This window comes from Ziziphus jujuba, chromosome 9, assembly GCF_031755915.1.
Source record: "Ziziphus jujuba cultivar Dongzao chromosome 9, ASM3175591v1".
NCBI classification, from domain to species: domain Eukaryota; kingdom Viridiplantae; phylum Streptophyta; class Magnoliopsida; order Rosales; family Rhamnaceae; genus Ziziphus; species Ziziphus jujuba.
Window position 1 is genome coordinate 19222834 of NC_083387.1, and position 123435 is coordinate 19346268.

General features: G+C 33.4%; 12 protein-coding genes and 2 pseudogenes across 15 annotated transcripts; 6 read left to right on the top strand and 8 right to left on the bottom strand.

Annotated features, from left to right (window-relative positions):
- Positions 1-19884: 19884 nt before the first annotated feature.
- LOC107425550 (brefeldin A-inhibited guanine nucleotide-exchange protein 1) lies at positions 19885-32399 on the bottom strand. 2 transcript variants are annotated; one of them, XM_060820165.1, is made up of 11 exons: positions 30998-32399; positions 29899-30216; positions 27050-27377; positions 26366-26788; positions 25594-25886; positions 24965-25238; positions 24077-24579; positions 23472-23793; positions 22744-23101; positions 21309-21991; positions 19885-20838 (listed from the first exon to the last, which is right to left on the bottom strand). In XM_060820165.1, the coding sequence occupies exons 1-11, from the start codon at positions 32029-32031 to the stop codon at positions 20230-20232; spliced, it is 5145 nt and encodes a 1714-aa protein (XP_060676148.1). In that variant the 5' UTR covers positions 32032-32399; the 3' UTR covers positions 19885-20229. The 2 variants fall into 2 exon arrangements, with proteins under 2 accessions (XP_060676148.1, XP_060676149.1); XM_060820166.1 differs by lacking the exon at positions 30998-32399 and having other exon boundaries at positions 27050-27387; positions 29899-30067.
- A 2758-nt stretch (positions 32400-35157) lies between these two features.
- On the bottom strand, positions 35158-41576 carry LOC132805424 (glutamate--tRNA ligase, chloroplastic/mitochondrial). The gene is made up of 13 exons (XM_060820363.1): positions 41222-41576; positions 41005-41123; positions 40447-40568; positions 40062-40244; positions 39486-39604; positions 38219-38267; positions 38017-38118; positions 37294-37396; positions 37089-37152; positions 36634-36748; positions 36141-36241; positions 35770-35926; positions 35158-35593 (listed from the first exon to the last, which is right to left on the bottom strand). Exons 1-13 carry the CDS (start codon positions 41497-41499, stop codon positions 35363-35365), a joined length of 1743 nt encoding a protein of 580 aa, XP_060676346.1. The 5' UTR covers positions 41500-41576; the 3' UTR covers positions 35158-35362.
- A 1270-nt stretch (positions 41577-42846) lies between these two features.
- Positions 42847-45127, top strand: LOC132805425 (expansin-A20). Its single transcript, XM_060820364.1, has 3 exons — positions 42847-42982; positions 43089-43407; positions 43554-45127. The coding sequence occupies exons 1-3, from the start codon at positions 42847-42849 to the stop codon at positions 43855-43857; spliced, it is 759 nt and encodes a 252-aa protein (XP_060676347.1). The 3' UTR covers positions 43858-45127.
- LOC132805427 (pentatricopeptide repeat-containing protein At1g62350-like) lies at positions 43222-46579 on the bottom strand. 3 transcript variants are annotated; one of them, XR_009640844.1, is made up of 4 exons: positions 46375-46579; positions 45834-46286; positions 45275-45715; positions 43222-43358 (listed from the first exon to the last, which is right to left on the bottom strand). XR_009640844.1 is itself a non-coding variant. In XM_060820365.1 (3 exons), exons 2-3 carry the CDS (start codon positions 46158-46160, stop codon positions 45332-45334), a joined length of 711 nt encoding a protein of 236 aa, XP_060676348.1. In that variant the 5' UTR covers positions 46161-46286; positions 46375-46579; the 3' UTR covers positions 45159-45331. The 3 variants fall into 3 exon arrangements, 2 of the variants coding, with proteins under 2 accessions (XP_060676348.1, XP_060676349.1); XM_060820365.1 differs by lacking the exon at positions 43222-43358 and having other exon boundaries at positions 45159-45715; XM_060820366.1 differs by lacking the exon at positions 43222-43358 and having other exon boundaries at positions 45159-45715; positions 45834-46300.
- Positions 46580-47943: 1364 nt separating this feature from the next.
- Positions 47944-51252, top strand: LOC132799415 (ATP-dependent RNA helicase HAS1-like; annotated as a pseudogene).
- A 464-nt stretch (positions 51253-51716) lies between these two features.
- Positions 51717-52580, bottom strand: LOC132805428 (early nodulin-like protein 5). The gene is made up of 2 exons (XM_060820367.1): positions 52271-52580; positions 51717-52147 (listed from the first exon to the last, which is right to left on the bottom strand). The coding sequence occupies exons 1-2, from the start codon at positions 52449-52451 to the stop codon at positions 51801-51803; spliced, it is 528 nt and encodes a 175-aa protein (XP_060676350.1). The 5' UTR covers positions 52452-52580; the 3' UTR covers positions 51717-51800.
- A 2267-nt stretch (positions 52581-54847) lies between these two features.
- LOC132805414 (uncharacterized) lies at positions 54848-57722 on the bottom strand. The gene is made up of 2 exons (XM_060820340.1): positions 57189-57722; positions 54848-55330 (listed from the first exon to the last, which is right to left on the bottom strand). Exons 1-2 carry the CDS (start codon positions 57719-57721, stop codon positions 55081-55083), a joined length of 783 nt encoding a protein of 260 aa, XP_060676323.1. The 5' UTR covers position 57722; the 3' UTR covers positions 54848-55080.
- A 796-nt stretch (positions 57723-58518) lies between these two features.
- LOC132805413 (uncharacterized) lies at positions 58519-62304 on the top strand. Its single transcript, XM_060820339.1, has 5 exons — positions 58519-59288; positions 59412-59674; positions 60352-60489; positions 61303-61542; positions 61919-62304. The coding sequence occupies exons 1-5, from the start codon at positions 58649-58651 to the stop codon at positions 62030-62032; spliced, it is 1395 nt and encodes a 464-aa protein (XP_060676322.1). The 5' UTR covers positions 58519-58648; the 3' UTR covers positions 62033-62304.
- On the bottom strand, positions 62199-64676 carry LOC132805412 (pentatricopeptide repeat-containing protein At2g03880, mitochondrial). The gene has a single exon (XM_060820338.1). It carries the CDS (start codon positions 64624-64626, stop codon positions 62704-62706), a length of 1923 nt encoding a protein of 640 aa, XP_060676321.1. The 5' UTR covers positions 64627-64676; the 3' UTR covers positions 62199-62703.
- Positions 64677-64887: 211 nt separating this feature from the next.
- On the top strand, positions 64888-67250 carry LOC132805415 (uncharacterized). Its single transcript, XM_060820341.1, has 2 exons — positions 64888-65379; positions 66842-67250. The coding sequence occupies exons 1-2, from the start codon at positions 65200-65202 to the stop codon at positions 67013-67015; spliced, it is 354 nt and encodes a 117-aa protein (XP_060676324.1). The 5' UTR covers positions 64888-65199; the 3' UTR covers positions 67016-67250.
- Positions 66842-70941, top strand: LOC132805416 (exopolygalacturonase-like; annotated as a pseudogene).
- A 1108-nt stretch (positions 70942-72049) lies between these two features.
- LOC132799507 (damage-control phosphatase At2g17340-like) lies at positions 72050-76384 on the top strand. The gene is made up of 12 exons (XM_060811547.1): positions 72050-72477; positions 72666-72731; positions 73100-73166; positions 73287-73355; positions 73726-73866; positions 74504-74632; positions 74807-74893; positions 75208-75282; positions 75356-75433; positions 75555-75632; positions 75879-75941; positions 76058-76384. Exons 1-12 carry the CDS (start codon positions 72308-72310, stop codon positions 76136-76138), a joined length of 1104 nt encoding a protein of 367 aa, XP_060667530.1. The 5' UTR covers positions 72050-72307; the 3' UTR covers positions 76139-76384.
- Positions 76385-76458: 74 nt separating this feature from the next.
- LOC132799508 (cysteine protease XCP1) lies at positions 76459-78227 on the bottom strand. Its single transcript, XM_060811548.1, has 4 exons — positions 77589-78227; positions 77264-77499; positions 76957-77097; positions 76459-76825 (listed from the first exon to the last, which is right to left on the bottom strand). The coding sequence occupies exons 1-4, from the start codon at positions 78049-78051 to the stop codon at positions 76610-76612; spliced, it is 1056 nt and encodes a 351-aa protein (XP_060667531.1). The 5' UTR covers positions 78052-78227; the 3' UTR covers positions 76459-76609.
- A 16266-nt stretch (positions 78228-94493) lies between these two features.
- On the bottom strand, positions 94494-98811 carry LOC132805388 (probable LRR receptor-like serine/threonine-protein kinase At3g47570). The gene is made up of 3 exons (XM_060820202.1): positions 96053-98811; positions 95244-95632; positions 94494-94773 (listed from the first exon to the last, which is right to left on the bottom strand). Exons 1-2 carry the CDS (start codon positions 98763-98765, stop codon positions 95268-95270), a joined length of 3078 nt encoding a protein of 1025 aa, XP_060676185.1. The 5' UTR covers positions 98766-98811; the 3' UTR covers positions 94494-94773; positions 95244-95267.
- Between the last annotated feature and the right edge of the window lie 24624 nt (positions 98812-123435).

Sequence of the window (123435 nt, forward strand, 5' to 3'; positions counted from 1 at the left end):
ACTAATACAAGTTATTGTTTTTTGCAATTTAGTTTCTCACCTGAAGCTTTTTCTTAAGAGCTCAAAACCAGCTTAATGTTGCCTACATTCTTCAAATGTTGCCTTCCAAAAAAAAATATTATTATCTGCAAAAAATAAATGAGAAACTCATAGACTTCTATTGGAAACTTGAATGTCGCTAATATGCCCCACCATTCTAGCTTTCTCTAATAAAGAAGATAAACCCTCAGCACATATAAAAAATAAATATAGGGAGAAATGATCACCTTGTCAAAGACCTCGCTTAGGTTTGAAGTCATAATGAATCTTTCAATTCATTACAATAATATATGTACTGAAGAAATGCATCTCAAAATGAAAGTAGTCCACTTCTCATCAAAACCTATCTTCTAGATCATGGCTTTCTTAGAACCCCATTCGAGACTATCATAGGCTTTATTCATGTCCAATTTTAAAGCTAGCAAATTACTCTCCCACTTTTTTGACAATCCAGCATATGCATAACCTCTAAAGCCACCATAACATTATACATGATTCGCCTAGCGAGCACTCTAATCCTCTAAGATGACCAAAGGAAATAATCTTGTAGAAGATATTACAAAGGTTAATAAGACGAAATTCAGTAACTAGATATGGATTTTTTAACCTTTGGAAATAAAGCAATTAAAATGTGATTCAAATTACTCAAACCACCATCATCATTGAAAATTTCTGAAAAGGCATCGGTAACAAGACCACCAATGATTACCAATATTTTTGAAAAATAGTGTAGTACCATCACAACCCAGAGCTTTTGAAGGATTCATCTGAAACAAACTTGTACGAACTTTTTCTGCAGTAAAAGGTCGACACAATCTAGATTTCATTTCACCATTAACACGACCCTGAACCCTACAGAAAATATCCTTATTACTAACTGAACCATCAGACTTAAATAAATTAAAAAAATAATCTATAAAAATCTGAGGAATAAAATCTTCTCTTGATTCCCAATCCCCTCTTGAGTTAGTAATCCCCGGGATCTAATTCCCTCTCCTTCGCGCAGAAGTATGATTGTAAAGATTTTTTGTATTTCTATCACCATACTAGAGACAATTAATCTGTGACCTTTGATGCCACATATATTCCTCTGCTCTAACAAATGATTCAAATCCATTTCAGTATTCGTTTAAAGCTGCAAATTAATCTGATTTGGAGGCTGATTTTCAAAAGTATCTAACACATGATATTCTCCTTTATTTTCTGCTAAATAGTTATTGTTGATGTTTTACCTTCTCGAGCAAACTAAGAAATACACTTTTCCAGCTCGTTAAGAACCCTTTCCAAACTTGAACCCGATGAAACAATATCCCATATCACATGAACCATCTTTTCATGTCCCTCTACATTCATCCATATAGCTTCAAGGTGAACCCGCCGCCGCCTAGATCGAGCATAAGTAAGTTTATCCGGAACATCGAGAAAGAACAATAAACCCTAATGATATTTGAAATGGAATTAACCAAATGCTTAATCTTGGCAAACAGAAATAATAACTGCAACAGAAACCTTTATCAAGATGAACATTATTCTCATCCTCCCTACGATTATTCCTAGTATAGCGATTGCCTAAAAAAGAAATAGCTTTTAAAGAACAACAATCAATATATCTCCAGATCTACCAATTCGATTATTGCATCTAACTTTACCTCCCAATTTTTTCATGTTGAGATAACACCCCATTAAAGTCGCCAAGTACACATCAACCCATCTAATTAATTTTAGCAAGTCTTAATAATTCCCATGAATGTTCGTGCTGAGATGTACCAGGATTATCATAGAAGCCACTAAAATGAAACACGCCATTTAAAGGGTGTTTTATAACTGCATCAACGTGACCAGTAAAAGAAGAACAAATAGAGACATCCACACTATCTTTCCAAAATAAAACCAACCCCCACTGAAACCAATCTGATTAACTCCGTAACAACTCCCCATTCTTATACGAACTCGAATTCTTTTATGTTGATGAACAAGCAGCCTAGTCTCCATAAAAATATTACATCATGATCTTCTTCTTTGAGCATATTTAATAACGCTCTTAGTGTTCATGGGTTACCAATCCCACAAACATTCCAGCTCAAGATTTTCATTGCTCATGGTAGGGTTAAACAGCAGTCCCCACCACGTTACCTTGAAGAGTATCCAATTCCTAACCTTGTAAACATTTACTACTAGATCCAAAGCATCACAAACAGAACATTTGCCTTTCCTTTGTTGTATTGCTGTTATTGCGATTTGCATGCACTCTTCTAGCAATCCTCTTCCATAACCTAAGCTGAAAATTAACTACTTTACCCTTTTGAACTTGTTCCACAGTATCCTCTATCCTCAAAATAGGAGGTTTACATGCAGTAATTCTTCCTACATCCTTAACTTATGTAGAAGATCTTTTACCTGCTATCTAAAAACTTTCCTAACCTACCTTATCACTGGATTTCTCTTGAAACCGCACCTCATCCATTCAATCTGAACCGGAATCTCATGATGATAATATACATCTAAATTCATAATATCCCGTTGTCCATTCTCCAAATCTCCTTGACCATCAGTTATCACTGGACTTCTGAACTTTCCAAATTACAGGTAAAGATGTCATCCCTAGGAACTTGGTTTTCAACCTTTTTTGTTATGACTCTTTTGTTCCCTGAACCTGTACCTGTAGCCCGTTTGTGAGAACTTGAGTAGAATTAGTAATATAAACACCAGCTTGCATCCATGATCCATAATGGAAATCCTAATTATCCCTTTCAAAATCACAATCTTTTTGAATGTGACCAAGTCTCCTACAAAGAAAATAAAAGTCAGGTACAGGTTCATAAGAAAACTCAACCCAGTATTCCTCTTCTTCCAATTTAATTTTCAAACCCCTTCAAAGAGGTATAGAAACATCAATGAATACCCGCATATACTTACCAACACAGAGCTGTCCTCGTCATTAATCAATTGAAACCAGATAACCTAACTTCTTGCCAATTAAGGTTCCAACTTAACTAATTATTCCAAACAGCAGCAAATTGGAGATTCGAACCTAAACTAGAACTTTCTATAAGAAAACTTTATCCGGTGAAGTCTAATTGTCAACATCTTCGAATAAGACAATGGCTTTATCAAAGTACCATGGTGAGCCCGCCACGACCTTTTGTTTATCTAAGAAAAGTTGAAAATTGAAACAAAAATATATCATCCTGAATTTCAATGAAACCAACTGGACAGGATGTTTTCCACAAAGAATTCATGGTATCAATAAAAGCAATCTTATTGTATTTGTTTTCTGTATAAACTTGGACGAACAAACAATTTCGAAAGTCGTTCTCCATCAATCCTCGATGAGTTGAATTAATAATTAAAGTGTCGCACTCTTCCTCTATTAACGTAATCGTCAACAGGGTCTCGATTTCCTCCATACGAAAAAAATCATTGAACAAACCCGCCCTCCACGTTGAGAAATGGGAAGACAAAAACCTCGTGAAAAAAGACGAGGAGAAAAATCCTAACAGGGCTCTAAAAGCGCGCAGGGACTTTGAATTGTTATAGACTATATGCATGAATGAGTAATTTTTTCTTCTTTTTTTTTTTTTTTTTTTTCAATTTTTTAGTGGCAACGTTGTTAAAAAGGGAAGTTTCTTAGAACAAAAAGAACAAATAATTTTAGAAATTTAGAGCCACACCATTTATTATTGTAATTGTACTTTTAAAAAAATGAAAAATACTTGGTTAGTAAAGTTTTATTTACTTTATTTTTAAGTTTTGGACATATTTTAGTAGAGTTTGAAGATATGATCTGCAGTGAACATACAGGAAAGATCAACAAATCAAAATATGGTATAAATCCTAATTTCTTGTTATATCCATTGCCAGGTCCCTCCTTATTTACCATCCAATAATTCTTTATGGCTCAGTGGACCGTTTGACATGGTGAGCGATTGGAACTTTTTAATATGTTAATTGATAGTCCTAAAAATATAGTGATAAAAGTGTGCACTATGTTGCAGCAATCAAAACGTCTTTAATTTCCTCAAATCAACTACGGTTAGATGTAATTTAATATCTTTAGTTTTGGAATATACTGCACTTTTCAACCCTTAAAATGGTGCGGTTTAAGTCCTGAAGTTTAAACTTCGTTGCATCTCGGTTCAATCAAAATTTTTGGCAGAAGGCAGTTAAGGCGGTGTTTAAATTAGATGTCACTAACAATAAAAATCTAAAATTAAAAGGTTTAAATTGCATAAATTCAAATTGTAGGACCTAAACTACAGCAAATTGTATTTTATTATAGAATTATTAACCATTATTAGTCAAAGATTTTAATTAGATCCAAGTATAACAAATTGAAACTTGAGGACATTAATTATAATATTTGAATTTCAAGATTTAAAATGTAATATTTTTAACTAAAGGTACTAAAATGCTATTAATCAAATTAAATATCAATATGCTTTCAGTTTACAAATTCGAAGGCCTAACATAAGCGCTGAAGGATATTAAAACCTGTGCCATTGATTGGTGACAGAAATATGACAGAAATAATTTTCTTACGATTTATTAATTTAAAAAATTAGAGTTTTTTTTACAATAATACTAAAGTAACCAAATTGTTCACCAAATGTCCAGGAAAACACTCTGAATTTAAATTTTGATAAAGTTTAACTAGAATTGACCGAGTTGACCAAGTGGATTTCATAGATGACTTTTTTTATAAGAGAATTTCACTTTGACCGAGGCACTATAACAAAGTACGTGTCATCCCAAGCTCGTAAACTAGCAGTTCGCCAAAAGCAGAGCTAAGATTAGAAAGTATTAGAACAAGGTACAATTTAGACTGATTAAGCGAAGCTAAGGTTGACTTTTGTAGGGGTGAGAAGGTTATGACCAAGAGCAAGCTAGCTTGAAGTGTTAGCAACAAGCAAGCTTTTGGTGATGCTCTTGGGAATGGTTGTGTGTGAGTTGTGTTTTTAGGTTTTGATTATGGTGTTTTCTGGTTTTTAGGGTTCCTAAAGTGTTCTAAGGTGTTGAAGAAGAGGAACACGTTGGCTTTTGAAAATAAGGCTTCGATGTGTAGCCATTTCATTCATTTTACTATATAAGCTTGAAATTACAACTAGTTCACACATGCCAAGCATGTGAGCTTACAAAATGAGTAAAATATTTGAAATTTAAAAAGTAAAATGGTCAACACCTAACTTTTCATACACAAAAGAGTCAAAAACCAGCTGCAACATGTCTATTCCAAATATAGAAAAAAGTGGCACATGGTTTGAACTAAGTTCCCATTGTTTAACTAGTTTGGGTAAACAACCAAACTAGCTTCACCTACTTAGTTTCCCTTTGTATCTGCCTATGAAACTTGGTTTGAAGCATCCTTGGTCATCAATAAATATTGTTCCAAGAGCTAGGAATGTTCTGAAACCGGATCATGGGCCAAACAGCTCCAAAACTGACCCATACTCTGCATACTGGGCCCATCAGATACAGCAATCTGTTTGGAATAGAAAATGGACTTTCCCATGTCATTTGGACCTGAAATTTGAACCATAGTCTTCTATATATGTCTGTAGACATCCCTCAAAATTTCAGCCCAAAACTCCATTTGCAACCTGAGATATAAGATAAATAGTGGAACTATGTTGCTGGAAATTATGAATCCAGCACCATAGGCATTTCAAGCATAACATTCCTACTCTTTTGTGCATAATCTTGCCTATAATTTTGCATACATAACTTAGGCACAAAACATTATCAAAATATACCTTGCATCAATTAAAAACATACAAAGAAATATAAACTCATAAAAGGAAAGGATTTGATACCAAGGTGTGCATGCTAGCCGGTGACATGCACCATCAAGTGGCAAAATTGCCACACTTCAACAACTTTTAAATTATGGCTTTGACTTCTATACCATCATATAGTGCTCGTTAACACAAATTTGTAAACTAGCAGCACGCTTAATTTGGACCTACAGTTGAAAAGTTACAGATTTATAAAATTATATATATTTTTCTAGGACTGACTCTATTGGATAGCCTTTATCAAAAAGCATGTAAAGGGATTTTTGAAAAATATCCCCATTGAGAACCATGTGTCATCAACCTATAAGTGCCACATGGCACCCTTATTTTCTATTTCTTTTTCCTCTTTCTCTCTCTAGAGCTCTTTCTCTCCCTCTCTCTCTCTCTCTCTCTCTCTCTCTCTCTCCCCCCCCCCCCCCCAAGGTTGGCAAAAATTGATCCATTTTCGACCACCCCACAATGACACATGCTAATCGCCGACATAGCCAAGTCACCGATTGTCTTGGCTGTCAAATTTTGCAAGGCCAGCTGGCAATGAACCCAATCTGATGTCTAAAGTCGACGGTGGTAGTTTCTCTCTAGCGATTGCACCATTTTTCAAAAGATGAATGCCACTCTATACCCCTTACTCCCTCTATTTTTGACCCCATGATTCCAAATATACCTCCATTTTTCTAAATTTCAAGTTGTTTGAAAGATACAATATTTTGAAATTTAGCCAAAACTTTTCGGCCACCGACAGCAAGTTTGGGTTGTTTAAACTAGGTATCTCTGATCCTTGTCTTACAAATTTTCATTTGGTATATAGTTTGTTAATTATGGTTGACTATCTAAAATTTTACCATTTTTGACAAATTTTTAAATTGTTGTAAACGTTAGATTGTGCTGAAGCTCCTCCTAAGAAAATTATTGCATATAGGTTCATGATGGTTAGTAAGGATTAATGGAATGCTCAATTTCATAAAATTGAGTGTAATTAAAAGACACAAGTACGCACAATTACAGCTCTAATCAGTTCTGATCATTCTAGAGGTGTATTTGGTACTGCTTCCTTGATTACAGCAACAATAACGTCACCAATATAAGCATATTGTCTACACCCTTGATCATGAAATATTAATTGCTTATTGAACCCTGTAAATGTGAATTGTGTGAAAGTAGGATACTACAAATTTGGGAGTCCTAATTCGATTAAATAGAATGACAGTTTCTCATTCTGAATTTGTAAAATCATAATTTTGATCAAATCACATATCGCAATATACTAAGTCTACTATTTCTTTAAGAGGCTTATCTAAAAGATCCACAATATAACTAGGAAAATGTTTCAAATACCACACATGGGTTACTAGGCGGATTCCATTATCAAGAAGTGTATCCACGGCTTTTTGTACCAATTTCTCCTAATACATTATTAATTCCCCTAGTGTAGATCTACTTTATATATCCATATTCTATATTCTATTAAACTCTTATTTTGTAGATATCGCACAACTCCTTATTTACGTATGGGCTTTAAATTTTTTAATCATATTTACTGTGATGTTCATGAATGGTTTAGAATATTACAAAAATTTTAATCTTTGGATCGTTGGGGATGGGGTTACTTTACTGGTTTGTACAAGTATGTGTGTGTGTGTGTGTGTGTGTGTGTGTGTAATTATGTAAATGTATAGGATTTTGCAAGATTACTTGTTTGCCTATTTTTATTTATTTATTTATTTAAATATTAATTTATAAGTAGAGAAAAACTAATTCTGGTAATAATTATTTTTTGTTTTAAAAGGATAATTCTTTATTAATGGTTTGTAAATGGAAATGAAAAAAAAATCAATATCTTTATATATCTATATATAAATATATTTGTATATATGTATATTTGTGTTTATAATTAAATATATGTTTATGATTTTGGTAAAATTATTTATTTATTCATTTATTTATTAATTTAAATGTTGATTTAATTTTATTTTTTTTAAAGAATCGAAAGTTTCAAAAATTATTAATATTAAGATGATTCCAATGTGGTCTACTTTCTTAAAATATTATATTTGGGTCCTCCAAATTTATTTATCATTGGTTATTGATTTTTGGATAATAATTAAATAGTTAGAATTACATTTGATGTTATGGAGATTGTAAGATTATTCATTAATTATGTTTAAATCTTATTATTTTTCTTATTTTTTATTTTTATTTTTATTTGTTTATTATATAATTATTTATTTATTTATTTATTTGTTTATTTATTTATTTATTTACTTATCCAATCATTATTTAAAACATTAAATTACAGTTTTTAAAATGTAATTATGAGGAGTTTCCATTTTCATAATTGTATATTTTTATTTGACTAGTTAGTTTCTAGATGCACTATGCAGTACTGGTGTTTTGTATTGTTATGTTTATGGATTAGCATGCAGGTTACATTTATTCATCCTTTTGTGTACAATGGTGAGTGAGAATAGATAGGTATTTTACTTGATAGCATCAGCCCATCTCCCTATGGCTGAAAGACAGCAAATTTAACCATTCCTATAAACACTAAGGTTGGTGAGGGTAGGCAAGTATTTCTACTGTGACGATATTAGACACTCCCTTTAGCTGTTGGATGGAAAATTATTTAGCACGGGTACCATTGGAACCCTAATAAGTCGCAAGCAATTTCTCTTCTCCCATCTCTCAAGTGGTGTTTAAGATGTCAAGCATCACTTAGCAATACTAGTATATCGTATGTCATATAGTACATCAGGTACATTAGCCTTTAGGCAGGTATTGCAGCCTTCAGGCATAAGTGCTAGCCTTCGGGTAGATATTTCAGCCTTTGAACAGGTATTGTAGCCTTCGAGCTAGTATATTAGGCGTCGAATAGGTGCATTAGCCTATGGACAAGTTATCCAAATTTTTCAAGAGACTGTGTACATATTTATATTTATGAAGGAAATGTATATAAATATTTATATTGGTACTGGTTAGTGGTGATGTTATCCAAGTTAGCATTAAGACCTCAATTGTTCAATCTAAAATTTCATTTCCATATGTGCATTTTAAATGTAATTTAGTTTAATAAATTTATCTTACAATTTATTGGTTATTAGCTATACGATTTGTATCTGTATATTTCCAATATGTAAAATGGTAGACTATATGATTTAGGGTTTGAGACCTAGGTTATTTTTACCTCTCATTATTATTATTATTATTACCTTTCTATCTGCACTTATGTATTGGGTATAGTCACGAAATGATATAAAAGTGTGAGATTGTAGTAAGTGGGAGGTGTGGGCGGCCATGAATTAGTATGTATTTCCAGTGCTGAGTAAAAATTTAGGAAGAATCGGGACCATCCGAAAGAGATCCCAACACGTATAAAAGTATTTACTATTTAATAATTATTCATATGCTATTGTTGCCGAAGTCCTGCAAATTTATGAAAACTTGTAGTAAGGTGCAGAAAAAAAGGCAAACATATATTATTGGAATGAATTTTCTATACAGGGATTCTTTTGAAGAATCTAGTTTACAAGGGAGATGCTACCAGATTTTATGTAGGATTTTTGGTGGGGTTTCTCTTAGTTGAGACCATCCTAGGATTCCGATAGTAACCCTGGGAGGGTACTGACAAATAATATTTAACTAATTTACTTTTTTATTCATAAGTCAATTTAAAGATTTAATTATCCATATTTAGGTTATATGAATATGTCAACCAATAATATATCATATTACTATGCCACATCACTTGTTAAATGTTTTTGGTAAATACTTTGATATCTATTGTAATATATATATCGATAATGCTAGAGGCACCAAAAAGTTTATCAAATAATTTGGTAAAATGATTTAGTATTATTTTACTAGTTTGGATATTTAATTACACTTATCCCTTAAAATGATTCACTCATCCATATCTTAGTTATATATATTTGTCAACCAATAGAACAATGGCACATCATCTTTGCCACATTATTTGGTAAACTATTTAGTGAATTTTTTGGTATTTATAGCATTACTAAAATAAATTTAGAAAAAATAATGCTAGGGGCATCAGGTGTTCTACCAACTTGTTTATCAAATGATGATATGCCATTATCTTATGGGTTATTTGCAGCAATGCCCACTAAAATTGCAAAAAATCTGCAAATTACACCATGTACTTAATATTCACCATATATACTCCTAAACTTACAAATATTTGGTAGCAATAGTTCGTCACTCTATCTTTGCTTGTTTTTATTTGTTAAAATGACACTTGAGGTGTACATATTACATTTTCCTTTATTATTTCAAGCGTACAGTAGGAAAAACACACATGCATCTTATTCTTTCTCCTCCCAAAAGAACAATCTGGCTTCCTCCGGTGGACATTGACCCCTTTTTGACTGATAACCATCTTATTCATAAATAATTCCATTATAAAAAAGGAAAGAGAAACTATATTTCCTCTTTCATTAGCATCCATTGAAACTTTTCTTCAATCTTAAAACATTGTAATTAAAAATTCCCAAAAATAGAGCAGTAGGGATTTTTTTTTTTTTTTTTCCCCTAGGCATCCTTGCCCCTCTGTAGATTTGAACCCAATGTAGAAAGCGTAGGTGGTGGTGCTTGTACCAACTGAACTACCACAATCATCTATAGAGCAATAGGATTTGAAGGATTATTAGGGATCTCACTGTTCACATATTGTTTTATTTTTAATTTAATTATATATATGTATATATATATATATATATATTATTTTTTTTTGGTTTTTGGGTATTAGATAATGAATTGGTGGAGGGTATTGGAGTCCATACAGGCTTTGGTTGCCCACAGCCTCCTTTTCTTTTTTACGCTTTTACTAGTTCTCAAACTAAATAATGTCATTGCCTACTCTAAGTGGCATGTCTTTTAATGTCTCATTTATTTATTTTCTAATTTGGATTTGAAAAAGCATTCAATATGCTTGGGATGTGTGTTTGGGTTATAAGGCTTAAAATGGTGTAAGAAGAGGAATTTTGAAAAAGCATTCAAAATTATTATTTGACTTCTCATCTTGTGTATGTTTTTTATTTCTCATCTGGTGTTTGAGTATGTTCTAATTTGGATTTGAAAAAGCATTCAATATGGTTGGATGCATGTTGTAGGTTCCAAGGCTGTAAAGGGTGTAAAAAGAAAAATTTTTGGAAGTTAGGATGTTACTACATCTCAAAACTTTTCTCTATTTTTTGTCGATATTCATAGCAGAAGGAAATTGGATTCCCATAAACCAATTTAGAATAAATAGAAATTAAGGGTGAAACTAGCTACTTAAATTGCTCTACACTTAGGTTCCTGGATTTTGTTTTCTGCTTGCAGTCTAATCTGTTAAATGGGCATTGTTTCTTCTTTTCTTTTCTTTTTTTTTTTCTTTTTTTTTTTTTTTTTGGGGGGGGGGGGGGGGGGGGGGGGTATATTTCAAAGGGGAAAAAAAAAATAGAGAGAAGAAGATTAATGGGAGTGATGAAAGATGATAAAGAATACTAGAAATGAATTAAATTTAGAATGTAAAAATAAAAAACATAAAATAAAATAGTTGACGTCCATATTCTTATTTCCAATTTATCCATGGGATTTTTTTATTTTTATTTTTTTTCATAAATGACTTTTAAATAGGGGAAGCTAGATTGTCTTTTGGAAGGAGGAAGAAGATACCCATGTGTTTTGCCCATTATAACCTTCAATTATAAAAAAAAAAATATATATATATATATATATATATATGTAACATGTGCATCTCACATGCCATTTAATAGAGAAAAACGAAAAAGTGAGGCACTGTTGTTGCCAAACATCTGTAAGTTTAGGGGGTATATGTGGTGAAGGTCGTACAGGGTGAAATTTGCAGATTTTTTTAAAAGTTCAAGAGTATTGGTGTAAAAAATCCTAATTTTATTGGTCCATATAGCAACTTTCGCTTATTATCTCTTCAAATTTCTCCCCCCCCCCCCCCCCCCCCCCCCCCCCCCCCCCCTTTTGTGATATTCCATTAAAAAGTGAGAAGATATAAGAGATAAATTAGAATATGTAAGTTTTTCATATATTTTTGTTGGTTTACACCATTGGTATATATAAGACAAAATCATTGACTAAATCCTAGATATAAGGAAATAATCAAGGCATTTACATATATTCAATAAATTGATTTTTGTTGTACAAGGAAAGCTTGAATTAAGGGATTCAATTACTATGGTTAGTTGATTTAGATTGATGAGCTCAGGTGATTGTGGCAATATTTTGGGAATCTTCATATTTGTCTTTAACATGCCCCTACAAGATAGAGGTTCCTTTGGAAACATCTATCTTGGAACGAAGAAGGAAAAGCCGTTGACGAGATAATAGTTTAGCGAGAGCATCTACAAGTTGATCTGGAGTAGAAATGTGAGCCATACGGAGCTGATCACTTGTCACCTTATCACGCACGAAGTGAAAATCTACTGCAATATGCTTCATAGGAAAGTAAAAAACCGGGTTGGCGCTATGCCAATATTATCATAATGAACCAATGAAGTGTCTTGAATAGAATACCAAGCTCATGAAGAAGAAATTGCGCCCAAGCAATTTCAACAGCAGTGAAGGCCACAGCCCTGTATTCAACTTCAGTAGAAGATCGAGCAACTGATCGTTGCTTACGAGAACTCCAAGAAATGGGATTGTTGCCTAGATAGCAGCCGTGAAAGTGCAATCATCTTGATTACCAACCCAGTCTACATCAGAGAATGCACGCAAGAGAGAAGATCTACATTTGAGAAAAAGACCATGATAGATAGCATGTTTCAAGTATCGAAGAAGTCTCTTAACAGCAGACCAATGACCCTGAGTGTGTTTGTGCATGAATTGTGAGAGTTTATTGACAGCAAAAGACATGTCTGGGCGAGTGATGAATAATATTGAAGAGCACAAACCACTTATCGATATGGAGTTGCACCTGTTGGAGGAGTACCATCATAGAAAATAAGGGAGGTAGATGTGGAGAAAGGTGTGGTTACATCTTTAGCCCCTGACATATTGTGGCGTTCCAAAAGGTCTTTGATGTACTTATATTAGGATAAAAACATGCTGGTTGAAGTAGGTACAACTTCAACACCCAAAAAATAATGAAGAGATTCAAGATCCGTAACTGAAAATTTGCTAGGAGGCTAGCAATGAAGTGACATATCAATAACTTATTGTTGCCAGTGATGATAAGATCATCAACATATACAAGAAAGTATGCAATGATTGGTTCTTTGTATACAAAGAGTGAAGGATCAGATCTACAAGCATGAAAGCCAAAATCGACTTAGTTCTTGATACCAAGCACGAGGTGCCTGTTTTAGACCATATAAGGCTTTGCGCAACCGACAAACATGATTGGGATGATTAGTATCAATAAATCCAGGTGGTTGACAGATGAATACCTCTTCATAGATGCTGCCATAAAGGAATGTATTATTGACATCCATTTGTCGAATAGGCCAACCATGAGAAAAAGCAATGCAAAGGACTACTCAAATGGTGGTTGGCTTTACCATAGGACTAAATGTATCATGATAATCAATTCCAGGATGTTGATGAAATCCTTTGGCAATAAGGCAGGCTTTGTACCATTGAATATGGCCATCAGGTTGTCCCTTGATGTGAAAAACCCATTTACAGCCAATAAGCTTTTGGTGAGGTTTGGGCGGAACTAGCTCCCATGTTCCAAGTTGAACTAACGCATCAAATTCAACAGATATGGTATTGCGCCATCCAGAGTGTTTAAGGGCTTTGGTTATTGAGGTGGGTTCAAAGGGTTTAGATAGAGGATGTTTGGTGGTATTATTACAATTTTGGGTTTGAAAATATTGTTCTGTGAGCGAGTCACCATGGAATGGGTTTGAAGAGGAGGTGGAGAAGGAGGGTTTGATGGAATAGTTGAAGATGGGTTCGATAAATCTTTTGTGCCAATCCTGAATAGTGGTTATGATGCAGGCCATTGCATGATACGAAGTACCACTTTTGGATAAAGATTTTGGTCACTCACATACGCCACCTCTATTCATTCCTTGAATGAGAGGTGGTCCCATGCAAAGACCCCTTACCTGAAATAAGAAGAAAAGAATTCAATGGATGTTTTATTGGACTGACAAAATTTAGAAATAGAAAGTAAATTATTTTGCATAGAAGGAACACAAAGAACATTAGTTAAAGAGAAAGGTTTTGGAGAAGACGAGGTAGGAAGCGTAGTAGGTCTAGTCTGTGTGATGGCGAGGCCTGTACCATACCAAGGACAATGTCATGGGGTCCAGCATACTCATTTTGCAATGTCAGATTATTAAGATCTGCAGTGACATGGTGGGAGGCAGCTAAGTCAACCAACCAATTGGATGATGTGGAAGGATTGTGAGTCGTGTAATTTGCGGTAGGAACTGGATGAAGATGAGGAAGAGCTTGAAGCACCATTTAACAGTGTGTCCACGTCTTTCACGATATTGACATACCACAGGATGTTGATCATTTGATTTTGATTTAGAAGATGGAGACTAGGCGTGAGAACCAGTTTTGTGTATTGAAGGAGAGTGAGGCTAGTTGTGAGAGTGCCAAGTAGGTTCTTTAAGACCAGATTTAGATGATCGAGTATAGTTGCAGTGACAGGATCAATGGGTGAATCAGCAGCCTGGAGAAATTCCTCATGATCGACCAATTGATTGTGGAGTTCTTCAAAAGAAATGGCACATTCACAATTTCGAATGGCAGCAACAATTCATTTCCAAGACCTTTCAAGGCATAAACAATGAAACCTTCCTCATCTAGTGATGCATTAATAAGAGCAAGTTGGTCTGCTAACTTTTGGAAGTCTGAAAATAGTCAGTGACAAATCTATTGCCACGAGTTAATGTAGTGATTTTGTCCTTGATATATAGGACATGGGTCCGAGACCGATTAGCATAAATGGTGGCTAATTTGGACCATGCTTCCTATGAGTTTTTTGTGGAGAGAGTGAGGCAAGAATGGCATGGTATATGAACTAATCTTGACGCATCTAATGAGAATAGGCCTATGCATCAGTAATGGGAGAACATGGACGAGAACCATCAATATATCCAAGAAAATCATGACCAAAAAATATGGCATGGATTTGAGCACACCATGAGGGATAACTGATAGGAGTCAATTGCAATGCGAGTTGAGAAGCATTAAAGAAAATCAAAGGAGGTAGTGATTGGGATTGGGTAGTATAGGCTACAGGTGTGGCAAAACTTGTTATGGCTGGGATGTCTGCCATGGATGAGAAATACGAATATATATATATATATGGAAGAGAAAAAAAAAATTATATATATATTCATTAGAGCTTAGGAGGCTCAGATACCAAAAGAAAGATATAAGAAATATAGTAGAATATGTAAGTTTTTCATATATTTCTGTTGGTTTATAACATTGATATACATAATACAAAATCATTGACTAAATCCCAGATATAAGGAAATTAATCAAGACATTTACTTATATACAATAAACTGATTTTTATTGTACGAGGAAAGCATGAATTAAAGGATTCAATTATTATTGTCAGTTGACTGCAATCGATAAGCTGAGGTGATCATGGTAATATTTTGGGAATCTTCATATTTATCCTCAACAAAAAGTCCACTTATTCAAATTTTATGTTATTTTTATTTTTTAACCAATAAGATAATGGCAAATCATATTATCACATTATTTGATAAACAAGTGGGTGAAATAGTGCATGACATCATGTGGCATTATCCAAGTTGCTTTTGGTTCGGAGACAAAAAGAACTTTGGTTAGTCTTTGAGAATCAATTTTGGAGGCACCCAAAAGCAATCTCAAATGATGTCCAACTTAATAAAACAAAAATATAACTTCTAATTACATATATTATCAAAGTTTTCGTGTAGTTTTATTGGTAATTTACGACTAAACATTTTTAACATTTTCAGCCACAAAGGCAGCTCAATAGTGTAGCTGCAAAAAGAGCATCTTAACCCAAGATAGTGTTTTAAACCCAAATTAATTGCTCAATAATTAGATTAGTTGGGTTTCAGATAGAATATGATTTTAGATGCTTTGAATGAATGACCCTTGTGGCTGTTAGAACTAGAAACATTGACTTTTAACAGCAAAACAAACAGGAACATATTGATCCTAATACATCAATCTTTTTGTAGTTAACACTCTAAAAACACCTAGCTAAACTAAAAAAAAATTTTCCAGATGGGGGCCCATTTTACTCCCTAAACTATAGTGTTTGTAAAAAAAATTTTCCAGATGGGGGCCCATTTTACTCCCTAAACTATAGTGTTTGTTGCATGTAAGTACTTCCTTAGTTTTTTTGTCAAGTCCCCTGTGCCGATGGGAAGGGAGCTTTGTGATAAGTTTACTTCTTTAAACTTGTAGGGAAGGGATCAAAACGCAACCTCAATATAGTTTGAGGACTGAGGAGTAACGCTGTAATATCCCATAATTATAAGCTTAAAAATATGTTTTGCTATAATTTTTTTTGGTTCAAATTATAAAAAAAAAATAATAATAAAAAAAAATAAAAATAAAAAAAAGGATTGTTTACAAATTATAAAAAGTTGAAAAGGCTTTTTGGCATTGTTGCACCCCTTAACTATATATTATTTGAGACTTGATTCCTGAATTTTTTATTTTATTTTTTTCTTTTTGGCAAATCAGTCCCTGAACTGGAGCCAAAGTTGCAAGTTAGTTGTTTGACCGTTTTCTATCCAATTTTTAACAGTTTTAGCACATTGCCTTGAACGTGAGCTAATCACCAAGAATAGAAATGGTCATTTTTTAGGGTTCAAATTGCAATTTTGATAATTTAGGGAACATACAATTTTAAAAAATAAATCTCAAAAAAAAAAAAAAAAGTTCTCTTCTCAACATAATAAAATAGTTGACCAAAAATTATTTTCTTTTGGTAAAAAAATATTTTTAACAGATAAATAAATTTAAAAATGTAAATAAATATGTTAGGAACGTTATACAAACATATTTTGTAAAAATTAATTTAAAATTTTAAAATTTCTAATAATTTTCTAGAAAACATATTCAAGAAATGATTTACTAAAACTTATTACTTGTAAATGATTATAAATAATAAATGAAGAAACCGAAATATATATATATATATATATAATATTTCAAAATCAAACTGGTTTTCGTGGAAGTTCTCTAAAATTTTTATTTCAATCTATAAACTCTACCATATAAATAGTTTTTCTTCTGAAATGGAAGACAAAAATAAATAACCAAAAACTATGTTACTTTTTTTAAAAATTATATATTTTTCTAACAAATTAAAAAATTAAAAATGTAAATAAATATTTTTTACATATATATTTTCCAAAATTAATTTAAAAAATCTATACAGTTTTCTAGAAAACATTTGTAAGAAATAATTTACTAAAAACTAATAAAATATTTTTTAAAACTGTTATAAGTAATAAATGAAGATATTTATTTTAATTAGTCCAGATATTTAATATTATTTTGATATATATAATAAATCATCACTACTATTAAATTGTATTTTACCGTCAGTTTAGATTTTTTTTTTTTTTGGGGGGTATTTAACTTTGCTTTTGATTTTGTATACACTATAAAAAATATATAATTTCCTCAATTATTTATTTCTAATATGATTCCAAATATGTTTTATCAATATTTATTTATTATGGGTATCTCTAATTTTTTTGATTTATTTCTTGGTATTCCTTACATGTTGATAATTATGTTCGTATTTCTAATTTATTTATCTAATTTTAATTTTTTGATAAATCATAAAAATTTATTTGTCAATAAAAAATGAATTTAAAGAATATTAACATTTGAAAAAAAGACTAATATAATTGAAGCTGCTTACAATAAACTTTTTTTATTCGTTAAAAATGAAATCTATTAATTTTTTCAATATTACAGTATAGTCAATTACAAGTGTATAAAAATATAATTTTATTAATAGTTTATATATACGTATCTAGTTAATTGCCAAATTTAATATATTTAATAATATAGAATCACACAATAAAACATAAAAGATGAAGAAAAAAAAGAAAAAAAAAAGGAAGCAAAATTACAAATTATGTAATAAAATATGAAAATGGTAAAGTAAAATAGAATTAAATAAGAAAACTATTTTTATAATAATTATATTTGATAAAATAGTAATAAAGATAAAGGGTGTATATGCCTTTTTATTATTATTAATTTTTTGGGCATGGTTGGATATGATAATAACTCTAGTAGTTATTATAAATCATTTTTGAATTATAAAGTTATTTATGTCATTTTACCCTCTTACGTAGGAAAGATATTTTTTCTAAAAACAGGGTCTAAAGACTCTAAGTCTCTAAACGGTATTAATTTTGATTGTGTAGGCAACGACAATCCTGTTATAAATCATTATTTCCTTGCAAATAATTCTATAGTTTAAACCTCTCATCACATTATAAAATTAAAAAAAAAAAAACGTAGTTGTACTTTAATATCCCATAATTTGAGAAAGTCGTCCTTTTTTAGCCTTTGAATTTTAAATAATTGAAATTTAAACCTTCAAATTTTAATTTATTTCATTTTGATCAAATTATTATTATTATTATTATTATTATTTACTAATGGTGGTAATGGTTAAAAAGTTCTTAAAATGCAAATATGTAAAATTAGATAGTTTAAATTGTAACAAATTAAAATTAGAAAATCTAAATTTCAATAAATTTGTAAAAATTGTAGTTTAATATTGTTCATATGGGTTGGAGCCATTATCCATTTTTAGCCAGAAGAATCAGATTGGATCAATGCAAGCAATTGAAATTTGAAGGCATAAATTCAACATTTAAATTTGAGAGCCGAAAGTGCAATTTCTCATTCGTGTTCATAAGTTTTTAGGATCATCTTAGCATATTTTAAGAACTTATTTGTTTTTTATTTTAGAACTTATTCGTTGTTGATTTTGTTCACAAGAATTATTTGTAATTGCATTTTAAATCCAAAGATTAATAAGCATTTTGGTCTTTCAAATAAATTATAACATGATATTAAGCTACAAATAAAGTTAAGCTACATGATAAGCATCTTTTTTCTTTTCTTTTTTTTTTTTTTTTTATAGATCCATTTTCTTAATAAAATAATAATAAGAAGAACAATAATAATAATAATAAATAATTTAAAAGTAAAGAAAAAACTATATTTTAGCCCTCTCAGTTATCTTACATTTTAATCTCTTTGGGATAATTCATATATAGCTACTATCGGTATCGGTGATAACTTCCAATCTCAAAAAACCCCTCAGATTGGCCCTAAGCAATTTTTTTTTTTTTTTCTGAAGTATCAATTTGATATAATAAAACATAAACAACTCATACAACTCTTTCATTCACAAAAATAAATAAATAAATAAAAGATAAACAAAACCAAAAACAAAAAAAAACAAAAAACTCATATAACTCTTCCTGTAATTTTATTCTATTTTAGTGATAATATATATGATTAACTTTGCCAGATTTATTAGGAAAAGTTGGATGATTAGACTAAACTTATAAGGAAATAATAATTTAGGAGGTAATTTGATAGGTTCTGTCGCTTGGAAGACAGTGCAAAAAATAGTATTAACTGTAGAGGTATAACGTAGTTGCCGTTGAAAAAAATAAACTCTCCGTGCTTAGTACGATAAACTCAACAAACAAACAAAAAACCCTACTCCATCCTGCAACGACACAATTCATCAACAGGCCATAAATTTCTCCAAGCCCAATCCTGCACTGACTGGACAAAGAAAGCCAATGGATCATCCCAGCTCTTTATCCAACCCACCAAAACAGATGTAGAATCAAAAGAATTACAACCATTGATTCTTCGACAACTATATGATGCCCTTTTTTTTTTTTTTTTTTTTTTCATCAAACAATTATATATGTTGATTTTTTATTATTACTATTATTTTCTCTTTGTGAATAACAATTATATATGTTGATGATGCTGATAAATATATAAATAATTTACTGATTGAATCTCAGAAATTTTGGACAGAACATGAGACAGATGATAAACCAGACCTTACAGGCAGTGGATAAAGTTGGAAGATTAGATTTTTTTATTTTTTATTTTTGTGCTTCCAAACAATACAGATTTTCAGGTAGTCAAATAGAAAATATACTTTTCCAATCCATATATCGTTGGCAACTAGGCCCATACATTCCTTCAAAATCTGGGAAAGTCCAGAATTGGCATATACTACAAAAAAAAAAAAAAAAAAAAAAAAAGAATAATATACTTTACATCATGGCTCATAAACCAGTCCGTGAAGAAAATTGACAGGAAAACTGAGATCTGATGACCGGCATGTGTATGTATATATATATATATATATGTATACCATAAAAATAATAAATCATTGCATTATTATTGGGCCTATACATGATTGGAACATGTTGCTTAAAACACGCTGAACTTCTCCAGAGCTGTGCTCACACTTCACAAGATCTACCAACGACGGAAAGAATTGCGAAATGTACCTTTTGAATGAATCCTTTTCTAAACCACTCAATACCTGCAATGCTGTGACAACCAAAGCGGTTCTCGCCGCCAATTCTTCCTTCTTTGCAGAACCCAAAGGAAGAATCCAGTGAACGACAGGCTGATTAACCGGTTTCTGCTGCGAGGAATAAGTTCTGGTACAGTTCAGGTATATCTGCAATATTTTTTCACACACTGCAACAAGTTGAGCTTCTATGTTGATCTCATTACAGAGCAATGGGCTATCCACAAGTAGATTTTGGAGGAAATTGAGATAACTCTGATACGACTCATTCTCAAAATGAACCATGGGTGGAGCACTGAGCTCCAGGATTGCACACACTTTCTGCAGCTTCTTCTGTAGGATTGTCTCAGAATTCAGTTGGTGAGCATGCGATGCAATAGAGGAAAATAGTTCAAGAAGGATTGAAGTATTTGCTACTGACAAGGACTGAAGATGCATTGTATGCAAATCCGTAACAACCTGAAAAGAAATGTAGATGACATTCTGTCACAAATCAACAGAGAAGACATATCTACATGAATCTTGATATCTGCTAAAAGCCAGCGGAATTTTGCTAGCAAAGTTGCAAGTTAATGCACTGAATCATAGTCATCTAACACAGGATAAAAATATACTTATGCAAGTCATCTAGCTAGCGATGGCTTGTGGGTTTCTAAAGACATAATCAAGCCTCATATTCCCTATTATTATAAAATTATGTACTACGCACACACAGATGAGTACGCAAACAGAATCACACCTCTGTAGAAATTTCAGGGTGATGTTCAAGGAATAAAGAAAGAAATAAGAGTCTACCAAACTTTGTGGAATTCAAGGCGATGTTCAAGAAATAAAGGCAAAGCTTTTAGACTACGAAACTTCACCAACATGTGTAATTCATCAATTCATATCATACATGCAAGCAAACGATGGTGGATGAGGAAGAGAACCTGTATAATGAGAAGCTGCATCGCAATATGACTTTTCATTCTCGAAACCACATATGCTGCCATTTGCAGATTATCATCCTCAAGATCATCATTTGTCAACCCATGATCAGACGACATTTCCACATCATTATATGATTGAGAAACACCAGGCACGTCAATGTTATCCATAGTTCTCAAAACCTTCATGAGTCCAGGCACTGCCGATGTTGCTGCTTCCTTCAAGGCTAGAAAAATCTCTCTCCAGTCATCTTCAGAAAATTTGCCACCCAAATCACTAGTCAGACGCATCAATGCAGCAACTCCAGTGCTAGCTGGACCCTGAATAGGACTTCTTATGAGTCCTGTCAGTATTGATATCACACCAGGTAGATGAGGCCTCACTACATCAAAAAAACTGTCAAATAGATCTAGAAGACATTCTGCTGCCACTGCAGAAGTTTCAGAATCCCATGTACTTCCCTCGTGCTGTGAAGATCTTGAAACTGGAGAATATTCATCATCTTTCATAGGTGTCTCTCTCTTGTCAAATGCGCAATCAAATAGAGGGAAAATAACAGTGCTGAAAACACCAGTCCAAAATGTGTGTGAGAAAAGATGACCATGATCCTTTAGAATGTTGAAAAGAACTTCCAAAGAACTCTTCCTGATAGCTGATCTTGGATCAGATGCCAGTTTTGCCAAACCTAAAAAATAACAATGTTAATTTTGTAAAATAAAAGATGCATCAGTGTTTGAAAAGTATATGACCACGCAATAATGCTAAAGAGACACCGAAGTCTTAGCTATACAACTGTTTAGTTATCATGAATTGATTTTTCTGAAATGATTTAAATTCATTTTAGTTATGTTCTCCGTGTTACATCAATTTTCTCTCTCACTGATATATTCTTGAGATACTCTCCAACAAGTTCATCAATAATATACCTAAATATAACTATAACAATGATATTTTTGTTATTTAAAAGAGATAAACCAAATTGACTAACTTTTAATACTGTTTAAGTGACAAGAGACTGCAAGACTTGTATATTTATGATAAGAGACTACACAATGCAATAAATAAAAAATTTAAATGATGAATTTTAAATAAACTAAAACCTAAATGGTAATTATGAAAGACGATTATTAAAGAGGAAATTTAAGAAATTTAACCAAGTGAAAAATCAAAATAAAGAGCATTTGCATGCACTTTAACAGCACTCAACCAGAAAATAGAAGGAAATTGATAAAGTCTAACAACAATATGCCACCAAAGGTAAAATAGAATAACAAAAGTGGATTCAACTGGAAGACTATAACTATGAAACCTCTTGTATTATCTCCTTAAGGCTAAAGAGGAGATTCCAAATGAATGTGAAATGGGTTCTGTTGTTCACCAAGCACAAGGTTAAGCAGTTCAGCATTTGCTAGGAAGATAGCCTTAAAAGCCAATCACCTGTAAGCAAAGGAAGCCAATAGGATGTACTATCATCTTTCTCTGTTACAGTCTGTACATCTGAAGCATCCTCATTTACAACCAGATTGAAACCATCAACCTTGCTCTTCTCATTGTAAACAAGTCCTCCTTCTGCAAGTTTGACTGCACAAAAGCGGAGAAAAGCAATGGCATTGAGGCTAACATCACTGTTGAATCTACTAGTTGTGAATGTTATGAGGCATTTGACACAATCAGTGAAAGTTAACGTCTCTGTCTCAGTTATATAGGGAAAATATTCTCGCACTATCTTTTCCATGGTCTCAAAGGCCAACAGGACTATATTTTTTCGTTCATCAGCAGCAGCAGCCGTGAAAATCTAATGAAAGAACAGAGTAAGAAAAAAAGTGAATGAGAAAGAGATGATCCATAAGCTGACAACAAGGCATGCCAACTAAAGTAGATAGTATTAGCCATGCAAGATACTGATAAACTATTGGAGAGAGCCAGCCAAAGCCAAAACTTTAAGGGTTAAAAATGGATATGCTAATTGTATATACATGCATGCACCCAAACCAAAAATGGAACAGGCATCTCAGATATTCCCCCCTTTTTTTCTCACCAATCAATAACCTTTTTGAAAATCAACTACTTACATCTAGAAGTCCTTAATAAAATTTTGAAATATTGCTTTATCAAGGACCAAGAAATTTATCAACCCAGCATTTATATGGTCAAAGACAACATACCATAAAAACACTTTTCCATCCAGATTTCACATTACTGACACGGCTTAGCACCATTTGTGAAATGCAACGAACAATCAACTCCCTAATTTCTGCAGAGCTGCTCTTTTGCATAACAATCACAAATGGTCTCAAAAATTCATTCTGAAAGTTGTAATTTGCTAGTTCCTCACGCTCCAAGAATTTCATAGCAAGCTGACGTAATGAATCCATCACAAATATGGCAACTGAGAGATTTTCTGACAAGCCAACTGAAACAAAGAAATCTGAGAGAACATTCCATATACGAGACCACACTAATCTGATGCGATTCATATTGTAATGCCTGCAAAAGAAATCATCTCATTATTATAATATACATCCTACATATTTCTGTTCAAATGAAGTTGCACGACTCATCATTAGAAAATTTTCCTCACAAATATTTGGGGGGCAGAGAGAGAGAGAGAGCACCAAGGAAGTATCTACTAGGAAAAATAAATCCAAACAGAAATCTTGCAATGGATCATTTAATTGCAGAATTCCAATCTGTTACCATTACATTCATGCAACAAAACTCTGAAAATGAGAGAGAGAGAGAGACAGACAGAGAGGGAGAGAGATCTTACGCTATTTCAACTATTTTTGTGAGGCTAAATACACGAGGATCTGTTGGAGATTGCAACTCAGACATGGCAACTTTAGACAAGGCCTTCACAAAAGCCACTATTGCTTCACTGTTCAACCTTTGACTATGAGCAAATACATGATTCAACTCAAAGTTCCCAATTTGATCCAGCAAATTCAAGTTTGAGATGAAGTTATTAATCTGTACTGGAGATACCAGTCCAGAAGTGTTTACTCCGCTACTTGTACTGTCATACGAACCCCCACGGACAACAGCCATTACAGCTGGATTCTGAAGAGTTCCTTTCTTCTTTAGAGATGGAAAACCCATTGCTTTTGGTACCTTTTCATCTGTTTCAACATTTGATACAGTAAGAAAGGATGCATCAGGTGGTGCACCCTCTCCCAACAATTGCAGATGCTCTATTCGAGAAAGGCATGTTAATATGTGCTCCCATGCTTCCTCAAGATAATTGCCATCTTCAATGGCAATTGTTATTATTGCCTGTCAAAAGGAAATATCTGCATAAGAGGAATACAGGACACTGCAAATGGAATGGACTTACTAGCACAATACAAATGATACACACACACACACACACACATATATATATATATATAGAATGTAGTTACCATACAGTGTCTTAATCAAAGGGTACCATCCTAATAACTAACTTATCATTCCTTTCATGTTACCCATTATATGACCAATGAACAAGGAAGATGCATAACAATATCATCATGCACAAGATCCAATCAGCTCAGGCAATGTGGTAAATACAGATAAACCTATTCTTTCCTAATCTGCTATTCAGAAGCAAATGTATCTGAAATGAAATTGAGGAAAGCACAGTTCCCTTTTCATTATTGTTTATTTATAATACACCAACCTTCACAGCATCAACATTTTTTTGCTTCATATCTGCAGCACAATGAAGATAAGTAAACTTGGCCATGGATGTGACAAATGCATCTCTTTGAGTTTGCATGCCCATCACTGCAGTAATATGAACAGCATGTCGAAATCCCTGCAAACATTGAGAAGTAGCAAGCCTGTCATCACTTTGGTCAAGTGTCACACTAAATGCAGCCAGCATTGGACCCCAGCAAACCTCCACCATAAACCTCAATATGGCAATATCTGTAACAGCATGATATACAGACCTACAACACCAAACAAGAGTGACAATTCAGTAGTTACAAGACCCAGCATAGATGGCAAACAATTGAAAATATCAGCTCTCCCAAAATGATCAGAATAAATTAGCTGCCTAAGACGTGATTAAGTTTCATAACAATTACCAGAACCTCCTTGGATCTGGCTGTATAAAAATTTAATATAATGTATAACAAAGGTAAAGTTCAAGTGTCAACTGATCTGTAAACGAACACCTCCAGACACCCACTTTGAGGTGCCTCATCAATATTGAAATGAGAAGACCACCTTTACTAAAGACATGTAAAATACATGAATACAACTTTAAAAGTTAATCTTTCAGTGCCTAGTATCTTAACTTACTCTGACTTTCCTGACTTTGCTTTAAATTGCTCCTGAATATGTCTTATAAGAAGCCCATTGGCACCCAATGCTTTTTCTTCAGTCTGCTTCCAAGTCACCAGATTGAGGATACCATCTAAGCCCAGTAATTTATTAATGCTATTTGCCTGCTTGCTCTGTGGTGCAGAAGGTTCAGCATTCATCTTGATTTCATTTTTAACAATTTGATCATAAAGGGTGCCAAGATACTCTTCAGGTAAATCCTTTCCATCATCTATTCCACGGTTATTCCTAATAAAGTCAGCCTTTGTCATCTGGATGAACAACAATTGCAGGATAGAATTCAGATAACAGTCAAACTCAATTTTTAATTCATATATTACAAAGTAATTATCTGCAAGCAGCAAAATTGAAAAGACATAACAATTGCGAAGATTTTGTCACGCATCATTTAGAACAAAAATTAGAGTGTAATCATTAAGACAAACACTTTTATCCCAATCCAGATGCATCATTAATCAACATCCTAAAATATAACTATGCAAACAAGATTCCTACTCCTATACTGAGAAAAACCACACGTAGGAAAATCTAATAAGTAAAAAAAATAATAATAAAAAAAAAACTAAATAATTTCCTTTTTAAATGGATGGTTAAACAAACATCAAAACTAATGTTGCACCTAAAGAAAATAAGTCTAAGAAAGCAAAATATCAACTGAAAAAATGTCTTGCAATTTAAAACTGGAGAAACTATTATAGAACAATACAAAGAACAGGTTCAGAAAGCAAACCTTTTCTTTCACCATGTTATTATGTGCATCTGTGTTAAGCAAAATCACAGAGTAAGCGAGAACATAAGCAGTGTCTGCACTGGTAAACGAACTCGGATTGCATTTACAATAGCGCTCAGCAAACTTCTCCATAATGCGGTCAATCTTCTGTGCTTCTCCAGGTAACCTGAATCCCCGCAGGAAAAACCTTATCGCTTCACCAAAATCCATCCCAATAAAATTGAAGGAATCCACATAAGCATGCATAACTTTGAGGGAAAATTCCTCCCTTTCACCCAAATAGTCACCAATCACAGTTTCATTTAGGCCACTAGTCTTCTTCAGGAAAGAAGCAACCTCTTCAGGAGAACTACCAATTTTTTTGGTGCTTATCAGAAACTCAATGCCCTTTGATGGCTTCCTATTAAACAGTGATATACCTTTCTGCATTAAACCCGGTAAAGTTGTCAAACTACAGGTAGAACCAGAGTGGTTGCTGGTAAGCTGGAACTACATGATAAACTGAATTGCTAGCAAAAAGTAGATAGCATATAAACCAATAAAGTCAAAATAAATTATCATGAAACAGATGAAACATCCGTTTGTGGACGGTTTAGTACACTATGGATTCAGGATAGTTACAGAGAAAATATAACGATTAAATGTTTATTACATAGTCCTTATCCAAGTAAAAGAATGCTCAACCTGCATTTCAATTTTATAAGCTCGACGCTGCTCGAGCGTAGCAGCATCTGAGGATTCTGAATTTCCTTCAGGATGTAATTCATAATCAGAAGTTCCTTCTTCTCCAGGCTGGGTCAAATGGTTCTCTGTTGAAGAATCACTCTCATGGCCCTTGACCAGATCCAAGTCTCCTAGTCTTAGCTGGTCCATCCAAGTTCCCATTGATTTAATGATGCAAACCAGGCATTTAACTGACTCATGCCGAAATGTAATATCTTGTGCAGGAGACAATGTCGTGGTTGAACCAGAAGGAGGTCCTAGAGCAGTTTTCAGAAGGCCATTGACAATCCTGCAAGTATCTGATGGAATTATAAGGGTTTTAATACATTTCACTTAAACACAATTCTGAAAAAGGAATTACACTTAAAAAGGTTGAGCATATATAATTTTGAGTATTCCTGCACATTTTATGTGTTTCCTTAAGCATATATTTGAAAGGGGAGAAAGCAAAAAAGGTTTGACGCATATAACTGGTTCTAAGTTCTGCATATCCATATGCATATTGATATAGTATTATTTATCTCAAACAAAAAACTCGATTAAATTATAAAAATTTATTCAATGTCAAAGACTGAAATGACAGAAATTTATGTAAAATTTAAAGTAGAGCTTGAAGATTCAAAAGAACCTACAGACTCAATTTATAAAAGATCATCTATAATAGCTTGAGAAGGTCATATGATTACTGGAAATAGATCACACTTAATATCAAAAGTTCAAAACTTTTATTCTTCTTCTCTTTTCAAGTGGTTTAAAGAGAGAAAACTATATAATATTGCTTTATTAGGAAAGTAGCTTTGGAGATTTCCCTTGGAACAAAACTCCTTATGTGACATGGTCATTAAAAGAAGCAAATGTTATTTACATCCAACTGGAATTCAAACTTTGTGACTGGAGGTTCTTTTAGAAATCCATGTAAATTTATATCTCAGGGAGTTGTTTCTTTTCCTACATTTCTTAGCTGGGAAGAGGCAACAAAATATGTTTTCGGGAAAGATGTGTGGCGAGGCAAGCAGCCTTTTGCAACCACTTTTCCAAGACTTTTCAGATTGTCCAATGTTCATAATGCTCTTATTTCTGTTGCTTATCCTTTTTCCTTCTAATAATAAGAGTATTTGGAATTTTTCATTTAGAAGAAATTTAAATGATAGAGAAACTGAAGATCAGAGTCCCTTGTTAGATGTTTTAGGAAATTCTTGTACTAATCCTTCAAAGCAATTTTTGAAATTTGATATTCAGTTTCTCTATCATTCAAATTTGATGTTCAGTTCTTTGTTAGATGTTTTAAGAAATTAAAAAATTTCTATACAAATCAAATGCTTTAGGAAATTTTTTGATAATAAAGAGATGAGCAGTGAAGATCTCTTTGAGAAAGCTAAATCTTTAGCATCTTTGTAGCCTCCACAAACTAAGCTTTGAAGACTCGCCATTTTCTTTGATTGTTCTAAATTTGAAAGATGTCATGGGCAGCTGATATGTTCTTAGTCCTTATTATTGTCTTAATGTTCTGTTTTTTGTTTTTTGCTGTATTTATGTTTTCAAGGATTTCTCATCCTCCGTTTTACCCTTTATATTGACTTCTATCAACAAAAGGTTGTTTCTTATATAAAATAAGAAATGATAATAAAATAAAATAAAATAAAATACAAAGACAAACAAACAGATAATAACAAAAACACATGTTGTTTTTTAATCTCCATACAGCATCACCCATTACTTTTCAGTTTATTTGGGATTACACTAATCAATTTGGTTTGCAAAATGTAAAGCAACTTGGAACACATTTGGTGTACAAAAGCTTATTTCTTATTAAAAAATAAAAATAAAAAACAAACAAACAAATAATAACAGAAACACATTTTTTGTAATTTCCATATAGCACCACCCATTACTTTTCAGTTTATTTGGGTTTACAGTACTCCACTTGGTTGCAAAAAGTACAGGAACTTGGAACTTGTAGGAGCTATAGCATGGAGCTTTTAGGGGGTGGTGTTTCAGATAACCAAGAAACAACTGAAAGACTGTTTTCCTTTCCTTATGTGACACTACAACATCCATGCTCAACATGTAGAGATATTCTATCACTTTTTACAGCCAAATTGCTTTGGCTTTCACCCTAAAACCTAAGCTGTTGTCCGCTGCGAAATCCAATTTGACCAGTTGATATGTAAATCACAATCAGATTATCAGAATATTACACGACGCAATAACTTCCAAGAACATATGAAGTTATCCTAGGTAAAACTTTTGTTGGAGTAGGTAAATATTCACCTAACCCCACATTTGAACTTTTTTAGACGTGATGCACAATGTTTAGTGACATGGTCATAAATTGCATAACATGAAAACAACAGCATTAGAAGCCAGAGCATTTAGTCTAATTGTGGAACCTTATGCATCACAAACCCACTATGTTCAAGTTATGTAAAGCAGTTGGCATTCATAAAGGTTAAAAGGACTGAACGATTATCATTAACTATTCTCCCAGCAAATACCATACAACAGAGAAGTATTTTTATTTGGCATCAATTCCATTTCAAGCCATGAGTGGATTCCACCATCCTCTTTCCCTCCAAACCTTCATCTAATCTTTTCAATAATGCACTCTGATAGCATAAGTTCCCAGCCCACTAATTTGATCATTGGAAGCTAATTAGACCCTATTTAAAAGTTAGTCAACATCAATACCACTTTACAAACACTTGCTGTCTAACAGGAATAAAATTATTAACTACTAATAACTATTAAAGGTCTATTTTCATTAAAAGCATGGGACATTAAATTTAAAACATAATAGAGAAGCGCAATACCTTTCAAAGATGTTTGGAGAATCCACGTCACAATCATAGTTGACAAAGATGTCAATGATAATCTGTGAATCCTGAGAAATCTTCTCCAATAAGTTGAGGACAGTCATTTTCTGGACAAAACTAGGCTGAAGCACATTCTCAAGCACCCGGAGAACAAGCATGGGAAAAAATATACCAATTTCTGCTTTCAACCCTGATCTAAATTTTGATAACAAGATCATGAAAATAGAACACTGAAGCTGGAAAATAGCCATAACAGACAGTGCACTGTTTTTTAACAATGATAAGCACAGGAACTGCTTGATAGAATTGAGGAACCTGCAAAGAGTAAAAAAGAAACAATTGCTTTCTTCACCAAAGATTTATCATAAGGGGGCAAGCAAGACGTGATAAACTAAAAATGGCAGTAATAAGTACAAAATAATATATGAAACTCTACATATTGTAGCAAGGATGCAAAAGAACGAACCAAGTGTATAAAATCTCCACATGCTCGAATTTAACCAATGTTCAACTTAAAGGAATTTTAAATATAAACCCGCAAGCCAGGATCCACAGTAGTAACACTCTAAAATAAAACCATGCTGTTTATATGGATATATGGCTGACCTCAAATAGAGGCCATATATTTTACAAGCTGAACTACTTAATTAAGAGAACAAAACAGTAACAAAAGGTAATTTTGGAAGAAAAACAAGCAGTATCCACCCCACCCAACCCCCAATCCTCCATATCAGAACTAAAGGTACGTTATATACAAACAATAATATAATATAATAATAATAAATTAGTTATTCATGGCAATTATTGAAAAATGTAAAAGACAATGTAACTGCATAACAGAGTGTGAAGCCTTTTAAACATGAAAATTAGTATGAACCACTAGCATCGAAGATGCAAATCCTAATATAAGATAAATTAGATAAATTAAAGTTAACTACTCTATTTTCTCTTATGTATTCGCCGAAAGCAAAAAGACAGGACAACGGAACAGCGGATAGATATTTTACAATATCCCAACTTCAAACCAATGACAAATAAGATTTCCAAAAGAAAAGGATCAATTCCAACAACAGTGGCCGATTACGGAATCACTCACCTCTCATTGGAGCGCCAAATCGAGCCCCCATTCTCCATGACTACCTTTAGCAGCTCCAACGACAAAATTTTCCCTCTCAACAGAATTTGATCATCAGGGTGCTCCTGCGACGAGAATTTCATGGACAACTTACACAAATTTCTGAATAAAAGAAAGCCATCGTCCCTAATCTTACTGCCACCACCATCACCCGATTCAGCTCCCTCAATCGAATCTCCATGTCCCAAATCTTCTACTTTTCCAGCGGAGCCATTGCCATTTTGCAGTTTGTGCACCGGAGATGGCGTCAACTGTTTAGAACTCCCTTCACTTGTATCTATAATCTCATTCACAAAGTTCTGGCAGAAGTAGATGGAACTCCCTTCGTTCAAGTTCTTATCGGTGAATTCCAGCAATTCATGCACAGAGACCCTCTTTATGACAACGTCCATTGAGTCCTCCTCGACTCTGGTAAACACGATCACCATAATCTGTGCAAGAACCGACTTGGCACAGATCTGATTGGTACCATTTTGGCCACCAAGATACACATTGTAACAAGCCCTAACAATACTCACCAAACAATCACCGCGAATCAACACGCACGGAGATCGAACCGCGGAAAGCAGAACACGAAGCACACCAAGCTCGATCGCCTCCTCACCAAGCCCGCCCGACTTATAAACAGCCTCAACAAGCTTGAACGCCATATTCTGAGGCTTAGCGCTATCGATTTCGCCATGGATGAGACCGAGGGAGAAGAGCTTGAAGGCGCATTCGAGAGCGGGCTCGACGACCTTGGCGTAAGCGGAGCCAATCGCAAGGAGGAGCGGTTGGAGGACGAATTCAGAGTCAGAGAGGCAGAGACCGGACAGAGGCGAGTTTGGATCGGAGAAGGAATCGGAGAGCGTCTCGAGCTTGTCGAGCGCCGATTTGCAGGCGGCAACGAGGTTGGAGTGCTTCCGCCATGCCGCGTTCTTCACGATCTTGTCCAGGGAAGGGCCAAGGACGCGGCCGCAGCGGGAAATGCCGCCGAGGGTTTGGGAGGAGGACATGGATTCGGAGATGGCGGATCAGTGCACGCGAAGAAGAAAAAAAAAACAGAAGATGGTGGTTCATTCACAGATCTAAACGGTGCATGTTGGGCTTATTCATCTGAGGGATTAGATTTTTCCAAAGAAGAGTAAGAGGAAGAAAACGAAGAAGAAAGTGTATTATAAACTAAATAACAATAATCTTATATAATTCTTACTTATATATATCTATATATATATATATCTGAAATTGAAAAAGGCTCTCTTTCTGGTTTGTTTGTTAGGCTGATTGAGTGAGAACGAGCCTGAGGACCGACAATTACGCAATCGTAAATGTGCTCTAATGGGAACCGAAGCCGACGATCATTTTGACACTCTCTGCCCTTGTGTCTTTGTCACGTGAGCTTCTAAATACTGTTTTGTTCATTTATAATTCGTACCCTTCACCTTTTCACATTTTGCCAATTCGGATATTGACTTTTGTAATAATTTTCAAACATAGCGATGAGGGCCTCAAACCCGACTTCTTTTGTTTATTTATTTTATTTTTTCTATAAAATTATAATTGATATAAATAAGTTATTTTATAAGCTTTTGGTTTACTTTTGTTTTATTATTATTTTTAGTAAAAACAAATAATAATACGTTGGGTTTTAATTTTATCTTACCAAAATTTTTTTTTAATAAATTATCTAATTAGTGATTCAAATTTTTTTTTAATAAATTATCTAATTAGTGATTCAAATTTTTTTTTAATAAATTATCTAATTTACAATCTTAAAATTGGCTTTAGATATTTCATGCACAGTTTAGGTGGAAGGCAAAGAAAGTCTCCTTCTACAAAAGTTCAAACAAAGTACAAATAAAGATGCTTAACCACTTAAACTAATCTATCATTATTTTTTTTCTTTATTTAAGTTTTTTTAATCAATTAATTTTGACCACCAATCTTTATATATCATTTTCTTTATATTTAATTTAATATAATTATATACAATCAGAATCAAAATTTATCTTTTCAAACTAAGTTTGATTTCCTTTTAATGTAATGCAAATTTATTAAATTCAAAAATAAAGTTTAATTAAAATTAATCAGCGTTAATTTAACCTTAAATTTCTTCTTGATAAAAGTAACCTTTAAACTAAGTTTGAATCTTTTATTTCATTCCTTTTTATTGCACAAATTAATAACTTAAAAAAATAAAGTTTTAGTTAATATTATCATCTCTTTTTCATTGCTAAATTAGAAAGGGGGATTTTAACACCAAATTTGAACCAAAACCTAAGATTTATCACTAATGGTCGTTTTGCATTTAATTTAAGGAAAATGCATATAGTTCTAATTTTGATCAATTATATATATACAATCTCTAGGGACAGCCGAATGCTAAAAACCATCTCTCTTTAATTTATAACTATACATAGTTTGTTTCTCATAAAAAATTTGGATGGAATTTTGGTGCGAACTCACATTTAAACATGTTACAAGAGAAAATAATAATTTTAGAATTACTAAAGTTATTTATTAAACGATGTGATAGATGATTTAACAATATTTAATTGATTTATTTTTTTAATTTATTTATTTATTTAAAAATTTATTTTTCTATATTTAAATTATATGAATATTTTAACCTATAGTATTTAACATTTTTTATTTAATAAAAAAAATTTAATAAACAATTTGATACCCCTAAAATCACTGCAAGAGAAAAGGCTCAAAAATCTTACCAAAAACTGTAAATCTTGGAAACAAGATATATATATAATTTTGCTATAAAAAAACATAGGACTATATTAATATATATATATATATATATATATAGATATGTTTTTCTCTTAAGTATATATACATATTGCAAACCTTGTCCACAAAAAAAATAATGATAATATATGTACCGATTGCAAACAAATGTTTTATTTTCTGGACAGTTGTTATTATTTGATTTTTTTTTTCTTTAACGGAATAATTTTTTCCTCATTTGATCAATGATAAATTTTATTTTTTCCTCAATAGCAATGTATTTCATTATTATTATTATTATCATTATTATTTTTGCTTTGATAAATGAATTCGGAAATTTTGCATAATTTAAATGTCTTATATAATTTAAAAATTATCATTCATAGTTATTATCATCTGAATTGTTCAAAAATATAATTAACGAAATATTTCATATATGTTATATAAAATGATATTCACCAAACGAATATATATATATATACATATATATATTTGTGTAAAATGATATTGAAATGCTATACAGTAATATTGTGGTAATATACGTATACACATGGTAATATAAAATCAATTCACCAAAAAGGGGGAGGAAAGGAATATAAAAGCACATGCAACGACATTTTTATGTGTACCTAAATGTCTAATCATTACAATTAATTTTTTTTTATAAAAGAAATCTAACTTCCATTAAGAAGGTAAAAGAATTACATTATTTTGAACGAGAGCATGCGTTCAAGAGCATGCCATTATGGCCCTCTTCTAGCCAAATATCCAAATCATTACAAAATGCAATTTTTGCTACTTCATGTGCAACTCTGTTGCAAGTTGTTATCACTAGGGAAATAAAGAAAAAAAAAAAGAAAAAAAAAAAGTAACTGTATTGCAAGTTTGAGGAATAAAAAGAGAAAGAAATACTATTAAAGAAACCTGCTAGATATTTAATATCTTCACAAAGTGGTCGTTCACCAGCAAAACTTTCCTCTGTATCCTTCATTATAGCAAAGAAACTTGCTAGATATTTAATATCTTCACAAAGTGGTGCTTCACTAACAAAACTTTCCGCTGTATCCTTCGTTCTACTTATTGCCATTAAAGAGTTACTTTCAAACATGCAATTCGCAAAACCCAATTCTAAACTGAAGCTCATACCCTCTCTCATTGCGATGAGTTATGTAGCCAAAGGTGATTAAGGTTGTTAAAATGACTATAGGCTGTTAAAATGTATAATAAGATATAAACCTAACAGGAAAATCCATGATTATCTATTTATTTTTTTAAGTATATGAGATGGATTATCCATTGAAAGGTAGCTAATATACTCACATAAATATAGCTTTGCACGTTTGTAGACTTGTATAGGAAAAGGCTTTACAGGTTTGTTTTGTTAGCATGAAACAGGGAAACCGTCGCAACAATGGTTTATTTCATATTAAGCTTCACGAGTCGTAGTTTCATAATAAAATGTTCAATTCTCATGGCAATAACAAGTTCGAAAAGGAGGAACATACACATCATTACCTAAAAAAATGTTACCAGAAGGCGCAAAAGTAAGGAGGAAGAAAATAGAATAAAAATCCCTAAAATTAAATAGGTGGTCAAAATTGTGAGTTCTCAATTTGATACAGTGGCAGCAGCCTCCGCAACATGCTGATCCTTGATCAATGCTTCCCAGTCTACTTGCCTCAGCATTTTGAACCTTTCGTTCAATGTCACGAACCCAGCTTGCGGAGCAACAACTCCATATATTCCAGCTTTATGAATTAAATCCACACTAGCTCCCATATCTGGGCCATGGAGTTTTCCTGTTAGTAGTACTCGGAGCGGCATGAAAAGTGACTTCCCCTGCCATGATGAGAATCAAAAAAGTTTCAGTTGAATATGGAAATTGTTAGTCCAAAACGAAATTATGCATAAAAAAAAAAATTCTGAAGAAAAAGACGAATTTGAAGCAATTTGAAATTTCAACCAGATTGTGTATGGGAAACACAGAGAGAGAGAGAGAGAGAGAGAGAGGCCACCTTGCGCTTCAGTGATTTTCCAAAGCTCTTTACCCACTTTTGCCAACCAGCATGACCTTCTTCAAGTGCACTAAGAAGTTCACCATTGTCATAAGCAGATATAAGGCTGGCTGAAAATTCAGAAAGTTTGTCTTCCAATACAGGTTTGGCTTCAGGACTGCAGATAGCACAAGAATATGCTCGTTAGCATAACACGGTACATGTTCTAACATCATTAACCAACTACTACCATGAAAATCAGTTGTAATATCTCAACCAGCTCGCAGCAATATTGGCCTTCATTGAGAGTGCCAGCCAAATCATAAAGTTTCCTAGACCAAATGATGCCAAATATCATAACAAAACCAGAATTTCAAGTAATAAAAATTCACCTGGTTAAAGTGGCATGTAAAGGATAAGAGAGCAAGTTTGATAGCGCTTTATCTGAATCTGGTATTAAGTCAATCCCATCCTTGAGCAGCTGAACTGCCTCCTATTGAACCAAATTACATTATAGATATAGCAGATGCTTTAATTTGCATGATGATGGAATATGACATCATAATAAGAGCAGTAGTATAGGTGACTATAAATGGAGAATGTATCCATGATTTTAGTTTATAAGCATTTTTTTCTAATTGTGGATGGATCTCAACTCGTCAAAATCATTATGGAGCGAACAACCTCTCAAGCATGCTAGCAAATCATGTACATGCAATGCTTGTTATTGAAGTGCATAGATAGTGTTGACCCATTCCAGAAATGATCCACATCAGTACATACGATTACAAAACACTAGCCAATAACAAGAAAGTAGATGTTGTTTCTATAGATTAACTAACTAGAACAAATGCAACAGGAAGAGGTAGAAAATCTGAGTCTTACATCAATAAATGGCCCCTCTGACTCAGTGAGAATGCCGGTCCTTTTCCATTGCTCACCAATAAGCTTTGTCAACTCCTCGGAGGGAATTACTCTTAAGTGTTGACCATTCATCCACCTTATTTTATATAAGATAAAGGATGAAATATTAGGAAATGGCATGATAAAACAACGTTTTATAAACAGTACCACCCAATACCTCAGCAGTGCATCATCAGTGCAAATTTAACATTCTAAATGACAATGATAAGCAGTCTCTTGTCAAAGCATTATCCACGATAAATCATGCAAATATAAGTTTGAATTAAATCATAGACAAGATGCACATTAGAACCATAAACAACCATGCCCCTGCAATACCCTTAATCGATCTATGTCTTCAAGAGAAATGGAATGTAAAAAAGAAGAAAGAAGAATGGTTCTTTTTCTCAGAACATAGTAGATAGAGCCAGAATTACCTTAACTTGGTAGAATCAAAAATAGCACCACTTTTATTAACACGACCAATTGAGAACTTTTCAACTGCAAATTGCATGCAAATAATAAATTAAAGAATTGTTAAAATGAAAATTGGGGCAAGGTGTTAAAGCACTCGTCTAAAAGCTGCCTAGAATTGGTTTGTAAGTATGGTAGGAAGAGAATGAAAGAGAGTAATCAACTAACCAAGTTGCTCAAGAGTGAAAAATTCATTTTCAGTGCCATCGCCCCACCCTAATAGTGCCAGGTAGTTCACCATTGCCTGTGGTAGATACCCCATCTCCCTAAACTGTTAGGATTCAGTAACAGGAGGTTAAAAAATATTTTGTAAGTGAAAAATATAAGATAGTGTTCGTCTGAAAAATAAAAAGACAAGCAATTAGGCTAAAAACAAAGCTGACCTACAGTTTCTCAGAGAAGAAAAAGAAAGTGAAAGAAAAAACAGAAAGAAAATCTTCCATATCAAAATCTGTATTAGAGAAAATAATGCTTCGTTACATAAAAGTCCAGCAGTTAGAGGTTTATATACCTCTGCAACAGCAGCTTACATGAAACTCTAACTAAGCCTTTAACCCCAAAACAGAAAAAATACCCCTTGGATTAATAGACATAGGACACCTGTCAACAATGACTTAACTGATGTGTCCCAAATTTTACAACAATAGCTCATAGTCTTAACTGCCCTCCTCAAAAACAACTCACTTCACCAACTTTTGAAAAAACTCTTTATTTTATAACTTCTTCAATTTTCACTCTTCTTCAATTATCAAAGGGCGTCTAGGATGGATCTGCTTCAATCGGAATTGTTGCCCAAAAAGCAGCAAATGGAAGTATCTCATACCAAACTTCTAACACAAAATAAATATATATCTATATGCATGTATACATATATTTAATAAGTAAAAATACCTGCCCCACTGAAGTCGCTCCATGCCGTTTTGAAAGTTTACTTCGATCTGGTGCAAGAATTAAGGAAACATGGGCAAAGTAAGGCATTGGAAATCCTAAAGCCTGTATTAGAATGATTAGGTAACAAAGTCAGCTTCTCCTTAACAAGAATGATACTAGAGGCTTTAAAAGTGACAATAAATGTCACAGGGTTTTAAGATACCTTATATATCAATGCTTGCCTTAGAGTATTTGGTAAATGTTCCTCAGCTCTGAAAGGGAATGTTGAGATGATGAGATGAGTAGTGACATGTATCATAAGAGGAACCACAATACAAAATTCACAACATGAAAAATGCAAATAGCATTGGCAGGAGAACTAAATATAGTAGCACATAGAATAACAACTGCACTGCACATGCTAAAGAGTTATCATATGTTTCTTATATAAATATATATATATATATATATATATATAGAGAGAGAGAGAGAGTGGCTGCAGAACACGTAAGGCACTCACTTATCAAATGCATTCCATGATTTCTAAATGGAAAGTCAAACCTTTATGACCTTCTTTTTTTTTTTTTTTTTTTTTTTAACATTGTCTTCTAGCTTTTCACAACATTCAATCCACTTCTTCTATATGCATTTCCCCTTACTCTAGTTCTCTTACCTCTTCATCCCATTCTCTCCTCACTTTAATTTTTTTTTCCTTCCCTACAAAGATGGAAAAATATATGGCAAATTGATGTAAACTACTTTGAAAAATAAAATTTTAACTCTTTCAAAAGCGTATCATCAAAATCCATGTTTTCATTCGAAGAAAAGAAAAAATAAATAAATAAAACCCACGAGCAACAAAATATACAATTACAAAAAATAATAAAGAAAAATTAAGAAATTCCACAAGTCTTCCCATATCCTGTGGATATTTGGGGAGAAAATCAACAAAAACTTTCCAAGGCAATATTCCAGTGAAGCTAGCAAAAGACTGTAAAAGAGACAGGAAGAGTATTGGTTAATTTTTGCAACTTAGATTTACACCGTAGAATGAACTGATTTGCAACTTTGAAACTAATCATTAAGTTAATATTTTTTGGCTTGAAGTCCAAAACTTGTTGCTACAATAATGGAGCCAAGGGGAAATTAAAAAGGAAATAGCAAAAAATAAATAAATAAATAAATGCAGAGGAAGAGATGAATGAGAAACCCACGAGGAAGGGAGGAAGGGACAAACAGAAAAAAACCCTTCTGGATTTGGAGATGAGATGAACCAGACAACAAGATGAAAATGATTCCAAAAATAGGAGACTAAAGAGCCAAAGGGAAAAAGAGGAGATACAAAAGGTCATTAACGGAGCCTTAAAAATGGAGAGGATGTGCTTGATATGTGAGCGCCTTATGCGTTCTATAGCAAATCTCTCTCTCTCTCTCTCTCTATATATCTATATATATATATATATATATATATATATAGATAACTAAGTTACCTTATTACATGTGAAATAGCCATAGTGGCATCATCTACTGTGACACAAAAATTGTATACAGGTTGTCCATTGCTCCTCATAATGACAAAGTCTCCAAGTGTGTCCAAGTTCCAACTGACCTTCATGACACTATCAAACAAAGTTAACAGCCCATACAACAAAGTTATAGTTCAATCAACAGTGTGAAACAAACTTATTATCTACAATATATTGATGATCTGGTAAAAGTAACCAGCTTGAACTCTTTTACTACTTTGGGGCCTCAAATGGCAAAACTTCTGTGCATGAAAGCCTTATGCAATGTATATATTAGGACAGCAATGTACTCTTGGCTTACAAAACATGCCTAAATATATTATCACAAAGGATTGACATGCTATCATAGCTAACAAACTTCCCAATCACATAAAGATCATTTTCAGCTGATTCCATATTCCTCTCTTGTTGTGCCGAAACAATATGTTTACAATCAAAATGAAAAAAAGTAGACACAAATTATTTGAACCTTTCACTAAGAAACTACTCTGAAACTACTCGAAATTAAATGCACTTTTAAATAAAAATAGCTGAAATTACCTCACCGCGGATAAGGTCATTAATTTTCAAACTCCCTTCTTTTGGTACACGAAACCTATACGTGTAAGGGGTTCCCTTTGCCAACTCTTCTTGTACTTCTTCATCTGTTGCACTGGCCCACTTTCCAGTGTATACTGGAGGCAGTTGTTTTAGTTTTGCAATCTCCTTCATTTTCTCTAGCTCCTGGAGAGGATAATATAAGAACCTAGAAGTAGATTGAAAGCTCACAAAACAGAAAAAATATGACAGATAAAAACTCATAAATGCTAGGAAGACAAAAGAAATTAGAAAAGTAAACAATGAAGCCAGGTGGATTCTTCACAATCTGAGAATCAGATGACATGAATGAAGAAGAAGAGACCTGTCAACACAAGTTCCAATTTACCTCATTGGTGCAAAAGCAGCGATAAACATGATCAAGTTCCAAAAGCTTCTCAGCATGTCGCTTGTACAAAGAATTTCTTTCTGATTGCCTATATGGACCATATTCTCCACCAACGCCAGGTCCTGCATATTTGACCACATAGTATTACTACCAATTTTATATCTAAGAGAAATCCTCTGTTTTCACCATCAATGCAAGTGAACCATTTTACAATCTACTTATAGAACTATGATCAGCTACAACAACAAAGATAGATAATAATACAAAAATACATGAAAGATTAATTCTGAGTCATATGATTATAATTAAACTCATTGCCTACCTGGCATTGCTTGAGTTCTAATTGGATCCAATATCAAAATTATCCAAACATAAGATCTGGAGTTTTTCACTAGTTGAAATTACTACAAATTCATAGAATATGGACGCAATGGTCAAAATACCAGAGGAACACACTGAAAGAACGCAGAGCATCAAACAGAATTTTCCAATCAATATAAATACATTTCAGAGCTAGCATTGAACCAAAACGAGAAAAAACAAGCAAAAAGAAAGTACCTTCATCCCAATCAAGACCAAGCCAAGACAGATCTTGCAACAAGGCTTCTTCAGATTCCTTAGTAGACCTCTCCAAATCAGTATCTTCAATCCTCAGAACAAATTTCCCTCCTTTGGACCTGGAAAACACAAATTCTCCATACTCAAACCACATCCTCAAAATTCTCAAATACATATAAAATCAAAATCACCAACCAAAAAAAAAAAAAAGAACAACCTAGCAAAGAGATAATTGAAGAGTGCAGTCCTCGCTCCACCAACATGCAGATTCCCAGTGGGAGAAGGAGCAAAACGAACACGTACTGGTTCTTCAACCTTCTTTGAATGATCAGTAATGGAAGAAGCCAAGACCGAGAAACTCCTCGTCGTCGTCGTCCTAACAAAGTCCGAGAATTTTCTGTGTCTGCAACAGAGGGAAGATGGGAGAAAAATTGGATATGCAACTTCTGGAAAAACCCTAATCCTCATCCATGGCGTTCCTACTAAGGTCGCCATGTTTTCCCTTTTTGTCTCTCTCAAATGGAAAATTGATTGATTGTTCTGATTTCAAATGGATAATGAACCTCCAAAACTTTTGTTCTGTTTTTTCACCCTTTCCTTTCTGGAGGAGCTTTCACAGTTGCTGTTTTCGTGAGTCAGCTGATGTGGCAAAATTATCCAGATGTCATTTAAGTAATGGAAGGAGTATTTAGTGGCTCAGTACTCCAGGAGTACTAGACTTTTTTTCTTTTTTTCTTTTTTTTTCCTACTACCTTAAATACAGTGTAGTTTTCTCTCTTTTCTAATTATTTTGAGGAAAAAAAAAAGAAAATATAAAATATAAAAAAAAAATTGCCTTTTTTGGGTGAATAAACAAAATTGTTTTGAGTGCAAGGCCAAGATAACAATTTTGTTTCTTTTTTCCACAAAAAAAAAAAAAAAAACACAAGTAAAATTAATTGAATTTCCTAAAATTTTATCATCCAATTCCGGTTCCTTAAAAAACGAAAATACTCATCCTTTAAAAGTGCGCAAGATTTAAAGGTAGGATGAAATGAAACTACGGAACTTCGTCCCAGATTTTTTCATTTTTTTGGTAATATCTTCGTCCCAGATTTCTTCATGAACATTTTTTTTTTCTTTTTTTTTTTTTTTTGTTGCTCGAAGATTTCTTCATGAACTTGTAATTCTTTTTTTTTTTTTTTTTTTTGGGTAAATGGGATCTAAAATTCTTTATTTCTTAAAAGAAGGGCCAAAACAAAAACTACATTTTTGTCTTTAAGCCCGTATAAAAAAAACTTCGTTCTTTTTAAATTTTTTATTATTTTTTTAAACCACTTCTTCCGAGGCTTTCCGCTTTTTTGTCTGCCACCATAACAAAGCCACTTTGAAAACACCCTTCTCTCTCAACTCTCAAGTAAAACCGAATGCAGGCTGCAAAACCCTTTTCTCTGTTTTTCCCTTCCCCGCTAAAAAAAACAGAGAATGAAAGAAAAAAATTAAAAAAAAAAAGCAAAAAAGAAAAGTGACCCTCTTTTTCGATGGAGGAGACTGTAGACTTGGGACTATCAGACCTCTCTCAAATTGTCCTCGCCGAATGTGCCCAAATGTGAAACCACGGACATCAGAGGGTTAGGTTTCTTTGTGTCATAGTATTAGTTCCTGACTTTTTTCAATAGAGTTTCTAATCCAGCTATCAAAGTCTTGCTTCAATCTTGGCTAGAAGATTTAGCTACCACAGGAAAAAAGCAGAGCTTTCTTCTTACCCCTCACTCCATTTACATCAAAAGAAACAAAAAGAGAAAAAGAACCCCTATTGAAGTACAGATTAAGAGTTTCTCATATAACATTACCATCTCATATATGGGTTCTCTTCAAGCCAAACTTGTCTTCTTGATTCTACTGCAAGCTTCATGCAATATTATTGCTACCAAGGATGAAGAATGGAAAACTGCTTCTGCAACGTACACCAAAGAAACAGATGGATCTATCATTACTGGTACTTTTCTTGCTCCTTGTTTATAGATTTTGAAAGCTTTAGTTTTTGGGATAGGGCTTTCCAGTTTCACAAAGATTTGGCTACTTTTTTTTAATAATGTTTTCAGAAGGTGCTTGTGGTTATGGGGACCTTCACAAAATAAGCTATGGGAAGTATAGTGCTGGATTAAGCAGCATTTTGTTCAATAGAGGTAGTACCTGTGGGGCTTGCTATGAACTAAGATGTGTTGATCACATCTTGTGGTGCTTACAAGGTAGCCCATCAATTATCCTCACTGCTACAGATTTCTGCCCCCCAAACTTTGGTCTTTCAGCAGATTATGGTGGTTGGTGCAATTTCCCCAAGGAACATTTTGAGATGTCAGAGGCAGCATTTGCTGAAATTGCAGAGAAAAAAGCAGATATTGTGCCAGTTCAGTATAGAAGGTAATAGACAAAATTGCTTATAGATATACAACTGGTTGGATTACTTTTTTTCTCTTTTAATTTTTCTTTCTTCTCTTTTAAAAATTTCTTCTTCTTTTTTTTTTTTAATTTTTTTATTTATTTATTTTTTTTACATTTTTGGATAGGGTGAAGTGTGAGAGGAGAGGTGGGCTGAGATTCACGGTGAGTGGAAGTTCTCACTTCTACCAAGTTTTAATTACTAATGTGGGACTGGATGGTGAAGTGGTTGCTGTGAAAGTGAAGGGATCAAAAACAGGGTGGATACCAATGTCCAGAAACTGGGGACAATTTTGGCAAAGCAATGTCAACATGAAAGGGCAGCCTCTATCTTTCGAAGTCACCACCAGTGGTGGAAGAACACTTACGTCTTACAATGTTGCTCCAGCAAATTGGGAGTTTGGCCAGACATTTGAAGGGAAACAGTTCTAAAATGATATTAGAATACCATCACCAAAATCTCATTTCTGAAATAAGGATTCCAAAGTTAAATACTTTGAAATCCTGATCATTGAGTTCATCAATACTGAAGATCTGTCCACATGTTTACACATTACTCATGTAGTCATGTCCAAATCTCCACCTATCCCAAGGAGATAAGCTCTTAGTCAAAAAGAAGGAAGAAAGATGTACAAGAAAGTTGAAAAATTAGGAATACGAGGTCCCAGTTTTGTCTCTTTATAATATTGTGATTCAAAAGTATAACTAGTTGTTAATGGAATATGTATTCGTTAAGAAACAAAGTGATGCAACCAACCTTGCATTCTTCACTAATTCCGGCTTTAACGCTTAAACTTACTTTAAATGACATTGTCTTTACTCTTTAGAATTGCTTATAAATAGTGTCACCAGTCAACGATGTTGCATCTAAAATAATGACTATTTAACACAATTGTGGTACAAAAGGATCAGTACAATTAACACCATACGATATGATACACTGCTAAGAATATGACTTACATATAATGAACTTCAGATAAGCATAGGATAAGCAAATGATGTTCCATGCGGCATAACATAATTAACCAAATGTAATGCATAAACAGTTAGGATTAGGCTAAATACCACATCATGAAGCATGCATACCAATGCTCAACCAACTAGAACTCTTAACAGTTTCCCTATCTATTATGCTGGGGCATAATGGAAATGCACCATCTACTGAAAAAAAAACATAATGCTTAATTCCCTAACAGATTGTTTCCGATGCTTTACAAGCTTCCATAAAAAAAAGGTTGTTTTTTTTTTTTTGGTTATTTGTTTATTAATTAATTAATATTAATATTATTATTATTACTACTATTATTATCATTATTTGCAGAAAACCAACTCTTCATATCAAGTGGGTTTGACCATAAAATAGCAATGCGTTAAATGTTTTCCACCATGAGAAACTTACAAAAATGAAAATGGCTAAATTTCTATACAAGTGATGAAAAATTAACCAAATGTAATACATATAGAGTTAAATTCATTTTTGCCAGGGAAACGCCAAATGCCACTTCATGAAGCATGCACAAACAACTAGAACTCTATCAGCCCACTTCCCTATCTATTATATTGGGGCATAATGGAAAGACAGCTATTTCAACATCTATTGAAAAAAATCATAATGCTTAATTTCCTAACAGATTGTTTTCAATGCTTTACAAGCTTCTTCCATAATTTTTTTTTTTTTTTTTTTTTTTTGTTTAACAGAAAACCAACTTCATATCAAGTGGGGTTTGACTATAAAATAGCAATGAGTAAATGTTTTCTACCATGAGACCTAGTAAATGTTTTCTACCATGAGAAACCTACAAAAATGACAATGGCTAACTTTTTCAGTATACAAGACATGATCAGCTACCTCTCCCATTCATGCACTGTATATCCCACGATTCAGTTCTGGCTTTAGTGGAAACTCTTACTTTTCGTCATCCAGAAAGTCCAGAGATTCACCATAGTACTTTTGAGCATCCATTCTGACAATACCTGAAGCAGTTGTCTCTCCCATTGCTTCTAAACCATTCACAAGTATTCTAAAAGTTGACCTATCTGGTTCACACCCTACCTGTTTCATCAAACAATAGCACTCCATTGCCAGCTCAATGAAGCTCAAACCCAGTAAAGCTCTCAACAGAGCATTGAAACCTTCAACTTCAGGCTTCAAATTAGTCTCATTTTTCAAGTAAAAGTAAAGGAGTTCAACTTCCTTCACAAACCCACTGCTACCCAATACTTGAATCATATCAGAATACAACAAAACTTGAGGCTTATACCAAATTTCCCTCCGAATCTCCTCAAAAACCTGTGAGGAACAACCACATAAACAAAACAAATATCACAAAATTTTCCATTGTTTTCTTTGCCGATTATTCAAATTGGGTAGAGTAAAAGAACAAATGACCAGTTCGAAATCTTCGAACCTTGAGAGCCAAAACGCACTCGTTCTGGCGGAGAAGTTCGCGGAGTACGGACATCATGTCGAGCTTCAGTAAACGTCTGAACTTGGAATCGAAAGCTTGCTCAAAATGGTGAAGATCCTTCTTGGATCTCTTCAGGGTCTGAACGGTCTGGATTGCCTCGATGCTGAGGTTCCTTCCCTTCTGCAATGGCCTCGGATTGTTGCTTCGGTCTCTCATCGTCACAACCCATCTCCGTTTCTTGGGTCTCGCGAATCGCAGCCATTGAAGCTGAGAGTTGAAGAGCGAGAGCGGTTGAGTTATGGCAGAGGAGACCATTATCAATCTCATCCGACTAGAATCGCATGCCCCTTTTCAGTGGTCCATAAAACTGGAGAAGAAGAAGATTGTTTCCGGACACGTCCAATCCCGCTTTCTAAATTTTATTTATTTATTTATTTATTGAATTTGATTTTCCTATAAAAGAAAACCTGGGTTTTTTTAAACAATTTTAATGGCAAAAGAGAAATTATGCAAATAAAAAATTTACCTCCTTGTTTTTTACCTGAGACTTGGGCAGAGTCTCTTCATCGCCGGTCATGGCCACCCAAACCTCTCCGTCAAGTATTATGGAACAAGCCCAGCAAGTAGAGGGTGGTGAAGCGGTGGAGAAAAGCAAGAAAGAGAAGACGAAGGGCAATAATAAGCTGAAGAGAAAAAGAAAACAACGATGAGAATAAGGAAGCAGAGAAAGAGAATAAGGAGAAGGTGAAGAGTAATGGAGGTTTTGGGATTATGAGTACGGAGTCCTTTGATTCATTGATATTGTCTGAACTCACATTCAAGGCCATTAAAGATATGGATTTTGAGATGATTTGGATTTGAAAAGAGAATGCTTTATTTGTAAAGCTCCTAAATACTCTGAAGTATCTTAGTTATGGTTATGGCTATTATTTTGGTTAATGAAGAAATCTAAAGCCATTGAAAAGTACTCTCAAAGCCACACCAAATTTACTAAATGGGTTTCTTTAAATTTTTTACAGAACATATATGAGTAAACTCGAAAATTGTTCAGTACTTATGATCAATTTGATTAGCTGCATAATCTGTTCTTAACAGCTAGGGACCCAGATAGTTAATGGACTCCACATAGGCCCTTCAAGCTTTGTCCTATACTTTTTCAGACTATGTGATCCACATGTCTTCAAAACCAAATTAAATTTACATTTGAATTACAATGCTGATTCAAGGCAGAGCAGTCCCTCTACTTGTAAAAGATGTTCTTGGAGCTGCTAGGACCGGTTCTGGGAAAACTCTTGCTTTTCTAATACCAGCTGTAGAGTGTTGTACCCTCACACAGTTTACCCCTCGAAATGGAAGCGGTGTTTTGGTTATTTGCCTAACAAGAGAACTCACAATACAGGTGAAAGTATTTTCTTTTTTTCTCCATACGTTTTCCTGGAAAATGAAAATAGAAGGTTGGAGATAATTCTGTGTAGACTTTAGAGTGATTTTTAATTATACAGAATTCTGAGTGCAATAATTTATAGTTTGATATATCTTACCCTGCTTGTCTATTTTGTTAGATTCTTGGCTTTTATGCTAAATTCCTCTATTCCTCCCGACTTATTAACCTTATAAATAATTCACGCATGCGTTGGCAATTCTCAGACTCTTGGCCTGGTTAACAGTGGTGCTGCTAGAAGAGGAGAAGCAGAACGTATTGCAAAAGGAGTAAATCTATTGGTGGCAACCGCTGGTCGCCTAATTGATCATCTTCAAAATACATATTCAAAAATCTAAAGGTATCATATGCTACTGTTCAGCATTTTACTATCGTTTTATTGGCTCTCGTGGTTGTTTCTGCATGATCAGTCATCAAGTTTTCGATTCTTCTACCACTTTTTCATTCACACATTTTTCTTATCTATGTTGTTAATGATCATTTCAAGTATCACTCACAGACATTTGGCATGGTTATTTTTTCTGTTCCTCCATGAAAAACCAGACAGAAGTACATATGTTTCCTTTATAGTTTGTATGGTGAACCTTTTTTTTTTTTTTTTTTTTTTTTTTTTTTCCCTTCTGTGTGTGTGTGTGCGCGTTCGTAATTCACTTGCACTTGCGGTGTCTCATGATTGACGAAGCTGACAGAATATTGGAAGCAAATTTAGAAGAAGAGATGAAACAAATCATCTGGCTTCTACCAAAGGTAAACTCCATAATTTATCTTCACCTTTAACAGTACATATAAAACTTTAAGTTTTGAGCATGTATTATTGAGATGTTCATTTTGAGTAAAATAAATCAAACTATAAGGTTTTTTTCCATCTATTGCAAAGATGAGGGAAACAAAAAAGACGCTATGTGAAAAAAATGGTTTATCTACGAAGTACTCAACTTGTATAACAATTCTAAGTGTTTGCATGACTTTGGAAAGGAACAGTAAAAGTGTATAATAGATACATTGTTTCTAATATTCTCTAGGTCTGCTAATTAGATGTTTGATCATTTGAACCAAACTTGGGACCTCTTGTGGTGGTTCTGCAACGAGGATACTGACACTTAAAAGATATCACTTTTTATAGAGAATGTCTTCATCGAATTTCCGCTATTTTTCCTTGTTTTCTTTCACTGCAATGTTGGGGTATGGCAATATTATGTATTATTTAAATTTTGCAATGTGCTTAGTTCTGACCTTTTAAGGCCACATTTATTTATTTATTATCTTTTTTTTTTTTTTTGTGATGTCAGTTTCAAGGTTTCTATTTGATTGAATTCATTTTGATATGCAGACTAGGCAAAAAACTTTATTTTCAACAATCCAAAGTAAAAAGGTATGTCCATCTCTATATTGTGCGTCGTTCTTTTCAGTCTTCTGCTATTCAAATTCTTTAGAATTCTATTAAACTGTCTGAGTCATTTGCTTTGTAATTTTGAATTTTGATATCAAGCTGATTATAAAGATTTTTCCTGCAATTCTGCAGGTTGAAGATCTTGCTTGCTTGTCATTTCAAACACCTGCTATCTATATCAATTGGATGATGGTAGAACTAAGGTAGAAATTGCCTTGGGACCATAATTGTCATAATGTGTATTGTAACATGTATAGTTTTGTTGAAAAAAAGTATATTGTTTAACAATTTGATATACTTTTTAACTGAAATATTTTCAAAATTATAATTCTTTATGTGCATATTGGTCATGTACAGTTATAGGTGTTCCAAAAAAATCCCTTTGCTATTCCTTATATGATACATATTAAGCATAGATAAAAACATCAATATGGTAAACTATGAACATCATTATTAAATCATGTAAAAGTTCTGTAAACTTTCAGTTTTTAATCATTGATTTCCTTTTTGATGGCATCAATATTCATTGTTCTATAAGCTTTCAGTTTTTAACCATTAATTTCATTTTTTATGGCATCAATATTCATTCCTTGATGTTATTAAATCTACAAATATTTACAAAAGGTGACATTGTTTTATTAAACTTTCATGTATCAATGTATCATATGCATTGTTATGAAATATATCATTTATCAGACAATACAGTGAAATTTCCAATACGTTTTAGATATGCATTGTTTTCTGTCCAAAACGATATTGTATCATATGTATTGTATCATGTAATGGTGATACAAACAACTATGCTTGGGAGTACAATATCTGTATGTAAGTGGTTTTGAGTAACATATTCTATTTTTCAAAAATCAGTTATACTTTTAATTTACATTTCACATCTGTATGAATTTACAGTTTCTTGTTCTTTAACTTCCACTTAGAGAAACTCACAGGATTTGGGATTGTAAATTACCAATGAAGGGATGGAATAAGGCTACTGTGTTGTGCCTTGTTCCAAAAGATTTATTCTTCTATACTCTTTCCTCAAGAGAAATCTGTCTAAAAAAATCTTGGTTTTCTTCTCATCAAGTAACTCGGTCAAAATTCCATAGTGACCTTTTGAGAGACATCACTGTACCTAGCTTCGATATCCATGGAAAGCAAAAGCAGCAGAAGAGGACAACTACCTACTTTGACTTCTGCAAAGCAGACAAAGGGATCTTGTTATGTGCTGATGTAGCAGCTCGAGGTCTTGATATACTTGCTGTGGTATGTGTTTCTTTTCCTGTGTGATCTGGACCTATTACAGTTAATATTTTCCACATTATGGCTTTTGCATTATAGCAATGCTTGTAGGACATAGATTGATTGCTTTTCCTTAAATAAAAATTATATTAAGCTGTTTATTTAACTTCATACACTTGCCTATCAGTTATATAGCTATTTTAAAGTAAAACTAGGTGGAGGTCATAGCCCTTACGAGAGCAATTAGTAAATGGGTCTGTTGATGATAAAATGGTGTATCTGGCTTAATTATGCTTTTCAAAATCTCTTTGTTTTTCTCCTTAAAAGTTGAAAAAGTTACAAGCCTTTAAAACTTGAAGCTTTATGCTATGGAAACTGCTGGAGCTGCTGAGAATAATAATAATAAACGCAACAATTACGAAAACGTGATGCTGTAAAATTCTTGGATGGATAATTATATCTGACACCTTCTAACCCCAACTTTTTGAATGTTCATTTTGTGTTTTACTGATATTGCACTTTTCTTTACTTTTTTCTTTTGCTTGTAGGACTGGATTGTTCAGTTGATCCTCCTGATGAACCAAAGGTGCCTACTTTCCTTATCTTAACTGACAATAAAATATTTTAGTTTTATTTTCGATAGTATAATTTTTGTTCATCAATGTTAAATGAACTGAAGATTGGGATTACTGCTTGCAGGAATATAGTCATAGAATAGGTCGAACAGCTTGTGGGGAAGGTGGGAAAGGCAAAGCACTGCGCTTCCTCATTCAATGTGTACATGTTGATATCATAAGATAATTTAAATCATTGAAGAACTAGGGAGAGCTAAATAATTGTAGAAGACTGATATTTAGTTATCTTGTTGAGCAGGCAGAAGGGAGAATAGAGTGGGATAAAATCACCTATCTAATACAAATAGTCAACAAATTTGTTAAAACTTTAGTTGCGGATTTATAGATGCAAACTTTGTTACAAGTTTAGTTGCATATCTTCGTACAAGAGGGATTCTGGTGGTCCTCATATAAAATTGAGATGTGCTACGTGAAGTTCTATATAAATTACAGATGTTGGTTTTGGCCAGGCTGTTGCTGCGTCATTTAATTTGCTTCTCTAACCCACTGACAGTGAATTTGAGGGAAGCCAACATGGATTTGGTGAGAACAATCCTTATGGAAAACATGAAGGTGGTGCAGATAACAAAACCTGATTTTGTAAGTTATTAGCAGAACAACAGGTATTGCTCTGCACAAATTTTGCTAGGGTAGGAAACTTGTCCAGGATCATTAAGCATTCTCCCAAGCAGCAATTACCATTTTTGTCTATTTTCGCTGCTTGTTAAGATGTAAAATCATGGATTGCATTTTTGTGTTTTAATTTGAGCAAAATCTTTTTTCATTTGATAAGAATTCTATCCAATATTTTTTTATTTTTTTATTTTTTCAGACATAGTTGAACAGAAACATCAAATTGAAGTAATATGGTTATCTTAAAATTGAAGTAAGATCAAATGTTGCAATTTAGACCATCAAGTCAATTTGTTGTATTTGAGTCCAGTCAAATTTTTTTGATGTAAGGCCTAAACAAATTGAAACTAGAGGGCTTAATTTGCAACAAATTTAAATTAGAGGATGCAAATTACAATAAATTTGACCAAATTGCATTTTAATATTGGTGAAGTAGGATGGAATTGTTAATCACCATTAGTCAAAAAATTAAATTGGATAAAAATGTAATAAATTGAAACATAAGGATCTAAACTGCAAGGTTTCTCCAAGCTAATTAATGAAACATGGAGCCTACCAACTTTCAGGAAATAACAAAATTTCATACGAATTATAAATCAAGTCCAAGTTAAGATTGTAGACAAAAAAATAAAAATAAAAAATAAGAAAACTTAGATAATGAGACTGAATTGAAAAGAAAAAGCCCCAAAAACTGACAGGATCATGAGCAGAAGAATAGTTGGAGAATATGTAGGCATTATTCCAAGTGCAGAACTATTATGTTTCTGGTTTTGAGCTTGAGGTGGGTTTGCAATCTCAGGTTCAAGTACTTTGATGATCATCTTCTGTCCTCTCTGGCAATGTCCAGCAACCCCACTAATGAAAAAGAAAAAACCAGGTCTATCCAATTTGAAAACGGTTTCACCATTATTGGAGAAGAAAAGGGGATGAGTAGAATGACATTTCCCATATTCCTCTTCAGTCACCTCCATAACTGAGTCTTTTTTGTACTTGAAATCTATATACATTTCCATGAAAAAACACAAAGAAAATGTTAAAAAATAAATTAAAAAAAAAAAAAAAACAAAAAGAGTTGAGGGTTTTACCCAAAAAACAGATTTAAGTAGTACAAAGTACTTACAAACAGTGTCATTAACATTGAACCTGTTTTGAGATGCCCATTGGTTGTAAAATTGTTGGTTTTTATTTTTTGGAACCTCCCAGCCATTGGTTCCCCCAACTTCAAACTTAGTGCATGTTACAAAGAAGAATTTGAAGGTAGAGAGAAGGAGGAAAGAAAGAAGTAGTTTGGAGGACTCCATGAAAGACAAAAAGCACAATGAGTGTAGCTTTAGGAAGAGTGAAAATGGTGTCTAAGAAAATGTAATGGAGAAAATGGGTTTTTGGAGTTTAATAAGAGAGATATGCAGTTTGGTTGAAGTCTGGTTTAGTGAGGGAGTAGAGGAAGAGAATTCTAAGGGAGTGAAATTTGGAGGTAGTGGGATTGTTAAAGTGTAAAACCGTTAACCAAATAGGCTAATCTTTGACTTGGTAGTACGACTGTTTTCCAACAAGGCAGCTCAACGAGACTGTTGAGAGGAATTAGCTGACATTAAAAATAAATAAATAAATAAGGGAAAAACGGATTTAGGATCTCTACTATATTTTTATTTATTATTATTATTTTTAATCTTTGTTTATACTTAGTTTTTAATTCTAACATTTGATTTCTCAATCCAACTGTTGATATAAAACCATTTTATCAATAATAATAATAATAATAATAATATAATGAAATTTGAATCAAACATTTGTGTGGATATATATTTTGTGTTAAAAATACAATTATGCACAAACATAAAACGAAAATAAGTAGATGCAGTATGAGCTGAAATCGTAGTTAATAAAAGATTAATTTGGCAAAATATACGTAATATGCTTTCAAAATGAATGAGATGTATGTCATCCAGATTATATTGAGTAATATAAATCACTAGGCTTTGAATGAAAACATTACTTCACGAAATATATGTGTATATATTAATGTATAATTTATTTGATGGGAGAATTATTTCCTTGTGGCTATTTTAAAATAAGGCTGCTTTAAATGCAAATATCTCATAATGCAGGCTGGGATTAAATTAGACTAAACTATTAATTTTTTTTTTTTATTTGCTGCATTCTTCTAACTATTGTCACATCAATCTAGTAAAATGTTTATTCAAATTTTATTTGACTAACTTTAAATGTATTCCAAACGATCCTTATTTAGAGATATATTGTTTTAAATTCAATTCAATTAAATTGGATTATTTTGAATTTATCTAAATTTGATTTGAGTAAACTTAGAATTTTAAATTTAGATGTACTCCAATTGAGTCCTATTTAGAGACATATAATTGAAAAAACTATATTGTACCCCTCTTAACTATACCATTTTTCGCACTTTGTCTTTGGGCCTTATGTACAAAACTCATTTGCTATTTACCCAAAAAAAAAAAAAAAAAAAAACCAGAAAAAAAAAAAGAGAAAAGAAAAGATTTTTTTAAAAAAAATTTGCATTGCCCTCTTAAAATAATTTTCAAGTTTCTTAAATTTTTTATGGATTTTAACAAATGAATTTGATGGAATTTTTGACTGATAAACGCACATCTCATATAACTATATTTGTAAACCATCTTATTCCATTTTATTTTACCATTTAAATGGTATGTATGACAAATTTTATCAAATTAAAAAATAAACAAATAAATAAATAATCACCAGTATAATAATTTCTGTAGAACACTCTACATTACCAGGGTCATTTTTAATCAATTCCGCCTTTTCCTACATTTTGCATCAAGAAAATCTTACTTGGATAGAAACATTTATCATGCATCTTTCAAAACAATATTTAGTTTGTCAACATAAACAATGACACTAAAATTCCCAGCCACAACAAAATCAACCAAGTTAATTTTGTGGATTGATTGTTTAAACTAAGATTTATTATATGAAATATCAATAAGATCTGCAGAGACAGATGAATTAAGGTTAATATTTTGAACAAGACCTAAATAATGAGACTATGATGACCTTATCACATCCCAAACTTTTTGCGGTTTCAAAAAATGAAAGTTAGCGTTGGATCCAAGCTGTGGTAAATCCATGAACTTTTTAGAACATTTTTTTTTCTTCATTGTTGAATAAAAATTGATTTATCTTTTAACATATTTTAAAAATTGATTACAATTAGTATATTATAAAATTCGGCTTTGAATTATAATTTATGAGGTTCTAAAAAAAAAAAAACAAAATGGAAAAAAACTTGTATGTATAGTTATGATGAAAAAATATTTTTCTCAACATGAAGTGTCCAAAAATTAATCCAGAATTTATAAAATATAGTAGAAAATATAGAATGCCATAATTTGTAAGTTGTAAATAATAAAAAAGAACAATGCACTCTTTGTAATTTTCCGAGGGATGTATGATAATTAAAATATGGTAACCATGTAGAATTTTTTTTTATATCAATATTTTAGAAACAAGAAACGCAAGGAGTTTCCAATAAAAAGTTTCTGATACTTATTTTATTTTACTTTATTTTTAAAAACAAAATACAGAAACAATAAAATTACTAATTATTCCTATTTCCACTTCTGGAAAGACGAAAAATATTATCCCTATGCCAACCAGAAATTTATGCGTGGCACCTCATTAATCCAAATCCATCATTTTCCAGATTACAGCACTGAATCCATTCCCTTCTCTCATATTAACCAAATGTTGCCCAAAAACAATTTCTTCTTTTGCTTTTATTCCACCAAAATCAGCAACCCAAAAAAAAAAAAAAAAAAAAAATCTCTAACAAGGATTCATACAAATCTTCTGTTTCTGTGTGATGTATTTCTTGTTTCTTTTCTTGTTTCTTTTATATTTTTCCAACCTATCCTTTGGTGAGAAAAATCACAAAATAATATCTTTCAAGGCAACAATATTGCAGCTTGTTTGGGTGGTAGCATTGTTCCCTTGGTTCCTCAGCATATTGGATTTGTACCCGTTGCTGCCATTATTGCTGCTATTTTTATGATCAAAGCGATAACGATTGTATGTTGCTTGCTCAAGTGTTCCATCTCTGAAAACAAACACACTTTCATCTTCTTCCATTCGACGCCATTTTCGGTTTCGATCGTGGATTCGATACAGCGGCATACCTCTTAAGGGAGAAAAGAAAACAAACACAGATGAGATTTAAAAAGGCTGATATTAATCCTCACATAGCTAATATTAATTTTAGTACATTAATTAATTATTTTATAAGAAATAGAAAAAAAGAAGAAGTTTAATATGTTATACCCTGCAAGTGCAAGATGATCATATATTGACGCCAAGAAGGTGCTAATTCAACAAAACTCGAAAAAAACATTAAAATAAAGACAACTTGCATGAAACTTGCAGTGTGATTCAGACTGAAAGATAAATTTTTTCAGCATGACATTAAATTTTTGAACCTAATTAAATAAAATTTGACTTTTTTAGTTGATGAAATATGATTAACTTGTCCTTTAACTATTTTTTTTTTGTTTTATTATTTTATTCATGCTTTTAGAATTAATAAATTAATATTATCACTCAAACCATTTTATTGGGGTGTAAATGATATTTCTCAAACCATAAGGACATCTCTATAATCAGGTCGTACTTAATTTAGAGGGTTTTACTGTATATGAAATATAGCCCTATGCTATGGTATCCACTTACATATATTTTGATAATGATAAAATTAGTAAAAATCTAGTTTTTCTGGAAAAATAATAATTTTTTTTATTTAGATATTTATTATGAAATAAAAAAATATAAATTCAAAAAATTAGATTTCATCACTATAAAAAAATATATAAAAAAATTGTTCCTACCTATAAGATACATCACAATTACAAATAATAAATTAATCTGCCTAGATGCACAAAATAAATTTTTTGAGTTTTAAATAAACAGTAAAATTAAAATATTACATATTTATTCCTTTTCTCATACGTATTTATTCGAGATGATAAACTCAAAAGTCAAACCAAAAGTTCAAATATTATTTTATACAGATAAAATTAAATTTATTACTATAATAATTTTGAAGTACTTTCCTCTTTTTTTTTTTTTTTTTTTTGGCTAAATAAAGTACTTTCCTATTATTTGTTGTTGCCACTCACAACAAAATATAATTGTATAACTTTAGACCCTATTTTCTATTAAAAAAAAAAAAACTTTAAGCCCTATTAAAGCGGTTAAGCTTTTTCTTTGTATTTTTATTTGATAATTTTGGACTATAGAATAATAATTAGAGTAAAAGCAACAAATATTTACTTTAGTTTACAAGGTAAAAATGTTGTTATAAAACATCCAAAAGCAAAAATTAAATAAATTATTTTATGAACTCTCTATAAAATAAATATTTTATATGAAAAATTAAAAAAGGCACATAAGTTTAAAAACTATATTTTCTATATAAAAAAAGGATAAAAAACTATATATTTAATATTTATAGCATAAGATTTCCATCTCGAACCGGAATATTTAGCTCCCCAAAGGCCTTATTATCTCTACTTGAAATTCAAACCTATTAGTATGTATAATAATATTGTCAACTCAATATCAACATTCCCACCAACAAATTTTTTTTTTAAATAAAAAATATAATTAATGAATATGTAATAACAAAACTCCCTAAAACTATAGTAATGTATCCAATTTGTTTAAAAATATAGTTAAAATATTTTGTAGTCAAAATCCACTATAAGAGACCGATAAGAAAACCAATATGTAACTCAATTTTTTTTTCCTTTCTTTTTCATTATTTAATAAAAAAGAAACATAAATAATTAAATTATATAAATAACAAATTAAACAACTATAAAATTATAGAAATGAAATCCAATTCAATTTTATTACCAAAAAAAACGAAAAAAAGAATCCAATTCAATTCGTTTTAAATTATTAAAGCAAAAAAGAAAAAAAAAAAAGCAATAAAATAGGAAACCAAAAGCGAGAGAGAGAGAGAGAGAGAGAGAGAGACGTACCTAATATGAAAAAGATCGGAGATATCGTCCATCCCGATGTAGAAGCTAACGGCGTCGATGAAAGCACGATACGTATAGATGTGAAGCCCGTCGATTCTCGGGTACGGCAGTTTCGGCTTAGGCGGCGGTGGGTCCGAACCCGAACCCGAAACCGAACCGCACTTAGCAAACTGAAACCGCCAACCACCGGCCGAGTAAACGTACTCTTTCCAAACGCCGGAAGAACTAGGCGGCGGCGGTAGTTTTCCGACGAAGCCCAAGGTGGCCATGATGGGCTCCAACTCGTCGTGGGTCATAATAGGCTTGAAGGTCCTTGTGTGCCACAGAGCCAGCTTCCTCATACTCTCTTTCATGCATTCCTCCATTTGGATTTCACTTTTCCCGTTTCGAAACTTTTTTTTTTTTTTTTCTTTTTCCCCTTTCGAAACTTTTTTTTTTTTTTTTTTAAAGAGAGAGAGAAAGAGAGAGAGAGCTCTTGAATGCAGGGATTTTGGAGAGGTTTTAGAGTTGGTAAAGGAGATTATAAATGACATAATTAACCGACCACGACTCAGAATAAAAGAAAATTAAAAAAATACATATATATATATAGTAAAAAATACATATATATATAGTAAAAAATACATATATATATATATTTTTGGAAAGAGGAAATCTTGGGGGGAGAAGTAAAAAATAAAAAATAAAAATCAAATCAGTGGGCTTTTTTATTTTTGTTTCTGTTTTTGGTGTTTTTTTTTTTTTTTTTTTATGTTTTCTTTTTCCCCTATTTGGGAGCGGTATAGCTTTCGTGGAAAAAGGTGAGTGAACCCAGATTTGTAGGAGTCGGCCAGGTGAGATTGACGTGTCGTGGCCATAAAGAAAGGAGATTATGTTTTCTTTTAAAAGCCCCTCTCTCTCTCTCTCTCTCTCTCTTCTCTCTCTCTCCAAATGTCTCCAGAGTCCAAACTCATCAAATTCTATGGCTTTTTAAAAATTTCTTACCATATGGACTCCGAGTGAATCGGTATCACTATGACTATGTATGAATTTGAAATTTGGTTTTGTTTTTTGAATTTTACGCTACAGAATTGTTATGCTTATCATCAATAGGCCAAATATATTATTCTAAAATCATCTTTTTGGTTTAATCGAAATTGCTTGACTATTTACATCCTGAACCCATTTATTTTTAACTTTCTAAGTACCAACCAACTGATCATATGCACAATTTTCACCCAAAAAAAAAAAAATTGTACGACAAGTATAATATTTTTTTTCATTATTTTATTTAAAATTTGTTTTTTTTCTTTTTTTAAATTTATATTAGTCAGTTTTGGAATCACAATGTTGGTCGAAGATGCTCTTAGTCTTAGACCATGGTGGTCCTGGTCCATGACCCATCGTTCTATTAATAAAAAACTAAAAACAAAAACAAATAGAAAACAAATCTGAACGCAAATCCTGCCACCACGGCCGATATGGACTTGAGTGGCAGAAGAAAAAGCCTTCTTCTTCTTCTTCTTCTCCTTCACTTCCAATTCTTAGCATTTTTCTCAGTCACAGTCACAGTCACAGTCACAGCCACTTCATCATCAGCAGAGGACCCAATCTCATCATCATCATCAGCCATATCAAGGTTCCGACACTACCTCCAAATCAACACTGCCCACCCAACTCCCCTGTACTACCAAGCAGCCGATTACATCCTCTCCCAGGCCGAGTCCTTGTCCCTCGAATCCCAAACCCATGAGTTCGTCAAAGGCAAGCCACTCGTCCTCCTCAAATGGCCAGGATCCGACCCTTCTCTTCCTTCGATCCTTCTTAATTCACACACCGACGTCGTTCCAGTCGAGAACGACAAGTGGGTTTACCCTCCCTTCTCTGCCCATGTCGATTCACATGGGAATATATACGCCAGAGGCTCTCAGGACACCAAATGCATTGGCTTTCAGTACCTGGAGGCCATTCGACGCTTGAAGGCTAATGGGTTCCGGCCAATTCGCTCGGTTTATGTGTCTTTTGTACCTGACGAGGAGATTGGTGGACGAGATGGTGCTCACAAGTTCGCTGAATCAGATGTTTTCAGGGATATGAATGTGGGTATTGTGCTCGATGAAGGTATTTTATTTTATTTTTTTTCCTGTAACTGGGACTTTGAGACTGTGTTCTTGATTATTGAATGAATTTCATTTCAATTTATTTTTATTTTTTTTGCTGTTGTTGTTTGGGGTGGGAGAGTAGGGTCGACTTCGGAAGATGAGAATTACAAGGCGTTTTTTGCGGAGAGGTGTCCATGGTGGCTGGTGATCAAAGCTACAGGGGCACCAGGCCATGGAGCAAAGCTTTATGACAACACTGCCATGGAGAACCTGTTGAAAAGCATTGAGAGTATCAGGCGTTTTCGAGCTTCACAGTTTGACTTGGTCAAGGCGGGTTTGAAGGCTGATAGTGAGGTTATCTCTGTTAACATGGTGTTTCTGAAAGCTGGCACCCCGTCACCAACTGTAAGTTGGCTGACTCTGTAGCTCTTTATTGTCGACTATTTAGTGCTGCTCTGACAATATTTTGTATAAAAAAATAAGATATATATATATATATATATATTTTTTTTTTTTCCCTATATTCTGTATAAGCTAGTCATGAGATCAAGATTGACAGCTGGTTTTCAATGGAACTTCTGCACTAAGAGATTTCTTTTTTTGTAGTTTGTAGTTTTGTTCTGTGAACTCACCTAACACCGCACAGCATGTAGGTATTAGATAATGGGACTTGTTATGAATAATGGAGAGTTTCATTAGCCTTTTTGGCATTTGGCTATTGGCTTTCTCAAGAGGAGCTTGTGTATGCTATAAATACATGTATATTCGGAGCATTGTTGCAGCAAATTAAAATGAAATTATTAAACATAGTGATGGAGTTGTTAATTGTTACCCTAAGATAGATGAATGACCGTCCACATATTAGATGCTTGCTATGTGTTAAGGCATAAGGTAGAGTGTAGGCCCCATATGATGATGAGAAGCCAGTTAATGTTCCTCCTGAAGTTACCAGTGAAACTTCAAGTAATATGATGAAGAATCATTTTGGAAGATCCTTATTTTCTCTTGTCTAAATCATGATCATTTTATGATGATAATTATAATGAAGTATTTTTAACTATTTCCCCCATTTTGTTTGTCAGGGTTTTGTCATGAATTTGCAGCCATCTGAAGCTGAAGCAGGTTTTGATATAAGAGTCCCACCAAATGCTGATCCAGAGGCTTTAGAGACACGCATTGCTCAAGAATGGGCACCTGCTTCACGCAATATGACATTTGAGGTAATAATTCACTCTTTGAAACTTCTTTTCTTGGAATCTAATTCGAAATAAGGATGGAGAAAATGTTTGTATTATGGGCAATATGATTACTTTCTGCCTAAAAATATGAGCATAGATAAAGCAATTATACATGTTTACAGTATTTGAATTTTTACCATTCGTTGTGTCACTTTTCTTCTTTTTTAATTTCATTTTCCACTAAAATCACGTTAAAAAGCTTGTCCATTTTGATTTTTCAAATTCACTTTTTAACCAAGACTTCTGGTAGACCGCATCAAATACTCAAGTTTAATGTACCAAATAAAAACGAAAAAGCTGAACAGGATGGGAAACAATATTATTCTATTTTGTAGCTTTGATGGTAAGTATTAATGGTCTTTAAAATAAAGCCAAGGAACATGAGGAAACCATGCAAAGTTTTCAAAGAGAGACTTCTTATGGTGCTAGAAGAAGAACCCTTGCCAATTTACTTTTGGGAAATTTTAATAGGAACGTAGAACCTGTTGAAGATAGAAGAAAGCAGAAAAATCATCTGTGCCTGCGGCTGTGCTAGTTTAATGAAAAAGGATTTCTCGTTCTTAATAGCGTGTGTGGTCCAAGTGAATAGTCTGTTACTGGTTGGCACCAAGTATCCAGCTCACTATAGAATCGGCTTTCCTAAGGCTTAACTTGCCTTGATGCATTTCAGTGATCAATACCATGATCATGTTGGTTCAATTACTTTAGCATCTTGAAAGCATGGATAATTATTAAACTCGAAGAATTTATAATTATTTGTATGGCTGTTACTTGAATTCTTAATATCTTTGGCAGTTCAAAATGAAGGTTCCTGTGCGTGATAAGTTTGGGAGACCAGTCATCACCACAACTGACAGTTCAAACCCCTGGTGGAATCTGTTGGAAGAAGCAGTAAGGAAAGCTAATGGAAAACTTGATAAGCCAGAGATAAATCTTGGTACAACAGATGCTCGCTACTTCCGGGTACTGGGAATACCAGCTATTGGCTTCTCTCCTATGATCAATACTCCTGCCCGTCTTCATGACCACAATGAGGTGAGCATTTTAACTGTATGGGTTTATTGTTTGCTAAATCGAACAAATTTATCTATGATGGCAGATTGACCAATATTACCTTCTACATACAATGTCTTGGCTATGAGACATTGGCAAGCAAGGAAATGATGCCATGTCTTCTGTGGTTTGTTTTTCAAAGCTTGTCCTCTTCCCACCAACCCATCCCACCCCAACCTTACCCCTACTGTCCAACCTGCCAAATGGATCACTATGAATTTTTGTCAAAGTAGGATCCATTTATATGTTACTTTGAACCCTTTCTCTCCCTTTAGCAGACAACGTTTATAAGTTAATTTTCTTCACATATCTGACCACCTTTTTTTTTTTTTTTTTTTTTCTTTACCTTGTTGCACAGTTCCTGCACAAAGATGAATATCTGAAAGGAATTCATATTTATGAATCTATTATCAGAGCTTATGCATCCCATGTAGAGGATGAAAGAAATGGAAGCTCCAAAGATGAGTTATGAGAGGGAAAATAAGCTAACTCATGTCTTCTGAGGTACATTGCCTGATGGTATTTCATGTGCTTAATCGCAATGGGATAAGAGAAGTCTGGTAAAGCAGGGGTTGATCTCCAACTATGCAGGGGACTGATTCATTACAACACTGGCTGGATGTTTTGGTAATCAGACATGATAAAAAAGCAACTTTGTTCCCACGTCATATTGAATTTCCTTTAAATTTGTACCAGAACATACAAGATTCAATGAATATTACAGCGTGAATTAGTTCAATTCTACACATGCATACATCAACTTGTATTGTTGTAATCAATCACATTACATTCAAGCTACCTATTTGTCCATTGGAGGACCGTGGACCTATGCCAAATCCTCGATCTTCGGGGTAGATGGAATTTGATATCCAATCTCATACAACGGCAAACCAATTTTATCAGCTATCAATTAGTCAAATCTTCTGCATCTTTGGTCTTAACGTAATTCTTATACTATTAGAGTCAGCATCTCAATTTTAGTTCACATATAACTCCAGCTTTGTATCTATTGGAGATGAAGATATGATAACTATCTCTTTCTTTCAATTGATCACTGGGTTTGACATTTTTCTTCAAGGTATCTTTTTTACGTACCTTCTATTGTACACAGAATTCGCATGCAGCAAGAGCTCATGGATTCTGCTACCAGTAGTCCCCACAAGAACACATCCCATCTTGAAAATGATGGTATCGGATAGGATCTCTTATCACAATGGTTCTCTGCTCCATCTTTGCTAACAGCTTTGCAAAGACGTGGCAGTCTCCACAAATCCTGATGTTTTTCCTGATTCTGATGGTCTTTTCCTTTGGAAAGCTCATCAAACCAAAGGCAATTGCCAATTTCTCACTGTGATATCTAAGTGAATCTTCCCCTTGTTCCCCTTCAAGATCTTGCAAAACAAAATTGGTGTCTGGAACATAACCTACTTCCAGTAATCTCTGTATCAACTGGTTTAGGTACCTAGTAATCTTATCCATTTGTGGATTCAAGTTATCTCCTACAATAAAAGCATGGATCTGTTTTTTCACTTCAATCCAGCTGCACCCTGGTTCCTTCTTGATTCCTCTGATTCTCATAGTCTTCCTAATTTCTTCAGCTTCCTCCCACCTTTGAAACTTGGCATAAATATTGGATAGCAGTATGTATGTCCCAGAGTCTTGTGGATCTAGTTCTAGAATTTTTTTAGCAGCATATATTGCTAAATCTGCATGCTGGTGAACCCTACATGCACCAAGTAAAGTTCTCCATGTAACAGTATCTGGTTCGCCTTCCATTTCATTAATTAACCTCACTGCTTCATCGAGTTTCCCGGCCCTTCCAAGAAGATCGATGATGCAGCCATAGTGTTCTCTCCCTGAAGCAATCCCAAAAAGCTGCTTCATCGATCGAAAATAGTACCAACCATCTTCTACAAGCCCAGCATGGCTACAGGCAAACAGAACACCAACTAATGTAACATAGTTTGGTTTCGTCCCTGAAACTTTCATGGACTCGAACAATCCTAGTGCCTCTTTGCTGAAACCGTTTTGGGCCAAACCAGCAATCATTGTGCTCCAAGAGATCACATCCTTCTCGAACATCCTTGAAAAAACAGTGTTGGCATTTACTACACTGCCACACTTGCAATACATATCCAGAAGTGCGTTGTTCAGAATTAGATCTTGGTCAAACTTCAGCACATGAACATGGATTTGTCTTCCCAATTCTAATAGAGACAATCCAGTGCAGGCTCTTAACACACTGGTTAGTGTTGCCTGGTGAGATTGAAAACCTGCCCTCTTCATTCTCTTGAAAAGATTCAGAGCTTCATCACCATCACTGTTTTGTGCAAACCCCCCAATGATTGAGTTCCAAACAACCAAATCTCCAGTTACCATTTCATTGAAAGCAGACAGTGCATTTTGCAGTTCACCCATTTTTGAGTAACTGTCAATGAGAGAACTACGAACAAAGACATCGGATTCTAGCCCAGCTTTGATTATGCTACAGTGAAGCTGCTTAAGATTCCATAACTTGGAGCAAGCTCTCAGAACCGAAGAATAGGTGAACATATTCGGCCTCACACCTTCTCTTAGCATCAAAACCAAAAATTCCAATGCTCTGTCATGGAGCTCAGCATTACAGTAAGCCGATATCATGGTCGTCCAAGAAACAACATTTCTTTCAGTCATTTGGTCGAACAGCTGCCTTGCTTCATCCAGGAGATCAAATTTAACGTACATGTTGATGAGAATGTTGATTACGAACATCGTGGGTCGATGCCCATTTGAGAAAACATGCTCATGGACGAGCTTACCCTGTTCAACCGTCCCACGAGCCAAGCAGCACTTAATAAGCTCCGAGTACGTGATGGAATCCGCCCGAACGCCGTTCCTTTGCATGGCGTCCAAGACTTTGATAGCTCCGGGCAAGTCTCTCTGGAAGCAAAATCTTCCCAATTCATCAACCAGAGAAGAATACGGTGATTCTGGAGTATTCTGAGCCGCCATGGACGTGATAGAGCGAGCGCACAACCAATGGGACTGTTTTCGCGCCGTGCAGTTCATCTTGAAAATGGCCCTCATCGTTCCGACTTCTAATAAGCTTCCAAAATGAATTCAAACATTCCGAGAATAGCTAGCCTCACGTCGTCGCTGCGAAACGAATCGGTTTCCGGAATATGAATTCGACCCGTTGGTTTTCGGGGCTCCGAATCATAAACGAGTACGTGAGAGTGACGTGGGCTGGGTGGTGGGGTGGGGAGACAGAGAAGCCCAAGTCCAGAAGGAAACCCAACAAAAGAAGGTTCCAAATTCCTCGTCTCCTTCTTCACGCATTCGTTTTATTTCCTTTTCCTTTGGGTGCTCCGGGGCAACAAGCTACGGCTACAGCTACAACTACACCTCCGAATACTGATCGAATACGTCGCCGTTTCCGTTCGAAGCTCTCTCCTTCTTTCTCGGTGTAACAACCCTAGAATTAAGAAAACCTAATTTCCGATCCCTGCAACTGCAAGTAATCATGGTTCGTCGTTGAGCTCGATAATCGCCGCAGTTGAGGTCAACTTGGCCTTGGCCGTTACATTCAATCTAGAAGAACATACATATATATACACATATATATATGTATATATAGAGAGAGAGAGAGAGAGATTGAGGATGTCTCTGAGAATAAAAGCGGTGGTGGATAAGTTCGTGCAGGAGCTGAAGGAAGCTCTGGACGCAGACATTCAAGACAGAATCATGAAGGAGAGGGAGATGCAGAGCTACATCGAAGAACGCGAACGCGAAGTCGCCGAGCGCGAAGCTGCTTGGAAGGCCGAGCTCTCACGCCGCGAGGTCTCTTTCTCGCCTTCTCCTATTCGTCTTTCTTTCTCTTAATTTTTGCATAGGATTCAAGTGCTTTAATAATCTTAATTTCCTATAATTCGCTACATTTCCATTACTGTCATGGGGTAAAAATGTATTATAAATCTAGAGAAAAATGTTATACTTGTATTTTTGTATGGTTTAGTTTTATTTTTAAAATTTTTTTATTTTGGGGGTTGTGGGAATAAGTTCGTTTGCTTCACTTGAGACTACACTTCATTCTGTTCTTTAATTGGAAACTATAAACTATGTACTAAAAAATATATATATATATATATATATATTTGGAGTAGAAGTAAAAAGTGGCCTTGTAGCTGTTCATATTATTCTGCTCCTTTGAAAATGGTTGGTAGCTTATGCTTTGAGTTTTTTGTACAGGTAAGTTTATCTTCCATTTAGCAGTAATAGGTACCATTTTATTTATAATCTGTGAAAAAGAAAAATTACCATTTTTTTCTATGTTTCTTAGCTTCTAAAAAGCCTGCCCAATAAGGAAGAATGAATTTCTTATTCTGGTTCTAAATAGTAAAATTACTCTTATTCAGTGGTTCATTCTTCTTGAGTCGACAGCCGACTTCTTTTGTTCAAGTATTCTTTTTTGTAAACCATGGCAATGTATTCTACACTGGGAACTGCGAACTTCTCCCTTTTGGCTCAGGGTTATCTGTTTTAGATGAATAACTGGCTTTGATTTTCATATTACGCATAATGATAGTCTTATGGATTCCCTTATTGCCATGTCTTGTAAAGGTGGTAAACTCGTGTTGAAAATTCATTAGTTTATTTGCTGTAGTCTATGGCATTCATTGATTTGGGAATTCATTGAATGGAAAGTTATATGGCTATTCCTGTGGAGACATAGGATCTTGCCTGAGAATGATGGGTTTTCTTCTTATAAATGTTGTTTCATGGCTTTTCTAAATGTTTCTTGAAACTTGTATTCTCTTAGATAATTAAGCAATACCACGGATGGCCTTTTTCCTGTCATCAATATGTTTATTATTAAGTGAACCTTGTCAACTTAGCATCATGGTCAATCCTAAGCTTCGTTTTGTTGGCAGTAGATGTTTTTACTTATGTTTTTTGAGTTTTAAAGTCTTTCTATAGTGTATTTCTAGATTTCAGGATGTTAGTGCTTGCATTTTTTTGGGAATCTAGAAGACTTTTGTTTTTCTGCAAGGCTAAAGAGCCAAGAAGCTCTTGTAGTTCTACTAGGTTAAAGCAGTGGCTAATGGTAATTGCATGGAATGACTTCCAAATTTCTGAAGAAATCTTTATTTAGTTTTCATGTTGTGTTGTCTTGGAGCTTAACCGCTTTTTTTTTTTTTTTTTTTTTTTTTGGGTGGCATCACTCAGCTGCATGTTTGAATTTCAATTTAGTTGATGTATGGATAATGTCTTACATATCCTTCTGAACTTTATTTTGTCACAGGCAGAGATTGCTCGTCAAGAAGCAAGACTAAAGATGGAGAAAGAAAACCTTGAAAAAGAGAAAAGTGTCCTGATGGGAACTGCATCAAATCAAGATAATCAAGATGGCGCTCTTGAAATCACTGTAAGCGGTGAAAAGTATCGGTGTCTTAGGTTTTCAAAGGCAAAGAAATGAGCCTTTAAAAAGTGGGTGTTACTTTTTTTTTTTCTTGACTTGGTTGCCCGCTTTTTAGTGCCTCATTACTCTTTTGCTCCAAAACTGTACATGTAGGCGTGGCATTGCAACAAAATTGATAATGCCACTGGATGTATCGTTTAATTCCTTGGAGAGATGAGGGCTTGTAATTCATGGAAAAAAACTGAGAAAGGAAAAAAATGAATAAAAAAAAAAAAGGTAGCTATTGTTTCTATGATTCTTTCAGTCAATAATTACCTGTAACGAGAATTAGTATGGTTGCTTAGTTTTTGAATTGCATGATGTTACCACGTTTTGAATCAACAGGAGGGGATATTCATCAAATTAAAATGTTGTGTAAAGTTATGAAGATCATCGTGTCACTTGGATTTTGCTGACGCTGCTAGGTTCATCTATTGAGATTTCATATTTTTTGAGCAACGCTGTTCAGCACAACTTGTGCTGCACCACAGTCCACATGGCATGCTTCGATATGCTGGCTGATATGGGTTTCTCCATCCCAACACAGGGTCCATGCCATGTAGACTTGTTTTGCAGCACAAGTTGTGTTAAATGGCATTTTTCGTTTTTTTTTTTTTTTTTTTTTACTGTTGTGTCAATCAAGAAACTATATATTTTGGGTAGTATGGATCTGGACTATTGACATTCAATACTACGAGATTGAAGTATAACGCCAGTAATAACACAGGTACCAATGGACAATGTTCAAGTTCTTTCTGGAGAGAAGCATGAAGCATGAAATTCTAAGGTCGAAGCAAAGCATGGAAAGCCTGGTTATATTTTTACTCTGGAAACATGCATGGTCCATGGAGCACCTGAATTTCTTTCAAGTTCAAATATGCATAGCCACAGCGGCACATGAAAAAACTTGTGAGAAATAGGCCTGGCCAAGGAAACCAATGCCTATATTTCCATATTTTGCAATATAATTTTTGTTTATGAAATAAATTTTGAGCACTTATAAAGTGCAGGAAAGACCAATCATGACTTGTCACCTATGCATGCGCTTTCTTGCGTCTGGGTAAAATCCGAACTATGAAGGATGAAGAAGTTGTTTTGTATTTTTGTGAGTAAGACGGTTTGATTGCTAGTGATATAGTGGGAAGGAAGTTAACGACGGTTAATTACCCCCAAAATTATATAAAAAAACAAGTTAAACAAAGAAAAAGAAAAAGAACAGTTTATTCTACTGAATATCACTAAGCCTTCAATATAAAATCTCAGAAACTGCAAATTTGCAGAAGTTGCAAATAGCAGTTGAGCATCACAAAGGGTAACATGAGCTTTGAGTTGGATGTCAAATTGCTTTTGATGCTCACCATATTTAGTTTGGAAGATGTTTTTGGCAGAGGAAAAGGGCTACTACCGAGGCCAGCAGCTTTAAGTGTCGAAGGCGATATACAGGGGAGAAGCTTCATGCATGACGAGGAAAGGAGCTCTGGTTTATTCAATGTGAAGAGCTTCGGTGCTCGTGCAGATGGCCGAACCGATGATAGCCATGTCTCAACTTATTTCTATTCTTTCTTATTCTTCTTAAATATTTCTTCTCTTCGCCTACTTTTTGTTTAGTTAATAAAAAAAAAAAAAAAGGCTCTGTTTTCTTTATGTTCTTTCTTGTTCCTATTTACAATGAAGAAGATACCTTTTTCTTTTAGACTGAATTAGAATGACCTAAGTTTTTTCTTTTTAATTGACGAAAAATTAAGGACTTTTCCAAGTTAATGGTTACTTAGTAATGATTATCTGGAAATTGGGTTCCTCTCCCAACATTCAAAACCATGAGATTATTCCCTGTGTGGCGGTGAAAACAAATTTATGGAAATTGGGTTCCTCTCCAACATTCTAAAACATGACAGTATTCCCAGTTTGGACAAATTTAGCCAATCTAGTTTTACATAATTATGAAACTGAGTAGTTACCAAGTATCTGCCAATACATTCTCTGCAGATGACTTTACGATCACCTACTCAGCAGAAATTTTGGATCTCGCTCATACATATATATCATCGTATTCTATGTTGGTAGGGAACTTGGTTTTCCACAACTGTCTTTCCATTTTATTCTTGAAACTTCTCTTCCAGCCTCTAAGCTGTTTTCAGCATGAAGGCTTGGTTTTTTGTTGGTTCATTTATTTATTATAGTAACTTTAAAAAATATCATGCAATAGATTTCCTACAACAATAGTTTCAAGAACTCATTTACAATGTATGTATTTTGTTTCGTGGAACGATGCTAACAATATGACAAAACTGGTAACTGTGATTCCAGGCCTTCAGAGCAGCTTGGAAGGAGGCATGCAAGTCCACAGGTAGGGTAAATCTTGTCATACCAAATGGGACATATTTGATTGGACCTGTTAAATTTGCAGGTCCTTGTCAAAAAGTATCATATCTGACCGTTAGCATGAAGGCAAGATCATTGTGATATTTATCTACTCTTTTACAAGCGTCTGTTCTGCAATCCAGTGATGGAGTCATTTCCTTTGAACTGAATTTTGACAAATCAACTGGCAGGGTTATTTGAAGGCTACAACCAACTTGCTCAAGTATAGATTCGGTTCTGGTTGGATTGAATTCAGAAGGATGGACGGGCTAACCTTGACCGGAGGTGGGACCTTTGATGGCCAAGGCGCTCATGCCTGGCCTTACAACGATTGCTTTACAGATTCCAATTGCAAGCTCCTCCCCACTGTATGTTCTGTTAATAAAGATCCTTAAACATTCAGTTCTTTAAGGTCTATTCATGCAATAAGAAGTTTGTGAGTTGAGAATAAGACTAAAATGCAATAAGAAATCATTTTATGATTTCAGAATCTGAAAATTCGTGGCAATGAACAAGACAGTGGTCCGTGGCATAACTTCAGTAAATAGCAAGTTCTTCCACATAGCTCTTGTAGGATGCCACCACTTCAAAGGTAGTAAAATCAAGATTTCAGCACCAGCAAATAGTCCCAACACCGATGGCATCCATGTCGAAAGAAGCTCTAGCATCTACTTTTCCCGATCCTATATCAGTACTGGCGATGACTGCATCTCCATTGGACAAGGAAACTCTCAGGTCACTGTAACAAGCATCAGCTGTGGACCTGGCCATGGCATCAGGTACTTCACATAATCCTCCATTGCAGTACCTTCATTCCTTTTCCTCCTAATTTCATAACTTTATATATACACCAAGCACAGTGTGGGGAGTTTGGGAAAGTATCTGAATGAAGGAGATGTAAGTGGACTGGTGGTGAGGGATTGCACAATGACAGGCACTATGAATGGAATTAGGATCAAGACATGGCCAAACTCTCCAGGAAGCAGTGCAGCAACCAACATGACATTTGAGAACATTGTGATGAAAAATGTGACCAATCCTATCATAATTGATCAGTCTTACTGTCCCTTCACTTCTTGCGCTACTCCTAAGGTAAATTACCGAAGTTCATGCTTTTTCAAATTACCCATTTTACTGGGTTCTTGGTTGTCATGTTACCGAAATAATCAAATCCCATTGATAACAAAATTCAGGAACCATCAAGGGTGAAGCTGAGTGATATATACTTCAAGAACATAAGAGGGACTTCTTCATCAGAAGTAGCGGTGGCTCTTGAATGCAGCAAAGGGTTTCCATGCCAAAATATATACCTTGAAGATGTTTACTTGGAGTTATCGTCAGGGGATAAGCATGCCACTTCTCTGTGTAGAAATGTTAGAGCCAAATTCATTGGTACCCAAATCCCACCCCCATGTTCCTAGTTGTAACTTAATCATGATAGGTTTGGATGAATTATTGGAAATAGTGTGTGTATATAATACAGTTGCTTATTTATGACATTTATGCATGCTACCTATCTCTTTGATGATGTACTTGACTTTTTGTAACGTCTTTATTTTATAGATTCCAATTTCCTTCTGCCACTTTACTCATTGTTCCACGTTGCTGTTTTCTGTTCTATTTAATTATTGTCAACGGAATTATGTTTGTAAAACTGTATATGGTAATATATAACTTTGTTAAAAAAAAAAAAAATATTACTCTAGAGTTCATTATATTTTTGTCTAAAGAAAGGTAGTTGTATCAGTATTTATAGTTGGATTTTTATCAGATTCTGATTATAAAATCAACTTTCTTTAGATGTAATTTAAAAAAATAAGCACAATTCAATTAAACAAACCCAACAAATTTAACTATTATGATTAGAGATTTTAATATTAATATTCTTGACCAGATAAGATAATTGTTTTTGGACATTAAGAGGCAAATCTTCAATAAATTTAAGAATACAAAACAATTGATAAGGCAAATTCCATGCAGGTTGGAGAGAACACCTCAAAACATTGCTGTGCAATCCAATTCCTTGCTTGATTTGCAGACCTTGAGACATACAAGATTTTCTCAAGAAGCAAAGAAAATTTAATATAACTTATTGCACCATATGATCTTAGTATTCATTTAAATAATATTTTATAATTCAATTGGGATCCTCTCGTGTGAGGTGAGACGGTTGCTAGTCTTTTTGTAAAAATGGTTTTATTTAAGAGGAAATTACATTATAACACTTTACTTTCATTCATACAACTTCAGTCAAATAATACTCTTCACAAAGAAATAGTTAGATGTTTGGTTACATCACGTTATAAAAGCTCTTACTAAACTAAAATATGAATAATTTTAATTAAAAGCAAAATTACTTTCTGTTTTGAAAAATCACTATTTAAAACCTTTATTTATTTATTTTTTCCAAATTGCAAAACACTTTTTCTCAATATATTTGATGATATATATATATATATATATTTTTTTTTTTTCTTTTCTGCTTTGATCTGATATGCTCCTAATAAAACTTCCAAACAGAACCTAAAAAACATTTAACCTTTTTTTTTTTTTTTTTTTTTTTTTCCTTGCACTTGGAAAATAAAAATTCAATTACTTTCAGACCCCCATTGAAAAAGCGTGCGTGAAATGATAAAACGACCTTTTATTTTTTGTTTTCAAAAGCACAAAAGGTAGGAAAACAGAAAGCAAATTGTGATTTCTCAAACAAAAAGGGTTGAGGACCCCATTGAGATGTGTTGGTGGGACTCGGAGTCGTTAATTATTAATTATATGATTAATACATAAGAAAGTTCTTTAGGATTCCCTCCATCTCTATACGCATTCCTTTTTCTTCCTTTTTCCATTTTTTTTTACTCACTTTCTGTTTGTTTCGTGGGAAAACCCAAAATCCCAGGGAAAACAAAAAAAAAAAAAGAAAAAGAAAAAAGAAAACCCAAAATCCCGGAGATGGAGAGCGCGTCGGAATTGGTGGCATTCCCATTGCTGATAACGCCGATCGAGTCCAACTACAGAGCCTGCACCATTCCCTACCGCTTTCCTTCCGATAATCCTCGCAAGCCTACCCCTGCTGAGATTGCCTGGATCGACCTCTTCCTCAACTCCATTCCTTCCTTCAAGTATTTCTTCTTCTTCTTCTTCTTCTCTAACTTCCCTTTTCATTTTACTTTTTTTTTTCCTTTTTTTTTTTTTTTCTCTCTTTTTAAAGAGAAAGTTTTAATTTTTTCTATTTTTTTCCATTTTAGAGCAAAATATTTGGCTTGAATTCTCAGAGTTTGGGATTTTGGTTACTTATAATTTGTTACAGGAAACGAGCGGAGGCTGATACTACAGTCCCTGATGCTCCAATTAGAGCTGAAAAATTTGCTCAGAGGTTGGCTTTCCATTTTTGCTTATGTTTATGAGTTTTTGTTGGACCACTTACTTAATATAGTATTCTCTGAATCCTACATTTGGAAAAATATATTTTGTGGGTTTTGTATTGTTTTTTTTTTTTTTTTTTTTTACTTCTTTGAGATCATTGCCGCACAATCACTGCTAGTGAAAATCCGCATAAGAAATCTGAATTATTATAGTTTAGTAAGAATGGGATTTTCCTTGCTAGCTGCTTAACATGTGGTTTTTGAATTGGGTTTATGAGCTCATTTGGTGATTTAGTACTGTATGTTACTTTCATTATTCTTGTGGATGCACCTACACGTTTATAGTGACAATCCCTGATTGCATTTTATCTTGTGGAAGGTACGCTGAAATACTTGGAGATTTCAAGAAAGATCCTGAAAGTCATGGTGGGCCTCCTGATTGTATAGTAAGTCATATTTGGTGAAATTATTGACTTGTTTTGGTTCTCTCAGTGATCGACTGCTTTGTTTATTTGATTATTTCATTTTTTTGTTTTCTTACTATTTGGGATGGGGTTGTATTCCAGCTTCTTTGCAGAATTCGTGACCAAATCCTTAGGGAATTGGGATTCAGAGATATATTCAAGAAAGTCAAGGCAAGTGTAAACTTTGAATGCAACACTTTCACTATGGATTCTAAAAGGAAACCATCCTTTTTAGAAAAGAGAATAATAATAATAATAACAATGTAAAAGCTGTTGTTCTAGAGTTCTGGCATGTAAGAGTGCTTCCTACAAGCACATGAAAAAATCATCGGTGAGGCAGGAGGGTAATAAGTATGCATGTGAAACTGCATGTATTTGCTAGGCAATTTCGAAATCCTTTCACATAATTACCGTCTGGCTAAGAAAGAGAGAAGGAATTGACTAATACATATGCCTCCCCTTCTCTCCTTCTCTTTTTTTTTCCTTCTCCCCCCACAAGTTTATAATCAAGCGTATTATTCTTTGTGATGGATTTCATCAGGATGAAGAGAATGCGAAAGCCATATCTTTATTTGAGGATGTTGTTCGAATTAATGATGCTATTGAAGACGAAGGAAAACGTCTAGAGAATCTGGTTAGAGGAATTTTTGCTGGAAACATATTTGATCTTGGTTCTGCACAGGTAGGCTTATAGTGCAACAAAACTTTATGATGTTTGTATTGTTGTGTCTGAAAGGTTGTAAACATACCTTTATATAAGAATTCTAAAGTATAGACATAACCATCAAGTAGTAGTAATATTTGATATTAAATTAAGCCTCAATATCTAAATGCTTGAATTTGGTGGCGTGGAGTATATTTATCTCTTTCCGTTCTACTAGTGGCAGTACCATTTATTGAATTGCTTGCTGTTGTGCAATTTCATGGAGCAAGTGTTTTTAAACTCTTCCATTAACTTAACTTGACCTATTAACCCCCTGAGGTGGAATGTTATATCTATTCCTTAGCGCTTTTTTTTTTTTTTTTTTTTTTTTGGGGGGGGGGGGGTCATAAATTATTTTACACCGTACACTTCTTATATCCTAAAAACTTTAGATTATAAAAATAAAGATAAACATTTTGGTACATGCAAATTTATAGCATATCGATTCCTAATAATATACACTAAACAACATATTCACCAAAAAAAAAAAAAAAAAAAAAAATGGATATACATTAAGTAACATGGTTACTGCTGAAACCTTTAAGCTTAATAAAGCTAAACTAAAATGCCAGTCATTCACTTGAGATGGATATAATTTCTTTTTTTCTTTTTGAAGCTTGCAGAAGTTTTCTCAAGGGATGGTATGTCCTTCTTGGCTAGTTGTCAAAACATTGTCCCTCGACCTTGGGTTATTGATGACTTGGATACTTTCAAACTGAAATGGAGCAAAAAACCTTGGAAAAAGGTTAGATCAGAAGAAAAAAATGAGTATATATATATATATATATCTATATATATGTGTGATTGTGTGTGTATATAATATTTTTCTTCTGACTTATTTATCTACCTAAGAAGTTAGGTCGCTTGATTCACACGTATTGAAGATCTTTCCTTTTTCTTTCTGGGGGACTCATGACAGGCTATTATTTTCGTTGATAATTCTGGTGCTGATATTATACTTGGTATTTTGCCATTTGCAAGAGAGTTGCTTCGGCGTGGGACACAGGTTTGCATTCTGATATGTTTGGGCTTGGGAGGGGGGAAAAGAATACTTGATATTTTTATTATTGTCTGCCTCTCCATTGTAGAACTTTATGTACTAGGTATATACACGAGGAAAATTAAGCCTGTATATATCTCGTGATAGAATTTGCAGTTTATGTTTTTATTTTTGTTTCTTGGAGGGTTGCTTCTATTAACATAATTTGTGGTTCTAAATTCTTTGACCATCGAATATATATCTTTTGAATTTGACCTCTCTTTATGAGTTTTCTTGTTTTTTACATTTGGTTACAATTGCCTCTTTTTCTCACTCTGCAGGTTGTTTTGGCAGCTAATGAGTTGCCTTCTATCAATGATGTAACTTACCCTGAACTGATTGAGATAATAGCAAAGGTGATTGAAAAACTCAGAGTATGTTAATTTTGAAATTTTGGTTGTCTCTGACAAATAAATGACAATTTACCAGTTGAAAGATGACAATGGGGAGCTCGTAGGCATTGACTCTAAAAACCTTCTGATTGCCAATTCTGGTAATGATTTGCCGGTAAGTAAATGGGAGTGTACTTAAAAAAGATTAATTTATTGCAACTGATTGAACTGAGGAGCTTCTCTGTTGAATTATAAATATTTTTATAGTTGTATGATTTCTGTTCAATTTGTTTCAGGTTATTGATCTTACACATGTGTCACAAGAACTTGCATACATGGCAAATGATGCTGACCTCGTCATTTTGGAAGGCATGGTGAGTTCGTGAATTCAGTGTTGACCTCATTGTTTATTTCAATTTATTTTAATTTTTTCCGTTGTTAATTAATGATGAATATTACTGAATTTATAGAATGAGTTTTTGTTTTATTTATAGAATCAGTTTAGGGAAACATCATGGAAAAAGATATCCCCAAAAAAAAGGGCTGGATATTGATTTTCAGTTATTTACTAACTCTTGTTAGATGTGTTGATTGAGTGAAACCCTTATTACGTTTGGCAGGGCCGTGGAATAGAGACAAATCTTTACGCTCAATTTAAGTGTGATTCCCTGAAGATTGGAATGGTAATGTTTTAAACAGTAATATGCTTCATTCAAACAATATTTTTAATCACACTGACTCCTTTTTCTTGTTACTTGTTTTTTAACTGTTATCTCTTTCCTTCATCCCAAATATACAGGTAAAACATCCAGAGGTTGCACAGTTTCTTGGAGGACGGCTTTACGATTGCGTTTTTAAATACAATGAAGTTTCAAGTTGATAATGCGGATTCATGTCTGTACTCATAACCTGATTTTTTTGAAGTTAATCATTTCGGTACATGCAAAATTAGGTCTTACTACCTGGAGGAACTTATAGCTTATACTTAAACCTGTCATAATAAAACATGACGAGCAGTTGAAATTATCTTCCTATACATGTTTTTCTGTGTATCATGCTGGTGCAATATCATGCACATATAATCTCTATGAGAAATAGTTCATCAAAGCTTTGCTACTGACTATTATTGCTACTTGCCGGTGGATAATGATCAACTTTTTATTTTTATTTTTATTTTTATAGCCTCAAAATGAATGGATATTTGAAACTGAAGTTATACGCAGCATTCTTTATGATTTTTTAGTCATTTTATTGATGAACAGGAAAAGGTACACAAATTCTTTCACTCCAGAAACGCAAAAACAGAGCAAAAACAAAGGGTTACTTGTAAAGGGAAACACATTGCAGGAGATCAAGCTTTCTTGGTAGGAAACGAAGCCATCTTGTTGATACCGCAGATCCCTTCAGGTTTTCCAGTGTTTCTCTTCATCCTTATGTATCCCTTTTCTCCCCACTTTGGTCCCCACGAATTCTTTACGATGATGTAATCTAACCCCTTGGAAGATCCATATCCAACAGCTGCAACTCCATGGTCTAGCTCAGTTCCACAGTGACCGTTGAATACACCCTGAGATACCGAACAAGCAATCAAGCAATCACATATAATAAGAAAAAACATATATTGTTGGTAAGGACCTTAGCATCCCAAAAAGGGACTAGGGAAAAAATATGTATAGCTGAGAAAGTATGAGAACTCACCCCACTGTAGAACTGGAAGTCTCTGCCAGAAGCCTCAATGCCTACGCTAAGAGGCTGGTGAGCCAGTGCCTTGAGGAGACTTTCTTCTTGATTTTCAGGCACATCTTGATAACCACTGATGGTAACCACATTTGATTCTTCCTGTAGATCAAAAGTTAAAAATGAGAAAGAGTAAAGACTCATTGCTTTATGCGGCTAAATTTTGCCTAACTATAATAACTTTAATTTTCCTTTTTTTTTTTTTTTTTTTTTTTTTTGTTTGTGTGGGGGGGGGGGGGGGGGGGGGGGGGGCGCACTGTGCAATTACCTTCTTCTCCTCACAAGTCCCTTTCTCCATAAGATATGGGTAATCTTCTTCTCTGTGAAGCCCACCATTAGAGACTATGAATTGAAAAGCATAATCCATCAAACCCCCATTGCAGCCATTGTTAAAAGATGTATCACAATCTATCAGTTCTTGTTCGGACAAGGAAGTCAGATTTCCTGTGACAATCTGGTTTATCCCCTCCACAGCCACGACAGTTGAAAATGCCCAGCAACTCCCTGCATATACACATGTATATATAAGTCAAGCACATCCATGCATGCATTCATAAAATCATATTGCCATGCACAGAGAGTGTGGCACGTACCGCATGAGCCTTGGTTCTTGACTGGAGTAACAGCTCCTTTCTTCCTCCAGTCGACGGACTTGGGCAGATCAACTACATCTCTATAGCTGAATTCTTCCGAAGGTCCTCTCCTTGGGAATTCGGGTTTGAGTCCTAGATACTTGCTCTTGAACTCTTCATGGCTTAAGTCTGCGAATTCATTCAACCCCAACCAATAGCTGCTGATCTTCTTATTGGTTTCGTCGATGTGCATCAAGTTGTCTTTGAATATCTCAAACCTGTGCAGCTTCTCTTCTATGCTTCTGTAAGTTTTGCCGTGTTTTGACATCCATGATTCGAAGAGCTCGATGAGTTTATCTATGGAAGTCAGGTGTTCGGGTGAATAACCCACGATTGAAAAATCATGAGCCATTGCATAACAGACGAAGAGAGATGCAGACAGTAGTGCCAGAAGGGCAACCTTAGAACGCAAAGAGAAAGCCATTTTTGCTTAAGAATGGAATAGTAAGAGAGGAATAGATGAGTGAATGTGAGGAAAGGGAAGGGATGCTTATTTATAGTGTTATATTTGATGTGTTGCTTGCAAATGAAGTTGTTGAAATTTGTTTTTCTTTCTAGAATACGGTGTCTTTACGATTGGTTCTTTTGATTGGCAGGCTTTTGTCCCAAGCGTTCTCATTTTTTTAACGTATAGACTGAAAATGGGGATCCTAGATTTATGATTTTCACAGATATGGGTGAGAGTTTATTTTGCTTGTCTTATGAAATCTCTAAAAGAAGCAACCCTTTCTTCACTTGTTTTTTTTTTTAGCTTAAAAGCACTCGTTGGGTTTCAATTAGTGACAACTACCTACTTTTTAGCTTGAAAAAAAGTCTCCCATTTTGAGTGCAGAAATGAACTTAATGCTCTCTATTTTATGCTCTACCTTTCATAAACATGTACATAATACTCTTAATTAGCAAACAACCACCAAAATAGAACTAAATGGAAACTGCAGCACAACCGTAGCGGGTGTGATTGACGACATCTCTTGCTTTGAAGAAACTCCTCTTATTCTCGATGCGTTTCTTATGCAAGAAATTTTTTAGGCATGCTAAAAAACTTCTTGTGGTGCATGTCAGCATCTGGCCCCTCAAGTGCAATCTTACAGAATATAATGCTTGGTAATTGTTGACGTCGCTAGCTTCTTGGTCATATTTTTTATATTTTTTTTTGCAACTATGTTAATGGTGAAGGACGATGCTTTGTTGATTTTTAGACATCAACAGTAATAATTCCAGTGTCTATGGTTAAAATGGTTTTAAGAAAAAAGATGAAGAAAGAAAAGGAACAAAAACACTCTTACACGATAGGGTAGAGTAGTGTCAAATAGGACCGTCCCTGACCATACAATGGCACAAGGCGCCTATTTTGTGAGGGCCATGAATATTTTAGGTGTTTTTTAATTTTTTAAAAAATATTTAAAATAATTTATAAAATTGGAATATTAAATTACCTAGCAAAGATAACAATAAGATGGTTTCCTCTTTATGATTTTATATTTTTCTTATTAATTAGTAATTAATATATTTAAATGGTATAATAACAACTATAATTATCTTTTTTTTTTTTTTTTTTTTTTGGGTTTGCCTCCAATAAAGCTACAATTGTGGTGTGACTAACATTTATTTGTTGAATATATACAGCACATAAATACTCTCACCATTCTAATTATCCATTATTTAAATGATCTGGCAATGATGTCTATTGAAAGAAAAAATTGCTAGAACAACTTGACTGTAATAGTTTAATTGTTGATTTTGTATCTAAAATTACTAAAAAGAGTACATTTTAAGTGAATTTTTAGAATTGTTAGAGAATGATAGCATGTAATTTGAATCCAATTTAATTTAATAAAATTTATTGCTCTTGTTCATTGTATTTATTGTTCATTTTGAAAGCTAACCTTTAAACCCAAAATCCTAGGACCGGCCCTAAAGTCAAAGTAGATTGATGGATAAACAAAAGAGTTTCAACAAACTACTTGACAATTTAGAGCATAAATTTTGGCCTAAGCATCTAACTCAAGGAAACAACAATGGTGAGTTCTGGTTGATTTTACTATTTTAGCAATTAGGGATTGTTTGTGAGTGAAAAAATTTGTAATTGGCGGGCAAAATAAACTTGGTTCTGAAATCAGAATGACCAAAGATCTCGGCTACTCAACAATAGTATATCAAATAATGTATCGTCAATAACGATGGAGGTATTTGATCGAAAAAAAATAAAAATAAAAATACAATGGGGGTAAACTACGGAACTCTTAGATTAGCAATGGAGGAAAACCTGTAGGCGCATTCTTCTTTTAGATGTTTTGAATATTACACCTATATTTTCTAAGGTTTGCTATAGTTCAGAGATAATTCTGTAGGTTACAAAAATTACATCTAGCACTCTGTCATTAGTTCAATCCTTCAAAATAACATTAAAAAAATGGTATTAAGGTCTTTCTAAATGTTAAAAAGTAGGTGTGCACCAAAATAAATGATGTTTCTATTTACGCCACATAAATTAAATTAATAGCCACATTATATTTAACACACATTTAGATTAATTGAATTTTTATTTTCTACACCAATAAAATATATCTAATTTACCCGTACCATAAATAAAATAAAATCACATACACTACATTGTTTTTATCTTTAATTCTCATTGAAATTGGGCGACTCTCTTTAATAGCCCTAATTCCTTTTGAAATCTGTTGCTTCTCATTGAAATTAATCAACTTTGTTCAATGATCCTGTTCATCTACCACCTGCTGACCTAGTTCCTAGAGGACTCTCTAGTTTGGGAATTTGTCTTCAGTCGTACAAATTTGGTCTTCAATTTTAGAGGTTTTCACATTTTCTTTAGATATATTTTTAGTTTGAATTTTGGTTTCTTATGTCTTCTATTTCAGTTTCTGTTTATGTTGTGTTATTAGTATCTGTGAGTGCCCAATTTTGTTATAGTAAGCCTAATAGGTCCATATGTTCATCTGAGTTTAGGTTTTTATGGGGCTTATAAATTCTAGTAGATACATAGCCCAAGCTATCTTTATGGGGCATATAGATAGGAATGGATTGGTTGGCATAAAGATCACAAGAAATGGCCCAGTCTATTATTTGAGTGAGCCCACTTGAGGGGTACTTATAAATTCATAATGTAAACAGATTGTGAGCCCTAGATAGCATTTGGAATTACAAAAATAACAAAAAACCCAATTCTTTAGATAATACCAGTGAAGAAAATATCGATGTCGATGAAAATATCGAAGGTATGAATTTACAGAAATATCGATATCGATGGAAATATCGATAAGATTATGGAAACTGTAAATTTTTAATTTAAAATACAAATTTTAAGATATAAAATAATTAATATAATAAAATAATATAAAAATTCAATAATTAGAGTACAATAATAATAAAATATAATAAAATACTCATCCAATTAAATATATATACTAAAATCTTATATATTATATAAAAAAAAACTAACAATATTATTTATTTATTTTTAAATAGATAAAATTAAATTTATTAAAAAAATAAATAAAATTAAATTAAACACTAAAATAAAAAAATAAAAAAATATATATTAAAATATTATCATAGTAAAAATCAAGCATATTAAAAATGATAACTAAAAGCAATAACATGAATTAGATAAGGTAAAAGCTAAGAATATAATTGAATTAGTTGCTTCTCACTTTTTCATACCACCACGACAAATCACCATCACATAGATTTTTATTTATTTTTTTATTTTATTCTTTCTCTTTCCTTCCCCCACGTGAAAGAAAGATTTCTTTCTTATTTTTTTTCTTTTCTTCTTTCTCTTTCCCTTCCCCCACGTGGAAGAAAGATTTCTTTCTTATCTTTTTTTCTCTTCTTCTTCCTCTTTCCCTTCCCCCACGTGGAAGAAAGATTTCTTTCTTATCCTTTCTTCTTCTTCCTCTCTTCCCTTCGTCTTCTTCCTGGGCTCTTCTGTGCCAGATCAGTTAACAACCAAAAACAAAAAAAACCAAAATTTCCAGGCCCTCTCTTTTCTCTTCTCTTCTCTCTGTGTATCCCCATCTTTTCCCCCTTCAGTTTTTCTCCGACCGATTACCACAAACCAAACACACACACAAATCAACACAAACACACCTAACCAGTTCGGCCGACATATCCCAGAAATTTCCACCTTTTCCTATCGACAACCGGCCGATCTTTCCATCTTATCCACCCAAAATCCGAAATCTTCACCGACAATGGACGATTCCGTCGACTTCCATCGATTCCGGTGATAAATCGACGACATGCGTGCAAGAAACTTCTTCCCCCCCCCCCCCCCCCCCCCCTGTCAGTGTCGGACGGGGTCTACAACGGAAACTGTTGCCGACATTTCCACCGTCTCGACGATTTTTGCTTCCCTGGATAATACAACCAAGTTTCCATACAACCCATATGATGAGTCATGTGGTCCAAATGTTTTAAACTTGAAGCCTAATATATATATATATATATATCCATAACTCGTGAATTAACACACAACCCTAACCCGTTGAACATTGGGAAAAGCCTATGATTGAGTTAAAGACATGTTGTGACTTGCTTTACATGAACACTTAAACCCCATAGCATTAGCCACACAAGAACACCTATTTCTTTTTTAAAAAACAAGCTACTTCATGTATTAAGCCATCTTAAGATAACACAATCAAAGGGAAAGTTGTTTTGTTGCCAAAAAGGGTAGAGGAGAACCTTTGGAGAGAAATGGTCTAGGTTTCCATCCTCCTAGGCTTTAGTTTCTTGCTTTATCCTTTTGTGTTATACAAGTAAACATTAGTATTCTATCTTTAATTTCTTTTATTATCATTATTTTCTATTCTATCCATCCTACATTATATTTGGTATCAGAGCCAAAAGTTAGCCCTCATTATGAACACAAATCTATGTGAACAATGCCACATGAATAGTACCTATGAACAGTGCATATAAACAGTACTGATGAACAATTTGTTTTCTTTAGCTTAAAGAGTTATGACTGCACAATTTAGAAGGAATTATAGGGGGCAAATTATTTGACATTCAGTTTGAAAAACTATTAATATGTATGGCAGAACAAGTGGAGTCTCTTAATAATTAGATTAGATGAGCAATATTAATGCATAAGTATCTCGAAATGGTAGCATTTTAACAAACAATGAACAAGATGAAGCTTTTTAAGCTAACAACGGTCAAAATCAAGAAAAGTAGCCAATAAATACAACTACTTCTGCACCCTCTCCTTCAGTATAGTAGCTAACTAATTGGACAATAGATATAGTCTGATTGACATATGAATATCACAATCCTTTGGGGAAATCACAAAAAAAGTAAAGATTTAAGGGCCTGTTTGTTTCATCGGACTAGACAGGATTGTGTCCCAGTCAGGTATTTGGTAGCAACAAATAGAGAAGGGGATTACTTGACCGCTACAATGAAATAATCCCACTAGAGGAGGATCAAACTGACCTGTATCTCCCCCTAGGTCAGCTATTTAACCAAAACTCATTAAAGGCTGTGGTCTCTCTCGCTGTTGTCTCCCATTGGTATCTTTGGCCAGATCAATCTCGTCGGACCGCTCGCAGCTCTCAGAGTTGAAACCTCTAGTGAGTACTATTCTTCTTCTTGAATCTGTGAGTTTTCCTTCTTCTTCTTCTTCTTTTTCTCTTTCGATCTGTAATGTTGCATTCTTCTTCTTCTTCTTCTTCGATATGCTATATTGCTCTTCTTTATCTGCTTCTTCTTCTTCGTTTTTCATTTAATTTCTTTAGGGCTTCGATTTGCAAAATTAGAGTTTCCATTCGGTACATTGTTCTGTACAAATTAGGGCTTCGATTTCTAAGGAAGAGGGCTTAATTTCGTGGTCTACATGAACAGCTGTGGAAAGGTAAGATAATCAATTTTGATATTACTTTGGCTCAATATAATGGTTTCATTTTAAAATTATGGCTGGTAATGGTTGCCCTTGTTATGTGAATGGTGTATTTTGCTGGAGGGATAGACCTCATGTTTTGATTTCACAGGTTTGACATTTAGGCTTTTTTGATTGGTATTATTTGATTGCTTTGAAAATTTATGTGTTTATGTGTTGCTGGTCATTTGAACAAACCAAAAAATAATAAAAATAAAAAGTGTAATGTAGTTTTTGAGGTGAATCACTGGGTTTGTCTGTTGCTGTTAGTGTCAACCCACCCCACTCGAACATGAAAACAACCTAAATTTGAAACCCATCCACCATTAAAATCCCAAAATCTTATATATATCACCACTCCACCATGTCACATTAGGCTTTGACATACTACTTTGTTTAATCTCACATGAACAAGCATATTGTGCATTACATTATCCCCTCTCCTCTATCATATTTTTCATGCCTTTCTAGGATATTTTTAGATATCCAATTTATCAAATATTTGATCATTTTATTAACTTCATTTTTCTATTCCTCTTTTGTTATTAAAAAGGAAGGGAAGACACTTGTAATTTTGGGAAGACGTTTGCTATCTATGTATTAACCGAAGGGAGGAGGCAACCAAAAAAAAAAAAAACAAATGCCATGAGAAAGATGGGGAGAGCATTTGGAAATAAGGAAATGAAAATCAAATGCCAGAATTGCTTTTTCAATTTTGAGTTAACATGTGGCTTTGGTATTTGCTTGCCATTTTATATAATGTTCTATGTCATTAGCTTCTTCTTTTTCTTTTTCCTTTATTTTTTTTCGTTTTGTCTTTTTTATGAAAATAACATTTTTTTATTTTTGGATAAAGATAGCTTTTGTTTGTTTAATTGGAGATAAAGGACCACTTTGCACCACCATAGCTTTGATTTTTCTAAACAAACCAAGACCTGAATGCCAAGGTCAATAAATATATGTGCTCTAGTTTCTAGCTTGGATTTTGGATTTTTCTAAACAAACCAAGACTTTTTTACACATCGATGAGATGAATCACTTGATAGTAATAATTACTATACATTGAAGATGGCATATTCATGCAACTGCCATGTATTTAAAATGAGGTATATTAATTGGTTAGGTTAGTTTTTTCTTTTTTTTTGATGAAAAATATGTTAATCTACACTTTGAGCATTAATCACAAACCTTGTGTGTAGGGATGCATTAGTCCTGATTGTTCAGGATATTTTGAAGAATTTATTTTCTTTTATTATGCAATCTTCATTTACTTGGGTTAGAACTGCATGTTCTTTGCTGACTGCTGGTTAGATCAACTTTGAGCTTCAATTTACCATATCTGTTAATCTGTCTAAGATGGTTGAGTTTTCGCTTGAAATAATTGATGGTAGCTTCTTTTCTTTGAAGGAACTTGGTGAGAAAAGTTGAAATACCATGAAAACAGAATTGCATTTAGATTAGTAGCATATAAAGCAAACAAAATTCATAGAAATGCGCATACCAGCATATTTAGCATATATTTAGCAAATTGATCATTTGTATAATTGTACTGCTATGTACTGCACAGTTTGGTCACATAATTTCTTGGATTTGTTCTTTTTCTTTGCAGAGTCTTTTAGAAAAAGTGTTTATATGATTTTGGAATTGATGGTCAGATATTTGATTTTTGTTTGCCATGCTGCTCTTGAATTTCAACTCCGGCAAAACTACATCTTATGCATTGTTTTTGTCATATGAGACTAGCATGGTTGTTAAGCCATGTATACTTTTATATTGAATGATTTGAGACACCCAGTGAGGATGGATGGATGTAAATAGTTGTATTTGTTTGCTAAAAAAAAGGCATTTTTTATGTCTTGAGCATATGCTAAAATCAATTTGGAAATTCTCTTTATTACTACATTTACTAGGCATCTCATATCCAAAAAAGATGGATGAATGTGAAATAAATTTAACAAATGAAGAGGTTTTTAAGTAATTCAACAAATATATAAAAAACCGGAATTCTTGTTTGTATCTGTTTTTTTCTTTTGGTCCTTAATTTTGGGGTTTGTTGGCAAAGATAACATAGAATTTCCATGAAGAATTAATCAAAGATAACATATTATAATCAATTATTGTGACAAGCCATGACCGTCCTCATACCAACTAAAATAAAAACATCCCGAATGACCATAGCCACTTCATACATATATTCTTATATTCACCCTTTTCTAGAAACAATAAATGGTTTAAAGTAAAATATTTATTTAAATATGTTTTAATAAAATACTTTATTATAATTATTAATATTATTATTACTTTTCATTTATACAACAAGAGCTTAAAGCATCCTATATGTTCTTTTTGTCTAAAAAAAAAAATCTTTATGTTTTTTGGCTCTCAAATATGATATTTCTAGAGAAGGTGTATATACAAATATAAGTATGAGGTGCATAGAAACCAATTACTCTTTCTAAAAAAGGTGAAGACCGTGTAACTTACAATCACTTCGTGAGAGAATTATATTGTTATTTAATAATGGTTGCAATCTTCTTTCATCTTTTATTGTACTATTTTGAAAAAGCTGTAAATGCTACATGTACTATTTTTGTTAAACTGTTTGTCTATGCCTTATGTAATATGCTTTATTTTCTTTTTATAGTGGATATGGATCGAAGAAAATTCACTGCATTGTTGTTGCTTCCAAATGATATAGAATTAGAATATTTTTGCACGTGCTTTATGGTTGTCATGTTTTGGTAGATGTATGTAGCATTGCGAATGAGAAATGATAGAGGTATTAAGAATCGAATAGATAGGAGTGCAGAATTACGTTCATCTTTTCTAAATAGTTTGTTGGACAATAATGTTAATTGTATTAGTCAACTTAGGATGGATAGGAGAATATTTGGTATATTATGTCAGTTATTATGCCAAGATGTATATGTTAAAAAAGATGGTATTGTTATATTGGAAGAGCAAGTGTGCATAAAATTGCTCATCATTCAAAGAACCGTAAAATTATCAGTAGATTCTATAGATTGGGAAAAACAATTAGTAGATATTTCAATTCAGTACAATGTGTACTGTCCATAAATTTTCTTAAAATGCATTTTACCAAGCTAAGCCTGTATGTTGGAGTACTATTTGCTTATGATTAATTTTTTTACTACAGAATTTGCATACACAATGAAAGTTACTAAAAAAATATGATGTTTATAGCTTTGGAGTGGTAACACTTTGAAATATTTATGGGACATCATTCTAGTGAGCTGATATGCTCTCTCTCGAATTCCTTATCACTATCATCGTTGAAAACTTCATCTTCTTCACCATCAAGCCCTCATGAGATGCTATTGAGGAATGTTTTGGACAATCGTCTACCGTCTCCTACTCCTAAAGTGGCAGAGGAAATTGTTGCAATTATCAAAATGGCATTCACATGCATAGATGCTAATCCATAAGTTCATCCAACAATGCAGCATGTTTGTCAAGAGCTATTGACTCCAAGACAAACTCTTTATGAGCCATTTCATGAGGTTACTTTAGGAAAGCTACTGAATGTGAATGAAGGTGTCTAAGTTGAGCAACAAAATCTTGTATTCAAATTTTGGTGTTTGGTCTCTGTTGTATATGAACTTTATATTCTCTAGTTTTTAACCACTATAAAATAGTGGAGCAGCAAACTATTCTAATAAATTGATGTTCCTTTACTATTATTATTGTTTTTTAACAATATTCTTTGATAAACAGATAGCCTTTTTTTTTTATCAACATGACCGTTGAAATTAGAACTCCTTTAAGGGATTTTTTTTTTTTTTTTTTTGTGGCTTACGACATCTTCTTGGGGTTACTAGTCTGACACTATAAGTCATGTTTGGTAACATGTATAAAATCCTGGCCCCACCAATTTCAGCATTACAAGCCGCATTGTCTGTTGAGAAAAATATATGTATATATTTGTAAATACATGTGGATAGAACAAAAAAATGTAAATAAAATTACATAAAATATTCAGATAATTTAGAATCTGTATTTCCTTGAATTGATCTGCTTTTTGAAAGTTTGGCCGAGGCTTGTATGATACCACAATGTCCTTAAGATGTTTTACACCCACCGATGCAGGAGTTTTTTGACGAACGTCTCCTAGGATACAACGGTTACAAAAACTTTTAGATCTAGCACTTTTGAAACTTTTCTCTTTGAAATATTAACATACCTTTACTTTACCACAGTTACTGTTTTACTCTCTGATTTTCACTATTTCTCAAAACCCAATTTTCTTGTGTTTTTTTGAAAAACTATAAAATTGAAAAGAAAGTTGAAAAACATGTGTAAAACAAAACTCTCAAGTCAAAGTCCTATTTCCTTCAAACTCTCAACTCCCACAAATTTCAAATATTATTTATTTTATTTAAATAAACATTATTTTTCAAAACTTAACCAACCGAAAGGGACCCAAAGCCTAAAATTATTCACACATGTGGGCCTGGGCCCAAAACTATAACAATCCCCCACATGAATTATTTAACTTCTAAAAAAAAGCATGATTTTGATGGTAAAGCTCTACAGTTGGAACCTTTATAGGATAGATAGATGTTACTCTTTAAATTTTCCCTTGTGAGACTATATCTTTTTTACTGGCTAATGGTAGATGCGATATCTTTGAATCATTTCATCTTTTGTGCAAATGACAACATAGCCCACACATGATTCCTTCCTGGTACACTTCAGTTCTCACTGTTGTTTTCATTTTGGCCCTAAACACCTCTCTGGTTCTACGAGAGTTTCTAAAGAACTGCATCCTTAACAATTCTTCTTTGAAGCAGTCGCTCTTCTTTCTCATATAGGTGATTCCTATTTCCAATGTAATCAGCATAATTATGCATAGATTACCAAACAAACTCTTATAAGAATCATTAAAAGCATACTTTATGCTTAACCTCTTTCTATCACTGTTCATAATAGGAATGGGCAGAGGATTAACACCCCCCCAAATAGTGATCCATCTCAGTCTTTATAATTGCATTGTCCCATTGAATCTAGATCTTGGGATCTCCAATCAACTAGATTGGATTTCTATCGTATCAACTTTACTCACGGGCTTTAATCCCATTCCTCTTGACGACTTCTCAACTAATTCTCTATTTAATCCTTTGGTTAGCGGATCCGCAATATTATCTTTTGACTTTATATAGTCTATTGAGATAATTTCAGTTAAGATTAACTGTCTAATAGAATTGTGTCTACAATGAACATGTCTAGACTTTCCATTATACATAATATTTTATGCCCTGCTTATCGCAGATTGATTATCATAGTGTAAACTTATTGCTGGCATGGGTTTAGGTCACCTCGGAATGTCCTCTAAAAATTGGCGTATCCATTCCTGTTATGCGGTGGCCACATGTAACACCTAGCCATTCACAGAGGTGTAGAGATGCATTCTAAGAGCTAAGAATTTCAAAAGGGTCTTTCATTTTTTGAGCCTTAAACGCTAGCAATGAAACGTATCATTATTAGGATTATTTCCCCTTGGGAGTATGGCTAAACAAGTAACAAGAAAGATTTGTATAAAAATGAGTCAAAAGAGCTGATCCATTTGGACCATGATGGTGGACTAACTGGAAGCTAGATATGAAGATGATGATTATAAACCATATATATAGTAATTTTATCTTGGCTGACGCAACATAGGTTATTTTGCACAGTAAAAAGCATGCCCTATGTTGGATACGTGTTAAAATCATTTCAACGCATATCCAACATAAGCTAAACATATTGCCTCACACAATCTCCTAGGCTGCATCACCTAGGAAAATATATATATATATATATATATATATATATATATGTATTGCAATATACTTGCATGTCTGATTTAATTTTTTTTTTAACTTTATCTAATTCAAAATAATAAAGCTGTCCTGGCCACGTTTGTGGTTGTTGTTTTTTTTATTTTTTATTTTTTTGTTTTTTTTGGGGGGGGGGGGTGTGGTAAAACTAGCTTTGAGTGCTGACATAGTTAAAGTAATCAAAAAACAAAAAAAAAAAAAATGACAAAGTTAGATAATAGGATATAACATTGTAATTTTATTATAAAAAAATTATTTATTTACTTTTCCTATTCATTACCCATGTTAACATCACTGTTAAACTTTTTAATTCTAGCTACAGAAATACTAAAGATGGTCTAGACATTAAAAAAAAAAAAAAAAACTGTTAATGCCTGAATCCTTGATAATTAAGATGACCTGATGACTTACTTTGTAAATTATAAGAAGAACAAAAATCGACCTCTTCATTTTGATTTGACATACGTTATGTAAAAATTCTTAATTAATTCTCGATAAAATATACTTTATCCCCTGAATGTTACTGTGATTTTCACTTTATTACTTCCTTACCCTACCATCTTCCTTACCCTACCATCTTCCTTCCTCTCGGCCTATCCTAATAAATAATCTTATCAAAAAAGGTTACTCTAGCACCTTACGTTATATCAAGGTCATTTCTAATATTGATAGTAGGTTTTGTCTCATCTTCATAAGCAGCCACGGAAAGAAGACTTTGCCCCAAAGCGATCATGTGGAGATTCATCACATAAATCACCAATAGACTCATCAATAGGAAGCTAAATGTCTAAAGTTTGAGCATTGTGATGCTGATGGTTGGGGCCATCATACTCTTTGAACATATTAATTAAAAATTTTGACACATTGCCACCCAAACTATGGTTTTGCTAGCATTTCAATACAATGTTAAAAGCTAGTTACGGAAGTGATTATGGAACGGCCACATGTGCACCTCTCGTGGCTAAAATCGCGTGCATTTGGAAGGAAAAATTGGCTTGGGATTTACATATCCAAGAATCAAATAAACATTCCAAGCAGTGTCTTGGTACCAAAGAAAAAAAAAACCCTTTCATTTTCCGTCCCTGCTCATGAGCATATTTGAAAATATGATCATATTTTCCGTAAGAGAGGATTTTCATTTCTTTTATTTCTTTCCTCTAAATTTTATTGTTTAGCACTGATATTAAAAAGGAAGATTATTTAGGGCTTCACGTTTGTGGTGAGTATCCTTTATCATTGTATGAGAATGGAATATTGTGTTAGGACTGGTGAAGAAAGCCGAGGTATATTGTAAGTAAAGAACAGAACTTTTTTTCCTGTAACGTTATTAAGTTCAAATTGAATTGATACAAGGTTTGAAGCATTGGAAATAATTATAGGAATTCGTCCATCAAACTGATTTACAATGAAAAAATAAACTAAAATTGTTCCCGGTTTGGAAGAGTGTGATCCAAGTTAGAAGGTAGGCTTTCACGAAGTTGGTTATCTTGTACATGATGAATTCTAATAGAAGAGATATTATATAATGAAGTAGGAATAGTACTAGAGACTAATCTAACCCATAGAACTGTTAAACTTTTCAACCTGCCAAAGCTATTGGGAATGCCTTGATGCAGTTTGTTATATGCTAAACCTAACCATTTGAGAAAAGAAAGATTTCCAAAAGAAGTTGAAATTTCTCCAACTAAATTGTTGGACACCAAATGAATTTTTTCAAGCTTTGACAAGGAAACTACATTTTTAGGAAGCTTACTGGTAAAATGGTTACCAGATAGGCTTAGGTCGTCAAGGCTAGAGTAGCTAGAGATGTTGCATGGATTTTTATTTTTTTATTTTTATTTTTGGAAAAATTACAAGTTATCCCAAATCTCATCCTTATGACTCAAACCCATGCTCTTTATAGCATAGGTAAATGTCGCATGGAACTTTGTTGCTAAAGAAGTTGTTTGCTAGACTTAATTTGTGGAGTAAGAACAAGATTTCCAAAGGGATATGGTGGGTGAAACTATTGTTAGAGGGGCTTAATATATGAGAAAACTCAACTTTCCAATTTGGCGAGATAAATTACACTTGAGGTTGTATGAACGGCGGTATAAGACCATGACCCCCTCGTGCCTTGGGCCACAAGTAATGCTTGGCCACTTAGGAATGGCGACGAGACCTGTTTAAAATTACCAGCCCCATCCCTGCTGTCAATTGAACATCCCATCCCCGGCTAATCCCTGATGATAAGCAGGTGGGACGGCGCCAGGGATTCCTAGGTTTGGGTCTAGGACACCTCATTCCCTGCCACTGTCTCCGGTTGGGCTTTTTTCTTTTTCTTTTCTTTTTTTTTTTTTTAACTTTTTTTACACGGTCCTAAGGCTATGATCAAACCAAAAAAAAAAATCACCTTAATGACTCAACGACCTATCAAACCAGAGAAAACGAAAAACAAGAAAAAAAAAAAATCCATCAAAATCAAGGTCCTTATTTATTTATTTATTTTGTAAATAGTTTTAACGCTCTGATCAGAGCAGAGAAGAACAAAAAACATAAACCGCCTCAACCACTCACGAAGCCTTATTTTTATTTTGTTTTGTATAGAGAGAGAGAAAAAAAAAAAAAAAAAACAGCAGCAACAATAACAAAATCTTTCAAAAATAAATAAATAAATAACAAAAAAACCACCCACCTCAATAACATATTCATAAACCTTATCAGATCTAGATCTAGGAAAGTAAAAGATGGAAATCATGCATGAAAATGTTAGTGGTTGGCGATCGGCAATAAGGGTCGGTGATTTAACTGGTTCACTTTAGGTATGACATGGTGGATGAGGTCTGAGGCTTGGGCTGGTTCAAATGTAAATTGCAATTCTGGTCATTTTAGGTCTAGTATAGCATAAAATATATTTAAAAATAATATATATAGGGGCAGGTTGGGGGGCAGGGATCCTATTAAGAATTTTTAATTGCACTACTATTTAGATTCTATACAGTTTTATTATTGAATTACATTTTTATTTTATTTAAAATTATTAGTAAAGATATTTGTTAACTAAATTTATTTAAATAATTTTTTTATACAGTTTTATTTTTCCTCTGCAATAATACATTACTTATATCCATCTAACTTATACTTCATTAAAAATTAAGATTGCAAATACAACAATTATTCACAAATTATGGAAGCTCAAAAATATGAAACAATAAGATTTATTTAGTTTTTTCTTTATTATTTATTTTTTTTGTGATGATTACTTTAGTTTGAATTTTTTGTTTTTATCGCTTACCAACGACCAGGTCAAAACAACACTCTTATATTTGATCTGACATATTCAAATTCGTCTTTTATTTGGAAATTTAAAACTGAATATCTTTTAATTGTTCAGAAGCATCTATCCAAATATTATTAAAATGTTTAGCTTTTATCCATCGAATATTGTATGTATATACAGATATTAAATATCGTATATTATATACAGATATTTAATATGTTCAGAAGCTTACAATCGAATATTTTCAGTTGTATAAAAATTTACAACCGAACAACTTGAAAACTTACAACTGAACAACATCAAAGTTTAACAAATGTTTATAGTCGAACCATTTAAAATTATACTTAATGAAAAAAATTACAAAATTGCTGGGTTGAACAAATTCAAATATTCCAAATATGTTCACAAATTCATAATCGAATATCTTGAATATGTACAAAAATTTAGGGCCGAACATTCCAAAATAATAAATTACAACTTTTAAGATATCTCTAACTCAACAATTTTAAAGAAGTTCAAAAGTATAAGACTGAAAATCTTAAAGACGTTTAAAAGTTTATAATCAAATATTGTATAAGAAAAAAAAAAAGGTTTAAAAAATAATACAGAATTGAACTATTTTAAAATGTTCAGCAATATACGGTTGAACATTTTCAAAGTTGTTCAAAAGTATACTATTAAGCACCCAATCACTATTATCTTCCATTGTTCGTTGATTTTTTACTTTTAAATAAATAACCTTTTATATCATTAAAAAAGTGAGGGAAAAAAAAGGAAGAATAAGAAATTAACCCTAATTTATAACAGGAAAAAAGAAAAGAAGAGTATTTTAGTGAGAGACTGTATATAATTATTTTAGTATTGTTAAAATAATTTTTATTTATAAAAAATATATAATTTTGGAATGGTATGAATTAAAGATATTTTAAAAATAAATAATATTGTATTAAATAATTTTATATTTTTTTATATATTTATGTAGTAGTGTATAAAGAATGAAAGTATAAAAAATCATTTTAGAATTATAAAAAGAACCACTCGATCCTATTCCTTGGTCTTGATTTGATCCGGTCTTGGTCCGGATCATGTATTATTGTCACGGGTCTACCTCGAAACCCTGTTTTAATGGGGAACCTTGCCCATTAGGGACGGGCACTGTCTGCATCGCTTTTAGCAGTTTTCTTTTGCCATTTCTATGGACACCAACAGAATTGAAGAGAAGCATTCTAGGAATTCAGAATTCCAAGAAAGCCTTAATTCCTTGAACCATAAAGGAAAGAAAAGAAAGGTTATTCTTATTATTATTATTGTTTCCTCCAACTATTGCTACTGTCGATGAGATTAACAAGGCAAAAGCATTGAGAAGAAAGGATTGCACGAAAACAGACCCAAAATATTCCATAACCCGTACTTGAAAGCTCATCGATTTCCATTTGGACTAGACAATGAAGATTTTTTTTTTATTCTTTTTATTCTTTTTATTTTGGTGAATGACTGGATATATGAATGAATTATGCCAGAATATATTTGCATGACTGATTTTAAACTAGTGTAAGGTCTTGGACGTTGTTTACCTATTTTTATCGGTAATTGAACAATGACTTTACGAAGGGTTGTCCCAGTAAGATGACCAAAAATAAAAAGAAAAAAAGTATCAAAATAGCAGTAAATAAACATATGTTCATAACTTTTTTCTTTTTGGTGAGATAATGTTCTTACTATTCTTAAACCAAACAAATATATGTCGACCAAAACAAAAACAGAGCAAAACGAAGCAATATTTTAATATTTTTCAAGAACAATCTGCCTTATCAATTTCCAAATTAATTAGATGAAGATGAATACCGAAATGAACCACATAGGGATTATTACACAAAAGTCCACTTGACCATATCAATTTCCAAATTAAATGTGTGCAATAATAGAGGTACTACATAAAGCTGGAGAAATATAATGACATAAAGGAGGAAAAGAAGAGAAGAAAATGTGCTTTTGACTTTTACTAGACTATTTACTACACAGGCTATAACTTTATTAGCTGGTAAATACTTTCAATGGCACCACATATTCTATCATCACTTTTGCTAAACCGTTGGCCATACCCTCCAACTCCAAGACCTCCACCTAAAGAACCACTGGGTTCTCCTGTAGAACAGAGTACTCTGTTTTAGTCAAATACTGAAAATTTATAAGCTTGTCAAGTCTTTCATTAAATAGACAAAAGTTAAATATGCTATATTATTATGACATGATTTCCACACATAGAAGTCTGTATATAATTTCGCATTTGTAACAAAAACTATGAATTTATAATATAACGATTATAATGAGAGAATTGTTACTTTATTAGCTGTTAAATGGTATCAACACCAGCAAATATTCTATCCCCACTTCTGTTAGATTGCCAGCTGTAATGAAAATATAAAAACTTATAGCGCCTTTCGTATGGCGAACATATAACCATTTGAAACTCGTACAAAACCAACACATACTCTTCATTTGGTGTTTACATATGCTAAATTTATGAAGTCATGATTTTCACACAAAGAAAACTGCCTACAATTCCCCATTTGTATTAAAAAAAGGTATTAATTTTATAATAAGAGAAAGCTTACTGCTTGGATGGTTCTTAATGCTTCCTATGCATGGTTGTGAAGTCTGTCTTTTATATGACAAAGTTCAGCAACAACATCAGCCATATCCATTCTCTCTTTTTGCAGCTCGGCAGAGCAAGCTACTCCAATTTTAATAACTGAAACCAAGCAGTCGTGAGTGCCTTGATTTACATTATTGTTGTTTCTGCCTTCATTTTCTGTTTGAAGAAGCATGACATCTACAATTTCTTCCACGCAATTAGAAAGACCTGCCAAAGCAAAGTTATGCAGATTTGAACCATCTCTAAACATAATATCAGTTGGCCTCTTGCCTGTGAACATCTCTAACAGCAGGATTCCATAACTGTAGACATCGCCCAATGTTGACACCTCGCTTCCCATGCCGTACTCTATAAGTCGTACACACGTACACAATACAAATTAAAAAAATAGTAATTATAATTAATGGGAAAAAAAAAAAAAAAAACAAGAAACAAAACCTTGGTTTATGCCTGTGGATAAAAGTGAAAAATGCAACCCTTTTGAACCATAACTGTTCTATAATCATTTATGTCGGTAATTAAACTAGGAAAAAGATAATACCATAAACTAAAAAGAAAAAAGACCTTATAAAAAATTTTTAAAATAAATTAAAAAAGAAAGACAATAATAAAGACAGGTTCTAGTGATACAATTTGTTATAGCCAACAAGTAACGTTGGATAGAAACAAACAAAATCACAAATTCAATTCATATCATTATATTTTTATTAAAACATAATGATAATTTACCAATATAGAAAGATTTCTAAACATCAAGATAAATTATACCTGGCGCCATGTATCCAATGGAGCCTCTTATTCCAAGAGAACTAGTTTGTTCTGAGGAAAATTGGTGGGAAAGGAACCTCACCAATCCAAAATCACCAATATGAGCATTCATGTCACTGTCTAGGAGAACATTGCTTGGCTTCAAATCACAGTGAACAGTTGGCACATGGCAATGATTGTGCAGATAATTGAGAGCGTTTGCCACATCGAGGGAAATGTTCACCCTGTCAATAAGACTCAAATGCTTGTGTTCTTGTTCCGATTTTGCTCCATGATTTGGATGTAGCCACTCTTCTAGGCTCCCATTAACCATAAACTCATATACAAGAGCTTTGAAATCATTTCCCCGAAAATCAATACTTGAACATGCGGTTATGATTTTAACAAGATTTCGGTGCTTGATCCTTTTCAAGGCTTTACATTCAGCTACAAAACTTTTTGAAGCTCTTGAAGCTTCAAGTTTTAGTACTTTCACAGCAACAACTTTTGCTTCTAGTTGATTCAAGATTCCCTTATATACAGAACCGAAACTTCCAACACCAATCAAATTTGCTGATGAAAATCCATCAGTAGCTTTGAAAAGATCCCCATATGATACTTTCAAGAAAGAAATTCCAAATGCTGATCCCAAATTTGTTGACTTGATTCTTTTCCTCAACATACAAAATATAAGCAAAAATATCGCTAGAATCAACGCAACGAGTCCGCAAGCAACAGAAACAATAATGATTTTTGCCTTGCGAGACAGTTTATGCTTTCTGTAGAGATTGAAGGAGCAGCTAGACAAGTTCAACTGTGGTATACCTCCACATAGCCTTGTGTTTCCCACTATGGAAAGTGCACTTACATTATTGAACACTCCATGAATAGGTACTTCACCTTCGAAATCATTGAACGATAAATTCAAAATCTTCAACATATGAAAAGTCTGCAAATACATAGGGATTTTTCCAGATAAGTTGTTGCGAGAGAAGTCCATTTCTTCTATTCCTCTCAAAGTAACCAAAGATGAGGGAATGTTCCCTTGCAACGAGTTTCCCCCCAAATGCAAATACATCAAGCTTGTGCAACCACCAAGAGTTTCAGGAATTTCACCATTCAACTTATTTTCTTCAAGACGCAAATATTGAATATTTACCAAATTTCCTACTTCCATAGGGATGGGACCAGTCAACCTATTCCATGATAAATCTAATCCCTCGGCCAAGGTTGACAAGCCAATAAGTTGTTTTGGTATAGTACCACTCAAATTGTTTTGAAAAAAATCAAGTGTTGTCAAACTCTTACATCCTCCAAGACTCGATGGTATGCTTCCTTGCAAGTTGTTGGAGTGTAGCAAGAGTTTGCTTAACAATGTCAAATTCCCTATAGAAGAAGGTATAACTCCCGTGAGATTATTGTTGCTAAAAGACAACCAATACAGTTTTTGTAATTTAACTATTGAACCGGGTATAGGACCTGTCAAATGGTTTTCCTCGGCGTCTAAAAATTCCAATTCGATGAGGTTTCCAATCCCAGTTGGAATACTTCCACGTATCCAATTATTTGCAATTGCTAAAGACTGAAGCTTTGTTGAGATATTGTTCAATGATTCAGGCAAAGTTCCTCCAAAATTATTTTGATTCAAATACAAAACTTCTAGATTAGTGCAGTTCACAAGAGAGGTGATGAAATTTAAGTCATCATCCTCGCGATATCCGAGATTATTATCTTCAAGAATTAGACTTCGCAAATTGGAGACTCTTGATAAACTAGGCACTTTTCCAGAAAACTTGTTTTTGGCTATTTCAAATAGTACAAGGCCAGAGGCATTGGAAATGGTTAGGGGAATTGGCCCATCGAACTGATTAGAGCTGGCATAAAAAAGTTGGAGGTTTGGAAGAGTAGTGGGACCAGCCAAGTCAGGCGGTAGGCTTCCATGAAATTGGTTTTCAAGCACAGCAAAAACTGTAATAGAAGAGAGATTGTATATTGAGGTAGGAATGGTACCAGATAAATAATTTACTCCAACATCTAGATTACTCAAGCTCTTCAACTGCCCAAAGCTATTTGGAATGCTCCCATGCAGTCTGTTAATTTCCACAGCCAACACCTCAAGAGTACTAAGATTCCCAAGAGAAGTGGGAATTTCTCCAACTAATTTGTTGGAGATCAAATCGATGAAGTAAAGCTTGGACAAGAAGCCTATACCTTGGGGAATTTTTCCAACAAGATTGTTATAAGCCAGAATTAGTTTCTCGAGGCTAGAACAGTGAGAGATGTTGCCTGGAATTTCGCCAGTAAAGGAGTTGTTATCCAGACGTAATATTCTCAGTCGGAACAAACGGCCTATTTCCGGTGGGATATGTTCGCCCAAACTATTGTTATAGAGCTTTAATACCCTGAGAAAACTCAAATTTCCAATGTGTGGAGATAACTCACCTTTCAGCTTGTGTGAATTGACGTCCAACACCGTGACCCTCTTGTGCCGTCGGCCGCACGTAATGCCCGACCATTCACAGAAATGCAGAGATGCGTTCCAAGAGTTGAGAACTCCAAAAGGGTCTTCCACCACTTGAGCCTTAAAGGCGAGCAATGAAAGCTTATCGGTTTCATTATAACTATTTCCTCCAACTGTGAACGGGATTAAGGCTAAAGAGGTGAGAAGAAAGATTTGCATGAAAACTGAAATATATATGCTAAAACGGGTGCCTGAGAGTGAGAGCTGATCCATTTGGAATTTTGAACGGCCACCAGATGGTGGAGCTCAAAGTTGTGAAGGTGTATCACCAAGCTACACGCATGTCTACTCAACTTATAAACTTAATTCCCCTTAATTAACATTTTCGTGGGACCCTAATTTAATTGAATATACACAAAAGAAAAAATAATAATAATAATAAATCACTTTTGTTTCTTAATATAAAAAAATCAAAACATAGCATAAAATACTCAAAATTCCCTTTTTTTAAACTATGGAATAGTTACAAATAAGAACGTCTATATGATTAATTATGATAAAAAGAACAATTATAATATGATTAAATTATTTTTGCTTTGAAACTCAAAAAAAAAAAATTCTTTCTTTCATTTCGATCACCCCAACCTTTATTTAGGCTTTTAGATATACAGAAAATATACTTTCGATGGTCTAAACATTTTTTTCCTTGACGTGACCTTATGCGCCACATTTGTGGGTCTTTTTTTTTTTTTTTTTTTTTTTTTTTTTTGTGAAAGGAAAGTCGGCAGTGATAGTTCTGATTTTTCAAAGACGTGCGGAAAAATCTGTAATTAGATTCTTAGAATAGGATTTGCGTAGAAATTCATGGACCTTTTTTGTTTCATTGTGAAAAATCTCCCAAACTCCTTGCTTGTCACCAGTGATGAAAATATCACCAGTGATGAAAATATCAGTATCGACGGAAATATCGAGGGTATAATTTTATGTAAACGTCGATGGAAATGTCGATGTCGATGGAAATGTCGATAAAATCACGAAAACTATAAATATTTAATTTAGAATACAGATTTTTGCATGTGAGATAGTTAATATGGTAAAATAATGTAAAAATATACAAGAATTAGAGTATAAGATTGATAACATAATCCATAGACATTGAAAATAATTGTACGTAAAGAAAATATAATGTTTGTTTGCACCAAAAAATAGAAAAATTAATAAATAATATTAAAATACATGAAATTTTCAAATATAATTAATAATACATCATCAATATTAAAAAGAATTCCTTACTGCTTCAAATTGATTATCATATCTAGATATTTCACGAGTATAACAATAATCATTCCAACTCATCATATTAGATAAATTTTCCATATAATTGTGGATATACCAAGCATATCTCTTTCTCTCGATTTCAATCAACTATACAAGTGGAGGGTAATATGGATTTATCCAAGGAGCAATATAACATTCATTTTAAGATATATAATGATTAGAGATACCAATATCATAATCATGGTGAGGATTATGTGCTTCAAATATCTCTTCTTCTTTTTATCTTTTTTTTCCTTTTTCTTTTTCCTATTAGACAAACTCACGAAACCAGAAAAAATTTGTTGCCCACTTGCCCTGTAACTCCCGACGGAAGCTGAATTTGTTGCCCACTTGCCCACTTTCCCTCCAATTTCTTTTCCTCGTGGAAAAATCTATATCAGATTATGCGCATAGGCGCTGTAGCCATTATTGACTCAACGCTTCAAACACAAGATAAGAAACTGTTGTATAAGAATAGAAGATAAATTATTATGAATGATTAAATTAAAATTAAATAAATAAATAAACGTAAGAGGGAGGGGAGGTCAGCATACAAAGAGTAAGGTGGCACATTCCAACGTTGTTTATTATTATTATTTTGATCATATTCGCATGTTGTTTTGCTCTGGTCTTCTAGTATGTGATCCAAGATACAAAAATTTTATTATTAAACAACCAAACAAAATTGTGTTGTGCCAATTAATTTACGTATATAATTGAGATGTCGATTAAACAGACATTTATTATATTTCTTTAAATGCACAAGCTATTGTGAAGAAAATAACAGGTTTCAGAGCTCGAGCTCGTTGGTGAGACAACCGCAGAGGTACCCGGAGCTGATTTCAACCGATTTTCTTCAATTCCCACGACCGGGATTGCTGGGTTCTCGCCGGAGCTGCTTGCAGAGGACTGAATTGGTCACCGGAGATGAGAAAGAGAGGTAGCCGACCCACCCAACCCCAGATTTCGACGGATTTCCTAACATTTCGACTGACACCCCACATGTTTCCCGAAATTCCGACCGACTCCTTCCGATAACATCGAGATTACACGACAATGGTGAAGGAAATTTCTTCCCCCCCGCGCGCCCCCCCCCCCCCCCCCCCCCCCCCCAATATCGATGCCGAGGGTTGGCAACAACCGACATTGTCGGTGAAATTTCACCGATTCCTTCGACATTTTCTTCCTTGCTTGTCACTAAGTGCATGACCTCGACTTTTTCCCTTTTTTTTTATTTTTTATTTTTTATTTTTTTTTAAAGGAAAGTCGTCAATGTAGTTCTGATTTTTCAAATAAATTTGAAAAAATTTGTAATTAAATTCTTAGAATGCGAATTGCGAGGAAATTCATGGGCTCTTTTTTTTTTTTTTTTTTTTATTGTGAAAAATCTCCCAAATTCCTTGCTTGTCACTAGTTGCATGACCTTGGAAATTCATAGACCTTTTTTGTATATTTTTTTTTATTGTGAAAAAAAAAATTTCCCTTAAATAAAATTCTCAAATTTTAAAATTGTGGACCCTTAAAATTTTTTCTTTTTCATTTTAGTTTTACTTGAATGTATATATAATTTCTTGATTTGCCTAGGGGTTCATTTACCACGTAGTATGGTATTGAAATATATTATATTAAAGCAGATTGGAATTAGTTAAATACAGAATCACAGAAATATATAAATGATACAAGTATATAAATTCTTTTATTTATTTAAACATTGAAAGAAAAATTCAGCCAAAAATGCATAAATGGGAAGTTTATAAATTCGATATGTACGTATATAATACATTATAAATTAAAAAATATGGGGACAAAAAATATGATAATTATTTATATATCATAATTAGTTATTTTTTATATATGTGATAAAAAATATATCTGTTAGTAACATTATAATAATTTAATATACTAAAAATATAAAATAGTAGTAAATAATTAAAGAATAAAAGAATAAAATTAAAAAAATCCTTTTTATACACATTTTTAAGCTTTCGTAAAAGAGAAAAAAAATCAAAATTGTTTATTGCTCAAAAATAGATTTTTTTCACTTGTATAATATGATAATATGTTTGATACATGTTTTAAAGTTTTTCCTTAAAACAAAATATGTATTTTTATGGGCATTTAAATTTGATATGTAATATGGAAGTTTTTTTTTCCCCCAAAAGTACATATATACGTGTATTATATACATATTATTTGCGAATTTACTAATTAAGATTAAAATGATTGTCTTAGAATTAATATATAATATTAATACTATACTTTGTTTACTGTTGTAATGTGTTATGCAATATAATTTATTTTTATCAAAATAAAAATTTCTGAACTTATATATTTTATTACTATTAATATTTTTTTAGTTCTAGTTTTTATTCATGATGCTTTTATAAAATTTTAATTAAAAACATTTGTTTAAGATTCAAAGAAATAATGCATCAGAAAAAATTCAAAGAAATAAAGGTATATTAAAAAAATATTTTATTTAAATCCTTTGAAGTTTAAGATAAATATTAAAACATCCTTCAACTTTCTAATAAATCATTTAAACTCCTTTGGCAAATTACCCTTACACTCTCAGTCAAATTAAATTACCTTTAGATGTCTTATTTTTCTTTATTATTTATTTATTATTATTATTTTTTTGTTTTTGTGTAAAAGGAAAGTCGGCAGTGTATTTCTGATTTTTCAAAGACGTGTGGAAAAATCTGTAATTAGATTCTTATAAAAGGAATTGCGTAGAAATTTATGGACTTTTTTGGTTTCATTGTGAAAAATCTCCCAAACTCCTTGCTTGTCACTAGGTGCATGACCCAGACTGATTTTTTTTTTCCCTTTTTTTATTTACGGAAAGTGGATAATGTAGTTATGATTTTTCAAATAAATTTGGAAAAACCTGTAATTAAATTCTTAGAGGAGGAATTGCGTAGAAATTCGTGGACTTGTATCCTTTTTTTTTTTTTTTTTTGGTTTCATTGTGAAAAATCTTCTAAACTCCTGCTTGTCACTAGGTGCATGACCTTGACCAATGCAACCGTTAAAGGCAGAAAGTAGCAACGGCGGCAGTCCTACTACATCCATGAGCGGACCTACGTAGGGTGCCTCTTCCTCCTCCTTTATTTATTTATTTATTTTTATTTTTTTTAATTTTAATTTAAAATTTCCCTTAAATAAATATTTCAAATTGAAATTGTGGACCCTTAAATTTTCTTCTTTTTCTTTTTAGTTTTACTTGAATGTATATATAATTTTGTGATTTGCCTCTCCTCCACATTTATCCAATCTGATAAACTCAAATTCCATAATAGATCAAGCTATTACAGTTTGTTTTGAGAACTTCCACATTATGGCTGCCCCCGTTAATGTGAACACATAGTCATTAGTGGATTTTGAATCCTTAATATCTTATATCCAATTTGCATCACTGTATCCTTCTAACACAGCAGGATATCTTGTATAGTGCAGTCCGTGTTCATGAGTATATCGTAAGTATCTTAATACTCTAATGATTCTTTTCCAATAATCATCATTTGGATTACTCGTGTATCTACTCAGTCTACTTATAGCATAAGCTAAGTCTAGTCTGGTACAACTCATCAAGTACATTAGACTTTCAATCACCATAGTGTATTCCACTTGAGATACACTTTCTCCTTTATTTTTGGATAGGTGTAAACACATATCTATAGGTGTTCTGGCTATACTAGTATCATCATTACTAAACTTGGCCAGTATTTTATCTACATAATATGTCTGACTAAGAATGATTTCATTCGAAGTTCTTGTGATTTTCATGCTTAAATTCATATTTGCAAGCCCTATATCTTTCATGTCAAATTTGGAATTCAACATGGCTTTTGTAGTTTGAACCATATTATTATCACTACCTACTATGAGTATGTCATCTACATACAAACATAAAATGATATATCCATTCTCTGTATCTTTTACGTAGATACATTTGTCATATTCATTTATTTTAAACCCATCTTTTAGCATGGCATTATCAAATTTTTGATGCCATTGCTTTGGAGCTTGTTTAAGTCCATATAAGGACTTTACCAATCTACAGACTTTCTTTTCTTATCCTAGAGTGGAGAAACCCTTAGATTGATCTATGTAGATATCTTTATCTAAATCTCCATTAAGAAAGACTGTTTTCACATCCATTTGATATACTGCAAGATTTCAAAATGCAGCGATCGCCAATACCATCCTTATGGAAGTTATCCTTGGTACTGGAAAATAAGTGTCAAAATAATCAAGGCCTTCTTTTTTCTTATAACCCTTAATTACAAGTCTGGCCTTTTATTTATCATTTGCTTTCATGTTCTTTTTAAAAATCCATTTGTAACCCAAAGTTTTAACTCTCAAGTGTGATTCTGCAGGATGGAATCAATCTCACTTTTTACAGCTTCTTTCCATAAATTCCCTTCAGAGAATTTACAGCCTCTTGGAAGCTTTGAGGTTTACTTTCTAGCATATAAGTAATAAAATCTGGTCCGTAGGATTTTTCAGTTCTTACTCTTTTGCTACGTCTAATCTCAACCTCAGTCTTATCTTCATTCTTTTGTTCTTCATCACTATCATTATTATTATCACTGATAGCATCATAAGTTCGTTTAGACGAACTCGGTCCTTCTTCCACTTTATACAGAAAAATATGTTCGAAAAATGATGCATTCTTGATTCCATTATTGTGTTCTTGTGTATATTAAGAATTTCTGACCTATACACAAAAAACCGATACACACTGCTATTCTGTGCATATCCTATGAAGATGCAATGAACAATTTTAGGAAGATGTAGGTACCACTACTTTGGCTAGACACCCCTACACTCATAAATATTTGTAGGAAGGTTGTCTTCCCTTCCACAGCTTATAGGGTGTCTTTACCTGATCTTTTCGGGGCACCTTATTTAACAGGTCGTTCATCAATAAAATGGCTTCCTCCCACAAGTTCTAAAATACTTTAGAACTTATCAGCATTGCATTCATAATTTCTTTTAAAGTTTTATTTTTCCATTCATCCAAATCATTTGATTGTGGTGAATATAGTGGAGTAATTTCATGTTTTATGCCATGTTGAGCACAATAGTCTCCATATGGAGTCACATATTCCCCACCACGATCACTTCTGATCACTTTAACCTTCTTGTTGAGTTGATTCTCAACTTTTGTTTTCTAGAGAATAAATTTCTCTATAGCCTCATCCTTACTCTTAAGCAAGTACACATAGCAATATTTTGTGCTATCATCAATAAAGGTGATAAAATATTTATTACCACCCCTATTCAGTGCGAATTTTAAATCACATACATCACTATGTATTAAATCCAAAGGTTCATTATTTCTATCAATTGTTTGATATAATGACCTCATTGATTTTGCTTCCACATAAGTTTCACACTTATGATTAGAATCAATTTCAAATGTGAGAATATGATTTAAGTTAATTAATCTCCATAGAGAATTAAAATTAACATCTCTTAGTTTACCATGCCACAAAATGGAAGACTTAAGCAAGTAAACAGAAGAAGTACTAGCTTTATTCATTTTTTTTTTGCTTTACTGTCATTACATTGAGTTTAAATAAACCATTAACTACATAGCCCTTTCCCACAAACATCCTAAATTTGGACAAAATAACTTTATCTGACTCAAATATTAAGTAAAAACCATGTTTACTCAGCAGCGATCCAGATACTAGATTCTCGCGAATGTCTGGAACATACAGTACATAATTAAACTCTTTTTTTGAGGTCATCTTCAGGATTACTTTGCCTTCACGCTGGATTTCTGAGGTAGCGGAGTTATCCATGAACAACTTCTCCCCATTCTTCTTTGGTTTGAAGGAAGTGAACATGCTTCTATCCTAACATACATGGCGGGTTGCACCAATATCTATACACCACTCTCTAAGATTAGATCCCACCAAGTTCACCTCAGAGATTACATCACTTAGATCAATGTCATCAAGCTCTAGAGTGATGTCCTCCATCACCTGTGCCTGGTTCCTCTTTCTCTTTGGTAGCCTACATTCCATAGCTCTATGACCCATCTTGTCACAATTAAAGCACCTGCCTTGAAACTTGGCCTTCTTGGAGATTCCGCCTTTAGGATCCAACTTGGAAGCTTTTCCAACTTTCTTCTTGTTCTTGGAGTTCTGACCATGCTCTACAACATTGGCCTTTATCCTGGCCTTTGAAGCTTTTTTATCAGACTTTCTGTTGTCATCTTTAATGCGAGGCTTGCTAAGAAGACCCTCCATATCCATCTCCTTTCTTTTGTGCTTTAGATAATTCCTGAAGTCACTCAAACTTAGATGTAGCTTCTCAATCATACAAGCCACTTGTAAGGCTTCATTCATGATCATCCCTTCAGCAAACATTTCTTGAATCAGCACTTGCAACTCATGTATCTGATTCATTAATGGCTTTGTATCTACCATCATGTAGTCCAAGAATCGGCCTATAATAAACTTTCCTGGACTCGCATTTTCAGTCTTGTACTTTTGGTCTAGTGTTTCCCACAGCTCTTTAGCTGACTTTGTGCCACAGTATACACCGTACGGGGCATTAAAAAGGCCATTCAGGACATAATTCTAATGAGTGTCTCCTTATCACTCTCTTTATTATTACTAGGTGGCGCATCTTCAGTTAAGTACCTTACAAGTCCCAACGTAGTCAAGTACAATAGCATTTTCTGCTGCCACCTCTCGAAATTTGCTCCATTGAACTTCCAGGTTTTTCTGCGTGACTACCAAAAGGAGGCATTTGAATCCCATAAGTCTGAGTGGGCACAATCCTATTGTTTCCACTTTCCATTTCTGTAAAATTACAAAAATAGAAATCAATTAGTTGTTACTTTCTATCTCAACAAACTAATTATAAGCAATTTCCAAAATGAAAATACAAAAAATGCAATTTTTTGGATTTCTATAAACACCACAAAAATTGCTGTATACACCCACAAAAATTGCTGTATATACCCATAAAATTGCTTTATACACCCACCACGGCTGACATCATCAATTACACCATGATGATATCATCATTAAAGTCATTACCATGTGTCACTGCATTGGCATGGCACCTTGATGATGTGGCACCATGCTGACATGGCACAATGCCACATCATTACTATGCTGATGTAGCACACTGCAACGTTATTGCCTTGCTGATGTGGCATAATACCACGTCATCATACCGCTAATGTGGCACCATGCCACATTATCAACATGCTGACGTGGCATCATGCTATCTCATTGCCTCGTTGATATGGCTTGACCACGTGGCGCTCAGATTAGCGGCACGTGTCAGGACCCGTCCAGAATTCCTTCCTCGGAACCCTAGACAGCCCTGATCCCAGGGAAACCCTACCGAACCCTCCAACGGAAAATCCGACAGAGCCTCCCCTAAGGGATTTACTTACCACAAATTTACCTGCACTGAAAACACACTTCTATACTCATCCCCTTATTCCTCCCACAAACTACAAATTGATTCCACAAATTGCAGCACTTCAAAATAAAACAACAGCAGCAACCCAGTGCATAAAGAACAACTACACGTCCAATACAGTATACAGAGCATTATACAGAAACATGCGGAATTTATAAAATGACAGATAAAGAAGCAATACAAGACAGAGAGGAAAAAAGGGAAGAAAACTTCTTGAACCTTCGGCAACGAACTGAGACGTTGGGCTCGCCCCGGACAATCAACGTCTCCAACCTGGACCTAGGGGAACGGAATTTAAGAGTGTGAGATGCTAATCATCTCAGTGAGCGACCCTATCTACTATACAATATAATACCACAGTAATACAGTAGATAGATAATAATTAATTGGAAAATAATAATTTCTCTCAAAACCCTTACAATTCTCTCAGTTGGAAAAGTTCCCCTTTTAAAACATTTTCACAAAACCCAATGTACATACCTCCCAAAAACCAAGGGATTAAACCATTTGATAAACAATAATTAAATAGAAACATACCCCAAATATATAATAAAAATATAATAAATTATATTAAATAAATTTTGAACACCTTTGGGGTTTAAACCATTATTTGCAATTTACACCGACAATTACATCTGACGCACCACACCATATACCGGTGATGCCCTCCGATACCCAGCGTCCCGAGCACCGACTGGCGGGAGGTTAAAGAGAGAAACCTGCAGCGGTCACTTCGGCGTCCCGACAGTACCGACTGCTAAAAAAACCATCACCCGGCCAAGGAGGGGGGCGGCTGTGCACAACAATAACCTTGCCTGCCCACGGTCCAATGGCAACTCACGGGTGAAGTAATAACCGTGCGCTAAACCAGATAATAACCGCGCACTACCACGTGTCCATACACCATACACCAGAACACCAATACTGTATGAGTGCGTCTAAAAATAAACAATAATAACCAACCGTACCGTTTTCCAAAATTACCGTTGGAAGTATACCAAATTTTCACAAAACACCATCCCACATATTTTTATTCAACAACCCGGTACGAAAATATCGATGACAGATAAAACCATACCTTTTCTCGTAATACGAGATTCTACAATTGAAATACCGCGGGCATAATTTATAAAATTAAACCACCAACTTAAATAAATATTTTCATAAAATATTTAACCCAATTATGCCCGAAAAATTAATACTGAAAACCACGTACAAATACTACCGAAATACACCTTGCTCATGCATAATAAATTAAACCACAATAAAATAATAATCGAGAATTTCTAATGATCCCAAAATTTCCATTTATTACCAATGGGTAAATATATATATAAAATAATATTTTTCCCGATTATATTTAAAATACACCACATGAGCACAATTTACAGATATCAAATTAATATCACAAAAATACAATTAATTACCCCAAAAATATTTTTAAAGGTGGGTCACTCACCTGGAGCACGCAATTAACCCATGATCCACCACGGGATCAATTCTACGACTCACCGGTGCTCCTAGAACAAAATTCACAGACAGTCAAATAAATTAATATTTTATTTGGGTAAATAATACCCGGTACCCGGGGGCTTAAACACAAACTTTAACCAAAATGGTTGAATAATATACCGAATCGAAGCTCGTGGGATGAGGATCACCAATCCGGTCTCCATCGACCCCAATTCCGCCGGAGGTGGCCGGAATTTGGCCGGAAAGGTTCGGCCGATGTTCACTTCTCCATATCTCGCAAACCGCTTCGAATTTTTGGGATTGGAGGCCATTTTTGGATTCAGAGGACCCAAAATAGGGGGATAGGAGGCTCAATTGGGACTGGGCTGGCCGGAAAACACAAGAAAAGAGGAGAGAGAAAATCCGGCGGCCGGCGGCTTCTCCGGCCCGATCGGCGCGCGTCCGGCGGCGGCTGGCCGTAAAACTTGGCGGCTGAGCTCGCCTCCTCCTTCCGCACGTCACTGGCCGGCGCGTGTACAGTATGGGTGGCCGGAAAAAGAAAACACGGGGGAGAGAGAGACGGCCGGTGGGAGAGAAAAAAAAGGTACTGTGCGTGTGTGTGTGTTTCGGGGAAGAAGAAGGGAAAAAAGAAAAGAAAAGGAAAAGAAAAAAAAAGAAAAAAAAGAAAAACAGGTGTTTTCCCACGTGGGGAAAAGAAAAGAAAAAGAAAAAGAAAAAAGAAAAGAAAAAGGAAAAGAAAAAGAAATAAAGAAAGAAATAATTAAATAATATTAATAATAATAATATTATTTAAAATAATAATAAAAATAATTTGATTTTTAAACATGGTTGACATGTGGCATTTCACCATGGTGACACATGGTCACCTACATTAAGTCACACGTGGCACACCGTTATGCGTGTAAAAATAATATTAAAATAATACAGTATTTGAAAAACTTTACAGGTCCATAACTTTCAAACCACATGTCCAAATCGGACGTGCCGCTAGTCTACGGACTCGTATCGACGAGCACTTCACAACCATGCATGAGTCAAAGCTCAACCTTGCATGAATAAAAAGTCAACCCCGGCACCCTTGGACAGTTTGTACCTCAACTTATTTTACTCAAAGCTTTCAAACCGTAGCTCCGTTTTCAACGTGCTACTAGTCTACGAACTCGTGCCAACGTGTACTTCGTAACGGTACCTCAGTCAACCTAGAATTCCAACCGGGTCAAAAAGTCAACTTTTGACCCCTTCGGTCAACGGTCAACGGTCAACCTCGGTCAACGTGCAAAAATTCCGACATGGTTCGGGATGGGGTGTTACAGCACGTGTCACTTCCTGAGTGCGAAGCATGTCACAAGTACCAGGTCAACACGTGGCGCCTCCAAAAAAGTGGAATGTGGCACTGTTAGAGATCGCCATTTGTCACCTGTAGCAGGTCGACACGTGGCCCTCTCGTGGCACAACTGTGGAATACATGGCCTCGCCATGTCGCCTTACCACTGTGCGCCATTTGTCCATGCTCTTCTTGCCATGTGGCGCTCTCTCATCGAGATACATGGCAAGCCCATTAGTAATCGGCCTGGGTTTTGTCTGAGCTTAGATCTTGGACTGAACAGTAACCTGTTCTAATCACAGGCTGGGCTTGAGATTGGGCCAGGTCCGTCAGAATTTAAAAAAATCCAAACTTATAAATCCAGAATCGGCACATGTCACTTCCTGAGTGCGAAGTATGTCACATGTATCAGGTCGAGACGTGGTGTCTCCATAAAAATGGAACATGGCATTGTTAGAGACCACCACGTGTCACCTGTCGCAGGTTGACACGTGGCCCTCTCGTGGTGCTACATGTGGCGTAACATCTAATCGAGATATGGCCTCACTATTGTGGGACACATGGCCTCGCCACATCGCCTTACCACTATGCACCATTTGTCGATGCTCATCTTGCCAAGTGGCGCTCTCTCAACACGACACATGGCAAGCTCATTAGCAATTGGCCTGGGTTTTGTCTGAGCTTGGGTCTTGGGCTGAACAATAACCTGTTCTAATCACAGGGTGGGCTTGAGACTAAGCCAGGGTTATCAGAATTTAAAAAAATCCAGACGTATAAATCCAGAATCGGCCTGTCCTCCTTTTTCTAACTCACTAACCCATTTTCTGACCCGTCTTCAACCTCCAGCAGGGTTTTCTCGACCTTTTTTCCCAGTAAATGGGTTTTTTTGACCCGGTTCAAAATTTTCACCTCTTTTTCACTATTCCGGTGACCAAAAAATACTGAAAATTCACAAAAAAGTTTGAAATTCATGGGCAATTCAATTTTGGAAAAAAAATTGATTTAAAACAAAAATTTAATAATTGTGTAAAATTTTTAAACCTCATGGGTTTGATGCAATTTTTTTTTTTTTTTTTTTGTAGGAAACAAACAAAGCTTAAAATATAACACATATACTAACAAATAGAAACATGGGCATGTAACGATTGGGTAAACAATTTTGATTAAAAAAAATATTACACGAATGCCCAATTACCATACACCGTACGGGTACAAGGCATAATATTTTTATTTATTTTTTTTTTTTCAACCGTGAAACACACAGTAAAGCACATATCCAAAATATATATAAACATATATATGCATTATATACACAACAATCAATTAACATAATAAATAAATCAAATCCCCACATATATATACATACATAAAAAGAAAAAATAATAAAGCATCTTAAGATTGTTGAGAAAAATATATGTATATATATGTAAATACATGTGGATAGAACAAAACGATATAAAATAAAATTACATAAAATATTCAGATAATTTACAACCTGCATTTCCTTGAATTAATCTGCTTTCTGGAATTTTGACCGAAGCTTGTGTGATACCACAGTTTTCTTAAGACATTTTACGCCCACCGGTGTAGGAGTTTTGTAATGAATGTCTCCCAGGATACAACGGCTGCAAAAGTTTTCAAATCCAGCACCTCCGAAACTTTTCTCTTCGAACGATCAGCATACCTTTACTTTACCACAGTTACTGTTTTACTCTCTGATTTTCACGTATTTCTCAAAACCCAATTTTCTTGTGTTTTTCTGAAAAAACTATAAAACTGAAAAGAACGTTGAAAAACAACATGTGTAAAACCAACGCTCAACTCAAAGTCCTATTTCCTTCAAACTCTCAACTCCCACAAATTTCAAATATTATTTATTTTATTTAAATAAATATTATTTCTCAAAACTCAACCAACCGAAAGGGACCCAAAGCCTAAAATCATTCATACATGTGGGTCTAGACCCAAAACTATAACATTGTCAACGCCCAGGTGGACTTGGAGGTGGTATTAGCTTGCATAAGCTCCACCAATGCCATTTTTTTTGTTTCTTTCCTTTCCTTTTATTTATTTATTTCTTTATTTTGTTTATCATGTGTTTGTGTGTTTGTATTGATATATATATATATATATATATGTATGTATGTATATGTATATGTGAAAACTATTTTATTTTGTAAGAGTTAATTTTTTTAACTTTAATATTAAACATATTTATATTGGGAATGCTTTTTGTTTTGTTTTTTTCCTTTTTGTTAGTATGCATATATGTACATGAGATAACTATTATGTGTATGATAATTTCGTAAAAGTTAAAAAAAAAATTTGTAAAAGTTGATTTTTAAAAAAATTTAATATTATACATTTTAGATAATTTTGTTATTATTTATGAATAATAATAATAATAATAATTTTAACAAAAAATAATAAATACTTAATTAATATTATGAATAATATAATTATTTAAATAAATGGTAAATAATAATACAAAATCAATTTTGTTTACTTTTCTTACTTAGCATAGAAAAATCAGTTCAAATCATATGACATTCATTTAAATATTTTAAAAGTTTTTTATGTTAAATTTTTTAAATAATTAATATTATATAACAATTTATAAAGGTTCATTGTACAGACTTAATAATAATAATGATGATGATGATGATGATGATGATGATGGTGATGATAATGATAATGATAATAATAATAATTATAATACAATATAAATTAATATTATGTTAATTTTTTTAAATAATTAATATTATTTAACAATTTATAAAGGTTTATTGTATATGAGGTGGTAATTCAGGTTATGATACGGTGACACGACTCAAAAATGACACAAAATAAATGGGTTTGGATCATAATCGGGTCAACCTATTTAACACGATTATTAATCGTGTTATTTTCGAGTTGACTCGTTTAATTCGAAATTGACGCTATGACTCATTTAAATTTAAATTTAAATTATAATTTTAGCCATAATATATTATTTAACAAGTAAAAAAATATTATAAATTAAAAAAACTTTATAAAAGTAATTTTTTTATTATTAATTTTTTAAAGACAAATTTTTAAAAGTAAATTTTTTTATTAATAAATTAATTTTTAGGTTAATAAGTTACTATTCAGGTTAATAGATTAACAGGTCAACATGATATGTTAAAGTAATCGTGTTAAATGGGTCGTATCGGATTAACCTATTTATAAACAGGTCGGGTTAGTATTTTAGATACCTGACACGATTAATAAACGGATCAGATTAGGGTTGAAAATTTTTAACACGATTGTTAAACAAGTCTACACGAACCCAACACATGAATAGGAATTGCTACCTCTAATTGTACAAGCTTAATAGTAATAATAATGATAATGATAATGATAACGATGATACTAATAATAATACAATATAAATTAACATAATATAGCATATCTAACAGACCATGTACTAAAAATTATATATAAAGAATTGTAAGAGATAAAGGCGCCAAAAAAAAAAAAATCATTTTTACACATAAAAGAGGACAATTAAATGGTGACATATCTCTACTTAAACATTATGTTTTACAATAGTTTAAATTACTATAACATGAATATAGCATCAAAGGAACCACTAGGAGCACAAAACCCATAGAAAAGATCCTTTGGTCTTTAAGAGGGAAAAAAAAGTCTAAGTCACATAATTAAAATAAAAGATTTGGTCCGTTTAACCATTGAAATTTCAGCTATTCAACATTGCTTTGAAGGGCAGGACTAATGGTCATGCGGTTGACTTGGAAGAACACCAGTGCCCTAAACTCGACGAGTATGACGCAAAACAGATAATGGGGGGTTGCCAAATTGAAATTTCTATACTTTTGGTCCATTTTTATGGCTATATATGTATTGTTGTCACTGATTCTCTCCTTAAATTTTCCAATTATTTGACTCCTGATGTTAGAAAATTCCACCAAAAATGTATGACAGTGCACACCAATTAAATTATTCCCTATTGTACTATTAAAATTAATTTTAAATCCTAGGGTTTCGATTGGAATTCAAAACTAACATATAGTCTATTATAAAATTTGAGAGAAAATTTGAGAGTTCACACCTAAGCCTAAAATAAATTTAGAGAAAACAAACACTTCGATTTGTTTAATTACTTGAACATCATGGATCAAATTCCCCTACCTATAAGGAAGTCAAACCACGAGCAACATAGCTGGTTTTATTATGCTTTTAGTCTTACATTTAAAACAATATTTACTCGAACCCCCTTTGCCTGTTTTGCAGAAATATATTTTTATTTTAATTTTTTTTTAAAAAATACCATATTTTATTTTATTTTTATTGCAATTTGGCCTATTTTATAAATAACTATTATATGTATTTTTTATAGCAATTTTTATGCCAATTTGAGTGTATGAAGTCGAAATAAAAAAATAAATGTCAAAATGGTGTTTCTGTAAAACTTGTTAAAAAGAAGATATTAATGTAATTTTCTTAAATATATTTTTAAAAGCTTGTTTTGTTTCAATTCAGATGCAACTTTCTTCACAAGCTAAAAAATAACTTTTTTTGAGTCTTTAACTACTTATAAGATCATGGAAATTTTAAAGAGTAATCAACAAAAGAAAATGATTTTTTTCTTACTTTAAAAGGAAAATCCATATCTTTTGGTCAATTCAAATACCATATGGTCAACACGCGAAGTCCACCCGTGAGATATTTTACCAAACAAGAAGAAATAGTCTGCTACATGCCATGGAAATACATGGCGTCTAGATCCAACTATTACATTAATATCATCCATATAATTTTTAATAATCACATAAAATGTAAATTGAATATTCTAAATTTGGTGGCACATCAAAATAAAATATATAAATCGTATAATATATAGATCTTATAAAATATAACTATTTAATACTCAATTATAAAGTGAATATATTTTCATATCCTGATGTATCTAATCACATTATACATTGCCTATTATTCAGTTCAAGACTTTTCAAAATTTTTGGTATTTGTAACGGACATGGATTAGGATGCTCTGCTTAGGATTTTTTTTTTTTAAATACTAGTTTCTGTCTATTTTTCATTCCTAATTGTGTATTGTCAATTCAATTACAATATATATCCATTTTATTAATACAATTTTTTTAGAATATGATTAAATTAAAGTAAAATATATATGATTAAATATTTTGTGTACTAAAAAAAAAAAAACCAAGAAAAAGAAAAAATAATTAGAAAATTCAGGTCTTAAATCCTCTCCATTTATAGAAAGAATCTCAATTGGGCTTAACTAAATTGTACCATATCACAATTTTAGATTGAATATTTAGAGTCATGCTATACCATCATTAATTTGGAAAAATTACATTACTTCTCAGTTAGTTCTAATTTGCTTATACGAATTAGAATTAAATTGTATAACTTCTAACGAAAAAAAATAATCCCAAAATATAATAAAAATAATATATAATATATCTCTATGATAATTATATTTTAATAATGTTTAAATTAAATAATAAAATAAGTTAAAAGCAAAATTGGGCTTAAATTTTTTTACGAAGTTATTATTTAATTATTATATTAACTTTATCAGTTTTCACTAAATTAATGGTGAAACATGAAAAAAATAAAAATAAATAAGAACCTAACTTGACAACTTTTTTTTCACATAATAAATGTATATATTAAAAAAAAAAAGGTATGCATAATATATGTCACAAAAAAAAATGTTACAACCGACTTTATTTTTATAGTGTTTAATTATTTAATTCCAAACATTATTAAATGATAATTATATCATTAAGATATATTATATATTTATTTTGTTATATTTTTTAATAAAAGCAATCAAATTAATTTTACATCACATAAGGAAACCATCACCAATTAATTAATAAATAATAAGATTATTTCCAAACTAATAATGATGACATGGCATAACTCTAATCATAGGATCTAAATTGTTGACATGATACAATTTATTTAGTTAATGAAAATTCAAATCCCCCATCTCTTTAGAAATGGAGAGGATCCTAATCCATTTGTAATGGCCACTTCAAAGTTCGTTTTTATGTTTCCTATTTCCTTTTTCCGGACTTTTCGTGGAGATATTAATCCCCAAAGTTGCTTCGGTATCCATCCACTTGTTTGCTTTCGAATGTCGTTGAATCTTTATTTGACCAAATTAGCTAGAGCACATAACTATTCATTCAACAAGAAACTGACTCCAAAATTCATGATCTTATTTTGCAGACTAGATTTAACAAGCAAGACAACGGTTGGTACCTTTCAAAAAAATGAAAAGAAACATAGTTTCAATGCTGATTCTAACATTTGTCCATTCTGGCAGAGAGAGTTGTAACATTAACAACAAAACTGATGAACAAAATGCAAGAAAATCTAGTAGCATCTTCCCCAGTTTGAAGAAAAAGCAATCTCACTTTGTAATCCCTTCTAATTTATCCAAATTTTACACACTAATGCTCGCTCTGTAGTCTGTACAAACTATGAAGCAGTAAATTCAGTTCGCGTTCAGCACATCCTCCTGAACTTCATCATATGTGCTGGTATACTCATTGAATGAGTACCTATAGGAAAGACAAATAATATTGATTGCTTAAAAATATTTTAGCTTGTTGGGATAAACCTTAGAGTAACACTGCACAAACATTCAAACTTGTAAATACAATGTGAAGTACTTGTTCATGTGGTGTGTACATATAAACATATAGGAAAATTAGCCAACAAATCCCATCTACATTATGGTAGGCTACATAGTCAATATATGCAGAATTCAAGGCAATAAATCAAGATCTTAAACAGCTAGAAATTTGTTCAGGAAAAAAAAAAAAAAAAAAAGTAAAAAATGAAGAGGCTAGGAAAAACCACTGTTTTTGAACGGCGGTAAAGTGATTAAATATACAAACCTAAATACAAATCAAATACCTACTAGTCTAATGCAATCAGCCAGATCATTGTGTACTTTGTCAAATAAAAAAAGAAAAAGAAAAAGCAAGCAAACAGTGAAACGGAAACCTTTGAGGTTACCTTCCCCTCTGGGAGTTTATACTTCATTGCCTCAAACAAGACTCAAGTCCAAAGACAATATTTAATTGAAGCAAAAACCATCTTCCAGTAAAGCCCATTAGACCTACAAATAACTGGAAACCCCAAAATCACTTTGGAAAGTACCTCAATTCAGGACCAAAGAATTTACTGCCACTGCGATAGAATACTTATCAATTGCTTTGGCTGGGGAATCAGGCCAAATATTTTCTAAAGAAGAAGATTTGCCACACATAATGGACTGATGAAAAGGTTGTTACACAAGATGGTTAAGAATCTATTACTTCATTGGTCATCCAAGACTGTTTCACAAGATGGTAAATTCATGATAAACAGCTCTACCACATATCAACCAACTTTATATCAACGACAAATGTAAAATAGCCATACCTCCCAAAGGTACCAAAAAAGAACGATCACTGATTGGGATCGTTAAAAACAGGAAATAGAATTAACAATGTATTCTTCAAATAGGCTCTTGCATTGAGGAACAAAAGGAATTGAAAACATTTTACAGAAAGATGCAAAACAATGCTCATAGATGCACCCTGGATTATCAGAAATGGAGATGCCTTGGTGTGGTTAGGTGCAGTGCCTCGGGGCAATTGAGGCAATAGCCTCATCTTATGTAAATAGAAAGTCTGACCTAAAATCCTACTAAAACTTTTATCATCACCACCACTAGGCATTGTATTCCACCAAATGCTAGATACACATAAATGTCTACACTGGGCAGTGGATATTTAAATGTGCAAAAACTAGTCCACAAATTCTTGTCCACTAAAATACATACAACGTGTCCACTAATTGCTTGCTTAGTATTGCCATCATTCTTACAGTATGGTCAACAAATCGATAATTTACTTTCAGTTTCATAAAAGTGTAGTACAAATTACAGTTAAATACCATTCCAGAAAGGGAGTCATTAGTTTGGATCAACTAGGCATTTTGTTTGTTAACATTAAAATGTATATATCATGTACAGGAATGATACAGAGTAAGACATATCCAAGGCAACAAAATGTACAGGAATGATACAGAGTAAGACATATCCAAGGCAACAAAATGTACAGGAATGATACAGAGTAAGACATATCCAAGGCAACAAAACAATCTTAGAATTAATCAATGTATAAAGAAAATTAAAACCAATATCAAATATGTGAAAGTATCATTCCTGTATCTGAAGATACAAGACTCGTTTTATGAATCCAAGTGGTGAAGGCCGATACGGATCCGAATAGCTGTTTTGGTGCAAATATGGACTCCGGCAGCACGGAATGGGTTCAAAACTTCTTGAATTCAATTCATACCATTAAGACATCATGGAAACAAGTAAAGGCAGAAGAAAAAGCAATCAATCAAGGCATTTGCACATAGGAGGAGTTTTTGGCCAAATTGCTGTTTTTGTTGCTAGCTTTACTGTATTTTGCTGTTTAAGCGTTATCTCTCTGTTCCAATCAAGGGAAACGCATGGAAATCATAAATAATCCTATTTGGAATCCTACATGGCACATTGGATCTGATTTGGAGTCCTTTCAAACTAGAAATTGGTCAAAGTGAGCTTAGTAGTCAAACTAGTCAACTAGTTTCCTAATTTGAGTTTGACTTTTTGTTTTAGAAAATTAGTCTTTTATTTGGTTTTTATTTACTTATTTGCCAGAAAAAACAACATAGGAAAGTTATTATTTTATTATTTCCATTGTAAATTGATTAATTTCTAATTTAAAATAAGAGAATTAATTTAGGAAAGCATGAAAAATTCGGCCACACTTGTTTCCTAATTCCTTTAGGCCGAATTTAACCTAGTTGTTTAGGGTTTATTGTTTTGTGACTTTAGCCTATTTAAGGACTTATTTTTCAATGAGAATGCACCTTGAATATTATTCAGAAAGTTATTTGTGAGATAGAATTCTCTTTGTTCTCTTTGAACACCTAAAACACCATTAGAGAGTGAGCGTTTTAGTTTGACTTATCAATAGGACATCCATAATCTATTGTGGCATCTTCATCATATACCAAGGTTTCTAATCACATGTTGATTAAGGGTTGAGGTGACAATAAGAACTTGAACTTATTTTATCGATTCCGGGCTAATATCATACGAGTTTAGGCTCGAGTCGACTTAGGTTCTTATCATTTGGTATCAGAGCAGAATTTTCTCCAGGTTTGATCTATCTTATTTGTTTTATTTTCTTTTATGTTAATCTGCAATTTTAACATTAGGTTGAAGTTGTTTCATACTCCTTCATGTTTTGCATCCTTAAGATAATTTTTTTTTTCCTTAGTCCAATTAGGTTTCCTTGTTTAACCATATTTTTGCTTCCTAGTTTATTGGTGATTTTCATCTTTGTTCTTAGTAATTTAGTGTATTATTGATTTTTATTTGCTGTTTTGGTCTTAATTATTTGCATTCATATATTCAAAAAAAAAAAAAAAAGAGAGAGAGTTTTGAAAGCATATTGCATAAAAACCTAAGATTGTGCAATTTTTTTTTTTTTTTTTTGTTGGAGAATCGGATTTGTTGAATTTGGCATTGAAGTTTGTGGATTGTATTGTTTTCGGTACTGATGGGATTTGTGTTTGCCTTATTCTATTTGTGATTAAAAAAAAAAAAGAAGAACAAAAAACAAAAAGAAAAAGCCGAGAATGTAAAAAAAAAAAATTCATAAAAGACCGGTTTGTTGAAAAGTTTGAGTTTGAATTTGTTGAGTTGGAAAAAATTTGAAATTGAGCTATCTGGATCTCCTAGAAATTTGATATTGTTACTGGATATTTGAATTTTGAGTGGTTAAATTGATTAGATTGAAATTGGTTAAAGGAATCAAGACAAGACTTAAGTTGCAAGAAGAACAACCAGCAACTATTTCCCATTTTGTTCGAATTGATTCTTGTTCATTGTTTGAATGTCTTTTATAAAATTTTATCCTTGAATTATTCATATTGTGTTCAGTTCTATATGTTAGAGAAAAATATAAATAAAATAAAATCCCACCTCCCATCAGCTTAAGCTTTTGGGATCAGTGGTATTTAAACATGGTATCAGAGGCAGAAATCCAAGAGGTGCACTCACATGTGAAGCTGGTGGTTGAACGGTTATGTATCATAATTTTGAGTGGGAAATGTGTAAATTTTGAATTTTAAAGACTTCCATTTGGTCCCACACACACCTCACATATATAAGACAAGTTTTGTATCTATATATGCAACAAATGAATGAAAAACAAAGATGAATTAGTGTGCTGTCTAGTTTTGTGTGGCCTACTCTAACATCTTCTTTTCTTCTTCATCTTCTTCTTCTTCCTTCAAAACAAAAACCCTAACAATCCTAAATATCACCATACCAAAAACAAACACAAAAATCACCTAAACATCAAGCCAAAAACCGGATTAAAGGTTGTGCACAAGACTAATACCTTGTGTACAACATTCTTGGCCAAGTGAACCCAAAATCACACCAAACTCCAACATGGTATCAGAGCTTTGTTTGAACCATTGAGGGACCTTGTGAGCTTTCTTTCTACCTATTTTCTTGTGATAGAACCCCCTATTTCATTCCTTTCATTTTTGGTTTGAAGTGGTACAAAAATCTGGCTAGAAAACTCACCAAAAATCCAACCCAAGAGCCATTTTCTTCAAAAATCCGGTTTTTTGTCATGGCTTCTCAAATTTTTGCACCTCCCATTCCATTAAAATTTGAGGGCCAAAATTACTCCATTTGGAGCATAAAGATGAAAGCCTACCTACAAGCCTTTGGACTTTGGGATGTGATGGAAGAAAGTTATGAAGTTGAGGAGTTGAGAGCAAATCCACACAAGCACAAAGGCTTGCACATGAGACCGAGATAGCTAAAAGATTCAAGGCCTTGGCAGCCTTTCATTATTTGGTGAGTGACTCTATCTTCACTAGAATCATGTCTTGTACAAGTGCTAGAGAAGTTTAGTTAAAGTTCCAAGAAAAATTTCAATGAAACAATAGAACAAGGCAAATGCAAGTTTTAAACTTAAGAAGAGAGTTTGAAACAATTAGAATGGAAGAAAATGAGTTGGTTAAGGATTTTACCGATAGATTACTAAAGGTTGTGAACCAAATTAGAGTCCTTGGAGAGCCATTGACTGACCAAAGGGTTGTAGAGAAGGTATTGGTGAGCTTACCCGAAAAGTTTGAAGCTAAGATTTCTTCCCTTGAGGAATCAAGGAATCTTAGTAAAATTACTTTGAGTGAGCTTATCAATGCCCTCCAAGTAATCGAACAAAAAAGAGCCATAAGAAAGGAGGAGTCTATGGAAAGTGCTTTTATATCTAGTCAAAGCAAAAAGAAAAATAAAAAGAACAACAACAATAATAAAGGAGGAACCAGTTATGGATGTTTCAACAACAACAACAACAATTCCAACAAAAACAACAATGCAAGGCAACAACAAGGAGGACAACAACAAAACCGTGGGGGTTATCCACCATGCCCCCATTGCAAGAAGCATGGACATGCACCAAACAAGTGCTTTTGGAGACCGGATGCAACTTGTGACAAATGTGGGCAAAGAGGACATGTAAGCAAAGTATGCAAGCAACGAAGGCAACAAGCAAATGTTGTAAATGGGGAGGCCGAGACCTTATTTGTGGCTACATGCCTTAAAGCTACAGGTGCTGGTTTTGGTTGGTTGGTAGATAGTGGTTGTTCACATCACATGACTTTTGAAGAAACCAACTTTGTGGAGCTTGACCGATCATACAAGACAAGGGTGAAGATTGGGAATGGAAGCTTCGTGGATGTAGAAGGAAAATGAGACATCTCATTTAACATCAATAAAAGTACAAAACTTATCCAAAATGTTCTATATGTGCCTTCATTATGTGAAAACTTGTTGAGTGTTGCATAATTGGTAGAAAAAAGATATGTTTTGAACTTTGGTTGTGATGGTTGTTTGATATCGGACGCTTTTGGAAATGGGGTGTTTAAAGTTTCCTTGAAAGATAAAAGCTATAGGGTGAATTTACTAGATAGTGAACAAGCTTTGAAAGGCAAAATTGAGTCCATTTCTCAACTTTGGCATAAAAGTCTTGGTCACTTTAGTTATGGTGCAATGACGAATACTAATGCTTTGGTGAATGATATGCCATTGATGGATGATGTGAAGATGATGAGAATGAAAAATGGGATTGGAGTAAGGAGGAGCTATTGGTGAATGAGAATGAGCCACGATTTGAAGAAGAAAATGAAGAAAGAAATGTTCAAAACAACAATGATGAAGACAATGAGGAGGATGATGATCTATTCCAAGAAATCATTGGAGCCGATTTGGAGGTTGGTGATGGTGTTAGAGGGGAGAGATCTTTGTCCAAGATTTATGAAAGGTATAATGTTGCACTTGGTGACCCTACATGTGTGCAAGAGGCCTTGATGAAAAAAGAGTGGAGGAAGCAATGGATATGGAAATGGAGATGACTGAGAAGAATGAGACTTGGTCCTTGGTTACTAAACCTGAAAATAAGAAAGCAATTGGTGTCAAATGGATCTTTAGAACTAAATACAATCCGGATGGCACCATTTGCAAATATAAGGTAAGATTGGTGGTCAAGGGTTATGCACAACAAGCCAGAGTTAACTATGGGGAGCTGTTTGCACCCATAGCCAGGATGGAAACCATTAGACTCATCCTTGCTCTTTCGGCTACCAAGTATTGGAGTGTGTTTCACTTGGATATGAAATCGGCATTCTTGAATGGTGTATTACAAGAAAAAGTGTATGTGAAGCAACTAGAGGGCTATGTGATTGAAGGACATGAAGATAAGGTTTATAAGTTTCATAAAGCCTTATATGGTCTTAAGCAAGCACCTAGGGCTTGGTATGGAAGGATAGATGGCTACTTGCTTGGACATGGCTTTAAGAGGAGCCAAAATGATCCCACTTTGTATGTGAGGGTTGAAGGAAGCATGATAGTGATTTCTTTGTATGTGGATGACTTATTGGTCACCGGTGAGGATCCAAGGAATGTGGATAAGCTAAGACATGAACTTGAGAAGGAGTTTGAGATGTCTAGCTTGGGTCTCATGAATTACTTCCTTGGTGTGGAAGTAATGCAATGCTAAAGAGGAATATTTATATCACAAGAAAATTACATCAAGGATCTTTTGGAAAAATTTAATCTTGAAAAATGCAATCTAATGAGCACTCCAATGATCCAAGGAGAGAAGTACCAAAAGGAGGATGGCACACAAAAGGTAAATCCTACTCTTTATTGATCCTTAATTGGTAGTTTACTTTATGTGTGCTCATCGAGATCAGATATTATGAATGCCGTGTGTG

What these genes read in the sequence shown, in the direction of transcription:
- LOC107425550 (XM_060820165.1), bottom strand. Translation starts at nt 32,031, where the DNA reads ATGTCCTCCTCCCAAACCCTCGGCGGCATTTCCCGCTGCGGCCGCGTC. An exon ending in ATAACATGGTGAAAGAAAAG is followed by an intron (nt 25,887 to 26,365) that starts GTTTGCTTTCTG and finishes TTGTTCATCCAG; the next exon opens with ATGACAAAGGCTGACTTTAT. An exon ending in TGCAGCTTCTCATTATACAG is followed by an intron (nt 20,839 to 21,308) that starts GTTCTCTTCCTC and finishes ATTTCTTTTCAG; the next exon opens with GTTGTTACGGATTTGCATAC.
- LOC132805424 (XM_060820363.1), bottom strand. Translation starts at nt 41,499, where the DNA reads ATGGCGACCTTAGTAGGAACGCCATGGATGAGGATTAGGGTTTTTCCA. An exon ending in GCTGCTTTTGCACCAATGAG is followed by an intron (nt 40,245 to 40,446) that starts GTAAATTGGAAC and finishes TATCCTCTCCAG; the next exon opens with GAGCTAGAGAAAATGAAGGA. An exon ending in GAAAATCACTGAAGCGCAAG is followed by an intron (nt 35,594 to 35,769) that starts GTGGCCTCTCTC and finishes TCATCATGGCAG; the next exon opens with GGGAAGTCACTTTTCATGCC.
- LOC132805425 (XM_060820364.1), top strand. Translation starts at nt 42,847, where the DNA reads ATGGGTTCTCTTCAAGCCAAACTTGTCTTCTTGATTCTACTGCAAGCT. An exon ending in AGATGGATCTATCATTACTG is followed by an intron (nt 42,983 to 43,088) that starts GTACTTTTCTTG and finishes TAATGTTTTCAG; the next exon opens with AAGGTGCTTGTGGTTATGGG. An exon ending in GTGCCAGTTCAGTATAGAAG is followed by an intron (nt 43,408 to 43,553) that starts GTAATAGACAAA and finishes ATTTTTGGATAG; the next exon opens with GGTGAAGTGTGAGAGGAGAG.
- LOC132805427 (XM_060820365.1), bottom strand. Translation starts at nt 46,160, where the DNA reads ATGAGATTGATAATGGTCTCCTCTGCCATAACTCAACCGCTCTCGCTC. An exon ending in AGTGCGTTTTGGCTCTCAAG is followed by an intron (nt 45,716 to 45,833) that starts GTTCGAAGATTT and finishes TGTTCCTCACAG; the next exon opens with GTTTTTGAGGAGATTCGGAG.
- LOC132805428 (XM_060820367.1), bottom strand. Translation starts at nt 52,451, where the DNA reads ATGGAGTCCTCCAAACTACTTCTTTCTTTCCTCCTTCTCTCTACCTTC. An exon ending in CAATGTTAATGACACTGTTT is followed by an intron (nt 52,148 to 52,270) that starts GTAAGTACTTTG and finishes AAATGTATATAG; the next exon opens with ATTTCAAGTACAAAAAAGAC.
- LOC132805414 (XM_060820340.1), bottom strand. Translation starts at nt 57,721, where the DNA reads ATGTCATTTATAATCTCCTTTACCAACTCTAAAACCTCTCCAAAATCC. An exon ending in TCCGATCTTTTTCATATTAG is followed by an intron (nt 55,331 to 57,188) that starts GTACGTCTCTCT and finishes TTCTCCCTTAAG; the next exon opens with AGGTATGCCGCTGTATCGAA.
- LOC132805413 (XM_060820339.1), top strand. Translation starts at nt 58,649, where the DNA reads ATGGACTTGAGTGGCAGAAGAAAAAGCCTTCTTCTTCTTCTTCTTCTC. An exon ending in CTGGCACCCCGTCACCAACT is followed by an intron (nt 59,675 to 60,351) that starts GTAAGTTGGCTG and finishes TTTGTTTGTCAG; the next exon opens with GGTTTTGTCATGAATTTGCA. An exon ending in GTCTTCATGACCACAATGAG is followed by an intron (nt 61,543 to 61,918) that starts GTGAGCATTTTA and finishes CTTGTTGCACAG; the next exon opens with TTCCTGCACAAAGATGAATA.
- LOC132805412 (XM_060820338.1), bottom strand. Translation starts at nt 64,626, where the DNA reads ATGAGGGCCATTTTCAAGATGAACTGCACGGCGCGAAAACAGTCCCAT.
- LOC132805415 (XM_060820341.1), top strand. Translation starts at nt 65,200, where the DNA reads ATGTCTCTGAGAATAAAAGCGGTGGTGGATAAGTTCGTGCAGGAGCTG. An exon ending in CCGAGCTCTCACGCCGCGAG is followed by an intron (nt 65,380 to 66,841) that starts GTCTCTTTCTCG and finishes ATTTTGTCACAG; the next exon opens with GCAGAGATTGCTCGTCAAGA.
- LOC132799507 (XM_060811547.1), top strand. Translation starts at nt 72,308, where the DNA reads ATGGAGAGCGCGTCGGAATTGGTGGCATTCCCATTGCTGATAACGCCG. An exon ending in GCAAAAAACCTTGGAAAAAG is followed by an intron (nt 74,633 to 74,806) that starts GTTAGATCAGAA and finishes GACTCATGACAG; the next exon opens with GCTATTATTTTCGTTGATAA. An exon ending in TGATTGAGATAATAGCAAAG is followed by an intron (nt 75,283 to 75,355) that starts GTGATTGAAAAA and finishes ACAATTTACCAG; the next exon opens with TTGAAAGATGACAATGGGGA.
- LOC132799508 (XM_060811548.1), bottom strand. Translation starts at nt 78,051, where the DNA reads ATGGCTTTCTCTTTGCGTTCTAAGGTTGCCCTTCTGGCACTACTGTCT. An exon ending in GGACTTGTGAGGAGAAGAAG is followed by an intron (nt 77,098 to 77,263) that starts GTAATTGCACAG and finishes TTTGATCTACAG; the next exon opens with GAAGAATCAAATGTGGTTAC. An exon ending in ACTTCCAGTTCTACAGTGGG is followed by an intron (nt 76,826 to 76,956) that starts GTGAGTTCTCAT and finishes TCGGTATCTCAG; the next exon opens with GGTGTATTCAACGGTCACTG.
- LOC132805388 (XM_060820202.1), bottom strand. Translation starts at nt 98,765, where the DNA reads ATGGATCAGCTCTCACTCTCAGGCACCCGTTTTAGCATATATATTTCA. An exon ending in CATTGGATACATGGCGCCAG is followed by an intron (nt 95,633 to 96,052) that starts GTATAATTTATC and finishes TACGACTTATAG; the next exon opens with AGTACGGCATGGGAAGCGAG.